Here is a 144,179-nt window from a genome sequence, read left to right as displayed (position 1 = left end):
TTACATATACATATGCATGTATATGTGTATACAACATGTACGTATGTGTGAAGAGAGCATTAGACATAATTTGTATCGTATTAAGGTATTACCTATACTATAAAAATTTTAACAACAATTGATATTGGATAGCCTCAATATTTATTGAGGATATTTAGCTGATATTTGCTCACTTGTCTTAAAAATTGCACAACAATTTATTCGGATTTTCTTCTACTGATAAGCTATTTCCCTTCTTGATATTACAAACAGTGCTGCAAAGACCATGTTTGTGCACACCATTTTGTGCAGGTCAGAGCTCTGCTGGAGGCTAGAATACTAGAAGTAGAATTGTTGTGTCAAAGAATATGCACAGGTACATTTTTGATAAATACTTACACATTGGCCTAAAAAAAAAGAAAAAAGCCACTCAGCTAAGTATAACTAAAGAAATTTCAGGGACTTCCCTGGTGGCACAGTGGTTAAGAATCTGCCTGCCAACGCAGGGGACACAGGTTTGAGCTCTGGTCTCGGAAGATCCCACATGTCACAGAGCAACTATGCTTGTGTGCCACAACTACTGAGCCTGCACTCTAGAGCCCACGAGCCACAACTACTGAGCCTGCATACCACACCTAGTGAAGCCCGTGCACCTACAGCCCATGCTCCACAACAAGAGAAGCCACTGCAATGAGAAGCCCGCTCACTGCAATGAAGAGTAGCCCCCGCTCGCTGCAACTAGAGAAAGCCCGTGCACAGCAACAAAGACCCAACACAGCCAAAAATAAATAATTTAAAAAAAAAAGAACTTTCAATCATCTCTGTCCTTTATAGCTGGATTTGGAATGAGCTTTTGTTTCTAAAAGAAAGTATTCTGGGGCCCAAAGTAACTTAAAAATGTACCAGATCAATTGAACTCAAGGTCTCTTCCAGCTTTGGCAGAGTGGACACAGTTGAAGAACGGGGCCAGAAATCCACCCCCTTCTCTTTGCAGCTCTGTGGAATATCTGTGGCTTAAAAACCACATAGGAAGCTCTCACAAAGGTGTCTTTTAGCATCCGCCAATTATTCTATGAGCCTCCCATTTTTGAGCTTTGCTACCACCTCCTGTGCTCTGTTCAGCTCAGTAAGCTCCATAGGGCCTGCTTTCCCTGTCAGGAGCAGCAATATACTTTCATTCTTGCACCTGCATCCCCTTTTCTGGGCACTGGAGACCCCTGCTTGGCCATTGTGGGTGGCTTCGAACATGTTAAAGCCAGCCAACATCCCTCTAGGGAGTAGCTCATCTGAGGGTAATTCAGGAACCAATAAAGGATGGCAAATCACTTTATGGAAATTAGCTTTTAATTATTCATTGGCAATTTGACTGCAATCCGGCAGGTGTCCTTGATAGGATGAGGATGACTTGATAAGTAGATTTTTTTTTTTCTCTGTAAAATATATTCAGTACGTCCCCAAATCTACTTGAAATATTCCAACTTGAAGAGGCCATGGGGAAGAACCAGTCCATTGCCTCCAGAGTGAGTGATCTCAGTAAAGATGTCATTGTTCATTTATTCATTTGTTGAATGATTCTTACCCTCTGCTGATGAATCATTTATGGAAGAGACAAGAAAGATGACTGATTAGAAAAAGAAAAAAAAATAAAATCATTTGATGTGAGGTCTTATCTTTACCTTCCCTCCTCCACCCATTTCCTGAAAGGCAGGCAGTGTTGTGTTATGGGAAAATAAATGAAGTTTGAGCAGGTAGACCGGGGTTCGAACTAAAATGCCACCAGTTATTGGCTGTATGATCCTAACAAATCAATTAACCTCTCTGCATCTTTATTTCCTCATAGGCAAATATGGGTATATTCAAGCCTTGGATGAAGAATTAAATTATGATATGGGTGCCTGGGAAATTGTTGGTTTTTATAAATGACAGTGGACACTATCATTATGCAGCAAACTGTTCTTTGAAGTGTCTTGGAACACTAACCACCAGCTAGCTGGGGCCTGAGGGCATATGGTAGTTTACAAACTGTCCACAGGTCCATTTACATATGGTTTCCTCTGAGAGGTTTGCAGTGCTGAATTCAGACACTGCTCAATCATTTTATCAACCTCCCTCGAAGAGCAAAAATCCTCTAAATGAACAGCCTGCAGATTCAAACTTTGGAGATAGGATAGAACCTTCCCCCTTTCCCTTTAACCTTATCATTAGAACCATGGCCATGAATAAAATAAAATAAGGTATGTGAGAAACATTTCCTAAGCACTGAATTGCTCTTCGGATATAATTATGATAATGATGGCATCCTAGGATCTTACACTTGGAAAAGATCGGATTATTACTAATTACTGAGTGTCCATACATGAGAAGATTAAAAAAAAAAAGATAGGCAATAATAATCCAACCCCTCGCTTGATACATGGGTTTCAGTTTATTCCCTAATTTAACTCTTCAAGGCTCACTAGCAAAAACTCAAGTGACTACTATAATTTCTTCCTCTTTCGTTTTCTTCTTCCTATCCTCTCAATGCTCCCATTTCTTTTTCAAAGAATTAAAATTATTTTGTTAAAATCCAAAAGGGGACAGAATAGAAAAAACAATTTAGTGATTTTGCTTTGTGAAACATTTCACACTCATTTTTGCTCATGATCTAACTCCTTCTTATCTCTCTAGCTTAACCTTTTTTTTCCTTCTAGTTATTATTTTTATTCTCTTTAATTGAAATATAGTTGACATACAATATTGTTAGTTTCAAGTGTACTACATAATGATTTCTCATTTGCATACATTATAAAATGATTACCATGCTAAGTCTAGTAACCATCTGTCCCCATACAAAGTTATTCTAATACTACTGACCATATTTCTTATGCTGAATATTATATCCCCCCCCATGCCTTATTTATTATATAACTGGAGTTTTGTACCTCTTAATCCCATTCACCTATTTTGCACACCCCCTGCCTCCCTCTTTAGCATAATCTTCCACCATTTTTTTATTCAGAGCACATTATATGCAAGGATGGAAAAGGTCCCAGGCCTACCAAAAGTTATGTTACAACAGATATCTCCCAAGCTCTTAAGACCAGACAGTCAATGAACTCTATTTCAGGTTCCTTGAATCTCATTTACGGTTAGTTCAGTACGAAGCACAAAGTCCAAAGGAAGGAGGCATCTAAGGACCAGAAATTTGATAGAGGAGAAAAGGCAACATTTATCCCCAAGGCAGGGAGAACCTGTGAGGAACATGCACCATTTTGTAGAGCAGATGGTCCTACACACCCACCATGAGGAATGAGGACTGGAGCTGAGAATATGTGCTTTCCTACTGCTCTTGCCATACCTGGAATCTATCCCATATGTCTCTTGGAGAAAATAAAGGGATCTGAAATTTTCAAAGAGGGGGGAGAGAGAGAGAGAGAGAGAGAGAGAGAGAGAGAGAGAGAATATGAGAGAATGCCAAGAGAAGGAGACAAGAGAAGTAAAGAAATGATGAAAAAGAGAAAAAACAGGCAGAGAGAGAAAAAAAGGAGAAAGAGCCAGACAAAAAAATGACAGAGAAAGTGGGAGAGAGAGTTCAGACTTAGAACTAGAGAGAGGGGAAGATGGGGGGAGAGCGAGAGCGAGAGAATGAAACAGAAAGAAACAGAAAGAATCATTTAAATCCTTGGGCCAGATGGTAAGTGCTACGGTGAAGCGTCAAGGAAAATAACACTGTGTCAAAGTCAACATAAGATTAAATTAGAAAATTTGGGAGGAAATCAGGGTAAAATTAAATCTAATGAAACAGAAAAAGGAGAAGAGAGGGGAGGCATCAGACAGCTGGGGACTAGGGCAGAAGGCAATGAGGGATTGAGTTAAAAAAAAAAAAAAAAGTCAGCTAAGGAACAGATGTGAACTTAAGAACCAGATAAGAGAAGCACCTGAGATCCCTGGAAATGTGGAAATGTTTGGGTCTGAGACCTGGGAAGCAGCATGAAGAGGAAGTCAAGTCAAATGAAAGCCCTGGAGGGTCCTGGGGCTTAAATGTGTGTTTAGTTAAAAATAGCACAAAGTTAGGAGGAAGACTGGGCTCTGAGGTTGGTCCTCATCGATGGGAGTGTGACCTTGGCTTCTTTGTGAATGTGGAGGATGGTTTAGGTCAGCTCTGAGGCCCCTCCTCATTCAGAGATGATTCTGAAATCTCAAAGTTGAGGCCAATGATCCAAAACTGGTGGAAACTCGGGCTGAGTTTGTGGATGGCATGACAAGCTGAGCTGTGACAAGAGCCCTGAGGCACAGAAAGCTCTCATCACAAAGGGCCTCAACTACAAGTTGACACTGAGGTAGTGGAAAGAATGCTGGACTCTGCTTTGGTCTCTGCCAGAAACTTGTTGTGTGACCTTGGGAAGTCCCTGGACTTGTGTTGGCCTCTGTTTTCTAACACATGCAATGTGCACAAGGTTTGTATGGGAAGGTGGGGAGATAGGATGCAGGATGCAGACGGATTAGACCAAATCCTAAGTAGTCAATTCAAACACCTTCAGTAGACAGGTCAGTGGGGACAGTGGAGAACCAAAAATGTTGTACTTTGCCTGAAGGGGGATAGTTGGTACTTGGCTTCCACTAATTGTATGTGTGCACATGAAAGTCAAGTGTTAACTACATCTTCCAATGTTTCCAAGAGAACTTTGAATTCCCAATTTGTTTGCAAAATGCAACCGACAAACAAAACATGGGTGAGGACTTCAGCAAAAAAACAAAATATGAATGGAGCCACTAGGTTGCAGCATGAGATGCCTGGGACAAATGCTCTTTTATTTTTTTATTTAGTTATTTTTAAAGATTTATTTTGTTGTGGACCATTTTTAAAGTCTTTATTGAATTTGTTACAATATTGTTTCTGTTTTATGTTTTGGTTTTTTGGCCCCAAAGCATGTGGGATCTAGCTCCCCAACCAGGGATCGAACCCGCACTGCCTGCATTGGAAGGTGAAATCTTAACCACTGGACCACCAGGGAAGTCCTCAAATACTCTTTTAAAAGGGCCATCCCATGCTCTTCAATTCTGGGATTCTGTAACATAAGGAATGGAGCATTCTTAGATATGAAAATGAAAATTAAGGGTAGAGGGATAGAGGGAGTAGATTAGGAAAAATGTATAAAACCTTTTTCTCGTCTATTCTTTGCTTTTCTTCCTGTGTTTGATTGGTTTAATCTTCCCAATTTCAGTTCAAAGCTACCAGAAGCAGTGCCTCTTCAATGCTACTCACATCTTCCTCCTATTTTCTCTTCTATCCTTGTCTTCCCCCTTTCCCCCTTACATCCTCTCCCTGCCCCATTTTAAAATCATTCCTGTTTCTCATTCCTGGTCTTTATCTCTTTCCTGCCTCTAACCCTCTGCTTTTTGTCCTTGTTCCCCATGACTCAGAGCCTTGGGGTAACACCAGCCCTGGTGTCTGAAGGCAAGCAAAATTCTACTACCTGGGAAGTTAAAAGTATTTCTGTGGTGGGATATTTAATCATTTGAATTCTTGATAGGAATAGTTCTTTTTATGTTTTCCAGCAATAAATCCAGACTGTATCTAATCTCTGATCTCAGAGAGAAGAGAATTAACCAGCTGAGAGTGTGACTAGAAATGAAACCCACAGAGAAGGGAGTGGAAAAAGAGACAACTTTATCTGTGCGTTCACATAGCATAGTAACAGGATCAGTAAGCAGGGGAAAAAGAGCTATCCTTGGGTCCTCTGTCCTCACCAGTCTATAGTACATCTTAAAATGCTTGAGTTTTCTCTTCTAAAATCATCTTATTTTGCCCCTCTATTATCCTTACTCTACCTCCAAGCAAGCACTTGATTATTACCCTCTACTTACACAGAGCTCCTTAATCATTCTTTTTCCTGTTTTCTCTCTCCTTCTAGTTTGTGCTTCTCTCTCAAAAGGTATTTTTGCTGTTCTTTGTTTTCTCACCAGATCATAAACAGTATCTGTCTCACTCACCACTGCATCCTCTCTGTTTATCGCATGGCTGGCATGAAGTGGGGACTTATTAGTCTACCCTAACTATCTCACCAGCTCACACCACACACACACACACACACACACACACACACACACACACACACACACACACACACACACACACACACACAGTAGGCACACTGATGTTCTCACATCATTCTCTCTGAATTGAATAAGACCATATCTAGGGTACCTGGCTCACCTCTCCTAAGCTCTTTTGAGGGTAGAAGCCAGACCTGCACGTAGTCTCTATTGCACCAGACTAGTCCTTAACTCAGAGCAGAGACTGAATTTTATACTAAGTTTCTTGGAAGTAAAATGACTTGAATTCTAACTCACACTGCGCCTCTCATATTTGAACTCTCTGAGACTCAGTTATTCTATTTCTAATATGAAGACTACATATATCTCTCGTCTATTTGCATCTTTTAAAAATATAATTCTATTTTGATTTTATAATTCTACTTGAATATTTTTCTCATCTGAATTCCAGATAATTCCTCCCAATAAACAAAAGCAACAAAAACATGTGGCTCTGCTCCATTCTTCAAGAGTATTTCCCACATAGGACCAGGAGGAGAAGAGAAAACGAGGTTAAATACAACACAATGGAAAACTGATAAAGCATCAGCAATTCTTATGTGTATATCCTACTGCGAAGAAATACTGCCCCAAACAGCAGAGCTGTTGGAATGATGGAGGAATGTGGGAGCGGACAGCAGATCAGAGACCCTGTCTGTGGCCTCTCTGAGCAAGTCATTTTCCTTTTGGGAGGGGCTCAGTCTTTCTCATATGTAAAGTGAAGTCTTAGAATAAATAATCTTCCCAATTTTCTCTGGGCTCTGATATTCCAGGATTGGATAAAAAGCAGCTTGAGACCAGATAGTAAGAGTCCAAATTGGGGAGAATTAAAAGTAAATTATTTTGATATATGCATCACAAAGTAAACCACACTGCAAAGGAGGCTGCGAGCTGGGGTTTCAGCCTCCACCATCTAACACTACCTCTACCCTGATCTGCCTGTACCCTGCCTCTACCCTGCCTCTACCCTGATCTGTAACTCTGTAAACTCTTTTCTTTCCTATATATACATATATTTCTCTCTGCCTTCCTTGTTCTCCTCTCCTCCTGTCTTACAGAAATTCTGACATCTTGTTTACTTCTAATACTTGAAATAAAGAATTATTTCAAATGCACATTCGCTTATGCTGCCAACACACTTAAAAGAACATGTTCAATACATCAAAGTCACCAACAAATTTAAGAAAAAAATACACACACAAAGTAGACAAAGGTATCTTTCCAGAAAAATGTTTTCCTGCTTTGATTTTAAAAATTGCACACATAAGTATGCACTGATGCATTTCAAAACCTCTATCTCTCTACTGCTTCTCTTTCTCCGGTTAGCATGATCTCTATCTTCATCTTTCTCCCTTCCTTTCTTCCTTCCTTTCTTCTTCCCTCCCTCCCTTTCTTGCTGTTTTTGCATTTCTCTTTTCTCTGGCCTCTACGTGTTCTTTTTCTCTTCTATATTCTTTTCTCCACCTGAACTCCCCCTGTCTTTTTGTCTCCTCATAGATACATAAAAAGATAAATGAATATAGATATATGGTAATGAGGTCAGTTTTATAGTTGTAATTTATCTGTGCCTCAATGAGACTGAATAATCTACAGTAAAGTTAAAACAATTAAAACTTGGTCCCTCCTGTTACTTGGTGGCATGACTATATGCGTCTCTCTATGACCCAGTGATTTCACACCCGGGTACATCCCCCGCATAAATGTGCCCACCAAAAGACATGCAATTGAAAGTTCATAGTGACACCATTGTGATGAACAAAGATCAGAACCGATCCAAACGCTCCTAGAAAGTAAGGTGAAAAATAAATTGCTTATTGTCACACAGTGGATTATAACCAGCAGTTAGGATGAATGAAAAACCCTAAACAACAATATACACTACTTTGATTTACACACTGCAGCACAGTGCGGATTTCACTCTGGTTTTCAGAGGAACCACCCTGCTTCCCCTCCCCATCAGCACTCGGCAGATCCTGGGGGCTCCAGCCTAGTGTTTGGGGCACCTCCAGATTCTAATCCCACAGAACTGCCAAAATTTCCACTGGTTTTTCTTTCCCTCACAAAACTCTCGGCCTATTGCAAGCTTTATACCCTGCCTGTGCCTAGAGTCAAGGGGGAAGAAAGCAGTTATTTTACTAGCCTAGGAAAAGCTCTTTGCACTCTGGAATTTAATCCTTCTACACTCTAGATTCCCTAGATTTCTGATCACTTTTTAAAAATAGGTTACTTTTGTAATTTGTGTGTGTGTGTGTGTGTGTGTGTGTGTGTGTGTGTGTGTTTCCCCTAGTAGTTCTAACAGAAGGCAATAGTTTGCTGCTACTTTCTGCTTCCAAACCAGGAGTTTTTCAGGTTTGAGTTTCAGTTCTTCCACTTACTAGATCTGTACATTTAGGCAAAATCTATGATTCATTTCCTCATCTTGAAAACTGAGATATAATAAGACCTTCTCTATAGGGGTGGTGGAAAGAGTCAATGTGATAATCCATGCAACATGCTCTAAATGATGCCTGGCATACGATAAGAATTTTTTTTTAATGGCATCTGTAGACTTAAGTAGATTTTGTAGATACTAAAAATTATAGAATGGGGGTGTTGCTTTAAAATAAGAATACAAAATTACAAACACAAAATAAAGAAATAAAAATTATGTTTAGTTAGAAAAGAACTCATAATAAACTCAAATTTTAAGTCTCTTAATCCAGAAAACAGTGTAATTTAAAAAAATAATTTTCTGACATATTTCTATAATAATGTTTTCCTTAGATTTTTTTTTCTTTTGGCTTTATTTGATCATGTCTTTCTATAACAATGCTTTTGTAATATTCTCTAAAGAGAAAATAAAAGGTAATTTGATCTTTTCCCTAATAATGTTGCTTAAAATTTGTTTTTCATTAATTTAGAGAAATTTCTTTGGGCTTCACTAATTATTCTAATGTCATGTAAATTTTTAAGAATGTGGTCAAATTTATGAAAATATTTAGAGAGTTTGTTTCATGTATGAGTTGTAACATTTAAAAGCATTTAAGATTTTCTTACAAGCTTTTTGAGCTTACAGAGTTAGGAACATTACTGAAAGCCATTCCTACAACTGGCATAACTTGAGATAACATATATACAAAAAAGTGACTCTGAATCATGTAAATATATTTCACTTACACCCAAACTCCATATCACATCTCAACTTTCCATTACCCAGACTCCAAAAATGTTTAAAGCTACACAGTCACCAACCAACAAGAGAGAAAACATTACATAATGGAAGTTCCAGTAGCAAGAGCTGTTTTAATCAGTTATGGCTAACATATTTTACTGTAATATATGACCATGTGAAAACTCCCAAGACCTTAGATGGACCTATGAAAGGGAGCAGCACTGAAGCTTAAGCTTCATTAACTTTTTGGTAAACCCGCCTAGGTGAGCAGCTGTTATTCATGACTTTCCCATCCCTGAACAAAGCAAGCAGTTCTGCCCACTTCACCCTGCCTCTTCAGGCCCTGCCAGCTTCTGACAGTTTGCCCAGCTGTTAGCACTGCTGCAGCATTTTCCAAAGTGTGTTTCCTGAAAAACTGGTCTCTATATCTGTGCTCTCCAATGTAGTAGCCACTAGACACATCTGGCTACTGGAATTTAAATTAGAAATGAATACAATTTAAATTCAGTTTCTCAGGCACACTGAAAAGGGCTCAACTGCCATTTGTGGCTAGTGGTCACCATATAGGTTAGAGCAGATGCAGACATGCCTATTATGACACAGAGAGTTCTACAGGACACTGCCACTCGAGAAACATCCAGCAGATATGAGATTCAAGGTCAAATAGATTTGGGAGACACTGCACAAGACATCTTCCTTTGATATCAGTAATATTAACGCATGAAAAATCCTGCTATGAAAAACCACACCTAACCCAGTTTTCCCAAAGCTACTGGATGATGGAATCCCTGCACATTCCCCTTGTTTGGGGTGTTGATTTTTGTCTGTTTGTTTGCATCTCAGTCATATTAGTTAGCTTCTCGTCTCACAACTCCTACCAAAACAAATTAGTAAAAGCAACTGCAAAGACAATTTATGAAATCACTACTTGGTACCAAACTCTTTGGATTCATTATATCACACAGTCCTCATAATTTTATGCAGATGAGTTCATTTTATTTCACACATGAGAAAAGTGTTTGCTGGGTTAAGAAACTTACTTAAGATCACACAACATATAAATGATAGAACTGGAACCTGCCTCCTGGGTCATTGATCACCCCTTTACTCTGTCCTCTTTTGTGTTTGACTAAGTTTCTGAATTGATAGGGTGGATCTAGTGGGTGGGCACGGCTACCTCACAGAGTCCCGAATAGGTCCTGATGGGCTTGTTTTGGGTGGTGGTGGTAGGATAAAGGAGGAAAAGAGGTTGTCTGGGAGCAGATTTAACAATACTAACACCTTAGCTTTCTGTAATGTTTTATAAAGTATGGTTTATCCAAGATGTTTTAGCGCTGGATCCTTCATGCCAACTCTCTGATTTGGGGATTATTGCTATCTTCCTTTTCCTGCAGGGAAAGGAGGCCCAGGGGACTAAAATTATTTGCTCAAGAACAAAATTTTAGTAGAGAACTGAAGCTTAAATCTACTAAGTGGTTTTTAGCATTTTTGCTAAAAAATGGGAGGGGGTTAGATTTGGAACATTTTGTTCAAATACAATGTTATGTGGGTACATAAGAAGTTCAAGGGGCTGCCCCAATCAGTTCAGCCTTCCCCTCCCTCTTGCTCCCAGTTGCCTTGGAACCCTTCAAGGCCTCAGTGACCCACTAGGATTTTCTGGAGCAGAGTTTGGAAACAATTATAATAGATTATGTAGCCTCTTTGCTCCATATCACAGGTTGAAACAGGTTGAAACATATGAAAGAGAAACCCAAGAATAGCAATTCAATTATGTGTTCTAAAAAGAAATTTTAAAATTCTTGATGAGTCGTCTGAAAACTTGGAATTATTTTCGTCAAACCAGTAATTGTTTGGTGACGTGCTCAGAGACAGAATAAGGGTTGGAACGAAGAACTGGATCCACCCATGGACTCATCAAAGTCATGACTATGACCTCTATGTCTTGATTCCTAGTTATCAGAACTTATAAGAACTCCTAGGTCCAAAGGAGATTTATAAAAGATATGTGGTTGGATGATAATCTTTCTCAGGTTTAGATCACATGGCAAATAGTGAAATTAAAAGGGTACAAGATTAAAAGTTTGAAGAGCAGACGTATGCTCTGCATCTAAAAGATGCTGGCTAATGTAATTAGTGCAACTTGCTCAGCCTTTCTGATATTAAATACATAATCTGTCTCTCTGTCTCTCTCTCTCTCTCCACACACACATATACATATTCTTGTCCTTCAGGCTTGAGAGTAAAAGGGGATGGCATGCCTTACAAACTGTAAAGAATTGCATAAGTGTGATGTATCTTTGCTATCTGTATTCTCCTTTCCCTCTTCTCTTTCTCTCTTTGGTTCTAGAACTCAAGTCAACACTGTCAGGAAGGTGGATTGCCTAAAGGCAAAAAGCCCTGTTTATGTGGGGCTTTAGCATGACCTGTATTTTACACAATTTGCCTTGGGCAATAAGTTTGTGGATGACCAATGCAGTATGTCTCTGAAAGCCCATAAGGAGATTTCTTTAAAAGACAGAAATTGCTGCTTCTGCATCACCTGCTTACACTTAAGCAGCTTTGTTGTTTGCAAGGTTATCCAGGGAAATACAAAATTGCCAAAAAGAACATGACACTGACAGATTGAGAGTGAGCCATTTGTGTGCGTGTGAGTTATGTGATCATGTGTGCACGTGTGCTTAGACAAGAGGGGGTGTTGCAGTTCCTTTGCTCTAAAGGGCAGTTCTCCTTAGAAGTGGCCGATCAGTCACTGTCACTGTGTGAGGAGGCAGGGGAGGTGACAAGCCGAGTTTGCCCAGAACACCCATTGCACGGGACGATCCCCACAGCCATCGCACACCCAGGGTAAATACGGACAGCCCCATCCATCACAGGGCTCCCTTCCCCAGCGCATGTCCAAAGTACAGCAATGATTTAGGGCCTGCAGCTGGAACGGCACTACGTTTCTCCAAAACAGTGGCGTTTAAAAATGAGGAGGTGAGGGGCTTCCCTGGTGGCACAGTGGTTGAGAATCTGCCTGCCAATGCAGGGGACACGGGTTCGAGCCCTGGTCTGGGAAGATCCCACATGCTGCAGAGCAACTAGGCCCGTGAGCCACAACTACTGAGCCTGCGCGTCTGGAGCCTGTGCTCCGCAACAAGAGGGGCCGCGATAGTGAGAGGCCCGCGCACCGCGATGAAGAGTGGCCCCCGCTTGTCGCAACTAGAGAAAGCCCTCGCACAGAAACAAAAATCCAACACAGCCAAAAATAAATATGAAAATAAATAAATTAATTAAAAAAAATAAAAATAAAAAAAAATGAGGAGGTGAAAATGAAGAGGAGGCAGGGTTACAGGGAGGGAAGAACTAATTTCAGGTTTCTTAGAAGAGGGGAGAAGGGTAACAAGAATGAGGTGCTCCAGTAGACCACCCTCTTGCTTTAACTTCACTTTTTTTCCCAAAACTCATTGGCCTTGGTGGAACTCAAGCTAAAACTTGTCAACTAGTGTTGCATCTCCTCAACTGCCTGCCCCTGGCCCTGACCACACGTGCACTGTGGGATTCAGGGTCCGCTCTTTAGGGAGTATTATCCAGATCTCCTGGAAACCTGTGTGTGGACAATCAACATACAAACCCAGCAGGACAAGAAAACAGATAGCTTGATTTTTTATTAGACATATGTATTTATCATTCATTCATTCAACAAATAGCTTGCAGCATCTACTACATGCCAGGTTCTCTAGAGAGTACTGCAGGTACAAAAAAAATAAACATAGAACTCAATCTTGAGACGTTTATGCTTTGGTAATGGCAGCAGATTCTCAAATGAGAATATGAATTTTTTGATATCTGGCAAATAACAGATACTCAGTGAATGCTGAAAGACAAAATAGAGAATGCTATCAAGGTTTGTGGGGAAAATTCTTCTTCTTTGTAGACTGGACAAATCTTTCTAGAAGAGTTCTCTGAGTTGAGATGGAGCAAAGTATGTTTCAGATTCCCCAGAGCAAAATGTATCAATACAGTGTAGAAACTGTAAGAGATTTTTGAAATATTTCCAAACAGGTTGTAACATGATCACCGTTGTTTGTGAGAAAGTAACTAGAGTGTAGGTGTGAAGGATGGATTTGAGAGATGAATGAGATAGAGACACACGGTAGTAGCCTGTTTAGACAGTCTGGACAACAGGTGAGAGCCTGTACCAGGGGTGGGGCTGCAGGAAATGAGGAGGTGAAGCATTCTAGTACTGTGTCAAAGGGAGGATTTTTAGGACATGGTGATCATTTGGATATGAAAGCTACTTCACTGAGTTCCAAATCCATGTTTTATTCCTGTTTTGGGTTCCTGGGACTGAACTTGTGAATTACACATTTTTTCTCGTACCCAGCTTCCTGGAAGTTCTACAACTAAGGATTACAGAGAAGGCAGGAGACAAGTAGAAGGGACTTGATTCTTCTTATTTTGCTTCCTGTTCTTGCCAGCAATGACCTAGAAATGACACTTTACCTGGCAGCACAACTGGTTCCAAACTACAGCTTCTTTTAGCAGTCACATTGCATCTTCTCAGAGATACCAGTCAGAGCTTCCCAATGCCCCGCCCCCCTTCTCAGTAGGAGTCCCAGCTCTGTGGAGCATCTTCTTACTGAGGGTCTAGATAGATTATAGTCATCCCAACCTCTTCTCTTTGTTCTGCTAATCCTAGGGATAATAGCTAGCCCTTAATTCTGTCTTCTCTCTGTTTCTGTCTCTCTCACCAGCTCCCCAACACATATAATCAATTCCCTATGTTAAATCTCTCGTAAAAATACCTGATATGGGGGATTCCCTGGTGGTCCATTGGTTAGGACTCAGCGCTTCCCCTGCCAGGGCCCGGGTTCAATCCCTGGTGGGGGAACTAAGATCCCGCAAGCTGTGCATGGCAAGGCCAAAAAAAAAAAAAAAACCTGGTGTGGTACATGCTTTTCTACCTAAATGTTCACTAATGCAGGAGTCAATGATGATTCCAAGGAATCTGGTTCAGGGATTTTATGAAATGTGAAGACTGTTACAAAGATGACCCAGGAGAGCAGTCTGTTCAAGGCAAAGCAATGAATTTGATTTGAGCAAAGCCCTTGTGATGGGCAAATAGAAATATGTGTCTGAAATGGAAGAAAGGTATCATAGTTGGAGAGTATGATATAGAAGTGATAAATGCATAAATAAAAACCAACAACTAAAACCTTAGAATAAAGCAGGATGCTCTGAAGACACATATTATTTTGACAGTATCACAGAAATGTGAGATAAATATTGAAACTGCTTCAATTAATGTAGTGTGTTGACTTCTTAGACCTGTGATTTAGACAGATGCACCAATATAACAACGTGGAAACGTGAAATTTGCCCTCATACACTAGAGGGTGTGCCTTAAAGGCTTCTAACTTTACATAAAGTTAATTAATCCCCCATATAATTGATTTATTACCATGTTATTTAGTTCTCCCTGCATCCTAGTGAGGAAAGTTTTGTGGCTGTCACATTTTCTATTTTATACTTGAAAAACTCAAAGAGTCCTATCAAATGCAACAGGCAGAATTCCAAATCAGATTACCTCTATTTGAATCCAAATAATATATGTGTTCCTGATACAGCAAAGTAATCAATATTCCAGAGTGAATTCTTTGTATTAAAAAAGACTGGATCACATACGTAGATATGTAAGATGGGGATAGAGTATAGAGGGACTTAAAATCTAATCCAGAGGTATTGGATTTATAAAGCCCTATTGACTACTTATCAGGAGCAGCATTCTGGAAAGATTAATCTGGCCATGAGGATTTGTTTGTGTGAAGGAGTGAGAGTTTGAGAATGGCTGTACATAATGACTAGGGAAACTATGGCAGTAACCTCAGCATCCAATAAGATGCTTCTCTCAATTAGGATTATAAGAACAGAGATTGAAATCAAGAAACAGATGTGTATGAAATTCCAAAAAAAAAAAAAAGTGAAAGAAGTGTTGGGATGAGTAGGTAAATAAGTGCATGAAGCATTTAAAGTAGAGAGATAGGTCAAATATAACTTTAAGGTTTTAATGATGGCTAACCAGAAAGATAAAAAATAAAATCTGCCTTTCACTGAGCTTCAGCTGGTTTGTTGAGAAGCTGGTTTGTCAGAGAGAGAAACTGAGTTCAGTTTTGTGGGTGTTAATTTTGTCTTGATAAGGTGAGGAATCACAGTGACAAAGTCAGTCAGGAATTGGAGATGTATGAATCCATCTGTTTTTCTGTTTTTTGCTTTGTTCCAAACCCTTGGTGGAGATGCACTGCTCAGGAAGTGTGCAATTCCCTTAGTTTTCCCCATTTAGGATTAAGATTGAGAGAAGGAGGTAGGAGGGAGGAAAAAAGAGACAGGGAGGAAGAGAAAGAAGGAGAGAGACAGAGACAGAGAGATCACAATTTCAGAATTTTAAGAAAGAGTTGTTTGATAGCTTTCACTTTTACCCCTAAATAAATCCTGTTAGAGAATCCAGTGTACACGACACCAAAGCAAAGCTGTTCTGATTAAAGTAGGAGAGGAGGCTCTTTGAAGCCCTTTCTGTGCACCATTCTCTCTACACTCTCTGTACACATTCTCTCTACACTGGCTACTGCAAAGTGCCTTCTGAGATCCTGCTAGAGAACCTAGATCTTCCCAGAACACAGCTGGAAAACCACTGAGCAAGTAATCAAAGTCCAGGGAAATGAAGTCATTTCCATTTATCTGAGTGAATCTGTAACATGTGAGTCATCTCCAGGGAGAGTCAACATTTTATGATTCCAGTGCCATCGCTTTCTATCATCCAAGATCAAACATTCATACACTGAGTTCTGAAAAACTGTAATTTGCTGGTGTGTGCTACAGAAAGAGCAGGGTCCCCTTCAACTCACAGAAGACAGTTCTGACCACTTAACGCCAGTTTTGTTCCACGCACCATCTCTTTACCAGGATTTCCATCAATGCCATGCGCTGCCTAAAACACTAATGGTAACTTAAGCCTCACTGGTAAGGACTGCTTCTCTGGGAAGAATTTTAACTGTGTTACATGACTAATGAGGGTGATCTGGAAAGACTGTCTGGGTGACTGTCAGACAGATGTTTCCACATGTAGCAGAGGAGCTGAAGCAGCAGCATGGGATGAAGGGAAGTACACTGAGCTAGAAGCTGCAGGATCTGGATTCAATCCCAGCTCTGATGTTACCATATTAAAAACTTTCAAATAATCATCTCTCGCATTGTACATGGAGACCTGCACATATGGAGGTGAACATTAGGATAAATGAGGACCCAACACATTTTGTCACCCAAAAAGCTTTGCACTGATGTCAAGCCTTATATCATTTTTTATAAATATGAGATAAGAGTCTGGAATTGGGCCTGGAAGCAAACAAAGATGTCATGTGATATAATCTCTTCATCTGAAATGCCCAGACAGGAATGGTCTAAGGAAGTGACCAGCCCAAGGTCAGGTTGTGGTTTGGTAAAAGAGCCATAACTAACTCAGTTCTTGTTTAACTTTCCACTCTTGTGCTTGAACCCTGAATAAAAAGCCAGTGTCTACGTCAATGCTTTTGAGTTGATGCATTTAGCTTACATCTTGAACACTTACTATTTGTAACTTTCTGAGATCTGTGTTATGGAAAAGACAATGAAAAACAGAATTAGATATGATTCTTGTGACTAAGGTCTCAGAAACTAATGCAGGCTAACTTTAAAAAGTGGGGATTTTGAAAGAATATTAGGTATCTCCTTAAATCCAGAGTTGAATGACTAAGACTCTGGAGAAGTGGGGAGCGGGGAAGTTCAGAGGACCCAGGGAAAAGGAGTCCAATTTCCTCTTTGATATTATCATCAGTTTGGCTCATCTGTCTCTCCTTTTGAGATTACACTGTTCCAGAGGAGAGAATCTGACTGTTCCAACTGAGTCAGCTCTTTACTTTAGGATAAAATTGCTATGGCCAGAGATGTACAGACAAGTATTGCAGACAAGGCAGTTGGGTCTCACACCTAGGAGTTCCCAGAGATTAAAGAATCATTATGAGTGAGGCAGCCCCTCTAAAATGGGATCCAGTTTAATAAAATACAGCACTGGCCTTTAATGGGTTTATTATCTAACTGAGGTGATAAGCATGTAAAAGGAACTGTTACAAAAAGCCAGGAATTCATATGACACAGTAGAAGCATAAAAAGGGGGAAGAGAAAACTTTCTGAAAAAGGGAATTAGGATTTTTCATTCACTGTTGTCCTCTCAAATTTTCCTAGGAATTTGAACACCTACAATTTAGGTAAAAGTTGTTTTCAACTGTTCTCCAACTTCGCTTTAAAAGAGTACATGGAAAATTATTCTACATGAATAATATTTGAGAATGTTGGCATAATGAAACAATCCCAATTTGCAAAAGCCACATGTACAAAACTATTTTGAATAGAAAACTTCTTCTCTCTCCCTCTAGAGCAATGCAAGAGAAAAATAAAGACAAAAACTGGGCCATGAGTGAGACTATAAAGGAGTAGGAAGAACTTATTCTATTTAGCAGAAAAGGGAGTTGCAGTATAAATACAGTAGGTGATACCCATAGCAGTCTTGAAGCACACTCTGAGAATCACCCTTGGTGAACTGGGAGGAGCCCTGAGTAGCTGGTATCTGAGAGGCGGCCTCAGACTCAGGATTAATATAAGATGAATGGTTTAAGAATAAGAGATATGCTGCGCATGTGATCAAAGAGCTAAAATTTTGAAAGAATGGGTATACACATCGAGTTCCCAGTTTGGACATAAAGCATGCCCTTCCATTCTAACACAGAAGTTAGAAATTCTGGAGGAATGAGCATCATTACAATACTTTACTCACCAACACCCCTCCATTTCCTCCCATCTCTAATCCAACCCACACTTTGTGAAGAATCTTCCTCCTTTCCCCAAGCCTTCCACTGTGTTCTCAATGCTAATGAAATAGAGTCCAAATTCCTTCGACAACTTTAAGAACTCCAGTAACAGTGTCCTTAAATATCTTTCTGGTCTCATTCCCACTGCCCTGCTTTGTGAATGCTAAATTTCTGCCACATTTTGCTTTTTCATTCCTTTTGCTCATGTCCATCTCATGACTGGAAATACCTTTTTATCATGTTTTTGAACTGATATTGTGATCTAGAAGAAAAATGTATCTGGTCTTTGTCCCCATTTTTGGCACAGAGCTCCTAAAACCCTTGGAATTTCCTAAGTGATGAGAGCAATAAAGGTATTCTTTGTTTTGTTAATGAGGTGACTTTTGGAAAGACTGTTAAATGGGAACTAGTTGGCCGGGAACCTGACCTTGCAGTGAAGGGGTTGACCCTGAGGGGGTCAGGCCCACCTCACTGACCTCCAGGGAGAGGAGGGTCTAGAGGTTGAATCAATCACCAATTGCCAATGATTTCATCAATCATGCCTACATAATGAAGTCTCCATAAAACCCCAAAGGACAGAGTTCAGAGAGCTTGCACGCGGGTGAATGCATTAAGATTAGGGAGAGTAACGTGTGTCAAGAAGGCATGGGGGAAAAAAAAAAAAAAGAAGGCATGGAAGCTCTGCATCCCTTCACCATGACTTGCCCTGTGCATCTCTTTTGTCTGGCTGTTCTGAGTTATATTCTCTTATAATAAACCAGTAATCTGGTAAGTATAATGTTTCTCTGAGTTCTGTGAGCCTCTCTAGCACATTTATTCAAATTGAGGAGGGGGTTGTGGGAACCTCATTGGTTTACAGCTAGTCAGTCAAAAGTACATTAACAGCCTGGGTTTCTGACTGGCATCTGAAGTCCTAGGTGGAGGTCACTGGAACCTCCAACCCACAGCCAGTCAGTCAGAAAATACAAGTAATAACCAGGCTTGAGATTCGCATCTGAAGTGGGGGTGAGGTTGGTGGGGAGCCGGCTTGTAGGACTGCGCCCTCAATCTGTGGAACCTGAGGTTATCGCTGGGTAGATACTGTCAGAATTGATTTGAATTACAGGGGAGCACCCAGTTGGTGTCTGGAGAATTATTTGGTGCTGTGTGGGGAAAACCCCACTACCCCATGTTAGACTTAGCTAGAATGCTTCATTGGTGAAATTATTTCTTTGATTCATAGCAGTTTATGTAAGCCATCTGCTTTATTTTTGTCTCTTTTATATTTAATTGTTTATTTTTACTCGTCTAATAAATTTTAAGCTCCCTGAGTAGGGACTGGGGACTGTACTGGGAAGAGAAAATCAGGTTTAGACTTACATCACAGGTTTCATATTCCCTGGCCATGTGACCTTGGAAATGCCATTTGATTTTTCTGAGATCTCTATTCCCTTTGTAAAACGAGCTAATGATATTCAACTCTCAGAAATGTATGTAAAGTTCACATATGATTGTATATGATCTCTTTGTTATTTATTTATTTATTATTTTTTAATCTTTATTTTATATTGCAGTATAGTTGATTAACAATATTGTGTTAGCCTCAAGCATACAGCAAAGTGATTCAGTTATTCATATACATGTATCTATTCTTTTTCAAACTCTTTTCCCATTTAGGTTATTAGAGAATATTGAGCAGAGTTCCCTGTGTTATACAGTAGGTGACTGTATATGATTTTAAATTTTGTATATAAATGGAACTATCAAAATTATTTTTTAATTTTTATTTCTATCATAATCTGGTCTCTTTTGGTTGAAGGAAAGAGATCAACTAGCTTAAGGAAAACCAATGTCTCCCAGAATCCAAGAGAGTTTTAAGTAACTGCCGAAAGCGGAAGGATGCAGATGAGCCTCAGATACAATGGGGAGCAGAGATGCAAACTCCACCAGAACTTTGATTGGCCTGACTTGCATCAGGGGCTCACTGTTCACTGCCAATCACCTTAGGCCAGTGGAGGGGAAACACAACTGAACATATTACCCTCTCCTCTTGTCCTATGGAATGGGCCACTTTCCAGTAGAGGGGGGTTTCCAAGCAAACAGTACAATAGATGTCCATCATGATAGCCACAGACTCAGAGTTTCTAACATAGAAAGCCAGTAAATACTATAAGTAAGCACAACAAAGCAGGCAAAATATTTTTGTTTGTTTGGTTTTGGTTTTTCAGAGAAGAAATATCCACAAAAAATAGAAGTCCTCTGGACCTTTTATAACCCTGAAGATAACTGCTGTGAAGGTCTTCAGACTCATCAAGGAAAGCTCTCCCTTAAAAGAGACGTTGGTCAAGGGGTACAAAGTTTTACTTATACGAGATGAATAAGTTCTGGAGATTTAATGCACAATAATGTGACTATGGTTAATAATTGCAAGGGAGGAAAAGTTTTACTTCTCCCCTTCTAAGTTCTTTGGCTGGTCTAATAATTACGTTGACATAAGACAGATTAACAAGAGAAAAACAAAAAGTTTAATAACATGTATACATCGAGAGACCCAGGAAAACTGAGTAACTCTCCACAGTAGCAGAAACCCTCACCTTAAATCCCACCTTCAGCCAAAGACAAAAGATCCTGGGTTTGGGGAGTCAGTGGTGGGAAATTACCAGGAAAAGCACAGTTAGCAAAAGGGTAAGGTTGTTATGCAGATCGAAGTCCCTGTCTTCTACCTTAATAAGATTTTCTAGAGACTTAGTCATCCTTCCCTTCCTGATACAGACAGGGAGACACCTTTACAAATAGAGATCTCCCTTATAAATGTAAACGTCTTTTACAAAAGGGTAACTTCTACTCAGTTTTCAGACCTCCCATGTCTGCCATTTCTTGAAAATGACCAGCTTAAAATAATCCTTATGTCAAAGAGACATATGTTGGGGTTACAAATTCTGCTCCCCTACACAATACTGTAGTGTATACTTGAAATTTGCCAAGAGGGTAAATTTTAAGTGTTCTCATCATTAAAAAAAAAGTATGTGAGGTGATGGGTATATTAATTAGCTTACTTATGGTGATTATTTCACAAATTATACATGTATCAAATCATCAAGTTGCATACCTTAAATATATATACAATTTTGAATTTTGAATTATACCTTGATACATTTTGGGGAAAAGTGTTCCTTTAAGTGCTTAATTGCCTTCAGAAGTCCTTTGTCTACACCATGTCTCTACATGAGCCATTCCCCAGAGTCCCTTGGTTGCGCAGCATCTCTTGCCAGGCTAGCCTACAAATAGATTGAATTTGATGCAGCTTCTTCTACAATATGCAGTCTATCTGATTTTGGTTAAATTGCCTATATCATTCTCGTATCCATATTTACAATCTCTACAGGTCCCAGCCATTGCTTGCTTCTTAACTGTACAATCAAAATGTAGTTATGATGGGGATGACTGAATCACTGTGTTGTAATAAGTGAATACAAATTTGGGTTCTAGATCTCGCTCTGTCATTGACCAGCTGTGCAGCTTTAGGCTAGATTTTTTTCTCTCTCCAAAATTCTGTGTCCAATTGATAAAATGATTCTGGATGATTCTATAGGGTCTTCCTGCTCTGGCATGCAAAGATTCTATGGCCTCTTGGTGTCCTCTTTGGTTTCTAGACTTTATACTCTTGCAGGGAGATGTCACGCATGTAACTCATTTAAATCATCTATTGAGCATCTTTTATATTTCAAAAACTATGAGGCTTTAGAAATACCGAGATGAGTAAGATCTGATTTCAAACAGGCTCTCCATTTTGCTTCCCTTTCTCTACATAACAGCTGGCTTACCTCAGGGGCTTGAGAAAAACACCTGGATTATAAGGTAAAAAAAAATCCCCACTTTCACTAAACACAGTCCCTGGGTGTGAACCCCCTGCAGTTGAATAAGTACTCTATTTCTTTTCATCTGTATTTTCTCCATCTGTTCTAATTACATCCCTTTCTTGGGAGTAAGATAACCACTACTGTCTGTCGCAGTGTAAGGGTGAGAAAGGTTAATTAACACTGAAGACAGATCCCAATTGCCCTATATCACACCCCTGTCCACATGCATTAAGACTCTGAGAGGGTGCCCTCCTTTCTGTGACCCAATGCTGCTCATGACTTCTCTGCCTGCTCCTCTCAGCCTCTTGCATGGCTCCCATTTCCTGAGTTACCTTCGGAGCATTTCATCCAAAGGCACTCATTTGTGCTAATGTGGCAAAACAACTTAGGCATAGGGAGGGGGACATGGCATGTAGAAAGTAGAAAGGGCCATGCAGAACTGCCCTCAGCACTCTCAGATCCTACTGGATTAAAGTGTGAAGCCTGAATTAATATCACTGATCCACACAATGGCTTGGAGAGCTAGGCAATGCTATAATTACTTTGCAGACTGAGGGCAAGAGACTCAGGGAGATACTAACTTACCTGTGGCCACATAAGTTGCAAGACAGGATTCAAACCTAAGTTTAGTGTCTTTTCTACTACATGCTGCTTTTTGCCTGCTTCAAATTCCCTTTGTTTCATGCCTATGATGGCAACTCCTTTTGCCTTCTCCCATTGCTTCTATTTTTCCACTAACTTTATTTATTAAATGGCCTATGTTCAGATCTCATAGGCCCTTGTTTTTTTTTCCTTTGTCACATGTCTGAATTCTTATCATTAAAAATTTTGTTTAATGATGAAAATACCTAAACTATAAATGCTGTGAAAACCAGGACTTTACTGTGGTTCACCACTGAAATCACAGCACCTAGCAGGTGCATAATTAAAAATTATTCACTGAATGACTTCAGTAAAGACAAACTGTTGTCTGTTTTTATTGATATGAAATCATATGTATTGAGTACATACAGTGCACTGCAAGTTAGCGTGAGAATTTTAGATGAAAATATTGCTAAAGGATTTTAAAGTCAATTTTAGAAGATAGCACAAGTACAAAATTTAACATTCAATTATTTCATTTATTTATCAAATATATGTTAATTATCTACTCTGTACTAGGAAATATACTTGTTGCTTAACCTGAAATAATAAACCAGCCCATATTTTTAATCCACAAATCTGGTTTGTAGAAATAGACAACTAAACAGAATATTATACTGGCAATGGATAAATGCTATAAAATAAGGTGTAAATGGGGCTGTGGAAGGAGAAAGGATAGGTACCTAACCCACTGTTTCAAAGTCGGAGAAGGAATCCTGGAAAAAGTGGTCTATAAGAACATGTAGAAGTCAAAGGCAATGAAGGTTAAGGGTACAAATCATTTCAAGAAGAAACAACATGTACCCAGATATGAAAGAATATAATATAATACAGTATGCCTAGAAGGTAGTGTTTAAAGTGAGAAATCCTGAGAGATGAAATTAGGTAGATAAGTAGTGACCATTCAAGATTTTCTTCTTACCTTGTGGTCCTAAAACAAGCAGCATCAGCATCACCTGGCAGCTTGACAAATGTAGCATCTAAGGCACATAATTTAAGGAGGCACTCACTCTCAGGCTCATGCAAAGTATGGGGCTGGCACTAGCACAGCCTTGACAATAAGGGCTCCTTAACTTGTCCACCTAGGGAGTGTTGCTCAACTCACCCTAGTCCTGGACTTGTACCCTAGACACACTGGATCAGAAACTATAGTTTAATAAGATGACCAGGTCATGTGTATACACATTAAATTTAAGAAGAACTGCTCTAAGGGGTTTGTAAACCATGCTTGAGTTTGGAGACTGTCTTGGGAATAATGGCTGTTATTTATAGGCATTAGGCAGGAATAGGCTCCTTGCTTTATTTATAAAGATCCCGTTAGCAGTGTGAGGAGGATGTCAGGAGCTAGAGAAGCCATTTAGGAGGCTTCTTCAAGCCAGTCAGAATCTTATTTAAAGATTCTTTGAGATTCTTTTAAGATTCTATTATGATTCTTTAAATATTATTATAGTGATCCAGAACTGAAGGAGTAGGTGAATTTGAGGGGTATTTGACCAGATTTAGTGGGTGGTTAGAAGTGATGGTTAGTAAGAATGAAGGATAAATCAAGTATACCTGGTTCATAGCTGCAGTAACCAGGTGGTTGGAAGTACTGCTCACTGAGATAAAACAAACAAACAAAAAAACACATATGGAGAGAAAGTGATGTGCAAAACACCTGGAGATGTTAAATTTGATAGATTTTAGATTATATGACATGATATATGGATATCCCTATCATGAAGAGAGAGATGAGGTACAGAGATGGATTCCAGGATTATCAGCTCTAAAAAATAATAATTAAGGCTGCGGGAAGGAATAGGAGTTTTTAGAGAGTGTATAAAACAAGAGTTAAAAATTAAATTGTGGGATACCAACATTTAATTAATATCGAATAATTATTTTCATTTTGCAAATTATTTTCAAATCCAATATATCATTTGAACTACATAAATTTTGGTGGGGGCTAGGCAGGGTAAGGTTATTATCCTCATTTCAGAGATAAAGAAACCAGGGTTTATAATTTTTAATTTGTTTTGGCTAGTAAATCATCTAGCTGAATACACACCAGGAGCAGTTCCAACTGTACTGCAAGGCATGCAATTAAGAGAGAAACCGAGTAGAATTCACTGTAAATTTAACAGGAATAGAGAGAAAAGATGTAGACCACAGTGGTTAAGAAAGTCTTCATGGAAGAAGTTTCTATTATTTCACCAACTGCTATGGGTCTTGTGGGAGATAATAGCTTCTGAATGGATAAATTAGTATTTTTGCTAAATGTTTGAGAGTCCTGAATAATTTGGTAAAAGAATAATATGTACCCCTTTGTCTACTGCAGTATTATTTAAGATTTTACAATGACCTGGGCAAGATATTAAGAACTGGTTGCTTTTAAATACTGAATGACAAAATCTTGACAGAACCACCCCTTAATCATCCTATCACTTCAGGCCAGACTAATTATGATGGTACAAATGTGTACTTTGAGGCAGAACAGCAGCTAATAATTCTACCCGCATTAGGAAGTTACTGGGACAGGAGAAAGATGCAATAACTGATTTATAATGTGAGCCATGATTAAAAGGAAACTTTTGACTGTATTAATCTTACCTATAATTATTATTAATCTTTGGTAAAACAGAATCAACTATGACAACATTCTGACTTCCTATAAACAGTTTTCATGTTAGTCACAGAGAATTGATAGCGATATCCTCATCTCTTCCAAGTGACCTAAGATTCTGCAAAATATAATAATTACTATTAACAATTATATGGTTTGTTATATTTTTAAGTATTCTAAGATATAATATTTAATTGGATAATTTCTTAAGTCTTATAAAGAGGGCAAGATGGAAATTTTTATTTCCCTTTCTTATTTAAAAAGATGGGAGAAAATAAAGTTTATGGATGATGAGCCTTGCTTGGGTTAAAACAGTAATTAATAGCAATAGTTTTAATGTAAATAATTTATTAAGAGCATAAGACATGCCAGGAATTGAGCCAAGTACTTTACAATCATTATTTCACTTAATCCTCACAATGAGCTAAGTACTGGTATCCTCATTTTATAGATAATGAACCTAAACCTTGAACAAGTCAACAAAGTTGCACAAAATTACACAAAGAATATGTAATGGAACTGGAGGATGAAGTTAGTTCTAACTCATCATTACACTTTGCTCTGATGGGTCACTCAGTAATCTTTTGTTGAATATCCATTACAGCAAGGGTACAATTGGAGATACTGAAAATCTATAAATTATTATTTTACAAAAAATATATAGACTATTAGAAAACCAAAAATTAAATGATCAAAATTAACAGATTCTTTAAATATTATACAAAATATAGACATGGTTTCTCTTTCTAAGAACTTATAGTTCAGTGGGGGTCTATAAAGGGATAATTCCAAAATGATAAGTACTGTAACAGAAACAGGGATGAAGGGGAAACTGAGACTCAGAGATCACATCACAGAAAAGGGGTTGATTAAGCTGGGTCCTGTGAGGATAAATAGATATTTCTTGGTCCACAGGGTGAGGGGTCAATTCTAGGCTGAGGGTCAGTCCATTAAAAATGCATGTAGTTATAAGACAGCAGTTTAGAGAAAAAGAAAAACTTTCAAATAGTTGCACTGTGGTTTTAAGGGTGACATGATGGGAGATGAGGTTATTGGAACCAGATGATCACACTTGCTTTAGTCAAAGGAAGCACTGGAGATAAACCAGTAAGTGAACATGGAAGCCGGTTTCCTAGGGAGCCAAATGATTGCTCAGTGTGAAGGAAACTTATGAGGGGCCTGTTATGTACAGAATGTTTGTGTCTCCCCAAAATGCCTATGATGAAACCCTACGCCCCAGTGTGATGGTATAAGGAAGTAGACCCTTTGGGAGGTAATATAAGATTAAATGGAGCCACGAGGGTAGAACTCTCATGAAGGGATGAGTGTCCTTGTTAGAGTCATGAAAGATCTTGCTTTCTCTCTCTACTCTCCACCATGTGAGGATTCAATGAGAGGTTGGCAGTCTGCAACCGGGAGGAGGGTCCTCACCAGAACCTGACCATGGAGGCACCCTGATCTTAGACCTCCAACCTCCAGAACTGTGAGTAATAAATTTCTGTGGTTTATAAGCCACTCAATCTATGGTACTTTGTTATAGCAGTCCAGACTGATAACACAGGACCTGAGAGAGAAGACAGAGTGGTTTGATGAGAAGCAGTGCAGGAGTGAGACAATGAGGGCGTAACTTAAGGAAGGAAGCAGAATGAGCACAGAGTTGAGGTCAAATGTTTAAAAGACTGAATGGGGAATTCCCTGGCGGTCCAGTGGTTAAGACTCTGAACTTTCATTGCCAAGGGCATGAGTTTGATCCCTGGTCGGGGAACTAAGATCCCACAAGCTGTACAGTGTGGCCAAAAAACAAAAAAAACCCCAAAACAAAAGAGTGAATGGCCAGACTTGGTACCAAACGGCTGGCCTTCTCACAACAAGTGACAGTAAGTCCAATTCCTCTATTATGTTTCCAAACCTATTTTATTTTTATTAATGTTTTCTTGAATATTGAAAACTTTCTTGATAGATGTCTTAACTGGACTCAACTTCTTTTGCTCAAGTCCTGAAGTACTTCTTCTGCCAAGGTACTTAGTATGGACTCTAAATTTCAAAGTCACTTCTGTCTATATCTTACCATGACTGGTCTATAAATGTCTAAGAGAGGATGAGCATCTGATTAATCTTAAATCCATCCCAAACCTAGCTCAATATCTGAAGCATGGGTAAATATTAAATATTGGTTGATAAATGAATTACTGTGCATTTCCTACCTAGTCCCTCTACTAATGATGTAAATAGCTCTGAGCTTAAGAGGAAACAATTCATGGCTAGATGCATCCATTCCCACAGCACTTCATAATCCAATCACAGTCCTCACCACTGAGTATTAAAATTCACTTCCAGACTCTGTTAATTCTACCATTATACCCACTGCACATTTTGCAATGTTTGATATTCCATAAATACTTATCTAGTTAATGAATAAATAAATAATCCATTAATCATTTTGTCTCATTATGTGTTATATATTTTGACTCCCAGATCTTTCCTTTGTCTTCCACACAAGTACACGTTTGTATCTTCACATTACTTGCCCAGCAACTTAAGCTCTTTTAGTGCACATTCAAAAAACACAAAGAAACCTGGAGAGAGCTCTATCCAGTCCAAATGGATATCAAAACATCCATTTTGACCTCTTTCTGAGCTATATTGTAAACCCTGAAAATACAGTTTCCAAAATTGGCGTTCCCACTTTAACGGACTCATTGGACGAGAGAATCAGGCCACACAGGCTGACAGGTTCCACCACAGAGTTTGGACAGAGCCTCATGGCCTTTTAGCATTTTTTTCCCCAAATACATACACTGTGCTTAGAATGCACAGTGAAGTTTAATGGCTCTTGATTAGAAAAGCAAAGGAAAAAGCTCCCTGCTCTTCAGTTCTTGCTAACTTGAAAACACAGTAGACTGTCACAGCTTTGTGGTGCTATCAACTGAGTTAACACATGCATCGGCACTTACAAAAATGGGAAAATTACTCTTGAGCGAGGAAGTTTCACTAACAGCCCAAATATAGTTAAGATGTCTTTTGATCTTCCTCATCCACTTCACCATGCCAATAACAAATTTCAATGCTAATTCCACCACTTAAGTATCTGTTACATGATACTGTCCCAATTGTTGCCATCCTGCTTCAGTGTCACCTTTCACCCTCCCTACCTATACAGCATCTCCCTACCCCTGCTACCCATGATCTGACAATTCTAAGGTTTTATTCTGTTCTGTTGTTTAGAGCTTATTCCTGTGTTTCTTCATTTTGTTTGACCCTCTGCCTTCGTTTCTGTGCATTAGATAAAACAGCCACCTCTCCCAGTCTTGAAAGAGTGGCCTCATGTAGCAGATGAACCTAAACATTCAACCCTGCCCCAGCTCTTGGTTGTCTCTCAAACCCTGTGAGAGACAACTAATCAGCCTATTTTATTTTTAATGGCTCCCAGTAGTCGAGGGTGTTCCAAGACCTGTCAGTGTACCAAAGGGGAATATCTCAGTCTGTACCTCAATTCAGGCTGATTGGAAGCCAGACCCTCAGGCAGCAGCTTTTATTTCTTTATATATATATATATTACTTTTTATTAGGGTATAGTTGCTTTATAATTTTGTGTTAGTTTCTGCTGTACAGCAGAGTGAATCAGCTATACTTATACATACATCCCCTCTTGTTTGTATTTCCTTCCCATTTAGGCCACCACAGAGCGTTGAGTACAGTCCCCTGTGCTATACAGTAGGTTCTCATTAGTTATCTATTTTATACATAGTACTGTATATATGTCAATCCCAATCTCTCAATTCATCCCACCCCCTCTTCCCCCCTTGGTATCCGTAAGTTTATTCTCTACATCTGTGTCTCTATTTCTGCTTTGCAAATAAGCTCATCTGTACCATTTTTCTAGATTCCAAACATGAGCTACATTATACATACTTGTTTTTCTCTTTCTGACTTCCTTCACTCTGTATGGATGGAGAGACTGTCGTACAGAGTAGTTTTAAAGTATTCAACTATATACAGTCCTCTGGGACCACAAGCTTAAGCCCCCCTGGCTATCAGAGCCAGGTGATATAGGGGTGTCCACTGGGCAGTAGTCATAAAAATCAGAGCTCCAAACGAGTGTATAGGCTCCTGTCTAGGAGATACCAGCAAGCTGTAGGGAGGCAGAAGAAAAGTGCAAATACACAAGCTTACCTTCCAGAGCCTCTAGATATGTGGCCAAACGTGGAGCCCGTCGCTCAGGCAGAAGTTCCAGGACAAGCAATCAGGCCTCCTTTACAGAAAGACCGGGGGTGTGATTCCGTCCATTGTCCATGCAGTGCCCTGAGGCGGCAGTCGGCCAGGAACTATCTCTATTACCGTCTGCGGGATGCAGGCGCACAAGCCTCCCGGCAATTCAGAGCCAGGCCATCAAGGGGTCAAGGGGTGGGAGTCCCCTGGGCAGCAGCTGTGGAGGCCACAGCACAACACGCCTGCAAAAGTTCTCCGCTGGGAGGTCCTGGTGCTCTGGAGACAGTGCCCACCCTCCAAGGGCTCCAGACAGGGTGACACGCAGCTCTGAGATGTGTGTTTAATTAGAAGCCTGCCCCTTGCGCCGCTGCTGCTTTCACGTAGGCCTGTGGTCCTCTGGCTGTGCCCTGAAGGTGTCAGCCCTTTAAGAACTCTTTTTCTGTTGGTGATAGTTCTGTGGAATCCAAGAGTGAAAAGCCTCACTGCCCACCAGGGCCAGGAGATGTCTAGCTGTCTCAGGGCGGCGGCTGCGTGTAAGCCCCACGCCGCTCCCCGCGGAAGTCGTCCCGCGGGACGGAAGTCGCCCCGCGGAAATCGCCCCGCGGGACGGAAGTCGCCCCGCGGAAGTCTGGCTGGAGTCCACTGCGAACGTGGCGCTCAGTCTCCAGTGCTCCACACGAGTGCAAAAATGGTGTCTGCCTGTCTTCCACTCACAGAACACCTCAGCTGGCCTCCAAATGTGTGTCAAATCAGACACCTGTCCTTCAGTTTGATGCTCCAAGACCAGCAAATGAGCCTTTCCCTCGAAGTCTGGCGTCCTTCCATCAGCTGCTCCGTGCTGGGCCCTGAGGCCGGTAAGTCCGAACGCAACGCGCGACCACTCCTCAGACTGCTAGTAGCCCTGTCCTGTGGGTCTTGTGGAAACGGGCCCTGTTGCTTTTCCAAGCTAGATGTTTTGGGAGCACATCTCTCAGGTGCAGGTCTTAAAAGTTGGGGTGCCCAGTGTGGGCTTCAAGTCCTCCTCAGGGCGAAGCGCCAGCTTTTGTGCTCGCCTCAGACTGTGGGACGTGCCGGGGATGAGGTTTATGGCCTTGAAGTGACTGAGTGTGGCCCGGCCTCGCCCGCCTGCTTTGCTGTGGGCCTTCTCTCCTTTGCCTGCTGTGCAGGAGTCGCTCAGACAGTTTTCAAGTTGTTTTCAGAGGAAGTTGTTCCCTATGTAGCTGTGCATTTGGTGTGTTTGTGGGAGGAGGTGCATTTCAGCTCCTCGTCCGTCGCCATCTTGAACCGGAACTTGACAATTCTTTATCCAGTCTCCCGACAACCGCTAGAGTGACGTTTCGTATTCGCAGTCAGTCAGGCCGTGCACCTGCTCAGTATTTGATATCGGCTTCCCTAAACAATGGTGCAAAACGGTGGGTATTTTTGTCGGGTAGACAAGTATCTCAACAGTTGCCTCTTCATTCCAAACTTCTTAAAAAAAAAAATTCATTATTTTACAGACCTTGCTATTGCAAGTAATATTTCCTCTGTCTGGAATGGCCTTCCTTCTGTTTCTTTACACATAAATCCTACTCATCCTTCAAGTCTTGGCTTAGATATTGTCTCTTTTGTAATGTCTTTCCTTATTACCTTATGCAACGAGAGGGGTAGATATGCTTTCGATGTTTATTAACCATCTACGGTCGGGGATTGTTAACATTTCTATATGTCCACTAGATGCTATGATAAGGTACTTGAGTGGAGGGGACCTGTCTTTTCAACTCTTTATCCTCTGTGCTCAGGTACAAGTGTGAGTGCAGAGTAGAAACTCCATACCTATTTGCTGAATGATTCCATTCACATTGGGTCTTACTTGCAAATATGGTCCTAGTAAGATGCTCCTCTGCCAATCATCTCCATCTCTAATATGACAGTCCCTGAGCATCTGTTATTCTGTAGCTCCTGGGTGGCCCCCGTGTTTCAGCTGATACAGAGTCAACCTTCATATAGATGGCCCCTCTGCTCTGGTGAGATCACCAAGAAGCCATAAAGAGGAAAGTCAGTTTAGGTGGATTATTGATGGATGTCAAGTGTCCCTTTGTATAAGAGACTTTTTCTTCTAGACTGATTGCCTGAGGGCTCAAGAGACTCCTAGATAACAGCCTGGATGCTGTCTTCTTATTTCCTCTGAATATCTGCATTTTCATCCAAAATTAAGGCACCATGCACAGCTTTGAGTGAAGTAATGGCCTCAGGGCTGGTGAATTTAATGAGAAATCTTCTTTTCAAGGGTCATATGCTGATACCTCGTGCTAAGCAGGCCTGGCCTTGAAGTGATGGGATTACTGTGTACCTACTTAAATTAAAAAACAAAAAACAAAAAAAAAAAACTTCCAATTTACTAGGACTTATTAGTTTTAGAGGTTTTTGACAACTTGATTTGCTCCCTCTTAATTAGTTAATGGTTATTCAGGCTGTGACAGCCTCCAGCAAGGCTTATAGCTTACAGTCAAAGCTTATAGCCTTGAAATATAGGCTCTAAGCTCAGAGTGGTTAGAAAAAGCATAAACAGGGAAGTGATATGTGTTATCCATAATGAAGGTCTCTCCCCTCCTCCCTCTCTTATACAAAGACTGTAGAAGGTTTTTTTTTTTTTTCTACAGACTGAAAAACTGACATTCTAAAAATAAAAGAATTGGAAGTACCTTACTCAGATTCATGAGTGGTGTTTATTGCAGAGTTAGGATGACAACCCTGGCTTTGGACTCCCAGTCCAAAGTTTATTTCATGCAACACTATGTTCCCTCTTGCGGAATTCATCTGTTAAAAGTTAAAGGGAATAAAATGCCAGTCTGAAGCTCAACAGGATAATGGCGGGGGTGGGGGTGGGTGGTGTGTGGGGGGGTCGGGGGTGGGCTGAAGGACAACCTGAATTTGTTGATTAGTTTGCTTAATTCAGCTACACCCACTTACACTATCCCAGCCCACTGATCAGCATTTTCCTTTTGTGCAGACTTCATAGTCAAAGAATCAATATATCATTAGCCTACAGGATGTTGTTTTGTGGGTTTCAGGCAAGCTCCTGGGAGCATTATTTGAGTCATAATGACAGGGGTTGGGCTGTAATAAAAGTCCTGAATTATGCCACATTAAGGATCTTCCCCCCATGAAGCTGGTAAGCTGCTCAAATATTCCCTTGTGTGGCTTCAGACACAGCCATCAAATATTTAGCATGGATTTTGGGCTCATGTGCCTCATTTATCCCCAAGATATTCTCCTAAAGCAGGGAGCTGGTATTACTACTTTTAAGAGGTAAGGAAGGAGAGGCTTGAAGAGATTAACTGGATAAGACTTGCATCCTGGAATAGCCAGATCAATCCCTTAGATCCAATAGCCACTCCCTGCTTCCTCAGGCTTCGAGAACAGGCAGGATTTTGAAAATTCTCTTCACGGACTGTCTCCAGCTGCTCTATCCCCAGCCAGAGAGCTCATGACCACTGGCTGGCATTAAACTTCATCCTCTCTCCCCTCCACTACTATTCCTGAGTCTTTCCCTTCCCAAGACTCAGAAGTCCCCTCTCACCAGCCTCCCCCAGTTCTTATCTCCTTCCTCTCCTTTCCCTGAATGACTCATTCTGTTTACCAAGCAGAGAAGCTAATAGAAGGCAGCAGAATTTAAGCTTCCCTGGGACTTGCTTTACGCACTGACAAAATCATTCTTTTCTCTCTCTGTTAAATATTCATGGCTCTCAGATTTTTAGATACAGAGGTACATTTTGTTTTAAAATGTGCTGATCCAAGACATACTGGTTTGCATTGATTTCCTCCTCTTTGCATTTCTTTTGCATTGGAAATAAAGAGGTCCTCATTCACTTCTGAAATATGGACCTGAATTTATCTATGGCTTTCTTTTTAATTTGGTTGCTGTTTGGTGAAAGGACTGATGTTGGTAGATGTTTTACATGTTTCTGTGTTTTCTCTTTTGACGTTGTGTGCGCGCACACACACACGCATTGCACACACGCAGACAAGCAGAAAAAGAAAAATCACATCATCTTTTCCAGGCATCACAGCCTAATGTTAATATAATTTGAAAGGGATGTTAATAAAGCTTTGATCTATTACAGATTTCAAATATTTACAATTTGGAATGAAAATAAAATAGAGATAGATTTACAAAGATGAAGAAGAGGCTCACCCAGAATAGTTCAGAGACCTGCAGAAAATGAAATGGGAACAGAAGTGCCTCCATTTTAAAAGGGAAGGAGTGAGAGAAATGACATGGCATAAGAATTCTGGAAAGAGAATAATGGGAATGGGTGGGAAGAGGGATACAATCCTGATTAATTCAGGTCACTTGACAGTCTTAAAATGCATAATGCAAGTGAAGAAAAGTATAAGGCTTTCAGGTTCTGGAAGTTACATGGGGATTTTTTTTTTTGCCCTTGCTGGTCTCACTCATTGCCGCATAAAATTAAAAGAGAAAACAACCTGTTGATAAGAAAAAGCTGAGTTTTTTCTTGCTATGTTAAGGGAATGTACCATCTCGGAAGACTTGTAGTCTTGTAGTGTGGAGGATAAAGTTAGAATTTTTATGAGGTTTTGGAGCCTTTTAATGAAGAAATTTAACTAGGACTGGGTAAGGATTTTGATATAATGGTCTAGGATTGGTGGACCTTTGGTTGGAAGAGTCATGAGGACTCAATTTATATTTAATCCTATGGAAGACTTTGATTTGATGTTTACTTAATATTCTGGTAGAGAACCTGGAATAAATGATAAAATTATTTGTGATTTTTATCTTCCTGGGCAACAGTTTCTTGGAATAGTTATGTTGATGAAGACAGCAAATTAGTAAAGTATGTTGATATAGACAGTAAGCTGTGTGGGTGTATTGATTTGGAATCTTGATTATAAACTCTAATAATTAGGAAACACCTAGAAGTTTATCTAGCCTAGTCTCAAATTGATTTTTGAATTCCCTTATGACATGCCAGCCATGTTTTCATTCAGCTTCTCAGAGATTGAAACCAGTACAAAGTTCTTGAGAATCTGGCAGCAAGCACCAGTAGGTATTTACTCTAGGTTTCCAAAATTAGACTAATTACGGTATTCTTTGGATCTCTACTTCTCTTTCCTTTTTTAGTTAACTAAAGACTGACTTCATTGCCCATTACTCTCTGCTTTTTTTTTTTTTTTTTTGGCTGGTTGCAATTTTATTTATTTATTTATTTTCACATCTTTATTTGAGTATAATTGCTTTACAATGGTGTGTTAGTTTCTGCTTTATAACAAAGTGAATCAGTTATACATATATGCCCATATCTCCTCCCTCTTGCGTCTCCCTCCCACCCTCCCTATCCCACCCCTCTAGGTGGTCACAAAGCACCAAGCTGATCTCCCTGTGCTATGCGGCTGCTTCCCACTAGCTATCTATTTTATATTTGGTAGTATATATGTCCATGCCACTCTCTCACTTTGTCCCAGCTTACCCTTCCCCCTCCCCGTGTCCTCAAGTCCATTCTCTATGTCTGTGTCTTTATTCCTGTCCTGCCCTGAACCATTTTTTTTCAGAACCATTTTTTTTTATATACCATATATATGTGTTAGCATACAGTATTTGTTTTTTCTCTTTCTGACTTACTTCACTCTGTATGACAGCCTCTAGGTCCATCCACCTCACTACAAATAACTCAATTTCATTTCTTTTCATGGCTGAGTAATATTTCATTGTATATATTTGCCACAACTTCTTTATCCATTAATCTGCTGATGGACACTTAGGTTGCTTCCATGTCCTGGCTATTGTAAATAGAGCTGCAGTGAACATTGTAGTACATGACTCGTTTTGAATTATGGTTTTCTCAGGGTATATGCCCAGTAGTGGGATTGCTGGGTCATATGGTGGTTCTATTTTTAGTTTTTTAAGGAACCTCCATACTGTTCTCCATAGTGGCTGGATCAGTTTACATTCCCACCAACAGTGCAAGATGGTTCCCTTTTCTCCACACCCTCTCCAGCATTTATTGTTTGTAGATTTTTTTGATGATGGCCATTCTGACTGCTGTGAGGTGCTACCTCATTGTAGTTTTGATTTGTATTTCTCTAATGATAAGTGATGTTGAGCATCCTTTCATGGGTTTGTTGGCATCTGTATATCTTCTTTGGAGAAATGTCTGTTTAGGTCTTCTGCCCATTTTTGGATTGCGTTGCTTGTTTTTTTGATATTGAGCTGCTTGTAAATTTTAGAGATTAATCCTTTGTCAGTTGCTTCATTTGCAAATATTTTCTCCCATTCTGAGGGTTATCTTTTCATCTTGCTTATGGTTTCCTTTGCTGTTCAAAAGCTTTTAAGTATCATTAGGTCCCATTTGTTTATTTGGGTTTTTATTTCCATTTCTCTAGGGGGTGGGTCAAAAAGGATCTTGCTGTGATTTATGTCATAGAGTGTTCTGCCTATGTTTTCCTCTAAGAGTTTTATGGTGTCTACCCTTACATTTAAGTCTTTAATCCATTTAGAGTTATTTAGGGAGTGTTCTAATTTCATTCTTTTACATGTAGCTGTCCAGTTTTCCCAGCACCACTTATTGAAAAGGCTCTCTTTTCTCCATTGTATATTCTTGCCTCCTTTATCAAAGATGAGGTGACCATATGTGCGTCGGTTTATCTCTGGGCTTTCTATCCTGTTCCACTGATTTATATTTCTGTTATTGTGCCAGTACCATACTGTCTTGATTACTGTAGCTTTGTAGTATAGTATGAAGTCTGGGAGCCTGATTCCTCCAGGTCCATTTCTCTTTCTAAAGATTAGTTTGGCTATTTGGAGTCTTTTGTGTCTCCATACAAATTGTGAATTTTTTTGTTCTAGTTCTGTGAAAAATGCCAGTGGTAGTTTGATAGGGATTGCATTGAATCTGTAGATTGCTTTGGGTAGTATACTCATTTTCACAATGTTGATTCTTCCAATTCAGGAATATGGTATCTGTCTCCATCTGTTTATTTCATCTTTAATTTCTTTCATCAGTTTCTTATAGTTTTCTGCTTACAGGTCTTTTGTCTCCATAGGTAGGTGTATTCCTTGGTATTTTATTCTTTTTGTTGCAGTGATAAATGCAAGTGTTTCCTTAATTTCTCTTTCAGATTTTCCATCATTAGTGTATAAGAATGCAAGAAATTTCTGTGCATTAATTGTGTATCCTGCAACTTTACCAAATTCATTGATTAGCTCTACTAGTTTCTGGTAGCATCTTTAGGATTCTCTACGTATAGTATCATGTCATCTGCAAACAGTGACGGCTTTACTTCTTCTTTTCTGGTTTAGATTCCTTTTATTTATTGTTCTTCTCTGATTGCTGTAGCTAAAACTTCCAAAAGTATGTTGAATAATAATGGTGAGAGCGGGCAACCTTGTCTTGTTCCTGATCTTAGTGGAAATGGTTTCAGTTTTTCACCATTGAGAATGAAGTTGGCTGTGGGTGTGTCATATATGGCCTTTTTTATGTTGAGGTAAGTTCCCTCTATGCCTGCTTTCTGGAGGATTTTTATCATAAATGGGTGTTAACTTTTTTTGAAAGCTTTTCTTGCATGTATTGAGATGATCATATGGTTTTTCTCCTTCAATTTGTTAATATGGTTTATCACATTGATTGATTTGCATATATTGAAGAATCCTTGCATTCCTCAGATAAACCCCACTTGATCATGGTGTATGATCCTTTTAATGTGCTTTTGGATTCTGTTTGCTAGTATTTTGTTGATGATTTTTGCATCTATCTTCATCAGTGATATTGGCCTGTAGTTTTCTTTCTTCGTGACATCTTTGTCTGGTTTTGGTATCAGGGTGATGGTGGCCTCGTAGAATGAGTTTGGGAGTCTTCCTCCCTCTGCTATATTTTGGAAGAGTTTGAGAAGGATAAGTGTTAGCTCTTCTCTGAATGTTTGATAAAATTCGCCTGTGAAGCCATCTGGTCCTGGGCTTTGGTTTGTTGGAAGATTTTTAATCACAGTCTCAATTTCAAGCTTGTGATTGGTGTATTTATATTTTCTGTTTCTTCCTGGTTCAGTCTCAGAAGGTTGTGCTTTTCTAAGAATTTGTCTGTTTCTTCCAGGTTGTCCATTTTATTGGCATATAGTTGCTTGTAGTAATCTCTCATGATCCTTTGTATTTCTGCAGTGTCAGTTGTTACTTCTCCTTTTTCATTTCTAGTTCTATTGATTTGAGTCTTGTCCCTTTTTTTCTTGATGAGTCTGGCTAATGGTTTATCAATTTTGTTTACCTTCTCAAAGAACCAGCTTTTAGTTCTATTGATCTTTGCTATTGTTTCCTTCATTTCTTTTTCATTTATTTCTGATCTGATCTTTATGATTTCTTTCCTTCTGCTAACTTTGTTTTTTTTTTTTTTTTTTTGGTTCTTCTTCCTCTAATTGCTTTAGGTGTAAGGTTAGGTTGTTTATTTGAGGTGTTTCTTGTTTCTTGAGGTAGGATTGTATGGCTATAAACTTCCTTCTTAGAACGGCTTTTGCTAAATCCCATAGGGTTTGGGTTGTCATGTTCTCATTGTTATTTGTTTCTAGGTATTTTTTGATTTCTTATTTGATTTCTTCAGTGATCTCTTGGTTATTAAGTAGGGTATTGTTTAGCCTCCATGTGGTTGTATTTTTTACAGATTTTTTCCTGTGGTATCTAGTCTCATAGCATTGTGGTTAGGAAAGATACTTGATATGATTTCAGTTGTCTTAAATTTAAGGCTTGATTTGTGACCCAAAATATGATTTATCCTGGAGAATGTTCCATAAGCATTTGAGAATAAAGTGTATTCTTTTGTTTTTGGATGGAATGTCCTATAAATATCAAGTAAGTCCATCTTGTTTAATGTATTATTTAAAGCTTGTGTTTCCTTATTTATTTTCATTTTGGATGATCTGTCCATTGGTGGAAGTAGGGTATTAAAGTCCCCTTCTATGATTGTGTTACTGTTGATTTCTCCTTTTATAGCTGTTAGCATTTGCCTTATGTATTGAGGTGCTCCTCTATTGGTTGCATAAATATTTACAATTGTTATATCTTCTTCTTGAATTAAGCCCTTGATATTATGTTTGTCCTTTTTTTCTCTTGTAATAGTCTTTATTTTAAAGTCTATTTTGTCTAAAGTGAGAATTACTACTCCAGCTTTCTTTTGCTTTCCATTTGCATGGAATATCTTTTTTCCATCCCCTCACTTTCAGTCTGTATGTGTCCCTAGGTCTGAAGTGGGTCTCTTGTAGACAGCATGCATACGGGTCTTGTTTCTGTATCTATTCAGCTAGTCTGTGTCTTTTGGCTGGAGCATTTAATCCATTTACATTTAAGGTAATTGTCGATGTGTATGTTTCTAGAACTATTTTCTTAATTGTTTTGGGTTTGTTATTGTAGGTCTTTTCCTTCTCTTGTGTTTCCTGCCTAGAGAAGTTCGTTTAGCATTCATTGTAAAGCTGGCTTGGTGGTGCTGAATTGTCTTAACTTTTGCTTGTCTGTAAAGGTTTTAATTCCTCTGTTTAATCTGAATGAGATCCTTGCTGGGTAGAGTAATCTTAGTTTTAGTTTTTTGCCTTTCATCACCTCAAATATGTCCTGCCACTCCCTTCTGGCTTGCAGAGTTTCTGCTGAAAGATCAGCTTTTAACCTTATGGGGATTCCCTTGTATGTTATTTGTTGTTTTTCCCTTGCTGATTCTAAAATATTTTCTTTGTTTTTAATTTTTGATAGTTTGATTAATGTGGGTCTTGGCGTGTTTCTCCATGGATTTATCCTGTATGGGACTCTCTGTGCTTCCTGGACTTGATTGACTATTGCCTTTCCAATAATTAGGGAAGTTTTCAACTATAATCTCTTCAAATATTTTCTCAGTCCCTTTCTTTTTCTCTTCTTCTTCTGGGACCCGTATAATTCAAATGTTGGTGTGTTTAATGTTGTCCCAGAGGTCTCTGAGACTGTCCTCAATTCTTTTCATTCTTTTTTCTTTATTCTGCTCTGTGGTAGTTATTTCTGCTATTTTATCTTATAGGTCACTTATCCGTTCTTCTGCCTCAGTTATTCTGCTATTGAGTCCTTCTAGAGAATTTTTAATTGCATTTATTGTGTTGTTCATCATTGTTGGTTCGCTCTTTCGTTCTTCCACGTCCTTGTTAAACGATTCTTATATTTTCTCCATTTGATTTCCAAGATTTTGGATGATCTTTACTGTCATTACTCTGAATTGTTTTCAGGTAGAATGCCTATTTCCTCTTCATTTGTTTGGTCTGGTGGGTTTTTACCTTGTTCCTTCTGCTATGTGTTTTTCTGTCTTCTCATTTTGCTTAACTTACTGTGTTTGGGGTCTCCTTTTCACAGGCTGCAGGTTCACCGTTCCCATTGTTTTTGGTGTGTGCCCCCAGTGGCAAGGATTGGTTCAGTTGGTTGTGTAGGCTTCCTGGTGGAAGGGACTCATGCCTGTGTTCTGGTGGGTGCGGGTGGATCTTGTCTTTCTTGTGGGCAGGACTGTGTCTGATGATGTGTTTGGGGTGTCTGTGAAGTCAGTATAACTTTAGGCAGCCTCTCTGCTAATTGGTGGGGTTGTGTTCCTGTCTTATTAGTTGTTTGGCATAGGGTGTGTGGCACTGTAGCTTGCTCTTTGTTGAGTGGAGCTGGGTCTTAGCGTTGAGATGGAGATCTCTAGGAGAGGTTTCACCGTTTGTCATTAAATGGAGCTGGGAAGTCTCTGGTGGACCAATGTTCTGAACTCAGCTCTCCCACCTTAGAGGTACAGGCCTTACACCTGGTCGGAGCGCCAAGACCCTGTCAGCCACACGGCCAGGTATGTGGGGGAGCTTCTTGCCTTTTGGGAAGTCTGGGGTCTTCTGCCTGTGTTCAGTATGTGTTCTGTTGGAGTTTTTCCACGTGTAGATGTATTTCTGATGTATTTGTGGGGAGGAAGGTGATGTCCACATCTTACTCCTGCACCATCTTGAAGGTCTCCTGCTGCCGCTCTCCCCCAGTGGTGGCACTGCATCTCTACTCTCTGTTTTTGCTCTCATAATATTTGCTTACTCGTAGCACCTGCATCCTCATCACATGCCTTTCTCAGAATCTCCCACGGCTTACCCTACTCTACTTTATGGACTCTGAACTCTTCCATCTTAGCTTCCCCACAGTTATCAACATCATTCTCTAAGTGTTTTCTGGTTCAGATTTCTTAGAGTGGACTTCTAATTTCTCTAGCTTATGTTTTATACCAGACCACTTCATGGGATGCTGACTAGTCTGTGTAACAGCAGTTTTAATAGACAAGTACCAAACTCTGAACAATTAAATGTAATCCTAGTGAGCAGGGTTCTGCAGTAAGAGAATAGTGTACTGTGTCCTCAAAAGGAGTATTCTGGGGTTATTCCTGTAAGGAGTGCTGTGAGTGGGAAGATTTTATAATTTTTTGGAAGAAAATGATGAGGATGTTAATATCACAGCAAACATATCTAAATCAGAGGGAATTTGCCTACATTGACTATCATGGACATTGGTCCTGGAAGACATCATGTTTCCAAAGCTCCCACCATTGCTTTAAATGGGGTATTCTTAATCTTAAGTCCAGGGACTTGGATGCACATTGTGGGTCTATGAAGACATTATAGCATTCTGTGTTTAAGTGTTTATTAATAGCACATGAGTAGCTTTGGAGTTAGAAGTGGACCCCAAGTCTCTAAACATCATTTTTTTTATTTTTCAGATAAACATTTTTAGTTCCTTTTTCTGTTCCTTCAACTAAATATTATGTCATTCTTCATAGTATTTATGAAAATCAATTATGACTGTGGGTTTTTTCTTCCTAAATTTTAATCTGCATTCCCCCATTAAAATTAAGTGGCACTGTGGCAGTGACCTTTACTGTCTTGTTCACCACTTATTCCTAGTCCGTTGATATCTTTTGGATAGAACAAGGTAGGGTCAAAGACAGAAAATTGAGAAAAAATAATGTTAGTAACTGCTTGAGTCTGCTCTTTGGAATTTAGGGAAGGCCTAGGAGACTAAAGCCTTTGCCTACAAACAAGAAACAGGGGACACAAAGGGGCTTTTGTACGTGGTAGGTCCCCATAGCGTGATGCTCGGTTCAATAGCTATAATTTTATTGTGTATTCTATGTTACTTAATCTGTCCTTCATTAATCATTACCAGGGACATCGAAAATATTGCCTCTTTTTATGTGTGTGTGAAATAATTGAAGTTCAGAGAGTTAAAGCAACTTGCCTGAACGATACATCTTGGAAAAGACAAGTGCAATATTGTGAATGTGAAAATGAGATGTGAATTTAGTCATTCAGATGACCAAAATGTATTTCTCATATATATTTGGTCTTCTTCCATGGTTCCTGGCTCACAGCTCCCAAAACCCTTGGATTTTCCTGAATAATGGAAGCATTTTTTGTTATAATATTTAGGCTCTTGTCCTCAGTTCCTGAAGTTGCTTCCAAGCCATAAAGGTGAAATGGGTGTCTTGTTATTTATAACAAGCCCCTTTCCCACCACAACCCAGTTTATATTAAAGAGCTGACTTTTGGAAAGCATCTTAGGATGGGGGCTAGTTGCCAGGGGAACCCAACTTGACTAGAAAGGTGAGACTTTCAGTTCCAGCCCCTGATTTCTGTGGGGGTTAGAGGGGCTGAAGGTTAAATCAATCGCCAGTGGTCAATGATTTAATCAATCATGTCTATGTCACAAAGCCTTCATAATATCCTAAAGGAGGGGGTTAGTATAGCTTCCAGGTTGGTGAGCAAGGGTACTTCCATGTGTCAATGAGCTGGACGCCAAACTCTATGAGGACAGAAGCTGTTTTTCAGAACCTCACCCTATGTATCTCTTCATCTGGCTGTTGACTCATATCCTTTATTATTCTTTGTAATAAACCAGTAATCTAGTGAGTAATCTGGTTCCCTGAGTTCTTTGAGCTGCTCTAGCAAATTAATCAAACCCAAGGAGAAGGGGTCATGGGAAACTGATTTATAGCCAGTTTATCAGAAGTACAGGTAACGACTTGGACTTGGGATTTACAACTGAAGACAAAGGTGTTCTTGTGGGACTGAGCCCTTGACCCATGGAATCTGTTGCTCTCTCCAGGTAGATAGTGTCAGAATTGAGTTGGATTATAGGACACTAAGTTGGTGTCCCAGAATTGCTTGGCAGTATGGGGGATCCCCACCCACATTGGGTGCAGAACTCTCAACAAGAATGGGATTTGAACCCAGTTTTGAACTCAGTTATTGATGGGGTATGAGAAGGAGAATGAGGAAACTGGAGGGAGGGTATACAATTCAGTGATTGTACAAGTTTCAGTAAACAAGAATTATCCTTGAAATAAATACAGACATTTATTCCATCAAGTAAACATCTCTGAGCCTGCATTTTCACAGAACCTCTGTGTGATTCTGACAGTTAACATTTATTCAGGACTTACTTTACCAGGCATTGTTCTAAATGGTTAAGTGCTTTGCTCAGTGTTTCATAGCTGGTAGGTAGCCAAGGCAGATCCAACTCCAGAAGCTAGGTTCTTAACCACTTACTATACTCTAGTGGCTTCTCTGAGTCAGATAGTTGTGCATCACGTTTTGAGAAACATGTAGATAACATAAGTACTGAATTTAGAGGCTCAGAGACAGTGGCTGCAGTAGCGAGGTGTGGTGCCTGGCACAAATCACCACAGAGAGTCTGTCTAAAATTAACATGAAAGGTGGCCATGATCAATAAAACCAAAAGCATAAACCAATACCTGGCATAACATATGCAGTAAAAATTTGTTGAGTAAATAAATATTTATGAGGACAAGAGCAACTTTTCAGTCTTAGAGAAGAAAGACAATGCATTTGTTTAACCATGGAAATTTTGAAACCCAGAATTAGAATAAAATTTAAAAGTCATCAAGACCATCTCCCACCACCACCCCCACCACCCCCACCCCAATCGATGATACAACCATCTTACAATATTTTAGGCCTGTAGTCAGTCAGTTAAAGAAAAAAGCAGCCTCTGGCTTGTAGTGAGACAATGAGAGAAAAGACCAGAAATCTGATCCAGAGAGAATTAAGGGGACTTTAAATGCCAGAGTCGAATAGACTCCTGATTGTAGCCAGGTATTTGAAGGACGAGAGGGAGAGAAATTAATACTGCAGTAATGATGGCTGCAGTCATCTGCTACTGTAGAAAGATGCATGTGGACACGTGGGGCCAATGTGCGCCTACTGATCTCTCTCACAATTCCTTTTTTATTGTTCATCTTTTCCTGTTAACTCACACAGCCAGTGTCTGAAGGACTGCAGCTCTTCTTGGGCCTGCCAGTCTGACTGCTGTTTAGCAACCATGAAATACGAAGGTCCATGAGCCCTTTAATTGGACAAGTCCCAGTTAATACTGCAGTCGAGATGATGAGGGTCGGGGTCGGTAGGTGGAAGAGAGAAAGGTAAAATGAGAGAGAGAGAGAGAGAGGGAGGGAGAGAGAGAGAGAGAGAGAGAGAGAAAGAAATCCATGAATGTCTTCTTCATAGAGAGAGGGGAAACAAATATAGGAAAAGAGCCACTGTACAAAATTCAGTCCAACCAACACTGGTGACAGATAGGACTTCAGGAGCCCCCATACCCACTTGGGCAGGTGAATAAACTTTTCTAGTCTTCTGAGTCATAATGATCTGAGCTGGTGACATTGCTAATATTCACAGTCTACTTGATACTCACTGGGTAGAAAGAATAATCTTAAACTACAGTTATTGAATCACAGAATTTGAGTGATAGATCTGTTATGCAAACTCAAGTCACCTCATTTCCAACCTAGAACTTCTTTTACTTAAAATGTTACATTAAGGTACTGATTTAAGATTGGTCCAATGTATAAACTAGCCATAGTCTCCTAAGAGTTTGGCTTATTCCTGGTTTAAAATAAATAGAAATTGTCCATCATAATTTATAATGGAAATACCAGGGTAGTTGAGAGGCATTTAATGTACCTTATTAAAAATGAATAAACCCAAACCGACATTTTTGAAATTTGTGTATTCAGCTGTTGAACAAATAGTGAATGTTTATTACATGGAAGAAAAATTGTACTGGATGCTGGATGCTCAAGGATTCAGTGATGACTAAGGTGGGCACATTCTCTGCTATTAATTAGCATTCAGTTTAGGGAGGGAGGGAAAGAGAAGAGTAAGCACAAAATTGCCATATCAGGGGATACAAGTAATGGAAGAGCAAGGGTAGTGAGTTATGGGGCCACAGAAAGGAGTATCTTGGTCAAATGCAGAAATAATTAAGACTTCCTAGAGGCAGTGTCTTCTAGCCAGAGGCCTAAAGTATGAGCATGAGTTAGCCAGACAAACAGGGTATGGAAAAGCATTCCAGGTAAAGGGAACAGTATGTCCAGACCCTATGGCACATTTAAGAAAAGAAAGCAGGTTCTTTCTGGCGGTACTATATGGGACTGCTGTGGACTGAGTGTTTCTGTCCTGCTAAAATTTATATCTTGAAGCCCTAATGCCCAGTGTGACAGTATTTGGAGGTGGTCCCTTTGGGAGGTAATTAAGTTTAGATGAGGTCATGAGGGTAGAGTCTCCATGATGGAGACTAGGACCATCATGGAGACATGATGGGATTAGGACCCTTAGAAGAAGATGAAGAGACCAGAGTGAGCTCTCTCTTTCTGCCATTTGAGGATACAGCAAGAAGGCAGCAGCCTACAAGCCAGGAAGAGGGCTCTCACCAGAACCTGACCATGTTGCCCCCCCCATCTTGGACTTCCAGCCTCCAGAACTGCGAGAAATTGTTGTTTAAGCCACCCAGTATATGGTATTTGTTACAGTAACCTGAGCTGGCTGAGACAGGTATGATGAGAAAAACGTCAGGAGGTGAGGCTGGAGTAGTGACCGCAGACCAAAACATGAAATTCCTTTTAAGTCCTGTCAGTATAGACTTTACACAAACAGAACTAGAGGACCTTTGCAGATTAGAGCTCACTTTCTAATGCTGCTTGCTGGGTAGACTTCACCCCCGCTATAACAACAGCTCTGCTGGGGCCTAGGACTCAGTCTTGCACTCCAAATCCCCATTCCAGTAACTGAGATTCTACCTTGATCTGAGCAAGCCCAATCCTGCACCCCTGTTTTGCTTCCAGCATCCAGGTCTCGATTGTCAGTGTTTGAATCCCAGCCAAGAACAAGTTCCAAGCATCCGAAGTCTCCTCTAAGTATAGGGTTCTACCTTTCTCTTTCTGAACCTAACAGAATTGGAGGCCTTTTCCTGAACCTGAGGCCATACTGGTTCATACTGCATACCCATGGAATTTTTTACCTCCATCTCATCATCGGCTCAGCAGGATCTCCATTTGAAATCAAATCCCGTCCTGGCATTGCATTCTGTCTGCCCGTTAACACCTGCTGGGCAGCCCAGGTGTGAACTATGTCCATACTCAGGCTTTGCTTCATACCTCCATCTACCCCTTGCCTGCTTTTTCTCCTAGCACCAGAAGCTGAATCCAACTCTATAGGCCTTTGAATGTCATCTCTAGTCTCTATTCACTGCATCTAACCTGGCTTGACCGTGGTGTTTCTAACTAACTCCTTCTATAACCGTTATGAAGTTACACAAGGATAACTAAAATATTGCCTGAAATGATAGTGGCCAAATACCCAACAGGCGAGAAAGAACAGTGAAATAGAGTAGATTTGATAATTCATAATGTTTGCAAATTAAGAGAAGGAATAAGGAATGGATTTTGGTTTGGTCTAGCAGAGAGGTAAGGTTGCGTTAGTTCTTTCATTTATTTACTCAGCAGAAATTTAGAGGATGACTGCTTTGTGCCAGAAACTGCTTTAGGCTCTGAGATTTTGGCTGCAAACAAGGTAAAGATACACAGAGATTCTAGTCTAGGGGAGAAGGAAAATCTAAGATTTAAATTGTCATCTAGGGTAGATTAAGAGTGTTTTAGTGTGGTAGGAAGGCATGAAATGTATACCAGAAGAAACTAGTTCTTTAGAAGCAACCATTTAAGCATGGTCCACAAATGATGTTTAGGTTTTGGGGAATCCTGACACCTGTAAGATCCCATTCAGTTCTGAAAACCTCTGTCGTGCTGGGTTCTTTTTGCCAGGAATCCTAAGGCAGAAGGTAGCGAGCAGATAGAAAATACTCCCAGAAGAATTGTTCAAGTTGCTTGCTTAGAAATATGATGCCACGGGTAGAACCAAAACCAACAGCAAGGGAGAGGGAGATGGATACAGCAGGAGTGTTTCTACTGTATCTGATGCTATGTTTAGTGACATCTCATCCCTCATGGAGACTCTTTTCTGAACATTTTCTTCCCTTATATATGGAGTATATTATTCAATGATTGTCAGCAGTGAGAAGTGCATGGAGAGATAAAAAAAGGAGTTGGCCTCTCGGTGACAGTGTATAAGGAATCTATTTCTTTTATCAGAGAACCTGGACTCCAAAGAATGGATTCCGTAATAACTATCCATCATCTGCACGGGAAGCACAACAAGCCCAAATGCCCGGTTAGCCAGCTACCTGGGCCTCCTCTCCTGTGGAAGAGTGTACTGTCCTTCCTTTCCTCCCAGACCACTAGTATGTTAGTCTAAAGAGAGAGGAGAAGAGGCCTCAGGAGCTGCCAAAATGATGCAAGTTTGTTGCTAAACTGAAAGAGATAAGCTTTCTCTTTTAGAACATCAGCTTGTATTAGGCAGGTCTGTCTCTTCCTGAGGGTCTCTCGAAAGGGTCGCTCCCTTTAAGATCAAACCCCTTTTTTATTTGAATCTAAGACAAGTATTTCACGTGTTTATAAAAATAATAAGTTATCTCTAGGTAATAAGACAGCTGGTAATTTTTATTTTTTTGTTTATCAGTATATTCTAAATAATATTTACTCAGCAAGTAGTTCTTTAAAAAAATACATTTTTCTAAATTTGGTACTAGTGTAAGAGTGTAGATTAGTGTAACCCTCTTGCAGGGCAATTTTAAGACATTCTTAACTATTCAAATGTAGATACTCTTTGTTATTGCAATTCTTTTTCAAGAATATATTCTAAAGAGTACTTCTTAGGAGTGTGCAAAGATATACTTAGAAGAATGTCCATGATAGTATTTACAGAGCAAAACTGGAAATAGCCTAAATGTCTATCAGTAGACAATTCATTAAATAAACGATGACTTTTTCATACAAATACGCTATAACTATTAAAAGAAAATGGTAGATCTATATATGCTGAAATGGAGAGATCACCAAGTTGTTTTATTACATGAAAAAGCACGGTGCAGAAGGGAACTTCAGGGATTCTGTTTTATTTCTTGGTCTGGGTCCAGCTGGTTACATCTTAGCATTCAGCTTATAAAAAAATCAGAGTTCTAAACTTAAAATACGTGCTTTATATATATTTTTTTCTGCATGCACATTATACAAGAAAAATGTTAAAACAATATACAAAATATCTTTGTGATTTCAAAATGGCAAATATTTATATTAAACACCTTGATATTTATACAAATTCTAGGTAGGATACACAGACACTGTAAACTATGATGATCTCTGGAATGGAGAAAAGAAGTTAGGACATGTAGAATTTTACTTTTGGTTATATCTGTTGCAATTTTTGATTTGTGATAAGAGAAAAAAGTAGTTAAGATTATTTTAAATACTGGTACCCATTCCTGGAAAAAGTAATATAAATCTCTGTCTTCATCACTTGAAGTCAACTATCAAGCCCTGTGGCAGTTTTTCCCTACCAGGTCTATGCTCTCCACTCTAGAATTCATCACGATGTATCTGCAGTGCTCTGCTCTCATTCTTGGTGTACCAGACTCTCTCTGCATTTTTCAAGACCTCCATTCCAAATCTAAGTGGGTGAGCGTCTTTTAAACAGCTGCTGCTTCCAAACTGAGAAAGGGCCACATTGCAAGCAAGAGGCCAGGGCAAGAATCATTCTGGGTGGAAAATGACTTGGCAGGGTCCAGTGCTCTGGGATCCATCTGAGAGGAAACATCATTAATGTTAATCTAACTGAGCTCAGGGTGGAGGAATGGAAGCTATGGATTCTGAAGGGAATGGCTTGAGCTAAGGGTGGGTTTTATTTGACAGAGACAATGAGGAATCACTTGCCTGTGCTAAGTGGAGACACTATTATCCTGAACGGATACATGATTTTCAGCTGCCACCTTTGTTCTGGTGCAGAGGAGCTATACAGTAGCAGTGAAGAGGTGGCGTCCCTGAGCCTCCCAGTGCCAAAGACTGTGCCCAAGTATGGGGTTGGGATTCCCACTGTGGGTCGAGGAGTAGCAGGGTTGCATACACAGAACTGTTTATTTTTAGGTTTTGTAGGTATCCCTAAAATCACATCAACTAAATGCCAAAGAGTCCATTCACTGTAGCCTAGTGGTTAAAGGCAAAGGATTTGGGATCAGGCTGACCCATGCATCAATCCTGATTTTTAACACTCTGGCTTTGTGACCTTAAATGAGTATCTAAACTTCAGCATCTTCATCAGTAAAGGGGGAATAATAATATTTATCTTATTGCTGTTTTCGGTGGTTATTAACATTGGTAAGAGACATTTATAGTGATTACCATGTACCGCAGTACCTATGAGTTATATATAATTATAATAATTTTGCATGAGAGAAAATGGAAAATATAAAGATATGGCTAGAATGAAGAAGAAATGGGATTCAAACACATGTCTGTCTGTTGCAGAAACCAGTTTACCTTGAACACTTTGTGCTAGAACCGTGTAGTTTAGTCCTATCAGAATGACAGTGTACTGCCGAGATCTCTTGAAAGGAAATATGCTTCCATCATTCTCTCAAAACTATGAAATGAACCCCCCTTTATAGTGTTCACTAGGGATCTCAAATGGCTCAAAACATCAATGAAATTCTCAAGGACCAAAAACATTAAGATTGGGGACTCCTCTGGTGGCGCAGTGGTTAAGAATCCGCCTGCCGATGCAGGGGACACGGGTTTGAGCCCTGGTCTGGGAAGATCCCACATGCTGCGGAGCAACTAAGCCCGTGCGCCACACTACTGAGCCTGCACTCTAGAACCCAATAGCCACAACTACTGAGCCCGAGAGCCACAACTACTGAAACCCACATGCCTAGAGCCCGTGCTCCGCAACAAGAGAACCCACTGCAGTGAGAAGCCCACGCACTGCAACGAAGAGTAGCCCCTGCTCGCCGCAACTAGAGAAAGCTGCACACAGAAACGAAGACCCACTTTCTTTCTGACCCGCAGCCAGAAAGAGAAAGGAAGGAAGGAAGGAAGGGAGGGAGGGAGGGAGGGAGGAAGGAAAGAAAGAAAGAAAAGAAAGAAAGAAAGCAAAAACATTAAGATTGGTCCACAGCTCACTCTCATGTTATTACAATGCCACCCTGCTAGTAACTGGTGACCCTGTGATCTACTGGCTAAACTAGAGCAGTGCTACTAGAAGGTTCTCTGCCGGACAGGAGTATCAGTATCACCTGGGAGCTTTTAGAAATGCACATGATGGCCCTACCTCAGGCCTACTGAATTAGAATCTAATTTGAAGGCTGGGCACTAGGAAGGTGTTTTAACAAGCTCTCCAGGTGATTCTTATGCATACTAAAGTTTAAGAAGCACTGGGCCTAGAATGAGGGCAAGTCAGCTATAAAAAGGGAAGGAAGGAAGGAAGGCCAAGTTTCTATCCACATTACTGGAAGAGGGTCTTATTTCTAAATGGCCTGGTCCCTTTCTCCAGGTAATCTTAGTCTGAAATTATTTCTCCTTTATATGCTCTTTCGGGAGGGGAGGGAGGATGGTGTAGGCTGGAGGAGGAAGAACCTAACTGCTTCCTAAAAGCTTGAGGGAGTTTTCAAACACTAATAAGGCTCAGATAACCTGGAAAAGATATTTTCTTCTATTTTCTTTTGTTTTAAAAATTTCTGGAAGTGTCCTGTCGAGAAACATGTATGCTCTGGAACAGGAGTCAGGAATCTGAGTTCTAATTATCTTTTCTTTCCATTCTCCATCATCTCAGGTCCTTCCCTCTCCTCTCTTTACCTCTTTCTCTTTCTTAATTCCCTATAGGTAGCTGGTCTGTTTGGGGAATTAATTGTGAATAAAGTAGAAATACCCCTACTCTCAGTGAGAATACAGGCTTGTGAGGGGATAATGAAAAATAAATGGGCAAATGCGATGCAGTGTGATCCATGGACTGATCACAGAGTCTTCCCAGAGGAAGGGTTGGCTAGGATGAGATTTGGTTAGGCAAGAATTTTGAAGTGAGGTGAGGACTGGGGGGAGTATGGCCAAAGAAACTTAAAGGTGAGTGAACATACAAAGAATTTTATAAAGGTCTCTTGGCTTGAGGAGAGAAGAAAAGGAGGGGTGGCTTGATAATAAGGCTCAAGAAACCACCAGCAGCTGGAAGAGGGGGGCCTTGAGCAATCAAGAAGTCAGTCCCTCTCCCAGAGATAGACACAGCTTGAGGAGAAGGGTGAAGAAGAATGTTACTCTCTACTCTTCTTCCCTCCATCTCAATTTAGCGCTCATCAGGGAAACTCTAAGTTTCTGATCGATAGCATTTCTCGTTAACAGAAAAAGTGCACCTGTAAGAAATCCAATAAATTTGAAACTCAAATTTCATATAGAAACACTTCATGGGTTGTCCTTTCCCAAGGCTGGGGGTCCATAGGGCAGTATTGCTTAGCAGTTACAAATACGAACTTTGGAGTTAGCCAGACAGAGATATATAGCATCAAATTCCCATACTGCCTCTTACTGCCTTTGTGTCCTTGTGCAAGGTTATTAAACTTGTCAGACTTGGACTTTCCATTTCCTTATCTGTATAATGCAAATAATAAAACCTACCTCCGACAAACGTTGCAAAGATCAAATGAAGATAATCTTGGCACTGGGTCTGGGTACATAGTAAGCCCCCAAGGGTTCTAATTAAAACACTCCTTGTCCTTTTATTCACTTGAGTGATCAGCAAGCACTTTATCCCTAGCCTATAAGAGAGTAAAAGGATCCCTTTTCTTTGCTCCAGGGGATTTGGGTAGAAAGAATATAATGTGTTGTGGGAATTTTAGAGATGAGAACTATTGGATAGAAGAATGGATTTATAGCATAGGCAACATCTGAGTTGAGTCTGGAAGGATATGCTGAAGAGGAAAAGGAAGTAATTATAGGATGTATTCTCAAAATAACTGCAATTTATTGAGTGCTTACCAAGTTCTGCACATTGTTGTAGGCACAGTTCTTGTACTGATTCATTTTGTCTTCACAAAAACCCCAGGATATGGGTACCATCATTGTCCCCATTTTATGGAGCAAGAGACAGCAGCATAAAGAAGTCAAGTAACTTGCCCAGGGTTATATAACTATTAAGATATAACGCCAAGTTTTGATTCTAAGTAGTCAGCCACAGAGGCTCTTAATCACTAGACTCATATTTATGTTCTACTTAATTATACCTCCCTTTTATTCCAAAATTAATTTTAAAAAGTAAATAGATGGGCTTGGCTGGAGGATAAGGTGTTCGAAGGGGATTATTTGGAGAAATCGCCACAGAGAAGGGGATTAAAGTCTGTTTTGGGATGCACAGGTGAGGAGCAAAGATTTCTGAGAAGAAATATTTAGAAATAATAATTCCATGTAATAGAAATAAGCCCTCTGTTGCCCTTATTTCGTTGCCTCACATTTATATGAACCAAAATATATTCCGCTCACACAAACCACTTCCACATCTTTTGTTTTTAATCTTTCCAACATAGGAGAACAAATTTAACAATGAGATTCTGTTTCTGTTCTGTACATGTGGAATAATTAAATTTGCATCCCACTTCAGTGTTGGATCTGCTGTTTGAAGGGAAATGTATCAATTGGACACATGCCCCATGATTTCTAGTCTGCAAATAAGGCATTTGGAGGAGGGGGAAGAAAAGGCAACATCTTTCTCCCAAGCAATAATCACACTAAAATCTTCACTTAGCTACAGCTTGTTGGAGGCTGGATTAATTCCCATTTGAGAGGGGCCAAAGGGGCAGGGAATCGAAGCAAGGAAGCTGGAGAAAAGCAGTGCGTAATTATGGAAAATCCCAGAGGACTCTGAAAAGTTTGCAAGAGAGCTCAACTGGCAGATTCCTGAAAAAGACCTTGCTCAGGAAGCCTCGGGGACCTCTTTCAGTCTCTGTTTTATTTCTAAGGTCCTAATATATTTTTCTATATAGAACCTAAGGACTTGAGCTGATTCATGGAAGATACAAATGTTGTAGAGTGCAAATAATTGATGCATGGATTTGGGAGTGAGGAGATGAACTTGGACTTAAATCTCAGTCCTGACGCTTTGTGTGTCTGTAAGACCTCGAGCAAGTTCCTTGCTTCTCAGAGATGCTTTCTTTCACTGTGTTTAATAAAGAAAAAAAGAAAAGGAATAATGAAGGATATTTATTTCTACTTTTTTTTTTTTTTTTTTTTTTTTTTTTGCGGTACGCGGGCCTCTCACTGTTGTGGCCTCTCCCGTTGCGGAGCACAGGCTCCGGACGCACAGGCTCAGCGGTCATGGCTCACAGACCCAGCCGCTCCGCGGCATGTGGGATCCTCCCGGACCGGGGCACGAACCCCTGTCGCCTGCATCAGCAGGCGGACTCTCAACCACTGCGCCACCAGGGAAGCCCTTTACTTTTTATTGAAGGTACAGATTTTAAAAAAATGAATAACATGTTAAAGCTCTTGATACATATTAAATACTCAGAGAATGTTTTTCTAAATTCTCTTTGCTTTCAGTGTCACTCCTATATTTCTGTTTCTAAAATGTACCATTATTTTGTTTAAACAAAATCTACTTTTAATTGTAGGGGTGGTGGGAGAGAAATTGATGTAGAAGAAGAAGCTGCTTATCTCATGGCAATAGTCTAGGGCATTAATAGGGATAATTTTACTAATAACTATACAGAAGTCTCACCTGGTGATTACCTTCACTCTTTTTTTTTTTAGTTAACTAATTTATTTATTTATTTTTGGCTGCATTGGGCCTTTGTTGCTGCACGCAGGAATTCTGTAATTGTGACGAGCGGGAGCTACTCTTTGTTGTGGAGCGGGGGCTTCTCATTGTGTTGGCTTCTCTTGTTGTGGAGCACGGGCTCTAGGTGCGCATGCTTCAGTAGTTGTGGAACACGGGCTCAGTAGTTGTGGCTTGTGGGCTCTACAGCGTAGGCTCCGTAGTTGTGTCACACGGGCTTAGTTGCTCTATGGCATGTGGGATCTTCCCGGACCAGGGATCGAACCCGTGTCCCCTGAACTGGCAGGCGGATTCTTAACCACTGCGCCACCAGGGAAGCCCTACCTTCGTTCTTATACTGACCTCAGCTTATGTTTTTCCCCCTGGCTCTTTATCCTCTTCCAAGAAGTTGAATGAGTAAACTTTTCTTCAACTATTTTTATTTTCCACTACCCTGTAATCCACATGACAGCAGAATCTGTGTCTGATTTGCTAATGCCTGTATCACTGTTCCTTCTCTCAGAACCTAGAATGTAAGTAAACAAGCATGTATAGCATGAACAAGTGAATGATATTTTTTTGCCTTTATGGCCTTTCAAACCTAAAGTTTCTGAAAGAACAAGGAAAGAGAACAGTAAAGAATGTTTGGTCTTGCTGGGGTGAAGTAAAGAACCAAATTCTTATTTGGTCAATAAAAGAGAAGTTTGAACCTGACACTCCTCATCCCAGATTCTAGAGATAAGAATTTTTTTCTGAGTGAAAATGAAGTTGTTTTTTTTTTTTAATGATTCCCATTACATTAAACACTAGCCAGCTTATCAAAATGCAGAAGTAATAAAATTTTTCATAATTGAAAAGTGGTTTTTGTTTGTTCTGTAAACATAATGGTTTCAAGCACTTAATCTTCCTTGCCTTCCCTTCCCCCTACTGTCTGTGGTGTGGAGAATGGATCAGCCAGACCCAGAAGTGGAAGCAGGGAACCCTGCTGTGCAGCTGTGTAGGGGATTTATAATGACATCCTTGATGAAGATGGGAGCAGAGCAAATAGAAGATAAATTTGGAATATATTTTTCAGTAGACCTCAAAGAACCAGAAGAGCTTTGGAGGCAGAGAATGAGAAAAAGCAGTGTATTAAGGTTGACTCCTAAGGTGTTTGAGCTAGCAAGTGGATATTGGTGCCATTTACTGAGAATAGGAATTTTGGGGGAGGAAAATACTTTTTTTCTTTTTTCTTTTACTTTTTTGGTTGAGGTAGGGGACTGGTGAAATATGCACATCACTTTTGTTTACTTTGTCTGCTTGAAGATACTGTTTGTGATGCCTATCACATCAAAGAGGAATTTTTTATTTGGCAGTTAGCATTATGAATATAGAATTCAAAGGTGAGCTCTGGTCTGGCAATGAATTTGAGCTTCTTCAGCATAAAGGTGGTGTTCTAAGCCATGATGTTTGATGTATCTGCTCTTAAGAAATTTTATCTTCCTGTCTTGAATGAGGGCCAGTCTCAACCAAGTCCAATGGGTATTCAGGTTCCAAAAGTGGACTCATATATCTTGCAATCAAAATAACATGCATCCTACCCTCATGAATTCAAGGGAAAATATTGGGAGAAGTTAAAGGTTTAAAGACAACATGACTGGAGCTAAACTTAGAAATTGTTTAAAAGTTTGTGGAATATCCTTAGGTTTACAGAATCATAGAATTTTAGGCTTACATGGTAACTTAAACTTTTAGACTATTAGCCCTTTGAAGAAGAATAACTTTTAAGAATAACTCTGTACAAAGTCCCTCGTAAGTTATTAAAATGTCAGTGCTTATACACTTCCTTTGATTGGGGAAGTGTGTTTGCCTGCATTTACTTCTGTTATTTGGATCATAAAGAATTAGCATGATCTTTTCCCATAATCTGTAGGTATTTGAAGACAGTGATGTTATCTCTTTTTTCCACCAGCATTTATATCTCTAGGGTTTTTTTTTTAGCCTTTTCTCAAGTCATGATCATTTTAGTCTCTTCATATCCTCCTCATCTCTTCTCTAAATGAGCTACCATTTTTTTGTAGATAGCCCTCAAAAAGTTTGTATGTCAAGATATCTTATAATGTTAAGATACTTCTGATGATCAACAGATGGGACATTTGGTTGAAAGAGACGTTTGGAAGTACTGCTGCTCATAGAGTACGGGATTTGTCATGCTTTTAACTCCTCTGGCCACCTGTATTTTTTCTTCTCCCCATGGAAAGGAGAAGTTCTTCACTAATCTAAAGAACTACATTTTACAAGTAGGCAGAGACGCTGATTAAAGTTAATGTTTATAAATGGAATCTTGCAGTAGGCAACTCTGCTGGGGTATACAGGCTGTCTGAGCACTGTCTGATTTTTTTCTGTTTTGCCTTTGAATGGATCAGGGAGACATGTCTCATCCATGCATCTGTCTAGGTAACAAACTAGGTGACTATTCTTCCAGACTTTCTTAGTTTGCTCTCCTCTGTAGGCATGTCTGAATATATGGATTCCAGTATAGAGATTTAAAGTAGGAGGGAGGTTGGAGACCTGCTTTAACTTCACATCTAAGTCATACTCTTTTACTCCCCTATTTGCCACAGCCCATAAAAAAAAAAGAACATTCAGATATTCCCTCAGTGATTTATAAACAGGTGTTTTGCTTCCTGTGTAGCTAATTTTCTTTTAGTATCTGTGGCATTGGTCAAAACTGCCAAAGGCAGACTGGTGAGCAGTACTCCAGTTCCCCAACAAGAATGAAACACTTTCCATCTCCCACAAGTGAACCTCATTGGTGAAGCTCCCTGCTTTACACAAATTCACATTGATTTCCTCTCTCTGTTTTCTTCATCATTTATAGCCCATAACCATAGACTTAAATGCTAAATTATTTTCTGCCTCAAATATGTGAGTAATTGTTTTATGTCCCCTAATTAAATTATAACATCCCTGAAGGTAGTACTAGTTACTATATTTGAATTTATTTTTTGTAATCCCCTAGTGGGTGAACATAGAGCTGACAATCTACTGTAAAGTCCACAAGGACTTCTTAATATTATTTTAAAAACCACCATTTGATATTAAGTTCACAATGTTAAAAATCCACCTTTTCTTCTTTTAAATGTAAATACTGTTTGCACATATAAAGTCATATTCTGGTAAATGGAAGACATCAATAAAATGCTGGGTGTGGAGGGTTTTGAAGGTGAACTGCATCAAAGTTAAGATGGGCTTAGCACATTTAATTTGAAAAATTACTCTGCTTCCAAAAATATAAAGAAGATTATTATTTTCTTGTTTTGATGCAACCACAGCCATTTCCTCCAGCTCTTGCCCCTCACCTACCCCTTGTGTTTCCTATCCCTTCACTGACCTGCTCTCCTCCCCCATCTCCTGTGCTTTCCATACCTGAGTTACATGATCCGGAGATGCATGCAAAATATTTCTAGTTCACAAAATACAATCCATCAACACCTCTTTTTTTTATTGCCCAGAAATGAATCCATTTTAGCTGAGAAAGTAGATACATCAATTTAAGTGGAAGATTTTTGACAGTTTAATTCAAATTAAGTCCACTTTGTTCAATTAGAGGGGATCTGAGAGGGGATGTAAGAGTATGGTGGGGGGAGGGGGAGATAAGCATGTCCTATTAGAGGAAAACAAATGTACTTTTCCACATTAAATTTATCTGTGAAGATTTTTAGTTAAAAAAAATGACATCATAACAAGTTGATAATTTATGTTCCCTCAACAAATGGTGAATTACTCACTTCATTTTATATTGCTCTTTCTTTGCTTTTGGCTGGATCCTGACAGTCCTGAGAGATTACAGGGAGAGGGAAAGAGGCACAACTCCTTTCCAACTCTGGAGTTGGCTATTCGAGCTTCGCCATGATTCATTTAATGAAGCTTTTGCTAAAAGGGCTTGATCAATGCATAATGGCATTGACATTTTCCGGACCTACAGTGGTGAATGTGAAATGAGAAAGCCTGTACAATACAGCATTTTTGAGCTTCTAAGATTTTTGGTCTTCAGAGTTCAACTATCTTAATATGTGGTCCTCAGATAGTGTTTGTCATAGCATGACTTTTGAAGATGAATCTGACACACTAATCTCTGCAAAAAAAAAACCCACAAACTAAGTCAGCAATCAGAAATAATAATGCCTACAAAACTTTGGAAAGTAAAGTAAATGAGGCAAACAGACTGGAGTAAGGCAATTGGGAGGGGTAGGGGCTAGGTAAAAACAGAGAGCATGTGTTTCATCTAAAAGGAGAAATGAAAACAGTACCTATCTTTTGCTTATTGTTGTCATTGAGAAAGTGTACCCATAGTTTTATTGGATCTTCCAGTGTTTCAAAGAGAATACGAAAAAAAGAAACAAAACAGCCAGATTTATAATGTGCAATCTTCCAACTTTTAGATGTCAGCTCAGGCCATATAAAACATGTCTGGAACTGAATTTCACTTATGCACCTCCATTGTATGCTACTGTTCTAGAGCATTATACAGAGCTAGCAAATATATACTCTGCTTGACACTGCTTCTGTCTCCTATGCTCATGGCAGATGCTGCTCATTGATCACAGAATTCTTCCCCTACAGAGTCTAGAAATGAACTTAGAATTCTTCCTAACAGGCATTGCAAGCAGCCACTACCAACCATTCATAGTGGGTATGTAAGAAGAAATCGCAGACAAGTGAGACTTAGTCATGTATTCAAAGAATTCCCTGTGTGTGACAGATTTCAAAACTTGCATAAAAAATTGGGTCAGACACTAAATTACAATAATTATACCTCATTATTTGATTGTCTTGTTCAACTTATAAATCGTGGTCAAATATTTTCTAATTTGAGTCACTAAGAGTCTTATGAGGTAGGACAGAAATCGTGTCTGTATTAAAATGAAGAAAACAATTCAGAGAAGTTAAGTGAGTTGCCAAAGATCACACATTTAGTAATTAGACGCATAAGAAATAGTAGCTCAGGTAGCTGGGTATCTTTATAATAATAATTTAAAAATCACAGAGAAAAATCCACAGGGAAAGAATTAAGCTCACGGTACAGAAACAAAAAGAAGCAATGATAGGTTCCGCTGAGGGCATGAGTTGACCCACATCCACCTTAATTACCAAATACAGCTGGGGAAACAAATGCCTGTGCTCTCTGAGTAAAACCTGCATTGTTGGAGTTGAGTGGCCATACTTTATAGTGACCCTTCTTATTCTCTCTTGGTTGTCATTAACCAGAGTTGGAGGGAGAGAAGGAGACATTCATATCAGAAAGAGAAAGATACACAGACACACAGATCAGAGATTCAAAGAGCTCTTCTGGTTTTAGCTGGTCATCTTACAGAGAAGCCATAGGGAAGGCAGGACTTTAAGTGTTCCTTCTAACCTTTATTTCCCACCTGGGTAATTGCATTGCCTGTCTGCCACAGTGACTATCCAAGTGTTTTCTTTCAGGATTTGTAAAATAATTAACCTGATTCCTCTCCATATGTGAGAGAATCATCTGATGGAGGCATAACTGTCCCTAGTCCCTTCAACAAATAGAGTTGCTCTAACCCTCATCACCATTCCTCAAATACAAGGCTGCTGTGATGATGATGATGATGGGGATGATAATGAATGATTATATTTGTAATTCTTCCTACTTGTACAGTTTTATTGAACTGTAACATGTTTCACATATTGTTTTATATTGGATTGTCACAAAAACCTTCTTAGGTAAACAGAGCAGGTAGTATGAGAGGTGGGAGGATCGATGCTTGCAGTCTTCACCAATTAAATGTCAAAATCAAATAAAAGCAATAGCAAAGGCTAACATTTGCAATGTGGGAACACAGGGAGGGGGATCTTAAGACAAATACCGGCAGACACAATAGAATTGTACACCAGTTTAACAGCTGTTAGAACCCTAAACACACACACTCATTTCAGTTCAGTAATTCTTGGCTTTTAGAGTTAATTCTTTTAGATTAATAATCCTTATGGTTACCAGAGGTGATTAGATTAAGACAAGCCAATTACCCATGTTGACTTTTAGGGAATGTGGTACTATTTGTGCACAGGGTAAGGCATGGTAAATTTTTCAAAATACTTTTTCCTCAACCCCAATTCTGTGACATTTCAAGAATATGTTTATGTGTGCGGTGAGATGTTTCAGCTGTGATGAGTCCTGAATATTCACCATATCCAGAAAAATGAAATTTGTTTGGCCCTGTTCTCTGATTACTATTCACACAAATAATTTTGTTGATATGACAGTATTCTTAATTACTTTCAGCAATCCCATTCTTTCCCAAGATATCTACTCAGGCATTATGGTATTACTTATGCCAACTTCCAAATCCCATTTTATTGAAAGCCTTTCTACTTAATACTTTGAACTTAAATCCAATATTCCTTTAATAAGCTTTATGTAGACTGCTTGTCATATTGTTCCACATCACAAATATTTTAATGATTTTTTAATTTAAAGAGTTACATAACTTTTTATCCTAAAGTTAACATCATTCTGTTAGTAACTTAGGGTCATTGAACCCTTTAAAATTCATTCATCTGTCTATTTATCCATCCTACCAGCTATGCATCCATCCATCTTTTCAATCATGCTATCAGTCAAAAATATTTCTTGAGTGCTAACTATAAGCCAGAACCTGGTGAACAAGACACAGTCCCTACCTGGGGGTTATTATTGTCTAGTATGTAGGTCTCAACTGAAGTTGTTCATGAGGATTTTCAAAAATATGGACACCTGGGTCTCATCCCAGAAATTTTGATTCAGGTTTTGACACTTGCCATAATAAAATCCTAAAAAAGAATACTAATACAGATGCTGCCTGGAAGGAGGGTAAAGTCCACTTGAATCTGGGGGCATGGGCAGTGCCCAGCCCTGGAGAAACAGAGCAAAGAGTCTGATACTTCATTTTTGGAGCGGTACACTTGGCAAAAAGAGCAGAGTGTGAATCTCTGCCTCTTTTCCTGTCTTCTCCACTTTCATCCTCCAAGTTTCTCATGCCAGAATTTTGCACTTCATTCATGACATGCAGTGCTACCTCCCTCAATTCCCAGTCCTGTCACTTCCAGTCAGTTTCTAAGAACTTTCACCTGCATCTCCAAATATCTTTTGATGTTTTGAGAGTTGTGAGACTTTTTCCCCCATCTCTCCTGCCACTTGTCTAATCCATGATCTCTTTCCAGCAACACTGTGCATCCTGTTTTTTTTTTTCTTTTTTAAACATTCTTATTGGAGTGTAATTGCTTTACTATGGTGTGTTAGTTTCTGCTTTATAACAAAGTGAATCAGCTGTACATATACATATATCTTCTCCCTCTTGGGTCTCTCTCCCACCCTCCCTAACCCACCCCCTCTAGGTGGTCACATAGCACGGAGCTGATCTCCCTGTGCTATGAGGCTGCTTCCCACTAGCTATCTATTTTACAATTGTAGTATATGTAAGTCCACACCACTCTCTCACTTCATCCCAGCATACCCTTCCCTCTCCCCGTGTCCTCAGTGCCATTCTCTACATCTGCGTCTTTATTCCTGTCCTGCCCCTAGGTTCTTCAGAACCATTTTTTTTTTTTTTTTTAGTTTCCATATATATGTGTTAGCATATGGTATTTATTTTTCTCTTTCTGACTCACTTCATTCTGTATGACAGATCGATCCACCTAACTACAAATAACTCAATTTTGTTTCTTTTTATGGCTGAGTAATATTCCATTGTATATATGTGCCACATCTTCTTTATCTGTTCATCTGTCGATGGACACTTAGGTTGCTTCCATATCCTGGCTATTGTTAATAGAGCTGCGATGAACATGACTCTTTTTGAATTATGGTTTTCTTAGGGTATATGCCCAGTAGTGGGATTGCTGGGTCATATGGTAGTTCTATTTTTAGTTTTTTAAGGAACCTCCATACTGTTCTCCATAGTGGCTGTATCAGTTTACATTCCCACCAACAGTTCAAGAGGGTTCCCTTTTCTCCACACCCTCTCCAGCATTTATTGTTCGTAGATTTTTGGGTGATGGCCATTCTGACTGGCGTGAGGTGGTGGTACAACCTCATTGTAGTTTTGATTTGCATTTCTCTAATGATTAGTGATGTTGAGCATCCTTTCATGTGTTTGTTGGCAATCTGTATATCTTCTTTGGAGAGATGTCTATTTAGGTCTTCTGCCCATTTTTGGATTGAGTTGTTTGTTCTTTTGATCATGAGCTGCGTAAACTGCTTGTAAATTTTGGAGATTAATCCTTTGTCAGTTGCTTCATTTGCAAATATTTTCTCCCATTCTGAGGGTTGTCTTTTCATCTTGTTTATGGTTTCCTTTGCTGTGCAAAAGCTTTTAAGTTTCATTAGGTCCCATTTGTTTATTTGGGTTTTTATTTCCATTTCTCTAGGAGATGGGTCAAAAAGGATCTTGCTGTGATTTATGTCATAGAGTGTTGTGCCTATGTTTTCCTCTAAGAGTTTTACAGTGTCTGGCCTTACATTTAGGTCTTTAATCCATGTTGAGTTTATTTTTGTGTATGGTGTTAGGGAGTGTTCTAATTTCATTCTTTTACATGTAGCTGTACAGTTTTCCCAGCACCACTTACTGAAGAGGCTGTCTTTCTCCATTGTATTTTTTTTTTTTTTTTTTTTTTGGCGTTACGCGGGCCTCTCACTGTTGGGGCCTCTCCCGTTGCGGAGCACAGGCTCCGGACACACAGGCTCAGCGGCCATGGCTCACGGGCCCAGCCGCTCCGCAGCATGTGGGATCTTCCTGGACCAGGGCACGAACCCGTGTCCCCTGCATCGGCAGATGGACTCTCAACCACTGCGCCACCAGGGAAACCCTCCATTGTATATTCTTGCCTCCTTTATCAAAAATAAGGTGGCCATAGGTGCATGGGTTTATCTCTGGGCTTTCTATCCTGTTCCATTGATCTATATTTCTGTTTTTGTGCCAGTACCATACTGTCTTGATTACTGTAGCTTTGTAGTACAGTATGAAGTCTGGGAGCCTTATTTCTCCAGCTCCGTTTTTCTTTCTCAAGATTGCTTTGGCTTTTCGGGGTGTTCTGTGTTTCCATACAAATTGTGAATTTTTTTGTTGTAGTTCTGTGAAAAATGCCATGGTAGTTTGATAGGGATTGCATTGAATCTGTAGATTGCTTTGGGTAGTATACTCATTTTCACAATGTTGATTCTTCCAATCCAAGAACATGGTATATATCTCTCCATCTGTTTGTATCATCTTTAATTCCTTTCATCAGTGTCTTATAGTTTTCTCCATATAGGTCTTTTGTTTCCTTAGGCAGCTTTATTCCTGGTATTTTATTCTTTTTGTTGCAGTGGTAAATCCTTAATTTCTCTTTCAGATTTTTCATCATTAGTGTATCGGAATGAAAGAGATTTCTGTGCATTAATTTTGTATTCTGCTACTTTACCAAATTCATTGCTTAGCTCTAGTAGTTTTCTGGTAGCATCCTTAGGATTCTGTATGTATAGTATCATGTCATCTGCAAACAGTGACAGCTTTACTTCTTCTTTTCTGATTTGGATTCCTTTTATTTCTTTTTATTCTCTCATTGCTGTGGCTAAAACTTCCAAAACTATGTTGAAGAGTAGTGGTGAGAGTGGACAATCTTGCCTTGTTCCTGGTCTTAGAGAAAATGGTTTCAGTTTTTTACCATTGGGAACGATGTTGGCTGTGCGTTTGTCATATATGGCCTTTATTATGATGAAGTAAGTTCCCTCTATGCCTACTTTCTGGAGGGTTTTTATCATAAATGGGTGTTGAATTTTGTCAAAAGCTTTCTCTGCATCTATTGAGATGATCATATGTTTTTTCTCCTTCAATTTGTCAATATGGTTTATCACATTGATTGATTTGCATATATTGAAGAATCCTTGCATTCCTGGGATAAACCCCACTTGATCATGGTGTATGATCCTTTTAATGTGCTGTTGGATTCTGTTTGCTACTATTTTGTTGAGGATTTTTGCATCTATATTCATCAGTGATATTGTCCTGTAGTTTTCTTTCTTTGTGACATCTTCATCTGGTTTTGGTATCAGGGTGATGGTGGCCTCGTAGAATGAGTTTGGTAGTGTTCCTCCCTCTGCTATAGTTTGGATGAATCTGAGAAGGATAGGTGTTAGCTCTTCTCTAAATGTTTGATAGAATTTGCCTATGAAACCATCTGAGCCTGGGCTTTTGTTTGTTGGAAGATTTTTAATCACTGTCTCAATTTCAGTGGTTGTGATTGGTCTGTTTATATTTTCTGTTTCTTCCTGGTTCAGTCTCGGAAGGTTGTACTTTTCTAAGAATTTGTCTATTTCCTCCAGGTTGTCCATTTTATTGGCATATAGTTGCTTGTAGTAATCTGTCACAATCCTTTATATTTCTGCAGTGTCAGTTGTTACTTCTCCTTTTTCATTTCTAATTCTATTGATTTGAGTCTTCTCCCTTTTTTTCTTGATGAGTCTGGCTAATTGTTTATCAATTTTGTTTATCTTCTCAAAGAACCAGCTTTTAGTTTTATTGATATTTGCTATTGTTTCCTTCATTTATTTTTGATCTGATCTTTATGATTTCTTTTCTTATGCCAACTTTGGGGTTTTTTTGTTCTTCTTTCTCTAATTGCTTTAGGGTTAAGGTTAGGTTGTTTATTTGAGATGTTTCTTGTTTCTTGAGGTAGGATTGCATGGCTATAAACTTCCATCTTAGAACTGCTTTTGCTGCATCGGGTTTTCATGTTTTCATTGCCATTTGTTTTAGGTATTTTTTGATTTCCTCTTTGATTTCTTCTGTGATCTCTTGGTTATTTAGTAGTGTATTGTTTAGCCTCCATGTGTTTGTATTTTTTATGGATTTTTTCCTGTAATTAAAATCTAGTTTCATAGCATTGTGGTCAGAAAAGATACTTGATACGATTTCAGTTTTCTTAAATTTACCAAGGCTTAATTTGTGACCCAAGATATGATCTATCCTGGAGAATGTCCTGTGAGCACTTGAGAAGAAAGTGTATTCTATTGGTTTGGGGTGGAATGTCCTATAAATATCAATTAAGTCCATCTTGTTTAATGTATCATTTAATGCTTGTGTTTCCTTATCATTTTCATTTTGAATGTCCTGTCCATTGGTGAAAGTGGGGTGTTAAAGTCCCCTGCTATGACTGTGTTACTGTCAATTTCCCCTTTTATTCCTGTTAGCATTTGCCTTATGTATTGAGGTGCTCCTATATTGGGTGCATAAATATTTACAATTTTTATATCTTCTTCTTGGATTGAGCCCTTGATCATTATGTAGTGTCCTTCTTTGTCTCTTGTGATAGTCTTTATTTTAAAGTCTATTTTGTCTGATATGAGATATGCTACTCCAGCTTTCTTTTGATTTCCATTTGCATGGAATATCTTTTTCGATCCCCTCACTTTCAGTTTGTATGTGTCCCTAAGTCTGAAGTGGTTCTCTTGTAGAAAGCATATATACAGGTGGTGTTTTTGTATCCATTCAGCCAGTCTGTGTCTTTTGGTTGGAGCATTTAATCCATTTACATTTAAGGTAGTTATCGAAATGTATGTTCCTATTACTGTTTTCTTAATTGTTTTGGGTTTGTTATTGCAGGTCTTTTCCTTCTCTTGTGTTTCCTGCCTAGAGAATTTCCTTTAGCCATTTGTTGTAAAGCTGTTGTGGTGGTGCTGAATTCTCCTAACCTTTGCTTGTTTGTAAAGGTTTTAATTTCTCCATCTAATCTGAATGAGATCCACGCTGGGTAGAGTAATCTTGGTTGTAGGTTTTTCCCTTTCATCACTTTAAATATGTCTTGCCACTCCCTTCTCACCTGTAGAGTTTCTGCTGAGAGATCAACTGTTAACCTTATGGGGATTTCCTTGTATGTTATTTGTTGATTTTCCATTGCTGCTTTTAATATTTTTTCTTTGTATTTAATTTTTGGTAGTTTGATTAATATGTGTCTTGGTGTGTTTCTCCATGGATTTATCCTGTATCGGACTCTCTGTGCTTCCTGGACTTGATTGTCTATTTCCTTTCCAATAATTAGGGAAGTTTTCAACTATAATCTCTTCAAATATTTTCTCAGTCCCTTTCTTTTTCTCTTCTTCTTCTGGGACCCCTATAATTCGAATGTTGGTGCATTTAGTGTTGTCCCAGAGGTCTCTGAGACTGTCCTCAATTCTTTTCATTCTTTTTTCTCTATTCTGCTCTGCGGTAGTTATTTCCACTATTTTATCTTCCAGGTTACTTATCCATTCTTCTGCCTCAGTTATTCTGCTATTGATTCCTTCTAGAGAATTTTTAATTTTTTTTATTGTGTTGTTCATCATTGTTTGTTTGCTCTTTAGTTCCTCTAGTTCCTTGTTAAATGTCCCTTGTATTTTCTCCGTTCTATTTCCAAGATTTAGGATCATCTTTACTATCATTCCTCTGAATTCTTTTTCAGGTAGACTGCCTATTTCCTCTTCATTTGTTTGGTCTGGTGGGGTTTTACCTTGCTCCTTCATCTGCTGTGTATTTCTCTGTCTTCTCATTTTGCTTAACTTATTTTGTTTGGGGTCTCCTTTTCGCAGGCTGCAGGTTCATAGTTCCCATTGTTTTTGGTGTCCTCCCCCAGTGGGTAAGGTTGATTCAGGGGGTTGTGTAGGCTTCCTGGTGGAGGGGACTCGTGCCTGTGTTCTGGTGGATGAGGCTCTATCTTGTCTTTCTGGTGGGCAGGACCACATCTGGTGGTGTGTTTTGGTTTGTCTGTGACCTTATTATGATTTTAGGCAGCCTCTCTGCTAATGGGTGAGGTTGTGTTTCTGTCTTGCTCATTGTTTGGCATAGCGTGTCCAGCACTGTAGCTTGCTGGTTGTTGAGTGGAGCTGGGTCTTAGCGTTGAGATGGAGGTCTCTGGGAGAGTTTTCGCCATTTGATATTACATGGAGCTGGGAGGTCTCTTGTGGACCAGTGTCCTGAACTCGGCTCCCCCACCTCAGAGGCACAGGACTGACACTTGGCTGGAGCACCAAGACCCTGTCAGCCACATGGCCAGGTTTGTGGGGAATTTCTTGCCTTTTGGAAAGTCTGAGGTCTTCTGCCAGCGTTCAGTAGGTGTTCTGTAGGAGTTGTTCGACGTGTAGATGTAGTTTTGATGTATTTGTGGGGAGGAAGATGATCTCCACGTGTTACTCCTCCACCATCTTTAAGGTCTCCCCCTAACTGGTTTATTTTTCTCTAATCTTGAACTTTTAAACATGTAAGTTTGATCACATCACATCCCTACTTCAAACCTTATAATAACTTGTTACTGTTTATACAAACAAATCTTTAAATTTTATTAAAATATATGGGGTATTACATGAGGTCCTGGACCAACTGTCTTATCTTGAGTCTCCCTCAGTGTGCTTCAAACTTTCCATCAGTGTTAAGAGAGAGGCATTTTTAACCTTCTCTCCTCATGGTCCACAGTCATCTATCCATGGTGGTAGATTGTCCAAATTCTTCACTGCTGCCCACATCCATGTTATTTTCTATGTAAATCTGCAATGCCCTTCCATTGTGTGTGAGGTGTACTTCCCTGCTTTCTATGTAACTTCCTTCAGCCAGTAGAATGGACTGAAAATGATAGGGCTGTCCTGAGGCTCAGCCTCAAGATGACTTGTGTATTCCTCCTTGTGCTCTTGTGCTTAAGTGCACACTGTGAGAAGAGCATGCCCAGGCTGACCTGCTGTTCCCAGGAGGAGAATGAAGGTACAGGGGACAGAATCCCCTTTTCTTTCTGGCGGGCAGGACCGCGTCCATGGTGTTTTTTGGGGTGTCTGTGACCTTGTTATGATTTTAGGCAGCCTCTCTCTTCTAATGGGTGAGGTTGTGTTCCTGTCTTGCTAGTTGTTTGGCATAGGGTGTCCAGCACTGTAGCTTGCTGTTTTTTGAGTGGAGTGGAGTCTTAGCATTGGGATGGAGATCTCTGGGAGAGCTTTCACCATTCTAGGTCAGTACACCCCTATACAGCCCTCAGACTCAAGAGATAAATAATAGGCTTACTGCTGTATGCTTTTTGTTTGTTACATAGCATTGACATGTCTGTGACTGATTTATCCACCTTGCAGAGTAGGATTTGCTAATTCCTACCATGCCCCATAACCTCAGGGTTATGGTGAAAAAACATAAGCGTGTTCTGCAGCTCTGGATATATGACTTGAAAGTTACTTGATCTAGGATAGTGAGTTTATCTCAGAGACTCAGTTTCCTTAATTGAATGAGGATTTAAAAATTCCTCTCTCTCTCCTTCAAGTGAGAATAAAGTAAGGATATGAAGAAGGGCTTTACAAAGTATGAAGCACCTGCGCTCTGTGGATTGAAAGACTTTCTCCCACCTCCACCTTACAGGACCAAACCTTCTGGTCGTTTGCTCCATTTCCAAAGAGTGACAACCTGTCTGGGCCTGGAGTATTTCTTTACAAGTGGGATTTATGGCCTTCTAAACTTTGAATCACTGTGTGTAATAAAGAGTCTTGCAGGCCTGAGTGGTATCCAATCTCATAATTGCTGGAGTAACTCAATCATTTTCAAATGTGTGGTTTTAGCAGCTAGAGAACTTGTGAACTGTGCAGGCTTTACCCAGTGTGGCATCACCACCATCAGGCTGGGCCCTCAGGCAAGCCCTCTCAAGTTCCTAAGTGCTACAGAAATCTGGAGCAGGTAAGCTAATAAATGGAGTCTTTACCTTTTCTCATTTTGCTTTGCTAAATTAATTTTTCTAGGTGCATAGAAGGGAGGAGGGGCTAATCCCAGCTCTGTGAAGCTATGGTTTAAAAGGGAGTTAGTACACCTTCTTAGTTTTCCAAATTAAACCTTGTTGTGTATGTATTTGTGTATGTGTGTGTACATGAAAGGGAGATGGATGTTTGGGTGAGGATGGGGAGAATAAAAGAAGTAAAACGAAGAAGAAATCTGCTTTCATTTTTTTTTTTTCTTTTTGTTAATATCACGAATTGTAGTCTGGGAAATAACTCGAAAGTACTTTAAATTTATCGCATGTTCCCTGGTTCCTCACACTTCTGAGAGAGAATGAACAAGTTATTCCCTTTATCTTTCACATCTTTGTTTTATGTTTTCTCCTGTCTCCCTCCCTTTCTCTGCTACACACACACACACATACCACACAACTTTTTTGATTACTCATCCTTCAAGTCTTAATTTGGACAGTGGTACTTGGTGGTTAAGATCTTGGTCACACAATATCTTCATATGCAAAATAAGGTAATAATAATAGAATCTACTTCATAAATTATGAGAATGAAATGACTCAACATATAAATATAATAAGTGGTTGGCACATCGAACTACCTAAGTGTTCACAGTTGTTATTAGACATCCTTTCCCTGGAAATTTTCCCGATCTCTGGTATGGTCCTTAGTAGGGACAACTTTCATTATTCCATAACCCTCGTTTTCTTATTTCCTGTTAGATTGAAACCAGCAGGGGAGGAGGAACATAAAGCATGCTAATGTTTCACACCAAAAACTTAGCATAGTGCTTGCCACGTAATAGGCACAAACCATTTTGTGAATGGGTGAATATGTAAGCAGGATCATAAGACTGGGAGGGATCATGAAGGTCATCTCCTCCAGCCTTGTTCACTTCTTTACATTGTCCCTTCATACCTTATCTTACAGCTTGAAAACCTCTAGGGACCTTAATGCCTACCACATGTATTCCTGAACAGCTCTGATTCCTCGAAGAGTTTTCTTCCTATTGAAGTCACATTTTTGTACTTTTTGATTAGGTCTGCTACTTCAGCTACGCGTTATCTTCAACAGGACATTTCCTCAAAGTTCTGATAGTAGATACTGTGTTTTACAAATATCTTTGGCAGATTAGCCACCCAAAATTTCTTCCATCACATCTCATTCTACATAACTTCAACTAAAGAATATCACATATTTCCTCCATGGGCATCTCATTATGGATTTCAGTAGCGAACACAGCAGTACAACAAAAACTTCCCAAAGTATGTTCTAGGGAATTTTATCTCCACAGATGTTAGACGATATGGCAAAAAAATTGAAAAGTTACAGTAAGTTTGGGAAATGCTGTGGTAAACGTTAAATTGTATGATTTCTGTAAGATTTCTTAGCATCTTTAATATTCGAATGTGCTTTGTGAATCTCCAAAGCCTCTTGCAATGTGCAGCCTGTCTCAAAATTATTTGACCAAAGAAATGATTTGTTTTCCTAGGGCATCTTACATGACTACTATTCCATGGAAATCACATTTAGGGATGCTGAACCAATATTGGTGTAAACTCTCGATTAGATATTCTAGTGTCTTATTTTTAAAAATTTATTCAGTTGTTTTTTTAAATAAACATTTGGTTTTAGATTAACAGGATTGTCAAAATAGTGCAGAGAACTCTTGTATACGATATACCTAGATTCTCCTTTTAATATATTGTACCGCTATAGTGCATTTGTCACAGTTAACACACCAATATTGCTATATTATTATTAAAGTCTGTTCTTTATTCAGATTTCCTTAGTTTTTCCTTTCTGTTTTCTTTTTGTTTCAGAATTCCATCCCAGGACATCACATTATAGTAGTCCTACCTCCTTACGTTCCTTGTTGTGACAGTGTCTTTAGATTTTCCTTGTTTTTGATGAACTGGACAGTTTTTGTAGAGTACTGGCCAACTGTGTTGTAGAAAGTGTCTCAACTGGGATTTATCTGATGCTTTTTCTCATGATTAGACTGAGGCAATGTTCATATCAAGGGTACGTGTTATCAATATGTCGTATCACTTGGATCCCTTGGCTTGAGGTAATGTTTGTAAGGTTTCACCACTGTAAAGTAACTCTTTTTTCTTTCCTTTACATACTTAAAGCATAAGGAGTTATGCCCCACTACATTAAAGGCAGCTTATTACATAAACTATTTGTAATTCTTCTGTATGGGATTTTGATTGTCCCCCATGTATTTATTCATTCAGTTATTTATATCAGTATGGTCTCATATATATTTGTTTTATACTTTAAATTATAACCCAACACTATTTTATTTTAATCAAATATTACAGCTTTGGTTATTGGCAGCTGTTTTAGTTGGGTCTGTACCCCTTTGATAGAACCCCATAATTGTATATGGGGAGGTGTGGGTTGTGGTATGGGGTGGGCTATGGGTGTGTGTGGTGTGTTTTAGCGCTTTCTTATTTTCTAGCACCTCAGAATGCTACAGGCTCATTTTGTATATTTCCTGCCCTACTAGGTGTACTCCTTGCTACCGAGGTACTTCTGGCTCATCTGTATTCCCTGTCCTTGTCTTAGAATCAGTCATTTCTCTAAAGAGTATCAGAAACAAAGGTCTAAGTGACATGGAAATATATGTGTATGTATACTAATCTATGCAGACACATATTTTTATAAATATGTCTAAAAGTAATTCATATCAATAATAGTAAGCTAAATATGAGTTCATACTGCTATCTAAAATTCTAATCCCTTACTACACATACCATTCCAGACTTCCCTTCTTGCTTATCTGTAATCTTCTATCCGAATAATGGATAACCATTTGTTATCCATAAACATAAATAGGGGGTTCTGAAAGGTGACTTGAGGCATACTTTGGAGGCCCCTTTCTCTATAGAATCTTAATTACTCATCTGCATTCCTCATACCATCTCCTCCAGTTCTGGTCTGAAGTGTTCTCCATGATTACTCTTCTGACCCAATTTATTTTGGAATCAAATACCTCCAAATGGATATGGAGCATCTTGTGAAGGAGAACTCTTGCTTATTGAATGCATACTCAGTGACAACACTTTATTAGGAAGTTTGCTTTAATTAACGTAAGTAATATTCAAGCGTCTGTGAGAAATGAAACTTTACTCATTTACAAATGAGGAATTATAGGTTCAAAAACATTAGGTAACTTAAACCAATGCAGCTACAGAGTAGCAGGGCAGAGATACAATGCAGACAGTCTCATTCCAATGTAACTTTACATAGATCAGCCATTGGATGAAAATGCCTGCCAGATTCTATTTAGACCGAAAGGTTGTGTGACTCTTTCACTGTATTGTCATATTAGATCTCTCCAGAAGATTTTTTCAGCATACAAATTGTTTTATTCACAGCTTATATCCCCAGTACCAACTGTGTGACCTACAATATAGTGGAAACTCAGTAGATCTTTATTGAATACATGAGTCCTACTATCAAACTCATATAATTACAGTTGACCCATGAACAACATGGGTTTGAACTGCTAGCATTCACTACTCATACATGGATTTTTTTCAGTAGTAAATACTACAGTAATATTTGATTTGTGGTTGGTTGAATTCATGTTTATGGAGGGCTTACTATAATGTATACTCAGATTTTCAACTGCACGAAGGGTCAGTGTCCTTAAACCCCGATGTGGTTCAAGAGTCAACAGTATTTAGATTTCACCCGTAAAACTTGCTTTGTGCTAGACATCTTGGCCTTCTTGATGTCCTTCAAACAGATAAAGCTTACAACTTCTTCAGAACCATTGCATCATTTTTTGTCATGGTTGAGTAGAATGTGCTTCCCCAGCCTTCTCATTACTTGCTTCCATCATTCAGGTTTCTACACAAAACCACTACCTCAGTTTGTGTGTGTGTGTGTGTGTGTGTGTGTGTGTTTGGCTGTGCTATCTACATAGCACCCCTTTTATCATTTTGCATTCCTTTACTCTAACTTTTGTAGCAATTATCACTGTTTCTTAATGGACTGAATTGTATGCAAATTCAATTCATATGTTGATGCTCTAACTCCCCAATATGACTATAATTGTAGATAGGACCTTTAAGGAGGCAATTAGGGTTAAATGAAGTCATAAAAGTGGGACCCTTATCCGTTATGACTGGTATCCTTATAATAAGAGGAAGAGGCACCAGAGATACTTCTCTTCATGCCCAGAGAACAGGCCAAGTGAAGACAAAGCTAGGAGGTGCCATCTGCAAGCCAAGAAGAGAGGTCTCATCAGAAACGCTGCTAGCACCTTGATCTTGGACTTGCAGCCTCCAGAACTGTGAAATTTTCTATGGTTTAAGCTATCCAGTCTGTGGTATTTTGTTACGGTAGCCCTAGCCACCTCAGACACTAACATTATATTCTACATTTGTGTGTTTTTCCATGTCTTCTAGAACATAAGCTTTTTGAAAATAAGGAAGTATCTCTTGTGTCATTACTGTATCCCCAAAATGTATAGTAGTGACCAGAACAAAGTAGGTGGTCAATAAACTTTCCTTGAAGGTATAGATAAATGAATGTTAATTGAAATTATTTGTCTTGGTCAGTCAATGGAGATATTAATTGTGGCTAATTTCAGATAACCATAGATACATAGTTTTCAAGTTTTTTAGATGTCTTCTGGTCCAGATTCCTTCCCCAAAGAAGATCGTTCTTTGCTTGAATATGTCCAGTAAAGAGAGGCATACTTATGAAACAGGGACATTTCATGCCTAAAAATGCTCATTCTTAGGAAGGAAATTCATTTAGTGATTTCAATTATCATCTCATGGTAGTAATACCACTCATTGACTTTTGGTCCAAAAAAAGATTAGGATTAATATTGAATCCAGGACCCATAGTAACCTGTTCCCAGAAATTTCTCACATCCTGTGAAATTGGACTTCATTTTAGTCATGAATGTCCTCTTAATATCTCACTTCATCAATAAACTAATCTCCTTTCTATATTTTTAATCTACTATGGCCATAGCCTATGGACATGTAATATTCTCCTTCATAAAAGTAAATGAATAAACAGATAATCCTCCTTCACCCTGTATTCCCCTCCAGCAACCATTTATAATTATTTCCTTTGAAGACTATCACCATCCCCCAAAATACATTTTCTTTATTCTCTTTGCTGCTTCATGTTTTCATCCCCTCTCCTTCCTCCAAATCCAGACTCAACTAAAATTTATCTTGCTAAGTTTATCAGTATTTTCTAATTTCAAATCCACTGAATAATTTTCTTGACTCTTCAGGGATCATTGACACTGTCACAGTTCCTTACCTTTGTCCTTTTTTTAAAGTTTATTTTTGGCTGCACTGTGTCTTCATTGCTGTGTGCAGGCTTTCTCTAGTTGTGGCGAGTGGGGGTTACTTTTCATTGCGGTGCGCAGGCCTCTCACTTGGGTGGCTTCTCTTGTTGCGGAGCACGGGCTCTAGGCGTGTGGGCTCAGTAGTTGTGGCATGTGAGCTTTAGAGTGCAGGCTCAGTAGTTGTGGCACACAGACTTAGTTGCTCTGCGGAATGTGGGATCTTCCCGGATCAGGGCTTGAACCCGTGTCCCCTGCTTTGGCAGGCGGATTCTTAAGCACTGTGCCACCAGGAAAGCCCCACCTTACCTTTGTCTTAATGCTACCTTCATCTTGTACTCTGTTGGCCTGTCTGACCACTACACTTATCAAATGCCTCTATTGACTCCTCAACATTTTTTTTCCCATTAAGTAATGATGTCATCCTTGAATTTTTCCATCTCTCTCATTTGCTCAGTCTACATGTCCTTGGGCAATTTCATCTACTCTTTAGGTCTTATTGGCTATAAATCTGATCACTTCTGAATCTATGCTTCTTATCAAGATCACCTTATTGAGCTCTGTATCAACATAAACAAGATCTACACAGATATCATTATGGGGGGAGGTGTATCATGGAAATGACATAGCTAATATCTCTAGAATGTGATTCATTATCCTCCCTTTTCCCCCTCCTTATATTTTTCTCATCCTCACTCTCTGGTCTGCTAAGTCTTATGTTCCCATGTACTTCTAGCTCTGGCATTGATATTATCAGACATTGGGGTCAGAGACTGAAATTTATCCAGGGCACCTAAATCTTCTTTCACCACCTGCTTTAGATGCAGCTGTTAAGTATGTTTGCTTCACCATGAGGACTTAGATTTCCCTGCAGCTCATCTTCTCCCTCAGTGAATGGTAAAACTTTATTTGGTTTCCAATCCCCTGTGTGGTTTTAGTCACAGGTATCAGAACACTGAGGCAGGTATCAGAACATGTTGCCAGAACTCTGGGACAACTCTCAGGCTTAAAAGCTAGTGGCAAATCAAGCTGTTGAGTGTCAGACAGTCAAAGGAAACCTGGCCAGCCAGTAAATTTCCAAGGAGAAACCACATCAACAAGTTATCCATGAAACCCCAGAGAGAGAGAAGAGCTAAACTTTCTCTGGATAAATATTTGATAAAAATAATTTTAAATGTGTTTTAAAATTTAGCATGAAAAATAAAAATCTATCTTTTCAACCACAAGGAGTCATTTTAGTTGGCTTGACAGCACTGACTGAATCATTTGAGCTAAAGGGATGAAGTGGGAGAAGTAGCTTTGCTTAATATAATCCTTTCTCCCCTTAACCCCCCACCTCTGAGAGCATATCAATCAGCCTCAGTTGACTGTCTCATTCCTCTCTTAAACAATACCTGTACCAAATGTGAGATGGTGCATGTGTTTAATTCCTAGAAAAGATGGCTCCACATATGGAGTTCATGGGAGAAAGAATGCAATTACAAAAGTGTAGTCAAGGGAGGCTAAGGTGGGTGTGAGGATGCTGGAGTTTTATTTCATTTGTTTTAACTGATTTCTTAGACGTCTTAGAACATCAGTTCTCAGCTAACAGATGTAGAATAGGCCTTACAGAAAACTTCATCTAAACCCCTGATTTTACAAATGAGAAACTGAGGCACAGAGTGATAATAGTGCCACCATAAGGGACTCAGATCTGATTCTTATTCCAGCAAAGGATGCACTAAACCATGTCATTTGGGTGAAATAATAGCATTCTACTTAGGATCTATTTTCTCAGCATATAATCTTTGCCCAATTCCTTGCCATTTGTCCTCTCCTTTATTGAAAATGCTCTCCTGTGTTAATAACAAATTCACAAAAGTCATTCATACTTTTTGGACATCCTGAACAATTTACACAGTAGTTTTCATGATGGTTTCTTCTTTGACAATCAACTACCTTAGATCTTTTTTTTTCTTTTTTTAACTAGTCTGGAACTGGCTGTACTTAAAATTCCTGTCTTCTGTATTCAGTAGGTAGCCAGTAAATGTTTTAACACCTGGTTCTCTGGGGTGGCGAGGGGACGGGGAACTGACTTACAGTGTTTGCTGATTTCTGTGGTTTAAATACTTCCAATATGGTCTAGTTCAAGCTACCAATGTGGTAAGTCAGTGAATACAGAGTTAGGAAGGAATATACAAAATCCATTCAGGCAAGCCTGGGCAAGCCAGGTCCAACACATAATTGAAATCACCCTCTAGATTCAGTCCCTAGATTTCTTATTTTTTCCCTCTCTGCCAATTCATCCATACTTATTATTTACATACTTATTAATTTTATTGAAATGACTACCACATATTTTATTCCAGTTCAGAATTTCTCTTTAGTTTCCATCCAGCATTTCTACCCACTCTCTGCTGTAACCTTAAGTTATAGCTGCATGACAATATTTGCATGATAATGACTCAAATCATTATCTTCCCCAACAATCCTGTCCCTTCTAATTTGCCATTTTCCGCATCACAAACTTTCTGATCAGCTAAGTTCAAGATACCACTTTCTCCACTCTTCTTATTTACCCTTGCCTCACATCTAACCAGTAACTGAGCCCTGTTAAATTTACATACACATTAACTGTTGCATTTAAACTCTCATTTCCTGGATTTACAATCCCCAGATTATTTTCATCACTGAAATGGAATCTGAAGTATTCTCCTGCCTCAAATATCTCCTTGTAGAAATGTGCCATTCATATTTATTATGAGTAAATTTTTTCCAAAGGTAAGAACTTTCCATTTTCCACCACTAAATTACCTCCCATGGAGAGAATCCCCTCAAATATTGTATGAAAGGCTCACTTCTGTAGGTGAGAATTCTGACATACTATGGCTAGGTTCTCTGCTCAGGGCTAAACAAGGCTAAACTCAAGGTGTCACTCAAACTGAGTGGTATTCTGGAAACTCTGGGGAAAAGCAAAACAAAAAAACCCCACTTCCCTGCTCATTCTTGTTGTTGACAGAATTCAGTTCTCTGGTTACAGGACGCAGATCTGTACTTGCTGGCTGTCAATCAAGTGTTGCTCTCAGCTTTAGATGCTGCCTGCATTCCTTGCCACCTGACCACTTCCATCTTTAAGCCAACAATAGTGCATCAAATCATTCTCATGCCTCAAAATCACTGACTTCTGCCACCAGTCAGAGTAAACTATTTTCTTTTAAAGGAATCGTATGATTAAATCAGGCCCATATGGATTACCTCGCTGTCTTAAAGTCAACTAATTTGGGGACCTTAATTACATCTGTAGAATCTCTTCACTGTAGTACGTAGGTTAGCGTTCATTGAATAACTAGGAGAAGGTGCATGTATACTTTAGACCAGGAATCTTGGAGGGCTTAGATTTCTGCCCAGCATAGCAGGTGCTTTTTTCTTTCTTTTTCTTTTTTTTTTTTGACTTCCTTTAGGTCAGAACTTTAATATTGCCCCATATGGAGGCTTTTTCTTCACAACCCTAACATCCTACTCTCTTTGCAGTACTATTTATCTCACATTCTTGCTTGTTTTCTTCACGATAATTATCAAAATCCTTAGTCATTTTATTTGTTTGCGTTTGTCTTATTTTTCTCTCTCACAAGATGCAAGCTCTATGAAGGCAAAGTAATTTTTTTTGTCACAATTAGTCATTAGCATCTTATGCTGTAAACCCTTAATAAATGTTTGTTAATCAAATTATTAAATGCAGTAATAAGAATTTAATTTATAATAAATTCATTTATTAAATCATTAAATGCTTGATGATGACATATGAGAAAAGTGTTTGAAGGACATTCCCACTCTTCATAGATAGTTTTTCCATATCTTCATTTGAAATTGGCCTTAGCAGGGTAGGAGTTAACGACCTTTTCCTATTTTTTTCCACGTTTTCATTATGGTAATTTTCAAACTTACACAAAAGTATAGATAGTAGTATAATGAACATTAATATACCCTTAATTCATCTTCAGTAATCATCAGTATTTTGCCATCTTGAGTCATCTAAATTTTCTACTTTTTTCTAGACTATTATAAATCAAATCCTGAACATTGTCACTTCTTTTGTAAGTACTTTGGTTTATTTTTCTAAATAACAATGAGGACTTTTTAAATATCTTTACATATTACTTAACATCCAGTGCATAGTCAAATGTCCTAATTGTTGATATTTTTGACTCAGGATATAAATAAGATCTACATACTGCATTTATTATACTTTTAAACTCTCTTATTCTATAATTGAGGCTATCATTTTTAAAATGTCATTTATTTGTCCCATATAAAATCACACCTTCCAAATTAGACTTCTCCCTGTATCTGCTTTATCTATCTTGATTCTTTCTTCACTGTGTTGTCATTGCTCCTAGACTTTTAGGTAAACAGAACTAGGAGTATTGTAAGAAAAAAATATCATGAATTCATATATTTCCAATTCAAATTTAAAATTAAAGGTTTTACATAACTTCTTTGATTTTTATACTACATCATATATTTATTACATTGACAATCTTGATTCTTAATCAACAGAATTTACATTATTTGCATATATGTATACATATGCATATAAAAATCACTTTTAAAAAGTATCAATTTTACTGCTAATAAGACTACAGAACATGGTTTAAAGACTTAAATGGGTTTGTAGGTTTTTGTCCTTAGAATATATACCATCAAGGAAAAAAATAAATCAATATTCTTTTATAAAATCACTAAAGGTAACTTTTATTTCTCTTGTAATGCACCTAAGTTAATAAGCAGTTTGGTTCATTCATTAAAGTATGTTTTTATTTCTTTTTTAAATTCGATCTTGTTTTTAATTTATAAAATATTTATATCATTCCAAATTAAAAGCTACAAAGCAAGGTGCATTTAGAAAAGTATTTTTTCCTGTCCCTCCCGCTATCATTTTCCCTTTCTGACCCTATAGATAAACATTTTTATTAGATTTAATTTATCTTTTCATCGTGTGTATGTACACCTGCATGTGTGTTTCTCTCTTAGACATACAGAAGTTAGCACACTTAAAATACTGATCTGCACCTACCTCTTCCCCCTGTACTTAACAATGTATGTTGGAGATATTCCATTATCTCTATGAAGAAATCTTATTCCTTTTGTACACTCTCATAGTATTCCATTATAGAAATATGTCATGATTTAGTCAAGCAGTCCATTATTGAAGGACATGTGAATATTTATAACTACAAAAAATAAGATTCAATCTTACTGTGATTACAAAAAAATAAGATGTAATAAAACATGTGCACATGTTATTTCTTATTTTGACAGTTTAACTTTTGATTAAGTGGTTATGAATGGTAACAAAACTCACTGAATCTTTTCTCCCCTTACCATTCCTCTGCAGGGGAAAAAAAAAATGTATACCTGCTGTGGTTTGTGAACTGTATGTAAAACCCCACTTCAGAATCCTTAATACCTACAGAAATTACTTTCGCTCACAACTCTATCTAACCATATTTTATTCATTATTCAGGTCACATATTGAACTCCAGCTTTTCCATATATTGTTCCATGACCAATTCATCTACTATTGCATTCTTTCTGCTTTGAAATGGCATAACAGGATTACTCCTCTTGGAACATATCAGTAACCTTCTTATAGTTTTATTGAGATGTGACATATGTCAGTATCATATTATTACAATGAAATACTACATTCCTGTGAGGCAGAAACCATCATGTTTCTTTTTCTGTATCTCTCATGCACTTTATTATGGGATAGATTACAAGATAAGCATGCCATAAAAGTACTTACTGAATTGAATTATATCAAATTGGATTGATTCTCCTGGATCATCATTATTTTCTGAGGCATGATATAGTTATTCTACTCTGAGCAAACATACCTTTCTGAAGCACAAAGCAGAGTGGAGCTTTTGTTAAAAAATCAGTTTCTGGGCTTCCCTGGTGGCACAGTGGTAGAGAGTCCACCTGCCGATGCAGGGGACACAGGTTCGTGCCCTGGTCCAGGAAGATCCCACATGCCGCAGAGCGGCTGGGCCCCTGAGCCATGGCCGCTGAGCCTGCACGTCTGGAGCCTGTGCTCCGCAACGGGAGAGGCCACAACAGTGAGAGGCCCGCGTACCGCAAAAAAAAAAAAAAAAAAAATCAGTTTCAAGATATATCTTATTCAGCAAAGAAAAACAATGGGCTTATAAATAGAAAGATGGATTACAACAAAATCAGAAAGGAGTACTACTGTGGATCTGATTTAAAGGTACTGACCCCACATTGCATGGGTGATATAATGAAATAAACACATATTTAAAAATTGCTAGGAAACATGTAGTGTACATAAACAAAACTCCTCAACAGAATCAGTGATGTATGTAAGAGAAACAGAATTTTTGATTAGTAGAACTGCCTGTAAATCAGTTGTGTCACTTTCCAATTATGTTAAATTGGACACATTACTGAACCTCACTGAGACAAAGGAGATAGTAATATAGTATCAAATACCTTATAAGAGGATTGAATATCAGAAAATATTAAAATGTGATTTTTGATTATGCAATTACTGGATATACTTACATAAATAAAGAATTAAAACCAAGAATGTTGAAATGCCTTCCATAAAATCTCAAAGAGTTAGTGACAGTTTTGGAACTTGAGCTCAATATCTTTATTTCAGATCCAGTTGTACTTCTGCCAGGACTTCAATATTTCATTATACTTCTTTCTAACATTGCCTTCTTCCACTAGTTTGAATGAAACAAGTAAACTGACACCCTATATCTACCCACTTCGGACTTGTCTGCTACATTTTCATCTGGAATTAGACTAATATCTTTGTTTTTGAGTTACTCAATGTGGAAATATTTTCCTATGGAACCTGAGCTTTGGCCCGCCACCTCACTGAATATGGACCCAAAATGATCACTTCCAGAGTCATGATTTGCAATCACTTGAAGCTATCAAGCCGAAAGTGAAAAGCTCTGAATTCTATAACTTATTCTTGGAGTCAAGTGTTTTGTCCCTATCAGATTTTTTTTATACTGTATTTAAGAAAACCACTATAGCATTCCCTAGCTCCTCAGGCTTCTAAGTCTCCAATGTCAGTTCCTGAAGTAACTAGAAAACCTGCCAAATCTGACCTTCTTTAATCAACATATCTCTCTTTTTTCCAGAGGAAAACTGTAAAGATCAAGTCACAGCTGCACATAATACCTAATTAAACAAGTGTAAGAAAGCAGAGAAAGGTCAAGTTGTCAAAAATCATTGCTGTATCTTTACTGGATTGTATTTAAAGACTGATTGCAGCAAAGAAAATAACTCAATAAGGTGTATGAGACTGGAATAACAAATGAACTCAAGGGGCAGACTTCTGTCTGGTATATAACGAAAGATTTCAAGATAAAAACCTAGGAAACAAACCAAGGGAAATGAAAGGGAGAGAGTATGTGGTGAGTGAAACAAACAGCTGATATTAATATGGAAACGACGTTCCATAGGCCAAGTTCAAAAAGGAAACGGACAAAATTACAGATGACAGTTCATCGACTTGATTCTTTTTTCCTTTTAAATCAAGAAATGAAAGGAATAGTTGTGTGAGGGACAGTATAAGAAGAGGCCAATATGATTACATGACCAAGATAAAATAATAAAAAGGGGGGGATTAGATATTTTAGATCCCTGAAACATATTTAGTCAGTATGGAGAATATCTTTAATTACCTGTAATGATTCAGTGCTTCCTAGGTTGCATGTTGTTTATTTGAGGGGCCTTGTAGGTATCTTGTTTCTCTTCTACCCTTTCAGTATGAGCTGAAGTCGGAGAGACTTATAAAGAGCTCACCTCAAGGAAACCAAAGAACACAAGCACTGCTCCAAATCAGCAGCTTCTGCCGTGGGAAAGGAAGTGGAAACAGTATTTTCCTCCTCAAGTCTACTTTATTTGTGAAATATTGTAGACATAGGCCCATGGGAAATTCCTAGGGGTGCTAGTTAACATCTGAGTGTAATTTTCATTTCAGTACACTTTGGTCTGTTTTTCAACTCTCCTGAATCTCTGAGGATCTGGTGTAATCTGAAGGATAGGTTCTGTGGCCTGTGGGAATGAACTGCTTTTGTTTTTGTAAGTAAGCTGGAGTATACATTCTGCATGTGTTTGAGAAGATTTGAGACTCCCTCTCAATTCAAGGGAGAAAATATACAATAGCATAACTTCCTAAAACAAATAGGTATGTATGCAGATGTGTGTGTATGTGTATGTAATTAAAATATTACTTTCTTCATTCTGTCATTGGTCCCCTTATAGGTCTTTCCCAGTCACATCATTTAAATATTTATGAGCTAAATAGAATCTATAACTTGCAAAACAGAAGAAAGTACTCTTTTATTACTGTGACAGATGAGAATTCTGCCTTTTCCCTGAACCCTCAGAATGGCATGGGTGCCATCTTGCCACGAATAACTGACAGTTCATTTAAATAGTGCACCGTTGCAAGTATAATTGCAATTTGTTGTAATTTCTACTTAAATTCCTCCCTGACACAGCTGATTTATTTTGCAAATCAGTGCATCTAGAGGGTGTGCTGTGTCGCATTATGGGCCTTTGATATTGGACCTTTGTTTTATAACAGGGAAAATAATTAGCTTTTGGATAAGCTTGAGTTGGGGTGCCAGGCGCTATCCATGGTGCTGAAAGAAGTTATTAGCTCTGAGCTAATGAAGGAACTCAGCCAGGCTCTGCCACCTTACTAATTTGTCTCTCTGGGATTTTAGTAAAATTAAAAATGAGATAAGCACAAAATGGGATAAATTATATAGGAAAAAGCTAGTAAACTTGTTGCTAGAATCTGTAGAGACCCCTCGATAAAGCTGAATTTAAGGGAAATTTTCATTTACTGAATAACTTGTCTGCCATCCAACCACTAGTTCCCTTAGTGTTGGAGATGGAATTGTTTACGCATATTTTAATTAAATTTTATATAGGCTTTTCTGTTTGGGATTTCAACGATATTCTGAAAATTATCAGTTAGTTGCAATGTCAGCATTCATCCTGTGCCACTTAAGGGTTTAGTTTTAGGGTATGCCCTTTCCAGACCACAAAACAGATTTGTGTTAAAAATTTAATATTATAGTAGAGGTGGAGATAAGTAAATGATAGGTCATTTTGGAAAATAATATTTCACCAAAGAATAATTCATGCTTGTGTGTCTCTCTCCCTTTGAATTGCTAAAATAAAATCTAATTGTTGAATGCCTCATGCTCACTTTGACTTTTGATATGTTGGAACTTGTTTGCACTGAAACCAGTAGCATGTGTAGTGTGATGCTGGTTAAAGGGATATTTAGGCTCAGCTCTAAACAAAATCATCACCAGCTGGTTATTTTATGCTCTTGTTAGGTTATAAAGTAGCACTCAGGTATACAACAGTAATCACAAAGCTGTGATGCTGGTGGGGGGAGTGGGGTGGAAATTATGTTAAATTGACCTTCATGAATAACAAGTGAGGTTCCATTTCACTTAATTTCTGTTCGTTTTAAAACCAGCATTAGCTCTTCTGGCGCATAAATGTTTCATTGTTTGCTGAACACAGCTCTATTAGAATGATTCACTGTCTTTAGTAGTAGTGATTATGTTCCATTTCAATTACAAGTGTGTTATATAGTTTGTTGTCTTACTCTCCACCCGGCTTGACTCTGCTGAAAAAGGTTGAATATGGTGGGGGTGGTAAGAAGCCAGGGTTCCGTGGGTGAGAAAGGACCCTGTAACCCTTTATAGTATGGCAATGTGGAGAGACTTGGAGACGTAAGTAAGTTTCTCAAAATCGTAAGGCATCACGATCAGATTAACTCATCTTATTATGTCATTTAACACTAATACTTTAATTATTATCTCCATCTTCAATATATGGTTTTAAAATTTTATATAAAATTCATGGAGATAAAATTTATACAATAAAACCATCCATGTAAATCTACACTCTGAAGAATTTGATAAAAGTACACACCCATATAACCACCTAACCAGTTGAATAAAATGTTTTTATCACCCCATCATGTTTTCTCACGTCCTTTTCCAGGCAACCTGCTCTACCATTCACCCCAGGTAAACTGAGATTATTTCTATTATAATTAATTAACTTTGACATTTCTATAAATTTATATTAATGAAACAATAGAGAATGTGTCCTTTTATGTTTGGCATAATTGTGAGACTTACTCATTTTGTTGTGGTTTTGAGTATTTTTTTTTACCACTTAGTTGTATACCATTGCATGCATATACCATATATATCATAAGTTGGTTATGCATTTATGGATGTTAGACATTGAGTTGTTTCCATGGTGTGGCTATTTTGAATAAAGTGGCTATGAACATTTGTGCAGCTTTTTTTGTTAGACATGTTTTCATTTGTTGTGGGTAAATACCTAGGACTGCACTTGCTCAGTCACGTAGTAAGAGTATGCTACTTTATGAGACATCCCCAAATGTTCTTCAAAGTACCTTTTTTTTTTTTTTTTTGTGGTACGCGGGCCTCTCACTGTCGTGGCCTCTCCCGTTGCGGAGCACAGGCTCCGGATGCGCAGGCTCAGCGGCCACGGCTCACGGGTCCAGCCGCTCTGCGGCATGTGGAATCTTCCCAGACCGGGACTCGAACACGGGACTCGAACCCGTGTCTCCTGCATCGGCAGGCGGACTCTCAACCACTGCGCCACCAGGGAAGCCCCAAACTACCACTTTTAATCTTATCAGCTTCCTCTGACATTTCCAGTGTCTGTATATCCAAATCAACATGTGGTATTGCCAAACTGTTTAATTTTTGTTATTCTAGGAAGGTGTTTCAAAATTAATTTCCCTAATAACTAATGTGGTTGAAAAAAATTCATGTGGTTATCAGCCATTATGTCTTCTTCCCTATTAAAGTATATGTTTACATAGTTTTCCCACCTTGTGGGATTATTTTATTCTTATTATTGAGTTGTAAAAGTATTTGTAACCTTTTCTGGGTAAAAGTCCTTTGTCAAATGTATGTATTTACACTATTTTCTCCAAGTAACCAGGTTTTTTAAAACTTTTACTAGCCGTGTCTTTAGATGAAGTCCAATTTAATATTTTATCATTTACTCTTTGTTCTTGTGTTTGAAGAAATCTTTGTCTATCACAAAGTTGCAGAGATTTTCTGTTATATTTTATTTGATGTTTTGATATATGTTTACACCCATGAAACTATCACCATGATCAAGATAGTGAATATACCCATTGCCTCCAAAATTTTACATGCCTTTTTGTATTCTCTTGCTTCTGCCCCTCCTGAAACTCACATACTTGTCCACAGACAACCAATTATATGCATATTAATACAAATTAATTTGCATTTTCTAGACATTTATATAATGGAATTATACAGCAAGTATTTTTAAAAATTTATTTTACTTTAATCATTTTGAGATTCATTCATGTTGTATATGTCAAAAATTTATTCTTGCGGAGCACTTTATTTTCTTGCTGAGTTGTATTCCATTGTACAAAAGAACCACATTTTGTATATCCATTTATCTGTTGATGAACATTTGGGTTATTTCTTACTTATGTCTATTTTAAATAAACAGGGGTGTGTGTACAGATATTTGATGAACAAATACTTTGTATTCACTTGGGTAAACATCTAGGAGTAGAATGGCTGGATCATATGAAACTGCCAACCTGTCTTCCAAAGTGGTTGCACTAGTTTACTTCTGTCCAGAAGTGCATGAGAATTCAGTTTTCCACATCTTTGCTACCACTTGACACGGCCAGTTTTTAAATTTTAGCTAATCCTAATAAGTGTGTCGTGATATCACACTGTGGTTTTAATTTGCAATTTCCTAATATCTTATGACATAAAGTATCTTTTCTTGTGCTTACTTGCCATCTTTATATCTTCTTTTAAGTATCTTTCTAATTTTCTTGCCAAAGTGCTACGATATTCAGGTTTTCCAATCTAGCTGGCTGTGAACAGGTACTATGCATGAGGACTAGTCCCTCTAAGTCTTGGATGATTCTTCTCCTGGCTTCAGGTAGTTTTCTCACATACGTGCTCTCATCAACAGTCTTCTGAATATTCCAGGACAACTCTCTCAATGTGACTGTCTCCTCTACGCTACTGTGTCTTGTTAACTGTAGCTGTCTTATTCACTTTGGACTCTTTCAGCTCCATCTGCTAAACTCAGAGGCCCCTAGGCTCCACCTGTGTTCCCACTCTTTGTGTCATGCCCTGGAAACTCTCAAATCTGTAAGCTGGGCAAATAGCTCACCTTATTTGTTTCTCATCTCTTAGAAATCATTCTCCTTTGTTCCCTAGTGTCAAAAAAAATACTGGAAATAATGTTTTTTTGTTCATTTTGTTTGTTTCAGGTATGAAGGTAAATCCAGGCCCTATTATGCCATCTAGACTCAAAACAGATATCTTCACATCTTTATCATTCATTTCTCTTGACTTTTTTTCCCTGGCTGTAAATTCTAGTAAGAAGTTGAATTGAAGCAGTAGTAGTGGTATTATTTAAATATTCTATATTTTACTGACCTTAAACCTATTATTCCACCAATTACTGAGAAAAGGATGTTGAAACCTGATAATATAATTATAGATTTATTTCCCTTTAGTACTGTTCATTTTTTTTGGTTTGGTACTTATAGAAGATCCTTTGTTAGAAATGTTCTTTTGTTGTCTTGATGAATGGACTTTTAATATTATGAAATGCCCTGCCTTATCTGTGATAATATTCCTTAATCTGCAATTTCTTTTGTCCAATATTGACATATCCACTCCAGCTTCCTTACAATTAGTGTTCACATGATACATATATTTACATAATTTTATTTTCAAATTATCTGTTAAGTGTATTCTTGTAGAAAGCATGTAGTTAAATATTATGTCTGATATTATCTGCTTTTTAATTAATGTTTTAATCCACTTGCATTTAATGCAATTAATGATATTATTGGGTTTAAATCTGTTATCTTGCTTTTTTTTCCTAGATAATCCTACCTGTTCTTTCTTCCCTTTCCCCTATTTCCTGACTTCTCTTGAATTGAGTGCCTTCTTTTTTTTTTTTATTTTTAACATATTTGATATAAATAAGCCAATAAATAACATAACTCTTTAATTTTTATTGGTTGCTTTAAGGTTTAAAATGTATAGTTTTACTCTATCACAATATACTTTCAAGTAGTTTTAATTATACTAATTTATATATTAGAATCTTAAAGCAGTATACAATACTTCCCTTTCTTCCTTACTGTCTTCTGTGCTATTATTTTTATATATTTACCTTTTCCATGTGATCAATCACAGTGTCTTATTATTTTTGCTTTATGAGGTTATCTTTTAAAGATATCAAAAAGAGAAAATTATTTTATATTTACCAAGGTATTTATTGTATTTGGTGCTCTTCATTCTTTTGTTTAAATCTGTTTCCATCTGGTGTCTTTTTACTTTAGCCTGAAGAACTTTCTTTTACAATTTTTTTTCATACCACAGTTCCGTTGGGAAAAATTCAGCTTTTTTTGATCTGAAAATGTCTCTATTTCATCTTCAGTTTTGGAAAGTAGTATTTTGAAGAATCTTTTCTAAAGCAATAGTTTTAAGGTATATTTTTGAAGGTATTTGTATCCCTTCAAAATTGTAAAGATGTTGTTTCATCATCTATGGCTGTGCATTTAATTCTGTTATTAATTTTACTTTTTTCTCCTTTATGTAATATGCTTTTTGTCTGCATTTAAGGTATTTTATTTTATTTTTTTATTATTCTTTTTTTTTGTGGTACGTGGGCCTCTCACTGTTGTGGCCTCTCCCGCCACAGAGCACAGGCTCCGGACGCGCAGGCCCAGTGGCCATGGCTCACGGGCCCAGCTGCTCCGCAGCATATGGGATCCTCCCGGACCGGGGCACGAACCCGTGTCCCCTGCATCGTCAGGCGGACTCTCAACCACTGTGCCACCAGTGAAGCCCTAGGTATTTTATTTTTTAAACAATTTGATTATGATATGCTTTTGTGTGTGTGTGTGTTTACCTTGCTTGAGGTACATTGTACTTTCCTGCTCCATATATTGATAATTTTTTATCAAATGTGCAGTATTTAATCCCTTGGTTCTTCAAATGTTTTTATGCAAATCTCCTTCTCCTAGTCCAGTTAAAATTATTGAAGACTACTTGATACTTATCCATAGATCTCTAGAGTCTTGTTCTCCTATTTTCAGACGTTTTTCTCTCTGATTTTATGTTTGGATAGTTTCTTTTACCCTGAAGCCAGTTTTACCAATCTTTTCTCTGCTTAGAAACATTCTGTTAAATGTATCTGTTGGGCTTCCCTGGTGGTGCAGAGGTTGAGAGTCCGCCTGCCGATGCAGGGGAAATGGGTTCATGCCCCGGTCCGGGAAGATCCCACATGCCGCGGAGTGGCTGGGCCTGTGAGCCATGGCCGCTGAGCCTGCGCGTCCGGAACCTGTGCTCTGCAGCGGGAGAGGCCACAACAGTGAGAGGCCCGTGTACCGCAAGAAAAAAATATATATATATGTATCTGTTGACATTTTCATATAAGATCTTATACTTTTCTATTCTAGAATTCCCATTTGTTTCTCTTGAAAGTTCATTTTTGTACTGATATTTCTCATCTTTTTACTTATCATATTCATCTGTTCCTTTAAATCCTTAAGCATTTGGATAATAGCCGTTTTTATACAATCCTTGTCTGTATAAAGTCCTTGTCTCTAATTTCCAACATCGCCATCATCTCTGGATTTGTTTTTACTGACTCTATTTTTCCTCATTTTAGGTCATTGTTTTCTGCCTCTTTACATATCTACTTATTCATTTACTATATGCAGGACAAGATAGATGCTACATTTTTGAGATTCTGGATTTTGTAGTTTTCTTCTAGAGAGTGTTAAGTTTTCTTCTGGCAGGTAGTTAGTTTTCTGGTTTCTGAGCTTTATCCTTTGAGGCTTGATTATGGTAACTATTTCAGTGGGTCTAGAAGAGTTTCAGTCTAGGGTTAAATTATTCTCATTGCCTAGTTGTGGCCCTTTGGGTGTCTTAATTGAACACCCAGAGTATTCAGTGAGGTTTCTCCACTCTGGCTCATCAGAATGCCTGTTTCCCAGTACTGTGTGACTTCCTGACCCTCTGATCATTTCACAGCTTCCCAGTATTTGTTCTCTGATGGACCTTATGGAGTCTGATCCTTTATATTCATAGCTTTGAATTCATGATTGTTTGTGCAAATTTCTAGAGCATCTTTTCTGTGGCACTCCCTTTTCCCTCCTATCCTTTTCCACAAATTCAGCCACCTCAGCAGCCTTATACCCTTTTCTTTTCCTTCTAACTTCATCATGCCAGAAATAATCTACTTGTGTTCTACCCACTTGCACCAGAATCTGCAAATTTCTTTCAGTGCAAAAGCTGGGGCTATCATGGGATCCTTCTGTCATGTGTCACAGGCTTGTACAGCCTGTTAGCAACATCTGAAAACTGTCATTTCATATATTTTGTACAGCTTTACAGTTGTTTACAGCAAGAGAACTAATTTAGTACCAGTTATTCCATCAAGGCCTAAAGTGACCCCATGAATTTTTAAAATCTGCCAGCACTTCCCTAGTGGAAAGCCTGCACTCCCAAAATGTAGTCTTTCTTACACTCTCCCATCTTTCATTACCTCAAATTCCATTCTTTTGGATATGACAGTGGCTGCAAATTAGCTTCAGCCTGGTGAAATGATCATTGATTTAATGTAAACTAAATGTAGAACATAAAAATGATTTAACCCCTGAGTAGCAATACTAAAGATAGATGATGAGGAAAAATTAAAAAAAAACAAAATTTTTCATGCTCTTCAAGTCACAAAAATAACTTTTAATAATGTGTAGATAAGTCTAGACTTTTACTTTATAGATAATTAAATTTAGGTGGTCTCAGTTATATATGGTACTTTCTATTTTATCTAACAGATAGGGAAACTGAGTACTAGAATATATTTACTTTGTACAAGATTCATACAGTTAGTGAGTATAGTACTTGGTCTCTTTTTAATATCTTGTGCATCTTGCTCCAATATTCTTTCTACTATTTGGTTCAATAAGACATATTATGTAAAATTGCAACTACGTTTTTTGGTTTCTAAAAACAGGCTAAAACAGCTTAAAATCATGAGGTTTTGGATAAGTTTTGTTCTTTAAATGAAGTGACCATTAAATGATTGATTGATACATAAATTTAACTGATTTCAGCATGTGAGTTGCTAAGGAGTTCAAAAGCTTGAACAAACCTTATCCTGACCTTTTGGTGTATGAAACTTGACATTAAATCTTACTAGAAAAAAATTTCTCTTGAGCTTTCTACTCAATTTAATTTCCATCTGTTTTAAAAATATAATATTTCTTGGGATAATTTAGTTATTCTCATTCTATTAGGAATGTGGAATTAATAGCTAGAGTTAGGATGAAAGGCGAAATCATATGAAACTCAAAGACTTAACTGACAACTCTCTCTCTCTCCCTCTCAAACACACACACACACACACACACACACACACACCATGACCATGGGCTTTCCTATTTGCTAATCAAAAAAATGGGGAATATTTTATCTTTTTTTTTGAATTGAGTTTATTTTGGGCTGTGTTGGGTCTTCATTGCTGTGCACAGGCTTTCTCTAGTTGCAGCGAGCGGGGGCTACTCTTCATTGTGGTGCGTGGGCTTCTCATTGCAGTGGCTTCTCTTGTTGTAGAACACGGGCTGTAGGGCACATGGGCTTCAGTAGTTGCGGCATGTGGGCTTAGTAGTTGTGACGCATGGGCTTAGTTGCTCTACAGCCTGTGGGATCTTCCTGGACTAGGGCTCGAACCCATGTCCCCTGCATTGGCAGGTGATTCTTAACCCCTGCACCACCAGGGAAGTCCCATATCTTTTTTTTTAAATTAGTATTGTTTTTATTAGTCTTGATAGATCCAATATTGGGTATGAGTTAATGCTGGAGAACAGTAAAAACATTATTTCTAATTTTTAACATAACCAGCTAATGCTAGGACTATCAGTATGGGTTCTTTTGATTAGATGTAAGCACACTGTCAAAGCACACTACATTACATTGTTACTCTGTACATTAGGCTATAGAGAAGCTTCTTCTTTGGTACATCATTCCACCTTTCAACAATCTTGTGAGTAATTATATCTTTCCACATCTTACAGGCTAGTTAAGTTAAAGACAGCTAAAGTTGCATCACTAGTGAGTGACTGAAACTGAGATGGGGACTAAGTATTCTGATGCCAAGGTTATTGACTTTGTAAATATGATATATCATACTTTACTTTTTCAGTTTAAAATGCTGTGAAACTATGTCAGAACTAATGAGTGGAGTCCTTCATGGATAATTCAATAATTTCCTTATCTTGATAAATTTTGACCCTTCCAGTGAACTGCCTAGGGATTGCAGTGTGACTGGGAATCTGTTAGATTTTGGTTTTGAATAAAGCATTCTACTTTCATTGATGGTGTTTAGGGTAGGCCTACATTGCAATTGAATGATGTATGGTTATGAGACAGAAAAACGGTTACATTTTATTTTATGTAGCCAGTGTTTGTTCAGATGTTTCCCCCGCCAAAAGATGTACATATAAGAGATAATGACAAATGGAAATAAATTCCTTTTAAATTATTTGCCAAACTTCAGTCTGACATGCTATAGAAAATGATTGGAGCAATCTGTAAAGTGACATGTAACTTAAACTAAACGCCTAAGATTTGAAATGTAGTTGACATGGGGAACTCTCCCCTCCCTCAAGTTAAAATCCAATATATATACCTCTGGAAATCCATCAGCTGCTGGTACAGCAGACCAAAGACAAAAGGGTACATGAAGATATACCTGAGATGTTAAGAAAGTAATATAGGACCTGTACGGAAAAGAAAAACCCTGTGGCATTTTACGTATTTTGCTAGATACATGGAAAAATAAGGACTACCCTCTTTGAATGACATTTAAATAAAGAGTGGCCCTTCTCTTTGTTAAAGACGGCTGAGTTTTTGGAATATGACAACAAAATATATTAACAGTTTTTCCTTCCTAGATTTTAACAGTTTCTCTTTGTTAAAGACGGCTGAGTTTTTGGAATATGACAACAAAATACATTAACAGTTTTTCCTTCCTAGATTAGGGATACACTAGGGGTATGAAAATGATTGGAAAACTTGAATCTGTTTCTTCTTTAGGCTTTTGGATTTGGATTTTAAAAGGATAGTTAGGGGCCTCCCTGGTGGCGCAGTGGTTGAGAGTCCGCCTGCCGATGCAGGGGACACGGGTTCGTGCCCCGGTCTGGGAGGATCCCACATGCCACGGAGCGACTGGGCCCGTGAGCCATGGCCGCTGGGCCTGCGTGTCCGGAGCCCGTGCTCTGCAACAGGAGAGGCCACAGCAGTGAGAGGCCCGTGTACCGCCAAAAAAAAAAAAAAAAAAAAAAAGGGACAGTTAATGAAAATAATGACATTCTCAAATGGAATTCATTGAATTCAAATTATCAATAACTTTTATTAAATAACCAAAGAAAACACATGCCAACCAGGTAATCTATTTAGATATGTTTAGAACAGTCAATCCAAATATGAACAGATCATCATATATCAAATATATGTTACATAAAATGTAATCAATAACTCTGCATTTTTTTACTTAATTTTATTTCTGAGAATATCTACCTTATATGTATTATAAGTTATATATTACATATTATATTTATATAATATATAAAATATGACTATATATTTATAAACATAAATTATAACTATATAAATAATTTATATGCACACAACTATCATGCTATTGTATTGGGAAAGATAAAGGGTGCCATGAACTGATTGTTAAGAGAGACACTTCACTGCTTGGAATCTCCACAAACTTTTTTTATACAAGTGTTTAGTTTTCAGATATTCCAAATTTCCACAAATAAGGCTAAATTTTAATCTGATTATCAAAACAGAAAATAATTAAAGAACTTTAAAAGCTTAATAAAGATGCTACAGAGATGTTGACAATATGATGTCAAAATACCAAGGAAAGAAGTTGATGATGTTTCACAAGAAAAGGAACAAATGTGATAGAGTGGATAATTTCTATTCTACTGAGATATCTTTGGAACCTTTGTACAGGTTTCAAGAGTACACCTGTGACTCACTTTGGAGGGTGGCCCTTGGCTGGAAAGTACAGACACTCAGAAGTGCTTGGGAGTTTCCATCTGCCTGTGATGGCTCTTAGCCAGTGACTGGTGTCGGCATTTCAAAGCACAGCTCCTCGGCCACAGGTACACATTCAGGTAATAAATGACACTAGAGTTTTTCCCTGTGGGCTCCATCCATGGATTCTTTCTTGAAACTTCTCCATTGCATGACATCCTTTCCTCCCCTAGTGAGGGAGCTCTCACTCCCTCACTAGGTTTTTCTGGGAGTATTTCCTTAGAAAGCCACTTGCGCAGAGCTGGTTATCTCAGGGGACCAAACTAAAACAGATGATGACCCCCTCCTATTATATAACACTATGATTTTCTTTATTATATTATTTCATCTTCAGTTCTTCTTGTGAGGCCCTCATTTCAACAGTAAAAAAAAAATCATCCTTTAAATGTTAAATAATTAACCTGAAATCATACAGCAATTCAAATACAAAATCGGAACTTAATCTTGAATATTTCTTAGAATGGTAGAAGATATTGTTTTGAGTGACTCTCATTGAAGTAATTTGTGTGACTTTTTTTTTTTTTTTCTTTTTTGCCTTGAGGATCTGATCCATGGCAAAGGCACATTAGGGTCAGGGAGCATTTCAGGAGCATCTTAAGGAGTAAATTGTCTTTTCTAATCAACAGTAATGGGAGTTCAATGAGGGGCTGAGGTGGGCGCTGATATGAGTCTGACTCAAGTGCTACTAGTTCTGTCTCTGATGAAAGACATATTGGAAACTGGCATAACCCTCTAGAGCTGATGATTTCTTTCTTGGAGATGGTTCTTAATTATGAATACTCATGAGGTTAAGAAAATAGCCTAAAGCACTACTTTGCCCTAATCTTACCCATAAGTTCTCTATATACATGTATTTCCAGAGGAACAGAGAGAGGCTGTTTGGCCTTCTGCAAAAAAATTGTGTTTAGTTCAGAACAATGGAAAATAGATCTAAAGACATACTGGGTCTGGGTCTTCCCTGGTAGTGCAATGGTTAAGAAACCGCCGGCCAGTGCAGGGGACACGGGTTTGAGCCCTGGTCCGGGAAGATCCCACGTGCTGTGGAGCAATGAAGCCCGTGCGCCACAACTACTGAGCCTGCGCTCTAGAGCCCGCGAGCCACAACTACTGAGCACATGTGTGCCACAACTACTGAAGCCCATGCGCCTAGACCCTGTGCTCTGCAACAAGGGAAACCACAGCAACGAGAAGCCTGCGCACCGCAATGAAGAATAGCCCCCACTCGCCGCAAGTACAGAATGCCCGTGCACAGCAACGAAGACCCCATGCAGCCATAAATAAATAACTAAATATTTTTAAAAATAGATATATTGGGTCTGGGTTTATTGGTTTAATATTTGATGGAATGTTAAAGTTTTGTCATTAAAAGTAATTCTCAATACTTATTAGAAAAGCTATTGTAATTGGTGTCTTCACAATTACAGTAATACACCATATACTGTCCCAGAATTCTATCCTATACTTTGTCTTTTATCCTAAAACCACCAACACCTCCTGTCCCATTCTCAGTCTCAGGTGATGATGATCTTTTTTTCCTACTCCACAAAGAAATACAGAAGAAATTTTCACAAACTCATACAACTGGTCTAGCCATCTATCAATGTCATTATCCTTATACATAAACTTCTCTCCTGTTATCTTGTATGAAGAGTCTGTATTCCTATCTAAACCTGCTCTAACCATAGTCTTCCTGCTTTGAATAAGAGGTCATCCACTCTTCTAGTAGCTCAGAGCATAAAACTCAGAGTCATTTTGAATCCCCTCTCATACCACACACCTATTTTGTTGGCAACCTTCAAAATAGATTGACTCTACCTTCAAAATTTCCAGAATGCTACTGTTATCATTATTTCTAGCTAAAATTATTACATTGATTTTCAAATTGTCTCTTAGCTTTTCCTCTTCTCCATCTACAAGAGTGGTTCTTAACCGAGATGCCTTTTTATTCACTAGAGGACAGTTGGCAATGTTTAGAGACATTTTTTGTGGCTACGCCTGGCAGTCAGGGACCTACAGACATTTAGTGGGTAGAGGCAAAGGATGCTGCTATATAGCCTATAATGCATAGTACAGGCTCCTATAGGAAAGAATTTTCTGTCCGTAAATGTCAGTGGTGCTGATTGAGAAACTCTAGGCTATAGTCTAATCTCAAAACAACCAGCTGAATGAGTATGTAGAAGGGTGAGTCTGCTCTGCTTAGACCTTCCAATGGCTTTCCAATTCTTTCACAGTAAAAGCCCAATTCCTTTCAATCACTCACAAGATCCTCAAAGATGCTGTGCTCTTGCTATGTCACTGGCCATACCTCCATTCTCTCTTGCAGCTGCACTGACCAACATACTAACCCTTTGACTTCCTGGTCCTTCCTACCTCAGGGCCTCTGAATTGACTGTTCCCTGTGTTTAATCACACTATACCAGATATTTATAATGCTTACTCTCTCTGTTCCCTCACGGTTTGTCTCAACTGGTGACTGAGTCACCATCTCAGTCAAGCCTGCCCTGAATATTCCCATTAGTGTTGAACCACACTCCAGCACTAATCTTTTTACATTTTTATAGTTGTTAAGGACTGAATTGTGTCACCCCAAAATTTATGTTGAAGTCCTAATCCCTAGTGTTTTAGAATATGACTTTATATGGGGTCTTTAAAGAGTTAATTAGGATGAAATCATTATGGCGGGGTCTAATCCAATATGACTGGTGTCCTTGTAAGAAGAGATTAGGACAGAGAGAGTTACAGAGGGAAGACTATGTGAAGACACAGAAGACAGCCATCTACAAGCTACCGAGAAAGGCCTTCATAATTATTCCCTCCTAATATACAGTGCAATTTAATTTTGTGTTACATTTATTGTTTAACTGCTGTCTTCCTACATTTGATTGTAATCTCCATCAAGGCAAGGAATTTGTCCTTTTTTTGGTTTCAGATGTGAGAACTTGTTCTTTCCCAAGATTTATACTTTGCAAATGAGGAAAGTACAACACAGGAATTGAAATTGGTTGGCCAAGGTTATAAAGGTAGTGGAAGGCTGGCAGAGGCGGTGGAAATTCCAGGCGTCCTATTTCAGATCTTGTGGGTTATCCTTTGAACCACATGGATACTTTGACATAGAGGATGGAGAAATGCTAGAGCAGAGCTCTTACAACAGAAAATCTCATACCCATCATCAGCCCTCATATACCAACACACCTCAAAACACAAATAAGGGGCTTCCCTGGTGGCACAGTGGTTGAGAGTCCGCCTGCTGATGCAGGGGACATGGGTTCGTGCCCCAGTCCGGGAGGATCCCGCATGCCACGGAGCAGCTGGGCCCGTGAGCCATGGCTGCTGAGCCTGCGCGTCCGGAGCCTGTGCTCCGCAACGGGAGAGGCCACAGCAGTGAGAGGCCCGCGTACTGCAAAAAAAACCCCAAAAAACAAAACAAAAAAAAACCCACAAATAAGCAATGAGGATTTCATCCAACTGTTGAAGAAATGCACTTAACTTGTTTATGAAGAATAAAATATGTAGACCTGTTCAGATTACAGTACTTTTCAGTGAGTGATGAGAAAGAAGAGGAAAAATGAAACTTTTGAAGAAAAGCTACAGTGTAGAAAAGCAGAAACAGCAAGAAAAAGGTATTATGAATTGGAAGCAATCTATGGGTTTCATGGTTGTTTCTGTGTCTACTATCATGGAAGACAAACATTTAGTTATGAATAAAAATATTCGCTCCTTGTTCCTACACAGGATGAAATTCCAGTTTAATACATTAGCCCCTTTCTCTGCTACCCTGCCTATAAGCTTGCCAAACCAGACAAGTTGTACACAATTAACAGAGAAGCTTCCAATACAAGGAGAGCCTTATTCTCATGGAAGACTATTCCTGTGTTCCCATGTCTCACAGTGGTTTCCTTTTAACCAGAATCATCTGCCAAAAGAAATAAAATAAATAAGCAAATAGGAGGAGGTGGGGAAGAAAACACTCTCCCTGATTGAAATCTATTTTCATCTCATGAAAAATATCTTAATTTTCACTTATATTCCATGCCTGTAGCTAAGGGCCATTAAAACTAATAAAACTAAATCATTTGTGACAGATCTTAGAAAACAGTTTCTGCAATACACTCTGCTCTCAAACGCTTATTAGAAATAGTGGTTGTCTTTTCAGAAGAATGCTTGCTGAATGCTTAAAACATGTTCCCTCCAACTTTTGACAAGTTGAACTGGCAATGGAGTGTTTGAAGCAAAGCCTTGACATAAAAAAGATGTTGCGCAGCTATATCAAATATGACCGGGAAGGACACATCAAAGCCGAGAGTGTTAGGATGCAAGGCAGTTGAGGGAGAGAGAGAATCAACACATTTGTTTCTGCTTTCAACATTTTTTGGCATCAGAATAAACAGGGGATTTGCATTTAATGTGGGCAGAACATTCCACAAGAATTTAAGAAGTTCTGTACTTTCCTTAGGAGTCAAAAACCCTTGGCCAAATGTCATGTAAGCCCTTGAGGGTAATTTTTTATTGACCTGTAATATGGGAACAATAACAACAGTAATAATATTACTGATAGTGCTTACCTATGTCACACAGTTTTCTTGGGGATTAGAGAGCAAAAGTATAGTAAGGGACTTTTAGAGATTGAACTGTTAAGCATACTCTAATTCTAATGTTCATTATCTGTAATACAGCTATCATTATTGAGCACTTACTAGGTGCAGGATATTTTTTTTAATTTTATTGAAGTATAGTTGATTTACAATGTTGTGTTAATTTCTGCTCTACAAAAAGTGATTCAGTTTTATATGTATGTGTCTGTGTGTGGGGGTGGGTGTATACACATATATATATTATTTTTCATATTCTTTTCCATTATGGTTTATCACAGGATTTTGAATATAGTTTGCTATGCTATACAGTAGGACCTTGTTGTTTATCCATCCTATGTATAATGGTTTTCATCTGCTAATCCCCAAATCCCAATCCATCCCTCCCCCAGACCCTTCTCCCTTGGCAACCACAAGTCTTTTCTCTGTCTGTGACTCTGTTTCTGTTTTGTAGATATTTTCATTTATGTCGTATTTTAGATTTTACATATAAAAGATATTACATGGTATTTGTCTTTTTCTTTCTGACTTTCTTTGCTTAGTATGATATTCTCAAGTTGCATCCATGTTGCTGCAAATGGCATTATTTCATTCTTTTTTATGGCTGAGTAATATTCCATTGTATACATATACCACATTTTCTTTATCCATTCATATATTGATGAACATTTAGGTTGTTTTTATGTCTTGACTATTGTAAATAGTGCTGCTATGAACATAAGGGTACATGTGTCTTTTTTAATTATAATTTTGTCTGGATATATGCTCAGGAATGGTATTGCTGAATCATATACCAACTCTATTTTTAGTTTTTTGAGGAGCCTCCATACTGTGTTCCATGGCTGCACCAATTTACATTCCCACCAACAGTGTACGAGGGTTCCCTGTTCTCTACACCCTTTCCAGCGTTTATTATTTGTAGACTTTTTAATGATGGTTATTCTGACTGATATGAGGTGGTACCTCACTGTAGTTTTGATTTGCATTTCCCTAGTAATTAGCGATAAGGAACATCTTTTCATGTGCCTATTGGCCATCTATAAGGGCATTTTATATTTATGATTTCTGCTTTCACCTTGGGTACTAACATAGCCAAAATTGTCTCCATGTTACAGAATTGGGTACTCAGAGTCAGAGTAGTAATTAACATTAATTAATATTAAGATATAATGCTATTACTATTACCAAAGAAGCATTACATGAGAAACACAGAAGCAAAGGATATGGTTAAAAGTTAATTCAAAGGCCTGTATCAGTCAGGGCTCAGCAGAAGCAGAACAGATATTAAGGAATTTGTTTATAGGGATGTGACTTTATGCCATTGAAGGAGCAGCTTAAACAGTCTCTCTGGGCTGTGTCTTCACCTCTGATGCTGGACTTTGAAGTCTGCAGTGCAGGCAGTTAGGAAGGAAAGATAAAAAGTCAGGGAGAGCAAGACCAAGCTGGGACTCACCAACCTGAGCTGGAACCCATGAGGACACACTGGAACATGTGAGTCTCACTCCTCCAACCTGGACAAAGTGGGCGCTCTGCAGGAGAAACTGCGCCCTTCGTCTCGGTGCTAAGCACTCGCCTGGCCCAGGAGTCAGAGAAGCTGGGAGAGCATCCAGGCGAAGGGGGAGCAGTTGGCTGTACATGGCAAGGAGGTGAGCCAGTAGATAAGTGTCAGGGTGTGTAAAGTGCAAAGCACCTGCCCCAGCCTTCCATTATAAAACATAACATGCTACTGATTCATTTCTGCCCTCCAAATGTTGTAAAAGATTTTTCCTATGGCTCACTCTAACTGGAAAGCTACAGAAAAGGAAATTCTGGGAAATGGTTCTGCTAGTCAAGTTGACATAATCGCGAAGCTACCACAGTGTACTCTTTTCAAATTAGGAAATTTACAAAGTAATTTTGCTTTGCATTACACCATATTAGACAAAAATCTGCTATGTTAAATTTTGCTAACCCTTTCCCCAAAGGAGGATACAAAGACCCTCTTTTAGTCTTTGGGTCATGTTTATTGTTCTAGCTGATTCACACTCTCCCTTTGATATCCTACAACTTAAATAATGAGATATATCTTATGTTACATGGAAGAGGGAAAGACAGCAAAAATACATACACAGAGTCATATCAAAATAAAGATGTAATATTCATCATTATCAGAGTCCTCATGTTTTAACTGGTTATGTGGTCATATCTGGTATATATAACTACATTTTTCTTCTCTCTGTCCCATAGTTTATTGTCTTTAGGGAACACCTCAATTTGTAGTGATCCTTGGCTAGTTGGGTGATTCAGACCTTCACTCCTGAAGTGTCAGGGCCAATAACAGTCCTGCCTGAATTGAGTTGTTATAGATTTTCTTTGACTTAATCACAGACACGAGAATACTAAGAAATAAGCCAGGGTTCTCCTGCATTCTGGGAATATTTCTTCTTACTCCAATTGTATAATATAGCAAGTCAGCTTCTCTTTGGTAGTCAGGATTACTCACCCCAGTCACTACAGTTACCCCATTGTTTGCTTGTTGATTCACTGGCATGAGAAGCCCAAAGTGGCTGTGTGGTGGTCTCAACTTCCAGGTAATTGGGACTGTTGGCAAAAATCAGTGATTTGGTATGTGTCATACCTAGGCATAGGTCATACTTTGTTTCTCACTCTCTGTGACCTGATGGAACTTGAGTGTATTTATAGGTTTAGGGCAGTAGAGGTAGTTCCTGAGTAGGATCAGTGGTCCTTTGAAGACCATTACAGTTTCTTCAGGAGTGGAAGAGTTGCTTCTACTGTCAAAGAAGACTTCACAAAATTTAGGGATCCCAAATCCCCAGATTTATTGGAATATACCCCTATGCCCCATTGCAAATTTTGTGTCTTATTCCTCTCCGATTAATGACCAACCTTTAATAATAGAGATCTCCAGGAGGTTGGGGACTCAATTTGCATCGTAATTCAGCTCCCTAAAAGATTAGACTTCGGGTTTGGTTTTCAGAAATCCAGGCCCTGTGGTCATAAGAGATAATGGTACTTTTAGGACAGACATAGACAATTTCAGGTCTGTTATTCAGACCTTAGCTGGTAAGTTAAAGTTATATGTTCATCATTTTCTTCCCCCATGTTTCCTGCATATTTAGAACCAATCAATCAACTCCATTAGATGCCTTAATCTGACTAAAATATTCCAGGGCAGCACATATTTAGTGAGGCTTGTTTTCTATAGGCATTTGATTATACGTCTCCAGGTGACAGTTTGTGTAACACTTTTGCCACGACATTACATGGACTACTAGTGTTTCCTTAAGCACTAGAAATGGGAGTGATTCGAGTCTTTAAATCTCATCAGATCAGGGGGGGAAAAAAGATAAGCCAGAACAGTCCAGGACACTCATTCTTAAGATACAATTCTTCTAGAATCTCTCTCAGTGACTAATTATGTATCAGGTAGCGTTCAGTCAGAGAGGTAGAACTATAAGGATATATTTACGATAGGGATTTGACTTTGCCCGATTGTGGCACTGGTTAAACACTCTTTATATGGCTGTTGTCGCAGGTAGACAAAATAGATGTTAAGTGAGGAGAGCAAAGATGTGCTGGAATCCCTGAGAATGATCTGAAACCAAGGTCAGTTCTCAGTGCCACCAACTATGATAAGTGGGTGTCCTGCAGGAGAAGCTGATGCCTTCATCACAGAGCTAAACACACAACTGGTTCTGAAATAGGAGAAGCTAAAAGAAGATCCAGGAAAAGAAAAATAGTTGCAGGCCTGGCTGCTGCCTCACACCAACAAGATAAACCAACAGGTGAGAGGCAACCTGTGTGAGGTACGACGTACCAGTTCAGACTGTTATGTCTGTTCAGAGACATAAAACCCAAATAGCTGCTGCTTCACTTCTGCTCTCAAGATGTCAAGTGATAATATTGCTGGTGGTGCATCTGAACCTAAAATATGGAGGAAAGAAAATTCAGGGAAAAGTAGTTCAGCGTGGTCAAGGGGATACATTACACAGTCCCATTTCTTAGATGAGCCCCATATCTATATCTAGAGAAACTTCTAATTCTTTCAAATGCAACATTTTTACTGTCCTATCTACATTTTGTTGGGTATTGGTACTAGGAAGAAGAGGTATACTACATCAAGAGTAAGAGTTTCCTGAATAGCTTCAGTGGAGAAATGTTAATTTGGGGCATGGATAATGAGGCCTAAATAAGATAAAATATGTTAGATATTTACCTACAGTTATTTGGCATAAAATATGTACTTGTAAAATATTAGTTTCTTTTCATACCCTGGCTGTTTTAACTTTAAGAGTTGTGTCAGGGCTTCCCTGGTGGTGCAGTGGTTGAGAGTCCGCCTGCCGACGCAGGGGACACGGGTTCGTGCCCCGGTCCGGGAAGATCCCACATGCCATGGAGCGGCTGGGCCCATGAGCCATGGTCGCTGAGCCTGCGCGTCTGGAGCCTGTGCTCCGCAACAGGAGAGGCCACAACAGTGAGAGGCCCGCGTACAGAAAAAAAAATAAGTTGTGTCAATCTATTCTTCTTATTTATAACTTGATTTTCTTACCCATATTATATGTCTCCAATGACTTCACCGCGTTTGCTTGTTTATGATGAGCAAAGCAAAATAATCCATTTGGAAGGACACTATAAAATGAATAGCACTTTGTAAATGGAAAAGTGTTACAGTTATCATACAGTACCTGTTTAAAGTTACTTTGATAATCATTTGAAACCCACCTGCACCCCCTTCATAGACACAAATTTCCTATTTTAATCTGCTGGGATGAAAGGATGCAGACGGGCATTCCTCATTCTTACCTTTGGCAGGGAAATGGGAACACATGAAATAACCACAATAGCTTTACTACGTGAGTTGGCAGATAAAAATGTTTAATGTTTGAAAGAGAAATAGTGGCCATGAGAACTAACAGTTGTATTATATTTCTGTGGAACTCTGTGGGGTTTTTAAAAATTACTTATTTATTTAATTTCTCAGTGCATGTGAAGTTCCCATCTCCTAGATGTACTGAAAGCATTGTTTCTTCTTCTTGCCTCAAGAGAATAGTGTTTAAAGCTATACTGGCATGGTTTGCAATATCTCTTTCACTACTCAAGTACCAATGTGGTCTGAATGGGCTTTAGACACAAAGTTTGATCATCTGCCCTGTCCATGCTATGAAAATTGGGGTTTAAAGAGACACAGGTATCTATCTGCACATCTGGTAGGATGAGTAACTCAGGCAGGTTATCATAATTATGGGAGTGTATGGGAAGGGAAACTATGCCCAACACATATTAAAAAAGAAAACTAAAGGAGGTTGTTGAAGAATAGTGCCTTTTCTGGTACCAAGCTAGCACTAGAGGTGATGAAAACAGAGATGTGTTCTCCTTTCAGAAAGTTTACAATCTATATGGGAGATGAGTTTTACTCCCTAGGAATAACAAATACATAACAATCAAGAATTCATGGCACAAGATTCTATGTTATGGGTACAGACAAATGATAACTAAATATTCTGAGGAGGAGTAGGAATAGTTAAAAATTTATGGTCAGGAAAGTGGGGTTTGATTACTAGCCCTGCTGCTTATTATAATGTAATTTTGAATTTCCTAACTTTAAAATGGCAGTAATAAGCTGTATATCACAAAGTTTTTGTGATTTTATAAGATAATATTTGCAAGTCTGTCTTTGTAGGTCACCTATCAGCTTACAAAACACTTTTGAAATCTTTAGCTTTGCGGTTCTCAAGAAGAATTTCTCTCGAGGAAAAGTAGAGTTACATACACGCAAATGCGCACTCATCTCATTGTATGTCATAATATTTAACATAATTTAAATCTTAAAATTACATTTACAGGATGTATGACATTCTTATGTTTATCCAGTAGGAGAAGTGGCTTAACAAAGGGTAAGAAACATTTCATTGAATCATTCAAAATAGCCCTGTGAATTAAGCTTTGAGAAATTATTCTCCCAATTTCACTGATGAAGCAGTTAATATTCAGACACATTATGGCTTGTCAGAATTTATGCAGAGCCAGGGCTCTTTGTTCCAAGCCAGATCTCCCACACTTGGTGCACAGGGATTATGGACCAGGTTGCAAAGGCTTCACAAAAAACCTACATAAGATTTCAGTGTACAGACAATAATAGATAAGGGTATTTATGGATGTTAGGAAAGGTGGGAAAGTGAGAATTCATCCAGCTTCTTAATTCTTATGCAAAAGTAGGGAAGAGGCATTGATGCATTTAATTTGTGGTTTTGTCCTGTTTTACTTTCATCCATTTTAAGTTGGGTGGGAATTTAGAAAGACCTCTGAAGATGTATGCAAAGCCAGACACTAAGGGAGTTAGAAGTTCCAAATAGGAAAGAAATCCAATCACCATCTTCTCAACCTTTCATAGAAATTCATGGTTCAGCAAAGTACCATAACAAATATAAAGAATCAGGAAATCTTCTAGTGCCTCAGTGATCACAGAGCCATTAGCCATAAGCAGCCTGGCTCTATAGAGAATAAATCATTCAAGGAAAATCACTTTTTTGATAGAAATTGAAGATTCGTTGTCAGAAGGAATGGTGTTCCTGCAATATATCTTGATTTTTAAGGAACCGTGTCCATTGGGGAATTTTACATTAAAAACTTAATTTCATTTGGATTGAATATAAACCTTGCTAAGTAGGCAAAAACCACACCGATGGGTCATAAATTATACATGATAAAAAAGCAGAAGAAAAAAGAGGGTGATAAAGGAAGATAATGAGGGAAGGGGCACAGAGAGAGACAAAAACAGAAAGAGAGGGAGAAACTCAGGAATGTATTAGGAAGGAGGGGTTTTTTCAGACAAAGGCAGTGTATCCTGGTCTTTTTATCTTTCATCAAAAATGCAGTTTCTGAAGATTCTAGGATTTAAAAACACACATTGAGCATTCATGTCAGACAGTTACCTTAGGAGATCATTATGACTAGATCTCTAATTTCTGTTGAGTGTATGATCACATGGATTAAGTGGACAGGTGTTCTTTGGTCAATCTTCAGAATATCTTGTAAAAGTATAGCCAGTGGGGCTAGTAACAGATGTTGAGTCAGGAAAACCTGAATTCAAATAAAGGTTTTAGCACTTCTTTAACTCTTCTCTCATTAAGAGGTTGAGACTAATTCACTTCCCTTTCAATACGGGCTGCCCTTAATGAATTGCTTCGAACAAATCGAATATGATAGAAGTGGCACTAACTTCTGAGCCTAGGTCATAGAATGGGATAAATCTTCCACCCAACTCTGTCAGAAAATGCACCTCTGGTGTTGTAACTCCCATTTAGGATGCGTGGCTACCCTGAAGCTGGAGAGACCACATGGAGATATCACACAAAAATAGATGAAGATGCTCTAGGAGTCCCATCTGTTCCAGTCCTTAGCTTGTTGTGTCTTCCCCAACCCTGAAGCCTGACATGTGAAGAAAGGAGCCTTAGAGATAGTTACAGGCATAACCAATGTCTGAATTTGCATCCAAAACCCAGGGTGAAAACCATCTAGCTGAGCCCAGGCAACCAGCAACATTAGGAGAGATAATAATAAATGTTCTGGTTATATGCTACTGAATTTGGAATGATTAGCTAATGGAGCAATAGATAACTGAGTCTGTGTGACTGAGGACAATTGTCGTAAGCTTCAAATGTTTGTTATGATAATATGTACCCCATGAATTGTTTAAAGTGTTAATTCAGATAATCTTGTAATAGTGAGGCAGGAGATAGATGGACTCCAGGCCAGACGTTTACAACCAGCCTCCTGTTGATACTTCAAGGTAGAAATAACAACAGGAACAGGGTAAATAGCTGGATTTTGTCTCCTGTGGACACTTTAAGGTAACAGTAATGGCAGAGGCAAAGAGAGGCTAAGCACTGCTTGGGTAAAAGATCAAGAGGTCACATATTTCTCATCCTTGGGGTCAAGGAGACCTCAGCTGCACATGCGCAGAAAAGCTCCTAGGCGAGGCGGGGTAGGGGTGGGGTGGCGTCAAAAAGGGAGGGGCTGCCAGACCATAATAAGTTTTGCTAACTTCCCAAAGGCCCTTGCACTGACATCCATCTTGGCTAAAGGATGTGTGTGCACAGAATGGAGGGCCCTGAGTCAAATAACAAAGCAAGGCAATTGGCCAAAGAAAAACAAAGACCAGGAAGACTGCCCCCTTATACATGATTTAAATTTCCCAAAGGCAAACTTTCTCTGAGCTCATCCGTGCCTCTGTTGGCATGTACTCTGCTTTTCTAATAAATGTCTTACTTTCCTCTCTACCTTCTGTCTCCTTGTCAAATTTCTTTTTCAAGGCAGCCCCTGGCCCTCGTGGTCTAGTGGTAAGGATTCGGTGCTCTCACCGCCACAGCCAGGGTTCAATCCCTATCTTGCTTCCAGCTGCTGCTCACTGCTATCTCTCAGAAATGCATAGTGACTTCTTAACTGTTCTGAACATTCATAGCTCACAAAAATATTAGTACTGATCATATTATTAAAGGTGGTATTAAAGTAAAGGCAGCAGTATATATAGTAGTAAAAGTCATACTGAGGGACTTAGAAAACCCTCACAGGGTATATTAGGGTTTTCCAGAGAAACAGAACCAGAAGATGAGAGAGGGGTTGGGGTGGAGGCGGGAGACTAAGATATATTAAGAAGAATTGGCTCAGACAATTATGGAGGATGAGAAGTTCCACAATCTGCTGTCTGTAAGCTGGAAACCCAGGAAAGCAGGTGGTGTAACTCAGTTTGAGTCCAAAGGACTGGGAACCAGGGAAGTGAATTCCATTGTGAGGGCAGGAGAAGATGAGATGAGATATCCCAGCTCATTAGTGAGGGAGGAAAAAAAAAAACAAATTCCTCCTTCCTCCACCTTTTCTTCTATTCAGGTTCTCAATGGATTGTATGATGCCCACCTACAGTGGGGAGGGCAAACTACTAAATCCACATATTCCAATGTAATCTCATTCGGAAACACCTTCACAGATACACTAAGACATAAGGTTTAATTTGGGCATTTTGTGGCCAGCCAAGTTGACATATAAAACTAACCATCACACAGGGGTTACCCCATGAGGTAAGAAGGCCTTGGTAATCAACAAATACAATCTGACATGCCTAAAACTATCTCATTGCAGATGCTTCCAATTTGAATTAATGTAGCACCATGATTTTCCTGCATAATGTTCTTTGTATTCTGTTGTGCTAACTTTGATCTCTGAGGAAAAATACATGGGTAAGTTCCTGTAATGGTGATATTATGATCAGAGATTCAGAAATACCAAGTCATACTCTGTTAAACAACACTTCCCAAAGGGTTTTGGAAGATACTTTAACAGAAGAGATAATACAAAAGTAAATCAAAATTTACAATATTAATAGCTTTACAGGTGCCTAGATTACTAGTAAATCTAGTAATCACCAAATCAAATAAAGACCTTAGTCTTGGGAATACCATGCTCATTCATGCCTGTGGGAAGAGAAAACCTCTTAATCCATTTATTCAACCAGCTCCTTGCCCTGAAAGATAAAGATATAAGATAAGCAATCTGCCCTGGGGCCTGACTATACCAAAGGCGAAAGAGAAATGCAATAAAAGGAAACTGGGATTCTTTCTTTAAAGAAGAATAGGGCTGCCTAAAAATAAAGCATAGTCCAATGTATATTCTGGGTTCATAGCAAGAGGAAAAAGCAGCACCTGTCCCCTTAGGAGAGAGCTAAGTGGGTAGGAGGAACAAAGTCTGGCATAGGAAGAGGAGGTGAAATACCCAAGCTTAGACAGTGGAACCAGGTGATTCTTTGAATTATATTGAAGAGGCCTGTGCAGTTTGTGTTGGATAAAGTCAGTGCTGTTGTCCTGCTCACAACTTAATTGTCCAAGGGATCAATACACCAATGAAATATAGGCTGTATATAAAAGAAGACAAATTCATCTGGTGTGACTCATTATGAAACTGTCCCCAGTGGTGGCCCTCCCAGTTAGATGTGGCAAACTCATCTAATTTGCTTCTCTCGGCAGGTGGCATAGATAATAAGTATATAGGAAAATAAGGAGTCTCTTAATCCCAGACTCCATGCCCAAACAATGTTATTCTGCTTCCCATAAAATTTATTACAATTAGACTTGGACCCAGGATGAATACAGTATAATGCCAGGAGATCTATCCAAGGTATATCATATTTTTTGTTTGTATCTTCACAATAAAACTCCATAAAGACACAAACAAAGGTGCTTTAGGCCCACCCCCTATCTTGGACCTTAAAGATCTAGCTAATATCTTCTCTCTCTCCCCAAAGAATGAGTGACTTGCACTTTGGTATCTTGGTTTTATCTTTTTTTTTTTTTTTCCTTCAATTCTCTGTGAAACATAGCACCAAACTTAATGTCTTGCTAAGTATATGTTTTATAAGTTAGCTGTAGTCCTCTGGTTTATTCCCAAAAGAGCTAAAGTTTACTCCCATGCCTTTTATATGTATATTTATTCTCCTTTTATGTATTTTCTTATGCATGAAAGTGAGAGACAAATAACTCTGAAGTGTCTCTTACAGGTAGACATCTAAAATTTCTTTAGCTTTTTTTTTTAATGACTTTGTTCTTGTCCTTCAGGTTACCCACATAATTCTCTTGACCTTCTCTGGTTAGTCCCTATCCTTCTAAGAATGCAGTGATAAAAACTAGATATAATTATTTAATAACAATCTCAATCTCACAGACTTCAAACAGGTCACAAAGGTCATTTCCTTATGCTTGAATGCCATATTTTTTGGTATATATTTTACTATTATTTAAACTTTTTTTTTAATCAAAAGAACATTACAATGTATATAAGTTCTACTGTAACTTAACTCTCTAGAAAATGATTAGAGGCTTTCAGTCAATACAGTCCTCTCTGAATATGTAGTCAACTGAGCCTACTTTTATAGATGTTGTCAATAGATTCTTTTTCAAGAACCCATATGTAGTGCCAGAGATAAATTTTCCCTTTTGACAAAGGGTGTTTTAAAACAGTTCACTCTTCAGGAGATCTTTACTGGTCATGCTGCTGTAACCTTTGGAAACTTATGAGTGAGGTTGGATATTTTTGGAGAATATAAATTCCGTGAATCAACTCTATAGCAATTCTACATTATGACCTTGAAAATAGATGCCTCCTACTTGTGAAAGAACATTGTAGAGGTTTAAATTTATAGAACTGGAGTTAACCCATGCAGCTGTCATCCTAAAAATTAATTTATATACCCAACAAGCTAGTACTGTAATAGAAAATAGAGATGTGGAGTTATACGGGAGATCACAGATGAGGATCGTGACATTTCCGAGTTATATAATATCATTGAAAACCATTAATGCAAGGACTTTGTTTAGGAGATGAGGAAGCACAATTTCAAAGAAGTTAAGTCACATTGGAAATTAGTGGCAAAGTAGTGGCTAGAACCACTGTTCTATTGTTTCAAGTCTAGTGTTCCTTCTTCATGTTTCATTGCTTTTGAAATCCCTAGGAAGTCTTCCTATATCCTCATAACTCTGAATCCAGGGAGACCTCAAAAGGACTCTGACTGCTTTTCTTGGTCCTGGTTACAATTTCCAGTTGGACCTCACACCCCAGGGCTTTTCTCTGATGGAAAAGTTGTCTTATTGGGGCCCAGGAGGGAATCAGGACATCTCACCCCTTCTCCCCTGTAAATTCTTTGTACCTGCAGGGAATGAGATCTGTCTTTCTAGATGCTGAAGTACTATTATGCTTTCTGGAGTTCTTCTCTAACTTATTTTCTTTTCTGGATAAATTTTCTGAAACAAGTCCTCCTTCGCATAAGAGTTTTTCAGTCTCTCACCTTACCTTATCTTTGTCTTCCAGACCTTATCTCCTTGTATTTTAAAGACAATGGAAACTGTTGTTTATTGACTCTGCATAAGAAAAGTGGGGACTGATGTGTCACTTATGCAAACGTATGCCACTGATGCAGCCTGTAATATAGCATGGTTCCCAGGATAACACATTTCCATTTCTGCCACTCTGCATATTTCCCTTGGGGCCAGCTGGAAAGCTATGCTGTCTTTCGATATAAGATAGATCTGGATTCTATTTCGGGCACATAAAAATAAGAAATACTCTCCTGGGATTTGTTTATGTCATTACTGTGCCAAACTCTAAAAGGGAAATGGTACCTGATATCCATTCCTTACAGATATCAGGGGAATTTATTTTTCAGGGGCAAACACCCTAGCTATGGGAAGTGATTATATCTAGATACCACTGCTGTTAAAAGGACATTTGTCTAGTAGAGTATATGCCAAAACTCTTTTCCAGACTTCCTGTTCCCTCTCCAGAAATGTTTTAACAGGAAGCATGGTCTGTGAGTAACAATGCCTCTTGTAGCTGCCATGTATATACTCCTGGTACCTTGGCCCATAGACTAGCCCCATGCCTGATGAGTTTTCATGGCCATTCCATTCAGTGGGGTGATTTGTTCAGATAAAATGGAAAATTAAAATGGAACCGTTGCTGAATACAACATCGTCCACTTTTTCTATTCTGTCAAAATGCCATGGCTGCTCATTTTTTCATGGCCATGAGTTGAAATAAATTAAACTTCCTAGCGGCAAAACTTCTCTGAGATCAAATTGGAATATATTGATTAGCTCTTTGAGGCCTGATGGATTGGAGGTTCTTGCTTTATAAACACATTTACAAACACGCCTTAAGAAACAGTTGCTTAGCCCTGGGTAGACTGATTGCGTTTATGTAAAACTGCAGGGAAGGGTATACCTGCAACCCCTGATTTTAACCTATCAGTGTTTTTATCCCAGATCAATGGTGACAAGTGAAGTGTTGCTCCCTTTAGTGACTTCTAAGACCAGCTCAAGGCTGGCTGGCCCAGTGATACATCAAGTAATACATCAAAGTCTCAGGAACATCTTCGCTTGTCACAGAATGTTAGAATATTAGAGCTGGGAGGGGCTTAAGACATCATCGTCAGCCTATGAGTCAAATCCTCTAACCGTTTATTCAGTTTACACCATGGGTGTCTTTAGAGATGGTTTTAGAGTTAGAAAGGAATTTTAGCCATTTTCTTTTCCAAGGCTTAAAAATTCAAATAAGTACGGTTCACTGGGTATAAAACATTAAGTGAGTGAAGTGGGTCTAGTAGGCAGTATTGTGAGTGAAGGATGTGGGCTTTGTTCTTGATGGGGCAACAGTTTCTCTACTCTAGATGATTGTTTTCATGGAAGAATGTGGGCCCAGTATTGCCAAATAGACTGAATTTTCAAAAGAATCCAGAAATATGGATATCATAGGACTAATTCCTCATATTAAAAAAAACCTCAAAAAACAAATGAAATGAAAAACCTCTGCAGGCAAAAAAAAAGCAAAACAAAAACACACAATTGCAGACTGAATCTTAGCCACCAGAATGGTCTCTGATTTACTCATGATCTCATGCTGGTGAGAAAATGAGATTCAGAAAGCTGAATGCCATGAGTGATTGGCATCAAGGACACAGGAACACAGATTTCCACATTTCCAGTATGCTAATGCATGTGCCACCTTGACATGGAGAACATGCCGTAATTATAAACCTGTAGTACACTCTAGGTCCTGAGATGGAATTGTAGAATCTCAAGACTAGAGCATAATGTAACCCAACACCAAACTTAACCTTCCAGAGGTGAGAGCCCAGTCCCTGAATTGGCTTTTCTAAAACCACAATGAGAGTGAAGAAAGCAGAAACTGGTCTGATACTACTTCTACTACATGCCTTTCTAGGAAACTGGGTCGTATGATTTGTTGAGACTTTCCAGACCCTGTATAAAGCCATGGTATTTAGAATAATTTCAAAAGCCTGAAAGTTTTTAGATATTGAGCAAGATATTTTCAAGTTAGTTCTACTTAAGAAGTCATGGAAGTTTAACAGAAAGACTTTTTATTGCAATTAATAAAACAAATCAAGTGATGCACCTTGGCTCCAGTTACACTTTTTATTGATACATTGCCCTTTAACCAGATAGCTGGAATAGGCAGTTGTTGACAGTGATTCAGTATCTCAACAATATCTTGTTCTTTCCCTCATGGTCACTGATGGGTAGGCATTATAGCTCCAGGTATCAAGGAGACATTTGATTGGTAAAGGGTGGTGCCTTTCTAGCTATTCCTTTTCTTTTTGTGAGGACGGTAAAAGCTTTCTAAGGAACCCTAATAACAGATGTTAACTTATATCTCTTTGGCCTTAACTGTACACATGACCACCTTTGGTTGCAGAGGAGGCTGGAGAAGACTATTTGCCTCTGTTAGAGGCTGGAAGTTGGCATGAGGCTTGAGAATAGGTGTGAGGTAAACAGCAGTATCTTCCACAGGAGGGAACCCCAAAAATTCAAGAAAGTTTACAATCGGGTTTGAAATAAGAAAGGTTTGGAGATTCTCTCTGCATTATGACCTGAATGTTCCTGTAAGAATTCTAACTACTAAAGGTTGATCCTTTGGACTGTGTGCTCTCATGCTATCATGTAACTACTTGCTAGATCATCTTTGGCTCTGCGCTACTGAGCTGCTTCCACGCTTCACCGAAATGTATCCCTTCTAACGGCTTGGAAATGGTTATTGGATTCACAGAAGAGAGAGTTATGAAGTACAATGGGAACACTGGGAGAAAGGAGCTGTGATTCTGCTCAGATCCTGTTAGAGAAGAAAACATGCTGGATATCAAAGGGAAATTTATGTAATGTATTCCAGCATTGTTTGAGGTAGAGCATCATGTTTTATGCAGTCAGAGGCAGTCGGGGCATGCAGTGAGCGAACTGCGCTACACGCGCTGAAACAAACGATAAAGCAGTGAATGGGCAATGGGCATAAAATTAACTCTGATTTTTATGGGAACTGTTCACAATCCCCATTCTATTCCAAAATGGCCTAGTCTCTCTCAGAAAGAGAGTCTTTGAAAAAGCCTATAAGATTTTTTTTCTATTGTTTACTTGGATTCTAAGTGACTAAGTACCTAGCTCCTTAAGAATCAAGGGTGTGTGATTTAAGCAAACGGGGTAACCTTGGATCAATGAATGGAAAAAGATGCGAGAGAGATAGAGTGGTATTATGTTCATCTCCTTTAGAAGGAATTTCAGAGAGGTTTAGAGGACCAGGATTTCCAGCTGAAAGTAGGTGGGATTGAATTGGACAAACTAAAAGCAGGTAGGTAAATGTAATTCTTCGAAGGCTCAAGGAAGTTATAAATAGGTATTAATACCTGCAGCTGCAAGAGGGCGCTCTAATCTCAGGGGAGCTAGCAGAGATGAGGATTTCTTCTGAGAGTCTTCCCAGAAGGTGGTAAACATGCTGCTGGACTGACACAAGGTTTCAGAATTTTGATCTTTCCTTGTTTATATGTTGCTCTCCTTCACACCAGTGTAGTTTGTGTGAATTTCAGGTGATGCACTTGGTTTTCGGTCCGATTTTAAGAGGATGCATCAGGACATCAGAAGCGTGTATGGAGGTAGACATAATCAAATAATAAGATGAATTAAAACCTATATACAACACATGTATCATTACTTTACAAGCGTGATGATAGCGACTTGCCCTTATGTGAATGTGCATCTCTAATCTTTGGGCTAGCTAGTCCACCCATAACTTCCATCAGTTAAAAATCAAAGATGCCCTGATCCAACCTGGGTCTTAATGAAGAGTATTGTATTGCATCACTGATCAGAAATGCCTGAGAAAATAATAATAGCTTTTAATGTGGTATATATGGGACAACATAGATCAATTTAAAAGCTGAATTAACTAATAATAAAAATAAAATCTTGTGTATTATACTCATTAAGTATTATTACAAAGGGAAATAAATGCGAAAAGAAATGTATCTAACAGTAAGAGTAGTTTACTATGTCCTTAACACTTTTCTAAGTAGATATAAATGTATAACATTTAATCCTCACAACAACTCTATAGGGTGGATAATATTACTGTTTATATATTACAGATGAGGCATGTGACATGCCGAGATTATGTATCTTGTACAAGTTCACATAAAGTATAAATTCTAGAGTTGGGTTTAAATCCAAGCTTTGTGGCTCCAGACCTTATGCCACTGTGCTCTGCCGTAATCAACAAGGATTTCAGAACATTGTATCAGCACATTCCAAAAGACAAATGGGAGTGGCTTTAAAGGAATTAAAATTCCTTATGTGTAGGTTTCAAATTGTTTTTCTTCTTCTGAACTCACCTCTGCCTACCGATGAATACAAGTAATAACACATGGCACCCACAAGCCTCTTGAAGTAGTTTTCAAGTAGTGCTAATAATAGCTACAATTAATTGTCTAGCATGCAGTCTGTACTAAATTTCTTTATCATATTTTATTTAATCCTCAGTATATATCACCTAATATTTAACTGCATGATGCACATGAGAAGAAAAAGGGACAGATAAACTACTCACCCAGAGTCATGTGGCTTATAATTGGTGGACAAGGAGTTTAACTGTCTTAACCACAGTCAGTGTACTAAACAGTGCATTGTTAGATTTCACAGAGTCCCTTTGTAAAATAAATATAGTAATTCATTTAACAGAAAAAAGGCCATGAGACATTAGGTGAAAGAAAGAGGAAAAATAAATATTAGAGAAGCCTATAAATCCATTAAGCTAATAGAAAAGATTTTGTATTTAACTTTACTATGCTTTCCTCCCTTTTCTACAAGGGGAGGGGCATCCCCAAATTTATAAATACATTTCATATTAATTTAAAATATAATGGTGGGTGCTTCCATTGGACTTTTTTAAGAAATATGTTTTTGGACCCTCATCTCATGACCCCTTCTTAGCTTCTACCCAAGGGAGGAAGTGTTACTAAGCTTATTAAAGTGTCTGAGAATTTGAATGACCAACAGTTAGTAGTGGATGCTATACTGAACCTATTCAAGTTCACATTCTTTTGTTGTTTTGTTTTTTCAGTCCAGAGCAGAGCCTTCCTCTTTGGACCTGGCTTGGGTAGGTTTGCTCTTGCCTGTCTGCAGCTGGGTTAGGAAGTTAGGCAAGCATTAGCTCTGATAGAACTTAGATTCTTACAGTCAATACGGAGGATGCATAAAGCCTCACTCAGATCTTAAGCCTGGGCTGCATATCCCAAGGCATCTTTACCAGAGAACTCTTCAGCAAAGGTGGAGAGTGTTTATTCAGCTATTAACAAACAAGGCATTTCCACCATCCTTCTGCTTGTTTCTTGTATGTAGTTCTCAGTTCAGAAACCCACTGAGAGGAGTTCCTCTCATAATGATACCAAATTTCCAACAACTTCAACAGTGAGTATTAAGAAAGGGTTTTATTCCATTGTCCATACATGCAATGAGTCTATCAATAGTGTTTAATTTTGCATCACAGGGTCTCGTTGTAAAAGCTTCTAGGGAGAAAGCTAGGGTATGTATGAGACAATGGAAACTTTCTCTATACTTGCAACCTCCAAACTTGTTAAGGTGGAGTACTTTGAAGGAATAGAAATCTTTTAATTTCAGTTAAAGTAAAGAACCTTTACAGAAGGAGATGAATCATCCCATTAGGGAATGAATCTACATGTTGCAATAAATAAATTAATCAAATCAACACGTATACCTTAAACTTACACAATATTATATGTCAGTAAAGAGGGGGAAAAACCCTCATCACCAAACTCCCAACCATCAAAAAAAAAGGAAGAAAAGAAAAAAAATTTCTAGAAGCCTGAAACAGAGTTGCAGACCAAGAGAGGTAGCTGAGTCATGGATGTCAGGAACCTTGCTCTGCTGTGTTAATGATCTCAAAATATAGGATGAATATCTGCCCTAGAGGAGCATCTGAGCAGATGCAGCAATGTATTCTGGGGTAAATGGTAACTAGGAGTTCCCTTTGTGGGGACAAGTAGACTCACCAACACCTGTCAAAAAGCCAAAAGAAGTGGCTTTTTCCCCCCTTTCTCTTGCTAGCTTCCATATGCCAATTCCCTCTATTTCTTCCAATTTTTGCAAACCAGGTAGTTTGCGAGGTGCTTAAAGCCTTCCTGACCAAATATTACTTCTCCTTTCATCTGCCTGAAAATAGTCTCAGACATCTCCATATTTCACACTTCACTGAAGAAATGTTTGTGGCCCTTCTTAAAATGCAAACAGACTCCCAAGTGAAAAACTTATAAAACCATCATTATTCATTCACACCTTGGTGTGAATTAGCTCATCAGAGCCATTACCCAGCAACACTAGGATAGCCTGGTGATTTATGATCTGAGATGAAGGAGAACTTTGTATTGATTAATGGTAATGGCCTGGGGAATAGAAGAATGTTGAGAAGGGCATTGGACCCCTCAGAGAGCAAGGACAAAGCAAAGGAAGGATTTCACAATAGTAGCTAAGAACAAGGACTCTGAAGCCACTCTATCTGTGTATGCATTTTGGTTTCACTGTTTATCTTATGTGACCACTCTGTGCAATGAAGTTTTTGTTGTTGCTGTTGTAATGGTCATTTAACATTGTTATTTTAATTTTATGTAGCAATTTCCAAAATAAAATTCAACTCACATAATTCAAGAAAGGGAAGTAAGTTTTTTGAATAGAGATTTTTCAGATGGCCAGGCCCTAGTACAGCAGTGTCAAGGAAAGATGGTCAGAGTTAGATTCAGTAACTTTACTCACGACAACCAAAGTTTTGAATTTCAGTGTCTTCATCTGTAATTTAGGATTAGTGATTCCTACTCCAAAAGTTTAGAAAGAGAATGTTGCCTTCCATTCCAGTAGACAACAAATGTTGCCCTTCATCAAGCCATCAGCCACTGTGGCACCCTGAAGTTACACCCTGAGAGGAATTTCAGTTGGAGATAAACAGGAAACATTCTGTGCTCTGGAAACAGGACCTAGATAGTTACAGTGCATACCTAAGGAATAACTTCAATGAGCCCAGACTCTTGCATCTTCCTATACATAGTAAAACACTAAAATCATTAACTTGTAATGTCTTTGTGTGTGTGTGTGTGGTTAGCAGTTATCTTTTGATGTTCAACTACATTTTTTTAGCAAAAATTCCTAAATATCCTGACTCCTTCCTTACCTTTTTGGAGCAGTTCCTCAGAGGTATCTGGGAGGCTGTCTTCCAGGGTACAGTCCTCAGTAAGGTCCCCAAGTAAAACTTAGCACCCAGTTTTTAGGTAGTGTGTTTTTTTTTCAGTCGACAAAAGCATGGTTGTGAAGATTTTATATAGTTATAAAATCTTATTTTATATAGTTATATTAGTTTATGTGGACATTTGTATGAAACTGAAAAGACTATTTGTTTGAAACTGTGTGATCTTTGATAATTTTATAGAAAAAAAGCAACATTCAAATAAAAACTGTTGAAATGTATGCATGTTTTTGAGGCTTAGTTGTTAATCAAATATGAGTAAAATTATACAAACAGAAATATTTTACAATTCTCCCTTATCCTCATCCCAAATCATTTTTAATAAGTTGACAGGTATCATGAGATGGAATAGCTTTAAGGCCTATATATATATATATGCCTTTCCTTTTGTTCCTCCTGTTGATCCAGCTAATTGTTTAGGATGAATGTACTAGTCTTACATTTTTTGTGTTTGTAATGTTCATGTCAGACACTACAATTCCCTCTGACCTATAAAAATTAAGATTTTGAATTCTCAAGTTTTGATTCCAGGAAGTCTGAGATTGTTGCAAAGAGTCCCAAGTCAAGTCGTAGCTTCCTCTGGAGGTTTTAAAGCATATGATACTCCAGAAGCAACAGAGGTAAAAAACAAAACAAAACAAAACAAAAAAACGAGCAAACAAAACAACTTTCCTCCTATTAACTCTGGAAATTTAAAGGACTCTGTGATTTATATGGCCCTGGCTCAAAAATGCAAACCTTTGAGATGTAGTACTTGAGAAGTCAAATCACTGCCTTCTATAGAGGACATTAACTTCAGGAGAATAATACCACTCAATTAATACAGTCTGCTTTTCTTTGGCTTTTTCAAGGTTATCTTAAGGTTCTCCAGAGACTCTAGGACAGAGATTTTAAACAAGGAGTCCATTAATCCTATGGGGAAAAATTACATTTATTTTTACTATCCTGTAATTGAAATTTAACATTACTTTCATTTATTAAATAGAAAATGTAGAAAACAAGCTACATTAATAATAGTGGTAATTATGCATTAACAGTATATTTACATAGATAGAATCACAGATATTTTCATGTCATATTCCAGTTGTTGCAGATATTTTGAAATATTATTTGCACTTACGAGTACTTGACAATTACAGTAGTTATTAGTTACATTCTATATCTTTTATTTCATACATTAATAAAAAGCAATATATTACTGTTATCACAAACTAATTTTTAAATATTTAGATAACTCTGGTTCAATATAATTAACTCCCTTTTCAATTCTATGTTTTTATGGATTTAAAAACATTATTATGAAAAGGGTCCCATGGGTTTTACCAAATGGCCAAGGGTGTCCATGGAATTAATAGAAAAAAAAAAAAAAAGTTAACTCATACCCAAGAGGAAAGAGTCCTGGACTGCAAAATACTTTCTATAAACCTTTTATAATACATATTAACATAATATAATTGTTATATAACTGAATGTATTAGGTTCACAAAATAAAGCCAAAGTAACAAGGAAGCCAAATTGTCCCTGTATTATGTCCACATAGATGATCAAAGTGTAACCAGTGGCCCAGGAATATGTCTCTGGAGTTATCAGGAACTATGAAAGGTGTGAGATTTAACCCTACTTGCAAGCTCACAAGTTAGCCTGACACAATGTCATGGATGATAATAGAAAACGTGAAACTCCTGGGTCAGAGATAAAGGATTTTGTTATTCACTGCACAGCAAGCGATATGAGCTTTAGTTTCCATTGACATCGGTTCCTCTTGGCATTTCAGTCTCACAAGACTGATCAGAGCAGCCCAGTCAGATGCTTTATCCATAGTGGGTCTGAATCATCATAGCTAAGGAATCCCAAGTTTAGGAAGCCCTAATAGTTATAAAGGGCTGCAAGCAAACCTACCCAGTCTTTACTCTAACTGGAGTAAAACAAACAAAACTGCCCTCTGTCCCAGAAGGAGACATTATCTCTATTTGTTAATTATAAAACAGCTCTGAAAAGATATTCTGGGGAACCCTCATACACTGTTAGTGGGAATGTAAATTGATACAGCCACTATGTAGAACAGTATGGAGGTTCCTTAAAAAACTAATAATAGAACTACCATAGACCCAGCAATCCAACTACTGGGCATATACCCTGAGAAAACCATAATTCAAAACGAGTCATGTACCACAATGTTCATTGCAGCTCTATTTACATTAGCTAGGACATGGAAGCAACCTAAGTGGCCATCGACAGATGAATGGATAAAGAAGATGTGGCACATATATACAATGGAATATTACTCAGCCATAAAAAGGAATGAAATTGAGTTATTTGTAGTGAGGTGGATGGACCTAGAGACTGTCATCCAGAGTGAAGTAAGTCAGAAAGAGAAAAATAAATACCGTATGCTAACACATATATATGGAATCTAAAATAATAATAATGAAGAACCTAGGGGCAAGACAGGAATAAAGATGCAGACCTACTAGAAAATGGCCTTAAGGACATGGGGAGGGGGAAGGGTAAGCTGGGACAAAGTCAGAGAGTGGTAGTTTGTATATGGACTTATATACACTACCAAATGTAAAATAGATAGCTAGTGGGAAGCAGTCGCATAGCACAGCTCGGTGCTTTGTGACCATCTAGAAGGGTGGGATAGGGAGGGTGGGAGGGAGAGAGATGCAAGAGGGAAGAGATATGGGGATATATGTATATGTATAACTGATACACTTCGTCATAAAGCAGAAACTAACACACCATTGCAAAGCAATTATACTCCAATAAAAATGTTAAAAAAATAATAAAATTGCTTTGGCTGAGAAGAGCACCCTGATAGATTAACCATGTTTCAGGGAACGACAGTTGTTGTGCTGCATACTTGCTGAACCTGCTCTGGATTTTCTAATTAAATAGTAACTCTCATGACAGAACCCACCCATTCCAAAGAGACCTGACTAGGATTAAGGATACATGGTCCTGCAACATATCTGTACTGATTAACTCATTTATTCTTTCATAAAATCCTTCATTTATTGCCTCAATAAAAAGTTATCAAACACACACACAAAAAAAAGATATTCTGGACCAAAAGCTGTCAGTGTCTCTGCTCACAAGATATGCAGAAACATGAACTCCATGGATGACTGTCTCCCAAGAGAAACTTAGGCCACCAAAGGTGCCATTTTCTCAGTGATGAATAATGTATATCATACCACCTTATGTCATGAGTTAAGTATATTTAATAAGTTAAATATATATATTTAATAAGTTATATATACATATTCCTCTAGTGATTTTTATATTTTTCTTTAATTTCTTTTTCATTTATTTATTTTTGGCTGTGTTGGGTCTTCGTTGCTGTGCACAGGCTTTCTCTCATTGTGGCGAGCGGAGGCAGCTCTTCGTTGTGGTGCACAGGCTTCTCATTGTGGCTTCTGGAGCACTGGCTCTAGGTGTGCGGGCTTCAGTACTTGTGGCACGTGGGCTCAGTAGTTGTGGCTCACGGGCTCTAGAGCACAGGCTCAGTAGTTGTGCTGCACGGGCTTAGTTGCTCCGTGGCATGTGGGATCTTCCCAGACCAGGGCTCGAACCTGTGTCACCTGCATTGGCAGGCAGATTCTTAGCCACTGTGCCAACAGGGAAGTCCCCCTCTAGTGATTTTTATACATGACAAAAGAATCACTGCTCATGAAAAATACTCAAAAAAATAAAACACTCTCTGAGGTATCACTGTCTGAGTAAGACTATTTAGTCCTCGTAGTGTTGAATGCTCTCCTTTGGAGTTCTCGTCATCAGAAAAATGAAGGCAGCCATAACTGGGAGACCCTAGTAAAGTCTGCCACTACTGGAAGCAGTGAAATCTGAGGACCGAAATGTACAGAGTATGCTGTCTGAGCAGAAAAATGTTCAAATTAGAAGTTAATAACAAAATTCATAAATCATAGGTATCTGGAAATTAAGGAATGAAGATTGGAATAATTCAAATATCAATAAAGAAATCACAGTTGAATAAAAGCTTTCAAACTGAATGGGCAGTGAAAACATGCCAAAGTTAACAGCTAAAGTAGTGCAATACAGCAAAGATAATTAACAACTTCATACGCCAAAGTAGGTAAACTCACCATACAATTTTAGGAAAGAAAAGCCTGACACAGACAATAAAATACTGTATTTTAAAGAGTATTTTAAAAACAGGCAAAACTAATCTATGGTGATACAAACCAAGACAGCAGTTATCCTGGTGGGGATGTTGACCAGGAAGAACCACAAAGTAATATTTTATGTCTTAATCTGACTGGCAGTTTTGTAAATGTGCGTGTGAAAATTTATTAAACTACCTATCTATAATTTGCATAGTTTTCTGTATGTATGCTTACATCAATACAAAAATTTACTTAAAGTATTTGAGTAGTAACATGTAAAACATTTATGAAAAACAAAAAGTGTGATAGAGAGAAGTAATATTACAGGCACCAGCTAGAAGAATGTGTCAACTACTATCATATGTCCTTGACCCCTGTTTTCTCTACAGCTTAATAAAAACAAGAATAACCAACTGTAAGTTTTGGCTTAGGATCCTAATAGGGTTACTGGGATCCTATTGAATCTTACCTCAACCCTCAGTTTATCTATATCATTTTTTAATATTTAAAACTAAAAAATTTGCTTAACACAGCAGATGAACTTAATATTTATTGGAACTATGGGCAATGTGCAAACTCAGGTTCTAATGTATAATTAGACAGGTGTAGGTATCACTTTATTTTTCCAAGTTGGCTCAATCTTGTTTCAATCTTAATCTGTCTGTTGTGTGTCCTTATCTCCTTCTCCTTCTATGGCTTGTTAAAATACCTGAACTCAAAAAGTATAAGTGACTGGAACATTCTAGACCAGTTTGGTGGTGGGGCCTTGGAGACACATCTCCAAGATCTATAATTAACATTTTATTACTCATCAATCAGATTTCAGTTTTAAAGTCATTGTTCTCTAGGAAATTTTCCTTTCTAGGTTAGGTCCTCTATCTTATACTCAAAAAAAGCTGTACTTCTACATAGCACTCACTACCACTGTTATTAAATACTAATTGTGCATTTGTTTATTATTATCTCTATTTCCTGCCAGACTAGATCAATAAAGTCAGGACCCTTTGCTTTGTTTATTGTTGAATTCTTAGTACCTGGACCAGTGCATGACATTTATTGAAAAAAGTTATTCCATTAATGTGTGAGTGAATAAATGAATGGACTTAACCTGGCTCATGGATTTCTGGATGTCTTCCTTTACCTGCCCATTTGGAGACTTAACTCTTGACTTTCCAGAAATTGAAATGGGTGTTTGGGCCCCTTTACTCCCAATGTATTGACCCATTTAGATACATTTTCCCAATTCAAACACTGAAGGCAAATCTGTTTTCCAACGATTGACCCACTATCCATATGTTAGTAGCATCCTTAACTTCTAAAGCAGATTGTTTCAAACTCTATGCTAGTGGCATTTTATACCAGATAATTCTTGGTTATAGGTAGCTTGTCATAAGCTCTGTAGACTGTTTGGCAGCATCCCTGCCCTTATCCTCTCTCTAGTTGTGCCCACACAGAATGTCTCCAATATTGCCAAAAGTTCCATGGGGGTCAAAATTAGCCCTGGTTGAGAATCGCTGCTGGAAGGGAGGTTCCAGCTTTAAACAATGACATAAAAATAAACTTTCCTTTTTTTTTTTTGAATTTTATTTTATTTTATTTTTATATAGCAGGTTCTTATTAGTTATCTATTTTATACATATTAGTGTATATATGTCAATCCCAGTCTCCCAATTCATCCCACCAACACCACCTCCCACCCCCTGCTTTCCCGCCTTGGGGTCAATACGTTTGTTCTCTACATCTGTGTCTATTTCTGCCTTGTAAACCGGTTCATCTGAGTAATATTCCATTGTATATATGTACCACATCTTCTTTATCCATTCATCTGTTGATGGGCATTTAGGTTGTTTCCATGACATGGCTATTGTAAATAGTGCTGCAATGAACATTGGGGTGCATGTGTCTTTTTGAATTATGGTTTTCTCTGGGTATATGCCCAGGAGTGGGATTGCTGGGTCATATGGTAATTCTATTTTTAGTTTTTTAAGGAACCTCCATACTGTTCTCCATAGTGGCTGTGTCAAATTACATTCCCACCAACAGTGCAAGAGGGTTCCCTTTTCTCCACACCCTCTCCAGCATTTGTTGTTTGTAGATATTCTGATGATGCCCATTCTCACTGGTGTGAGGTGATACCTCATTGTAGTTTTGATTTGCAGTGGTAAATGGGAGTGTTTCCTTAATCCTCTTTCTGATCTTTCATTGTTAGTGTATAGGAGTGCAAGAGATTTCTGTGCATTAATTTTGTATCCTGCAACTTTACTAAATCCATTGATTAGCTCTAGTAGTTTTCTGGTGGCATCTTTAGGATTCTCTGTGTATAGTGTCATGTCATCTGCAGACAGTGACAGTTTTACTTCTTCTTTTCCAATCTGTATTCCTTTTATTTCTTCTTCTTCTCTGATTGCTGTGGCTAGGACTTCCAAAACTATGTTGAATAATAGTGGCGAGAGTGGACATCCTTGTCTTCTTCCTGATATTAGAGGAAATGCTTTCAGTTTTTCACCATTAAGAATGAATGTTTGCTGTGGGTTTGTCGTATATGACCTTTATTGTGTTGAGATAGATTCCCTCTATGCCCACTTTCTGGAGAGTTTTTATCATAAATGGGTGTTAAATTCTGTTGAAAGCTTTTTCTGCATCTATTGAGATGATCATATGTTTTTTATTCTTCAGTTTGTTAATATGGTGTATCACATTGATTGATTTGCATATATTGAAGAATCCTTGCATCCCTGGGATAAATCCCACTTGATCATGGTGTATGATCCTTTTAGTGTGTTGTTGGATTCAGTTTGCTAGTATTTTGTTGAGGATTTTTGCGTCTATATTCATCAGTGATATTGGTCTGTAATTTTCTATTTTTTGTAGTATCTTTGTTTGGTTTTGGTATCAGGGTGATAGTGACCTTGTAGACTTAGTTTGGGAGTGTTCCTTCCTCTGCAATTTTTTGGAACAGTTTGAGAAGGATAGGTGTTAGCTCTTCTCTAAATGTTTGGTAGAATTCGCCTGTGAAGCCATGTGGTCCTGGACTTCGTTGGAAGATTTTTAATCACAGTTTCAATTTCATTACTTGTGATTGGTCTGTTCATGTTTTCTATTTCTTCCTGGTTCAGTCTTGGAAGGTTACACCTTTCTAAGAATTTGTCCATTTCTTCCAGATTGTCCATTTTATTGGCATAGAGTTCCTTGTAGTGCTGTCTTAGGACGCTTTGTACTTCTGTGGGGTCCATTGTAACTTCTCCTTTTTCATTTATAATTTTATTGATTTGAGTCCTCTCCCTCTTTTTCTTGATGAGTCTGGCTAAAGGTTTATCATTCTTGTTTATCTGCTTAAACAACCAACATTTAGGTTTATTGATCTTTGCTCTTATTTCCTTCATTTCTTTTTCATTGATTTTTGCTCTGATCTGTATGATTTCTTTCCTTCTACTAACTTTGGGTTTTGTTTGTTCTTTATTTGCTATGTTTCTTGTTTCTTGAGGTAGGATTGTATTGCTATAAACTTCCCTCTTAGAACTGCTTTGCTGCATCCCATAGGTTTTGGATCGTTGTGTTTTCATTGTCATTTGTTTCTAGGTATTTTTTGATTTCCTCTTTGATTTCTTCATTGATCTCTTGGTTATTTAGTAACGTATTGTTTAGCCTCCATGTGTTTGTGTTTTTTACGTTTTTTTCCCTGTAATTTATTTCTAATCTCATAGCATTGTGTCAGAAAAGATACTTAATATGTTTTCAATTTTCTTAAATTTACCAAGGATCGATTTGTGACCCAAGATGTGATCTGTCCTGGAGAATGTTCCACGTGCACTTGAGAAGAAAGTGTAGTCCGCTGTTTTCGTATGGAATATCAATTAAATCAATATCAATTAAATCAATCTGGTCTATTGTGTTATTTAAAGCTTCTGTTTCCTTACTAATTTTCTGTCTGGATGATCTGTCCATTGGTGTAAGTGAGATGTTAAAGTTCCCCACTATGATTGTGTTACTGTCGATTTCCTCTTTTAATCTTTTAGCATTTGCCTTATGTACTGAGGTGCTCCTATGTTGGGTGCATATATATTTATAATTGTTATATCTTCTTCTTGGATTGATCCCTTGATCATTATGTAGTGTCCTTCCTTGTCTCTTGTAGCATTCTTTATTTTAAAGTCCATTTTATCTGATATGAGTATTGCTACTCCAGCTTTCTTTTGATTTCCATTTGCATGGAACACCTTTTTCCATCCCCTCACTTTCAGTCTGGATGTGTCCCTAGGTCTGAGGTGGGTCTCTTGTAGACAGCATATATATGGGTCTTGTTTTTGTAACCATTCAGCGAGCCTGTGTCTTTTGGTTGGAGCGTTTAATCCATTCACATTTAAGGTAATTATTAATATGTATGTTCCTACCATTTTCTTAATTGTTTTGGGTTTGTTTTTGTAGTTCCTTTTCTTCTCGTGTTTCCCACTTAGAGAAGTTCCTTTAGCATTTGTTGTAGAGCTGGTTTGGTGGTGCTGAATTCTCTTAGCTTTTGCTTGTCATTAAAGCTTCTGATTTCTCCATCGAATCTGAATGAGATCCTTGCCAGGTAGAGTAATCCTGGTTGTAGGTTTATCCCTTTTATCACTTTAAATATATTATGGCACTTCCTTCTGGCTTGCAGAGTTTCTGCTGAGAAATCAGTTGTTAACCTTATGTGAGTTCCCTTGTATGTGATTTGTCATTTTTCCCTAGTTGCTTTTAATAATTTTTCTTTGTCTTTAATTTTTGTCAGTTTGATTACTATGTGCCTTGGTGTGTTTCTCCTTGGTTTATCCTGCCTGGGACTCTCTCCATTTCCTGGACTTGGGTGGCTATTTTCTGTCCCATGTTAGGGAAGTTTTCGACTATAATCTCTTCAAATAATTTCTCTGGTCCTTTCTCTCTCTCTTCTCCTTCTGGGACCCCTATAATGTGGAATGTTGGTGCATTGAATGTTGTCCAGAGGTCTCTTAGGCTGTCTTTATTTCTTTTCAATCTTTTTTCTTTATTCTGTTCTGCGGCAGTGATTTCCACCATTCTGTCTTCCAGGTCACTTATCCATTCTTTTGCCTCAGTTATTCTGCTATTGATTCCTTCTAGTGTATTTTTCATTACAGTTACTATATTGTTCATCTCTGTTTGTTTCTTCTTTAATTCTTCTAGGCCTTTGTTAAACATTTCTTGCATCTTCTCCATCTTTGCCTCCATTCTTTTTCCGAGGTTCTGGATCATCTTCACTATCATTCTTCTGAATTCTTTTTCTGGAAGGTTGCCTATCTCCACTTCATTTAGTTGTTTTTCTGGGGATTTATCTTGTTCTTTCATCTGACACATAGTCCTCTGCCTTTTCATCTTGTCTGTCTTTCTGTGAATGTGGTTTTTGTTCCACAGGCTACAGGATTGTAGTTCTTCTTGTTTCTGCTGTCTGCCCTCTGGTGGATGGGGCTATCTAAGAGGCTTGTGCAAGCTTCCTGATGGGGAGGACTGGTAGTGGGTAGAGCTGGGTTTTGCTCTGGTGGGCAGAGCTCAGTAAAACTTTAATCTACTTGTCTGCTGATGGGTGGGGCTGAATTCCCTCCCTGTTGGTTATTTGGCCTGATGTGACCCAGCACTGGAACCTATAGGCCCTTTCATGGGTCTAATGGCTGACTCCAGGAGGGCTCGTGTCAAGGAGTACTTCCCAGAACTTCTGCTGCCAGTGTCCTTGTCCCTGTGGTGAGTCCCAGCCGCCCTCCGCCTCTGCAGGAATCCTCCAACACTTGTAGGTAGGTCTGGTTCAGTCTTCTATGGGGTCACTTCCCCCTGGGTCCTGATGTGCACACTACTTTGTGTGTGCCCTCCAAGAGTGGAGTCTCTGTTTCCTGCAGTCCTGTCGAAGTCCTGCAGTCAAATACCACTAACTTTCAAAGTCTGATTCTTTGGGACTTCCTCCTCCCATTGCAGGACCCCCAGGTTGGGAAGCCCGACATGGGGTTCAGAACCTTTACTCCAGTGGGTGGACTTCTGTGGTATAATTGTTCTCCAGTTTGTGAGTAACCCAACCAGCAGCTATGGGATTTGATTTTATTGTGATTGCACCCCTCCTGCCATCTCACTGCAGCTTCTCCTATGTCTTTGGATGTGGACTATCTTTTTTCGTGAGTTCCAGTGTCTTCCTGTTAATGATTGTTCAGCAATTAGTTGTGATTTTGACACTCTCACAAGAGGGAGTGAGTGCACGTCCTTCTGCTCTGCCATCTTGAACCAATCTCTCATAAAAATAAACTTTCACCATAATCCTCAAACCCTTTCTCTATCTATGGGGATGGAGCTGAGAGTTGCTGGTCAGGTGACATTGTTTCCTCTGGGTTAGATTTCTCTGCCTGGCTAAGGTCCCTCATCTCTGGCCTTGTAAGGTTTTAATTGGGAAGAAACTGCCTTTTGAGGGCATGGTGTATGCTCCAGAGAGTTTGGAAGTGGTGGGTATTATGCACAGTGTTCTATTTTCCTGAAGTGCCTGTATTAAAAAAAAGTTTAAATACTAGGCTAATCCTTTCTCCAGCCCCCACATTGACACTTTATTTGATACATCCCTTAAAAGGCTCAACAATCTCCCCAGGCTAGTAAGCTGTAAGAAGTAGGAAAATAACCAAGAGATTTAAGTCTTTTCTTTTACTTTATTTTTGACCCAAACTGCCTCTGTGTGAGTATGAATACCTATACACTACAAAAGCAAATCACATTAGAAGACTAAAAGAAAACTTGCATTTTCAGAAATTATCACAATGTAAAAAAGCTTGAATTGCCATGGAAACAGCCTAGTCACATCCTATTGAATGGTTATTTTTCCAAAGGAGTCCTTGAGACATGTTTTTTTTCCTTTGAAATTGGGTGGAGGTGAGTCATGTGTGTGAGAACTGGGGGATGTGGGATTTTCCATCATTGCCATTCAGGGAGCTGGCATTCCCTGAGAGGGATGTGTTCAGCTGCTTCTTCCAGAACCTTTTACCCCAGAATAATTTGAATAGGCATTTTACAGGGGAGAATGGCAAAAGGTAGAAAAGTGAAGAATGTTTTTAAAAGTGAAGGTATTTCTTTTAATGTACATCATTGCAATCATCGTGCGTCAGTAACAGAGGAAATCAGAATCTAAAGACCTGAGACTATATCCAGTCTGAGCTGTTTTTTTTAATTTAGGCCCATACATCCATGCACTCACTATGAGTCTGGTGGCCACTTCCACGGCCTCAACTGAGTCTAAGTCTATATCAGCTCCATTTGGATCACGGCAATGAGCCTCTCAACTTAGATTCCCTGCATCCGGACTCATCACACTTCAATTCTTTCTCTAATGAGGCCAGAATGTTCTTTTAAACATGTAACTCTGATCACATCTCTGCCCAGGTTAAGGTCATTCATAGACTGCCCCCTGTTCTCAGGATAAGGTCCACATGTCCTGATCCAGCACACAACCTGTTCAGCTTCAGCCTCATCTCTGCTCTCGAATTTGCAGCAGGACCAAACTTCCTTCCTTTTGTTAAACTCATCATTCTCTCTCACTTTTTGCTCTGTATTCATTCCAGTATGTTCTCATACTGAAAAGACCGTATGCATTCCTCAGCCTTCTCCCCTAAACCCCTTGTCTGGTTAATTCTGATGTTCATCCTGAGCTGTCACCCATTCCAGGAGACGCATGCTCTAACCAATCCCACTCCTTTCTAAACTCTCAGCTGTCCATTCACCAGACACAAAATTAAGCTAGGACCTCTCTGTGCTTTCATGATCTCCAGATACTCGTCCTACATAGTATTAAATTTATATGTTTATTTGTCCATCTTCCCACTGAGAGTTCCTTGAAGGGAAGAGCTATGTTTTACCCACCTCTTTGTCTTCAGTTTCTAGTATCTTGATATCAAATTGATGCTCAGTAATTATTTATTGAATGGACAAATGAGTAACTTAATGAATAATCATAAACATGAATAAGTGAATGAATGTGTGAATGACTAAGTAAGCTCCAAACATCCTAGTTGACTCATGGACAAAGTTCTGTTTTCTTTTTCTCACTACTGCTGTGATACTTACATACTCTATTCCTGCATTTAAACATCTCCTGCAACTTACATTATCTTCCTCACTTATTTTCCTTCCTACTACCTCCATCTTTTCTTGCCTTTCATCTTTTCTCCCTTTTTCTTTTCCTCCTTCACTCTTTTCAGTTTTTAAATGAAGAACTAGATGTTCAGTGGCATTGAGTGACTTACACATAATCACAAAGCTATTAATTAATTAGTGGAATCTGTCGCAGAGCAGGGATGTCCTGGGTCCAGTGTGTTGCTCCATCCTGAAAAGATGCCATTTAATTTCCACTCTAATTTGAGTTGTTCTGGAATATACCAATTTTGTCTTCCTCTCTTTCCCAAGCTTTGAATTAAGACATTTTCTGTTTCTGGGTTACAGCATCCTGCTCCTCACTCCATCTTTTTTGCTTTTTCCACACTTCCGTTTTTGATTTGGGATGCTTTTCTCTCTGGATCCTTGAAAACTACCCAGCATAATGGAAAATGAACTGACCTGGGATACAAGGAGCCCGAGTTCTGTCTGTCATTAGCTGTGTAGCCTATGTGACCTCTCTGATCCACACTATCTTCACCCCACGAAGAGGATCAATGATAACCACCTCCCTAAGTCCCTTAGAGGCCTGAGGTTGTGTGAATGCATTTTGTAAATGTTAGAGTTACTTAAAGTTGGAAGTTTTGTTAATTAACATTACCGTGTGTTTTCCCAAGCCTCCTATGTCTTCACAGATAAGCGACAGCTCCTGGCAAGCCAGGAGGTCTTGTTTCCTGGGTCCTAGTATCCTTCTCATTTCTACTGTTTCTGCCTCCCCTGGGTCTTTACCGGGCAGATGAGGCCTGCAAACACAGCTCATTTTAGATTCGGCCAGAGTGTTTTCTCTTGCCAGATAAATCCCAGCATGTCCTTACTGCACAGTTTTCTAGATCCTGGATATAACAATTATGAATACACCAGAGTCACTGTGTAAAGACGAGGAAGCTAGCACCATTGATTACCTCCCTGGAAAGCCCTGTAACCCACACTCTGCTGAACCCAAAGTCTGATTAATCAAAATGAAGCCTGCAGGTGGTTCTTGGATAGGCCTATTCCTTGGACATGATTGGTGATCCCAGGAAAGAAGAGTCTCTCTTTTGGTTTAATCTTATTTGTCTATCCCCAGAGAAGACCAAGAATTCTTCCACCCGCATACTTCTTTCCCTTTGCCTGAATGAAGCACAAGCAACACTTACTAATAAAATGTCTTGAATGGGAATAGGACTTGCAGATAAAAGTTTAAGTGCTGTAACACCTATTCTTTTTTCTCTTTGACTAAAAGAAAAAATATGGTTTAGGGTGTTAGGACTCTTAAGATATTATTCTTGCCCTATTCAGTTATGAGACCTGGCTACATTCATGCAGTGACTTAGTGATCAGGTTGCAACTCTGGTGATGATGGCTACACAGGTTGCCTTTAGATGAAAATAGGCCTGGGTTTGCAACTCAGGTGTATGATTTTAGGCCAGTTACCTGACCCCTTCTAACACTCTCTCCTTATCTATAAAATAGAGGTAATAATACATACATCACAGGATTTTTGCAAAGATTAAACAAGATACCTTATGACATCAGGGTGCCTTATCAAAACTTTATATTTAGTAAGCATGTAATAAAGTGTTTTTATTAGAACTTCAAATTTCAGATAAATGATCTGAGTTAAATTCTTTGAAGTAAGGAGGGTATGAGATAGATCCCATCCTAATTGCAAAGGAAAAAATTAAGCGTATAGATATGCAAAAATTCATTTAGCCTTACACTTTAGATTTGGGCACTTAATTGTATGTAAATTTATTTTAATAATCATGTGAAAAACAAAACTAAAACTAGGAAAATAAAACTTTAAATGTATTATATCAGTTAATCACCAGTGCTTTAATTTTCTCATTGTGCAGATGATAAAATAATCTAAAAGCTGTAAAATGACTTTCTCAAGGTCACTTTACAAATAGCAGAGCCAAGTCTGGAACCCAAATCATCTGATTCTGTCACCACAGGCTGGACCCACCATGAGTATGGCTAAGCTTGGTGACCAGGTGATCTTAGTTGACTTGGTGAAAAGTGTTTCAAATGCCCTTGTTAACAAATAAATTTTCTCTTTGCTATCTCGTATTCTTGGTCATTTGATTTAAGAAAAATAATTGAACTGGCTAGAATACTTGGATTGCCAATCCATTAGTCAACATCATCCTATCATCCAAGTTTGAATCTTGAGAATCACTGATTTAGGTGTAAGTTCATTGGATTGGTTCTTAAAAATCATGGGTTCTACTTCTAGTTCTCCCTTTAGCTACCTATGTGATCCTGGGGGGAAATCCTTTCTTTTTATCTTGGATGCTATTTCTTTAGGTTTAAAGTTAAATCATGGGGGGGAAACTCAAGTCAATTTAGCTTTATAACATTTATGAAAACATGGACATAACCACAAGTCATTCCATGACTTAGAATGAAGACAGAGGTTGTGCTTCACTAATAAACATAGTTTAATGCTGTTTGATTGAGAATGGGAGGGTAGTGAACAAATAAAAATAATTATGATGACCACTTACTTAGATCTTCCGATGTGCCTTCTGCTTGAAATGTACTATCTTGCTTAATCTTATCAAAATCTATTCATAATATCATAATAATGTCTGATATTATAGAAAGACAACCTAAATATTAGATATTATAAATAACCTCACCAAAATCAAGTGGTGTAGACAGGGTTAGAACCCAGATTTCACTGTCACCAAAGCTATATTGTCTCTCTCAATGGGATTTCTTGGGTCACAGTCTTTTGCTTCATCTTGTCTTCAACCAAATGAAAAGAGAGAAAATTTATAATCTTTCTTTTATGAGACAAGAAAACCAGTTGGGAAGTGTCTATTGAAGAAGCTGTGAGTAACACCTTGGGAATCTCAATAGTTATAATGAAAACTGTAGGGAGAGAGACACTGACTGAAGACAGTGACCTAAAAGTTCAATAGAAGTCAAAAATTGTGTGAGAGTCTATTGAAAAAATGGGGATATTGAACCGGAGAAGAAACAGCTAAGGAGAAATATGTCACGTCCTACAAATATCTGTAGTGGTGCCATGGGGAAGATGAAGAGTATGTATTCAGCGTGATGTAATAGCGGCACCAGGACCAAAGAGAGGTGATGTATCAGGATTAAGAACAAAGAATGAGACAGATCAGAGTTCAGCCCCAGCTCTGGTACTGATCAGACTGTGACCATATGGGAACTTTCTCAAAATTTCTAAGCCTAAAGTTCTCCTATGCAAAACGGAGGTAGAAATATTTATCTCACTGTGTCATTATAGGAAGTTTGCTAGCTTGAAATGTGAAAGAGGGAAATAGCAAGAGAAAATGTTTAAATGGTAATGGTTAGATGGTTAGATATAGAGGGCAGAAGGCAAAGATGATGGAAGATAAAGGCTGGGAAGTTTATTTAGAGTCAGATTGTGAAGGGTCTTGATATCAGTAAAAGGAAATAATGTCGCCAAAGGAATTTTTACTCTAGGGAATGGCATGAGCAAAACACAATATAGTGTAAAGAGCGTGAGTCAGACAGACCTGGATTCATATCCTGTCTCTGACTTCACTAAACAGGTAGGCTCATAAAATGTGTTTAAGCTCACATCTCACTGGGGAGGAAATTTAACGTAATGGTTGAAAGCGTGGGTCCTTGAGTCTGCTTGTTTGAGTCTGAAGCTTAGCTTCATAATTTGCCAACTATGTAACCAGGAGAAGGTTGATTAACATCTCTGAGTCTCAGTTTCTTTATCTGTAAAATGGGCATAAAGATTAAAAAAACAAACAAACAAACAAGAAAAACCAGCCTGTAATTCTTAGGGAGGATTAAATGAGGCAGGGAATGTAAAATCTCTGCACAAATGGGAAGCTTGGTGATGCTAGTTTAGTTTCTCCCTCTATTAAAACTAATTATTCTTTTGAGCAGAGGCTTGATTGGAAGGAGGCAAGCCTAGAGATGGGTACATGCGTTAAGAAAGATGAAAACCTAGGTGAAAACCAGAGCTATGGAAATGTATAAAGTGGAGAATGGATTTGAGAGATAGAATAATCAGGGCTTAACACCCGGTTGCATAGGCAATTTGGAGGAGGAAAGGCCACTGAGAAGTGAGAGGCTTTTATCCTGAATTACTGTTATTGTTAATGTCTTAAAGACAGCGAGGTTGGGAGAAAGCCGTATCACACTCTTTTAATTAAATGAAAGAAAAATTTTGGAAGGATAATGGTGTATCTCACATGATCCAAGAAAAAGTTCAACAGCCAGGCCAGAGGAATAAGGCAGTTCTAGGACAAAAACAGTTGTTCATAGTCTCTAATTTTTGTGGTTTACTACAAATATGACTCAATAACTCCAGTCTCCAAGTCTCTTGTGTCTTATTTGAAATTGTGAGAAGAGATAAACCAATAGGTCATTGGCCAGATCCTTGTGTGTCTTCTTTGAGCCAGGTATCCAGTCCTATGAGATGTGGGAGAAATTCTCAGAGAAAAGAGAAGCATTTTCTAAATGTGGTGATGTTATTAATTTTGAATAAGCAATTTGTGGCATAGAAGGAGAGAAATGGAAAAGAGGCATCTTTGAGTTCTAAAGTCCTACAAAACAGTGCAAGTCCGGATTCAATGCTTTATGGCTGCCTTGGCTGTCTCCTTCAACACTTGCCTTATTTACAAAAATCGTACTAATTTGGTCCTCGTTTACATAAGGCATTCACCTCTTGAGGACATCTCAGCACTCACAGATGTGAAGCTGCAATAACACGGCAGGTGGATCTTAAATTGCTCTCACTGAGAGAATCAAAGAGGTCTTCTGCACCTCCAGCTCACAACAGTATGGGTTGTGTCTTATGTATAAGAACAATCAAGAAGTATAGTTGCTTGCAAACCAATGTGTCCTGTTAACATAACCCAGACGTTTCAAAGAGTCAGTGTGATTACTTGTATCTATTGGCATTTCAGAAGTTAAAGTCACCAAGACAAAGAGAAGAGGGTTATAGACATCCACTTTTTTCAGTCCACTTAATAGGCTTTCTGAAATCTGAGATCACATTGGCTGAGGCAGAACTTCATCACAAGTACAGCAGGGAAGGGCAGTGTTGCATGAGTGAAGCTTGACCAAGAAAACAGTGAGAGTACCTAGCAAAGAAGGTTCTGTGATTTGTACTGAGCTCCTCACCTATGGCACTTGGAATCTTAGGAAAAGCACCAAGTGTTTTACAAGAAAACAGAAGCTTCAGATCCAACACTTCTATTGGTTTGCTATGGTGACTATTTGCATGTTTCTGAACCTTGGTACACACATCTGTTAATGCTAATAGTCCTAAAGAACTCTCTCAGAGAGCTGATCTGAATAATATATGAGATGACACTTGCTTAGGGGTTTTTAGAACTGTAAAATGCTGCATAAATGCTAAGTGTAATTACTGATTTTTATGCTAGAAGCTGTAGCTAAAATGAATACACCTGTTTGCCATGTAAGACCACCCCCCACACTTTCCCACACTTGTGTACACACATCCCCCCCACCACTGTCTCCATGCATCCAAAGCCTTCAAGTTCATGTCTATACATTTCTTACAGTGATCAGCACTGTATGAACTCTTTGTGCTCGTTTTTTCTCATTCAATCCTCACAAAATACTAAGTAGCAGACATCATCCCCATTATAAAGATAAATAAACTGGGGCTCAGAGAGATTAAATAACTTTTCTAAGATAGGTGGTAGTTCTGGGAATCAACCCCAGGTCTATTGAAAGCAAAAGTCTATAGTCCTCATCAGAATTCTATATTTTTTCCTTGTTTAAATGTCACCCTTCCCATAAACTCTTCTTTGATATTGCAAACCAAAAGAAATTGGTCCTTTCTTTAGACCCTTTTAAAACTTTGCTTTGGTAAATAATATTCACTCAATTAATTTTTAAAATACCCTTTGCTGACAGACTCCTTTCCAAGAGCAGTGGCTATACAGATGGTAAGAAATGCACCTCTATGTTAGTCAGCACAGGCTGTGTTACACTGGGGTAACAAACACTCCTAAAATTCTCAATGACTTACCACAACAAAGAAGCTATTTTCTTGTTCATGCTTCATATCCAACCCCATGTGGGTTGATGTGGGCTTCTGCTCTGTATAGTACCTTAGACACTCAGAGTGGTAGGTCTCAAACTGTGATTTTAAGCTTTGCTGAGGTGGAGGAAGAGCAAGAATGGGAAACCATACATAAACTCTTCAGTTCTTCACTGCTTCTATCCAGAAGTAAAACTGTATTTCTGTTACTACTTCATTGGCCAGAGCTAGTTACAGGATACCCAACTGCCTAATTGTAAAAAAGTCTAGGGAATTTAGGGGAACAAATGGAATGCATTAATATTTGCCATAGCTATGCACCTAAGGATTCAGTGGCATTTTCTAAAATATAAGAATCACAGGGACAGTGATTTTTGTCTCTTATGTTCATTGATATATCCCAAGGACTTAGAACAGTGCCTAATACATAGTAAACACTGAATAAATATGTGCTAATTGAATTAGTTCATGTAGAGAGAGATGCAACAGTAGTTATTTTTATTATTTATCCATGTATTTTGTCTCTTTCTAGACAGTGAAAGTTTTGAGATTATTGTTTCCATCTTCTACAACTTCATCTTCCCTGCCTTTCTCATCACAGCACCTAGCATAACATTTTACATACTGAAGACAATAGATACATGTTTTTGAATAATTACACAGTTCATTTCTGAGCTTTGAGGGGCAGTTATAATCCTTTCTATCTCTTCACAGTGTACTTAAAAGTGTATAAATTATGTATGTAAAGACAGTGACTACTTGGTACATGTTCACACTCTGTCCTGAAGTAGTTCAGAGATTTGCTAATCCTACTTTGGAGATGAGGAAGATATGGCTTTTTTCTTCCTTCTTTGTTTCTTTCCCTCCTTCCCCTCCCCCACCATTATTTCTTTTGTTTCTCTCTCCCTTCATTCCTTCCTTCTTTCTTTTATTTATCTCTCTTTTCCTTCTTTCCTTCCTTCCTCCCTCCCTCCCTCCTTCCTTCCAGTATGACATTGGCAGGTTTCTATTCTCTAGGTAAGTCACCTTAAATATTAGAAAAGGTTCTCTTGGCTCATAGCAAGTATCATAATCATGTCTTAGCCCTTCTAAAAAGTAAAGAATTGGCAAGAAACAATTTGACCCTTGTTTTTTGTGTGGTCACAGTGTGTAGAAGATGATCAGTGGATACTGTGACTTGGTACCTCATTCCCGATCATCTGGAACAGAAACTGACCCATCTTCCTTGGTGGCAAATCACTCTTATTCAAGGCATAAGCATGTTAAGAAGAACATATCACAGTGCTTAGGAGCATAGGTTTTCATTAATGCTTTACTTTTGGTGTGTTTGGTTTCTTTCCCAAGCAGTATTCATTCATTAAAAAATATGTATGTATAACGGTGTAGAGTTTAAAATGTCAATGGGATTTAGCAGTGAAATAAGTTATGTTTGGATCTGCTTAAATGGCCTTGGGCAAATCATTTATCTGTCCTTTGTTCTGTAGTAAATACTATATTAAATAATGCAGAGATAATGCTGTGTATTTGATGGGACTGTTTAAAGGATTAAATTAGATAATGTATATAAAGGGGTTTAGTACAGTACTTTGTCTATGGGAAATGCACAATAAGTAATAGCAGAGAGAAACAAAAAGAAAGTGTTGATGGTAACTCTTGATGTGATCTTAATTGTGTCAAGGCTTCCTGTTCAATTATGGCCAAGGAAACCATTTTACCCCAATTTGATTCTGTTTCTACCTCTGCTCCTTTTACAATGAGAATCCATTTATGACTCCACTTTTAAAATCAGATCCAGTTAACATCTACCAGGAACCTATGACATTATTGTGTTCAGCTGCAAGTATTAGAACCTCCCAAATAGTAACTTAAACAAATTGAGTTCATTTTTTTCTCACACAAAAGAAATCCAGAGGTTGATAGTCCTGGGCTCACAAAGTCATCAGGGACCTGGACTCTTTTCAGCTTTCGACTTGACCATCTCTAGGGGGTGTTCATGACTTAAAAATGACCACTAGAACTCCAACCATTAAGTCTGTGTTACAGGAAGGAAGAAGGGAAATGGCAAAGGGATAGGACTACTTTAAAAATAATTTTGGAAGCCCTTCCTGATACTGTCCACTTACATTTCATTGACCACCGTTGGCTACATGGAAGGGTAGAAAATGTAGTTTTAATTTAGTTCTTCATTGCTTTCTTTCTACCCCCAAATTAATTTGTTTACTATTAGTAAGGAAAACTGGAAGGGTGAATTTGGGATAGGTCACATCTTTGCGACGTGCCACTCTTCTCCTTACTGAGTTCATGACTCTTTATTGACCCCCTCCTATGTGGCAGGCACTGTGGCTGCAGAAGTGACTGGGACAGATATCACCTGCCTTATTGTGAGCCAAGAAGAGAGAAGATCCAGGTCAGGTATAGCAGGTTCAGGAGACATGTGGTATGCAGCCAGGAGTTAAACACTGGAAGTAAAGTACCAAGAGAGTCAGAAGCCAGTAGCCAGGCTGCTTAGGAAACCTAGTGTTGCAGGAAAGAGTACGGAATCATGGTCAATAAAGAAATTTTACACACTTTTTCTAATCTTAAATTCCCTATCCTAAATCCTACAGTGTTTTTTCCCAGGATGAATTACAGTGATGAATCTAATATTTTTTATTACCAACTATGGTTTTGTGGTAGACTGGGTTATTTTTCCCAATTCTTCAATCCTTCTCTGTAGGGGAATTAAACAGGCACAGGCTCTTTCAAGTAATTTTCGATGCCTCTCACCAGACTAGGGAGAGTGTATTGCCTACTCCAACGATGGGCTTGGCCACGTGACTTGATTAGGCCAATGTTATGTCAGCAAATGTAATGTGATTAGAGCCATTAAGTGTTTTTATGTGGTTTGCCTTATCCTCTGATGCTTGTGCCATCTGCCATAGGAAGAACATACCCTGGGTAGCTGTTGGTCACAGAATGAGGAAACACGTTGAGCAGATGTGAACATACATATAGCCAAGAGCCAAGCCCAGTCAATCAGAGCAGAATTACAGCCAACCCACAGAGTTGAGAAATAAACTTATTGTAAGCCACTGAAATTTGAGGTGGTTTATTACACAGGGGAATTACAACATGCAATGCTCTTTTTTTCTTTCCATACCTTATTTAATGCATGCTACAATCATGCACACCATATTAACTTTAGACATTAAATTTACAGACAAGAAATTGAGATTATTATAGTTATATAATAATCTCTGAAGGCACAGAGCTAAATTTAGAAGAGTCAGAAATACATTGACACCTGTTGGCCTCTTAAGACTTAGATGTCTCTAGTTTCCTGACCTACCTCTCCTAGAAATTCTGTCCATGATTTTTCATGGTGTTGTTATGATAATCACATAAAAAGAATGTACTGAAAATATATTTTTCCTACACAGAAAACCTGCTCCAATTTTCAGTCTGAGTTTCAAGTATGTCTAAGTTTATGCCTGGCCTTAGGTGTGAGGCTATAACACAGGCCTGACCAATCAGAATACTGGAAAACCTTGGCTAAATTCTGGATGGGAATTCAGCTGAAGCCAGATCAATCAAAAACCTGAAACCATCCACAAAGAGCCAGTTCTTCTTCCTGAGATAGTGAGCACTAAGGCCCAGGTTAAGTGCAAGGTTGCCAGTGGCCATCTTTGCCACCACATGAGGAAAATCTGCTATACAGAAGAAACCGTAGTTGAGAGACTATCCCCAAAAACACTTAAAAAAAAAGACCAAAAACTAAAAAAACAAGTTGTGATGACATCTAGTTAAATCTCTTATCTAGTCACACCTGGAATTAACATCTGTCCTGCTATGGTAGATGTCACATAAATTTCCTATTTTTTTAGGTTGCAGTTGAGAAAACCATACAGATAATATAAATGAAAGTATCATATAAGCACAATTTACAAATACACGTTTTTCTTATTTTTAGGCAGTGGAATAAAATGGCGGAGTAGTGGGCGGGAGATATATGCTATTAAGTGCATTATTAAGTATTGTGAGTTGAGGACCTTGCTTTTGACTTAGAGCAAATGTCCTTGGGGTCACATAGTTCAGCTACCACTTACTACCATCTGCCTCTTAAAATTATTGGTTGTATAGGCTAATTAAGGGGTTGACATTGCTTGAGTCTAATTAATCAGAGATTCTTTGTACTTGTTCTCAAATTTTGCTTATCTTTGAAGGGCAACAAAGTTTTTTTGTGGCAAAGTTAACCTCCAGCACGCCATCCCCTCCCTACTGCTCAAATGAAAAACCTTGACTACCTTTGTTTTAGAACATATAAATAAAGACTTTATTTTTATCTGTATAGTGTTTTAAACCTTTCTGCAGTGTGCAGCTCAGTGATCTTGAGTAAACCAAAGATGGCTCTGTGAGTGAGGAAAACATAGTATATTACTGGTAACACATTTTCTATTCTTTTAATTTCACATACCATAGAGCTGGTTACAAAAGGATGGCTGGATGATTTGATGCTCTCTTCTTTCTGATTTGAAACAACCTGCTTCCACTCAGCATCTGCCTTTCAGAGCTTGTTGTCCTATATGAAACCTCTTTAGCCAGCTATCAAGTATTGTCAAGAAGTGGGGGCCATGATGGAAGAAAGCAGGATGTGCTAATTATCAGAGAGGAGATTCGGCATCCAGCTAACATTATTTACTGGAATTGCTTTGGGCCACTGAGAAAATTGGACTGAAGTATTTCTCTAAAACAAGAGAGAGCAGGAGAGCCTGGAAGAGAACCCAGAATCTGAGAAATGGCAGGGAGGGTGGTAATTCCAAATACATGAGAATTACACTTTCAGGTCACCATGAGAAAATGAAAAGAGTGAGATGTATAAGAAGAAGGTGTGGTTTAATACCCATTGGTTTATAACCCAAAGCTCAGAGCTAGAAATTTGGGGGGCCAAGATTCAAACTTGCATTTGCCTAACACCAGAATATTTATACTTGATAGTTGAGTCACATACATATATTCATTAGTACTATGGATTTGGAATGAAAATAATTATATAGAATACTTTTTTGTTGTTTAAGTTAAAGCCTTCTAGATATTTATACTTAATTTTCATGTTCCTCGTGGTATTATCTAGCCTATACCTCTCCAAGTACTTACTGTCTTTGAAAATGTAGCTTATGTGGTCACCATTATGAATGAAGTGGAGAATATGATGGTTACTATGCTGTTAGCCCATATTTCCATCATATATTTAATAAGTAACTGCTGTGCCTGAGTTCTGCTGTCCCTGAGTGCTTGGTATACAGAGGCGAACTCATATCTGTCTTTGTGGAGCCTACATTACAGTAGGGGGAGACAGACAGTAACAAAATAAATAAGTAAATTATGATATGTTAGGATAGAATATTTTTATGGAGAAAAAACCCCATATTTTATCATGCTTTTATTTCCCCCTATTCTTAGAGCAAATTGTAGGATTTTACTTTCTGCCCCTTGCAATTCAGGCTAATGAATTGTTTGCAGATGTGATGTGTGTTGCTTCCAATCCAGCACATTCAAGTGCCGTAACAAAAGGCTCCAGAGCTTCTTTCTTCATCTTGCATAGGAATCAGCAAAATTCACGGTGACCACATCCTGTCATCTTGGGTCCCTGAGCAACCAGAATCAGACTTGATGGATAAATAGAATGAAGAAGAAATATAACTTGTTCTTTTAATTCACTAATGCTTGAAGGTTTTTGGTTTGTTTTTTTAACCTTTCATGACCAAGAATATCTTGATCAATGCATGTTATATTATAGACACTATACAAGGCATATTATGTATGTTACAGAATTTAATCTCTATAATAATCTTGTGTGATATGCATTATTATTTCCATTTCATTTAAGCATTAAGCATATTCCACAGAACTCAGATTATCTATTGCTATATAACAAAGAAGTCTAAAACCTAGTGCCTTAAAACAATTTACTATTATCTCTTAAGGTTCTCATATCTCATAGATTTCTTTGTATCACAACAGAGCAGGTCTTAATTGGGGTCTCATGTTATTACACGCAGATATTGACTGGGGCTGCAGTCATCTGAAGGCTTGACTTAGTTGAATATCCAGGATGACTCATGCACATGGCTGGAAATTGATGCTGATTGGGGCTGGGAGATCAGCAAGTGTTGTCACCTGAAAATCTCACCTGTGGTTTCTTCATGTGACTTGGGCTTTTAAGCATGCAGCTGAGTTGTTTGAGGGAGCATTCCAGAGGCATGGGCAGAAGCTTCGGGTTTTATTATAACCTAACCTTATATTTTCAAGAATATCACTTCCACTACATTCTATGAGTAAAGCAAGTTACTAAGGCCAGCTCAGATTTGAGGGGAGGAGAATTAGACATAAGTCGTGATATGAGAGAAGTAATGCATGGTGGTCGTCTTTGGAGTCTTATGTGTTATATGCCATTTATAAGATATAATCTCATTCCCTGGTTTTCTTAAAATGTGTAAGTGCTTAAAATACCTCATTTACTTATGAAACTAATCCACTGGTAGAGGTGGGGATTGAAGCTGGACAAGGCATGGTGTTTAAATACTGTGTGTAGGTCAAGATAGGTTATATCATGTGTGAAAAATCAGCCCCAAACCACAGAGACTTAACACGATAAATCTACTCTTGTTCATACTGTGTGTACAAAATTGGTCAGAGGGGAGTATGTTTATTGTAGTTGCTCAGGCTTTCGAACTGATGGAGTTTCATCTCATTAGACTCTACCTCTAGATGCATTTCCAGTATCAATGTAGCAGAAGAGGAAAACACAGTACACTGCATTCTGGATCTTAAAGCTTCCACCTGGGAGTGATTACACATCATTTTTCATACATCTCATTGTCCAAAGTAAGTCATATGGCCCTGCCTGTATCCCTGCCATGTGCCCAGAAGGAGTATCAGAATATTTTGAAATGGTCCTAATACCACTATACCTTGTCATCTGAATTTCTATACATTTAGACCAGTTTGAATTTATAGAAAACAGGGAAATTGGAAACCACCTTTCTCTTCTGATTTCACAACTCCTTTACTGCTCATTACTTTTCAAAGGCTGTTACCTTTGCTGAGTGTGGTAGGGCAAATAATTGCATTCATATTTGATATATAACTTTACGTTACGGCACTTTCACATACTTACATTTTCTGATTTTTTTTTTCATTTCAGTTTAGGTAGCACAGTTATTATTTGCTTAGGTTTGTCAGCCAAAAAGTAAAGGCTCAGAAGATAAAATAATTGGCTTAAGGTTGCTTTGCATGGTTCTTTGGCCTTCAAACTAGGCACTTCCCTCTACATGAAGGATTTTGTACTAGGGGTCTTAGTAAGGGTTCAAGGTATCCCATCAAACCCATAATACTGCAGCATTGTGTGTGTATGAGTGTGTGTGTCTGTATATGCGTTCTTGGGTGGTTTAGATTCACTATACCACACCATGTTGTCAACAACCAATAGGTAGATGGATGTTTGAGATCGGAATGCTGTTGATTCACCTGGTTCCTACAGATGGAATCTGTCAATTTCAAAAAGTTGATGTAGAGTTCAACACAGGACTTCGTGGGGCTTCCTGGACCTGCTTGCTTATAGGTTTCACTCTTGGACTCCTTGCTGACTCATTCCTCCTGTCTCTCGCCCTGGGCTGTGAAAATTGAGGAACCCTTCACAGGAAGCAGTGAACAAGAAATTTCATGTTTTTAGTGCCAAGCCCTTCATTTCCAGTGTGGCTCATATCTCGGTGGGTGGTAGAACTTCCTGATGGCCCAGAGAAGCTTCTGCAAATACACAGGCCCTCGCCCACTGATTTCAGATCACTAGCTTGTATCCATTAAGTAATCATTTTTATTTTAAATCTTTATTTACACTTATAAGGCCCTTTCACCTCAATTTGCAAGATGATGATTTGTATGGGTCTAAAATGCTATATCATGGGGTTAAGGTCACTTTCATTCTATAGTCATTTACTGAATATCTACTTTATGCAATATAGCACTACAAAAAATTACAGTACAACTATGTTAGTTTTGCAGGCAAGCAAGTAATCTAAACATCAGCATAGATAAATAAACATGGTACTGAGGAGTCAAAAAGGCCAGGTTTGAATCCTTCTTTTTCTGCCAGCTCTATGATCTAACTTCTTTAAGTTTTAGTGACTTCAGCTATAAAGATGGGATGGGGCAGTGGGGGTAGAAAGAAGGGGTTTGGGACAAGGCCATTAAGAATGTAAAATTAACTGGTCTTAGAGATTCCTTAGATATGAGTGGTGGTAGTTTGGATAAGGTGTATACAAAGGTAGTTCTAGAACTTTCTACTCTGAGGATTTGATGCTGATGATGCCATGACTAAAAGACATAAGGACAAGTTTGTGTAGGTAGAGTGGGAACAAATGTTGTCACTACTTAATATGAGAGTAGGGTACATCCTTATGGCAAAGTCTACAGGAATTTGGAGAACTGAATCTAGTGCTGATTGGTGAGATCAATGTTGACAGTATAAATATGTGAGTCATGACAGTGGAGAGGATGGATGCAGCCATGGTTGTAGAGAAGTTTACTAGGGAAGAAAGACAAACATTATAATAGGAAAATATGGAATATGATTTCAGTGCAACTGTTTCTAGCCCAGATTACAGCAAGACTCTCTAGATTTTATGTACTCAATCCCAGATTTCTGTTCTGTGGAAGTCTACAATTCTCTCCAATTTTCCTGTAAATTCTCAAGGGCGTATTTTCTCATGGTGGCCTGTGGCATATCGGTATGTTTCCACTTAAAATGTTTCTGTTTGACAGTTTGTTAGCTCAGGTTGACAGTTAAACTTTTATTGATCCCACCAACCACATAACCGAAATAGAAATCAACCACTCAGTCAATCAATCAATCAAACAAACAAAAAACAACAATGGGAACAGCAAAACTTTTACACAAAACACTCAATATCCACTTAATGAATATTAACTAATCTCTTACTATAAAGTCCAGGTAATTCTTCAGATATTTTGAGTAGTAAAATCACTTTAAGGTAATCAGATAGTGAGGGAGCAGAGTTTTAAATTTCCCTCAGCACTGGAAATTTATAGTTAGTTTTCTCCAATTTGATATTTTTATCAGGTTTTGGGGATTTTAGCAAGCCATATCATTTTAGAGTGTTGGGAACAGGGTGATTTGTATCAAATAGTGACTCATAATTAACTAGATTTGTGTCATTTAGAAAAGCCATTGAATTACTAGGAGTTTCAGTTTTCTCATCTTTGAAATATGGATATCTAAATCATTTTCACTAAAGGATACTTTGATAAGATTATTGATCAGGAAAAGTTAGAGAATCAGAAGTGTCCAAAAATGTTAGTCATTCTTACCATTAATAGTAGTAATGTTTTTATGCCTTCATTAATTCTTTCTAGAACCACTTAATGCCCATTACTACATTCTAAAACACAAAGGTGGTCATGTAACTTTCCTGCTCAAAACACTTTTATGACTTCTGTATACC

Source organism: Leucopleurus acutus, assembly GCF_964270905.1.
Source record: "Leucopleurus acutus genome assembly, chromosome: 7".
Classification (NCBI taxonomy): Eukaryota; Metazoa; Chordata; class Mammalia; order Artiodactyla; family Delphinidae; genus Leucopleurus; species Leucopleurus acutus.
The sequence above is the reverse complement of the archived record's forward strand: the minus strand, read 5'-3'. Positions refer to the sequence as shown.